The sequence below is a fragment of the Podarcis melisellensis genome (assembly GCF_964234715.1).
Source record: "Podarcis melisellensis genome assembly, chromosome: Z".
Lineage (NCBI taxonomy): Eukaryota > Metazoa > Chordata > Lepidosauria > Squamata > Lacertidae > Podarcis > Podarcis melisellensis.
The window spans coordinates 32212861-32355837 of NC_138547.1; the positions used below are offsets into that span (position 1 = coordinate 32212861).

General features: G+C 44.7%; 5 protein-coding genes across 11 annotated transcripts in view; 4 read left to right on the plus strand and 1 right to left on the minus strand.

Moving 5' to 3' along the window:
• The first annotated feature begins 20268 nt into the window (after window positions 1-20268).
• XPNPEP2 (X-prolyl aminopeptidase 2) lies at window positions 20269-54560 on the plus strand. Its single transcript, XM_081897401.1, has 21 exons — window positions 20269-20472; window positions 24229-24302; window positions 25273-25383; window positions 26630-26693; window positions 28521-28625; window positions 30374-30460; window positions 32706-32852; window positions 33653-33754; window positions 34595-34676; window positions 35619-35817; window positions 37622-37711; window positions 38469-38578; window positions 39104-39181; window positions 43453-43524; window positions 45413-45473; window positions 49555-49624; window positions 50394-50498; window positions 51066-51125; window positions 52523-52599; window positions 53353-53451; window positions 54067-54560. Exons 1-21 carry the CDS (start codon window positions 20424-20426, stop codon window positions 54259-54261), a joined length of 2037 nt encoding a protein of 678 aa, XP_081753527.1. The 5' UTR covers window positions 20269-20423; the 3' UTR covers window positions 54262-54560.
• Window positions 54561-58391: 3831 nt separating this feature from the next.
• Window positions 58392-75297, plus strand: SASH3 (SAM and SH3 domain containing 3). Of its 2 annotated transcripts, XM_081897455.1 has the most exons (9): window positions 58392-58591; window positions 62497-62592; window positions 63693-63845; window positions 65410-65521; window positions 66397-66554; window positions 67363-67569; window positions 68630-68780; window positions 69068-69246; window positions 74997-75297. In XM_081897455.1, exons 1-8 carry the CDS (start codon window positions 58535-58537, stop codon window positions 69238-69240), a joined length of 1107 nt encoding a protein of 368 aa, XP_081753581.1. In that variant the 5' UTR covers window positions 58392-58534; the 3' UTR covers window positions 69241-69246; window positions 74997-75297. The 2 variants fall into 2 exon arrangements, with proteins under 2 accessions (XP_081753581.1, XP_081753580.1); XM_081897454.1 differs by lacking the exon at window positions 74997-75297 and having other exon boundaries at window positions 58397-58591; window positions 69068-70349.
• Window positions 70891-92647, minus strand: ZDHHC9 (zDHHC palmitoyltransferase 9). Of its 5 annotated transcripts, none has more exons than XM_081897449.1 (10): window positions 92322-92645; window positions 89536-89801; window positions 79367-79527; window positions 78490-78648; window positions 77472-77609; window positions 77257-77306; window positions 76989-77090; window positions 76072-76175; window positions 73327-73477; window positions 70891-73075 (listed from the first exon to the last, which is right to left on the minus strand). In XM_081897449.1, exons 2-10 carry the CDS (start codon window positions 89700-89702, stop codon window positions 72974-72976), a joined length of 1134 nt encoding a protein of 377 aa, XP_081753575.1. In that variant the 5' UTR covers window positions 89703-89801; window positions 92322-92645; the 3' UTR covers window positions 70891-72973. The 5 variants fall into 5 exon arrangements, with proteins under 5 accessions (XP_081753575.1, XP_081753576.1, XP_081753577.1 ...); XM_081897450.1 differs by having other exon boundaries at window positions 92292-92645; XM_081897451.1 differs by lacking the exon at window positions 92322-92645 and adding an exon at window positions 91915-92041.
• A 577-nt stretch (window positions 92648-93224) lies between these two features.
• Window positions 93225-113712, plus strand: UTP14A (UTP14A small subunit processome component). Its single transcript, XM_081897393.1, has 14 exons — window positions 93225-93467; window positions 94599-94672; window positions 94790-94854; window positions 95323-95465; window positions 96877-97032; window positions 99589-99708; window positions 99831-99925; window positions 101233-101356; window positions 101468-101545; window positions 102723-103020; window positions 107975-108324; window positions 110627-110817; window positions 110907-111006; window positions 111265-113712. Exons 1-14 carry the CDS (start codon window positions 93396-93398, stop codon window positions 111553-111555), a joined length of 2157 nt encoding a protein of 718 aa, XP_081753519.1. The 5' UTR covers window positions 93225-93395; the 3' UTR covers window positions 111556-113712.
• A 19554-nt stretch (window positions 113713-133266) lies between these two features.
• The window catches only part of BCORL1 (BCL6 corepressor like 1), a 44151-nt gene continuing 34440 nt past the window's right edge, over window positions 133267-142977 (plus strand). The window contains exons 1-2 of one of the 2 annotated variants that reach the window (XM_081896848.1): window positions 133267-134028; window positions 140979-141030. The gene's annotated coding sequence lies outside the window, so the exon portion shown is untranslated. The remainder of the gene's footprint in view (window positions 134029-140978; window positions 141031-142977) is intronic. The other variant, XM_081896846.1, reaches the window with a different exon arrangement.

Here is a 142977-nt window from a genome sequence, read left to right on the forward strand (position 1 = left end):
TAGTATGAGAGTGTTAAGGTGAAATATTTGGCTATTTCTCTTTCAGAGAGATAACATGTGAAACAAATTTCCCTTCTCCCTTCAGGGCAGCGGGTGAGAGGAAAGTGAGCAGGGCAACAGACATCTTTCTCCAAGTAGGCTACATTTCAACCATTCAAAAGCCAGAGGATTGTGTATGAACAGCTCACTTCATCCTCCATCCAGGCATTATCACAATTCTAAGGACATGTTTCAATGTGGACGGGTGTGGCCTGGCATAGGGAGAGGCCTGGAAAGGGCCCCATTGACCAGTTTGAGAGGCCTGATTTGGCCCCTGTGTTTGTGGTTCCCCGTTCCTCTGTTACATGATAAGGAAGCCTGAGAGAAGACCATCTGGTTCTCCGGAATGCCAAGCCATTGCTACAGTCCCTGGCAGCTTCTCACTCCAGATTCTCCTGAAACACCTTTCTTCCCCCCCCCCCCCCCGGTCATAATATACAATCATCTAATTTTCCAACATTCTGGGGAACTCTTCCTTCCACCAGAACCCCTGCCCCAGTATCCGCATTCCTGCGTTCCTTGGCCCCCACCCCAGGCCACCTCACTGCCATGCATCCTGTTTCCTAGAGACATAGCAAGGGCCTGAGTCACGCCACCGATGGCTTCTGCAGGTGACGGAAGGCTAACAATAGCCAACAAAGGGAGGATGTCTCCCTTGCGCACGCTCCCGGGCCAACCTGGAAAGCATCCTGCCACAGTCCTTCGAGGAAACTCCGAACGGAGGACAGCAGCGCAGATGAGCTTGGCAGCTCAAATGAACGTGCCTTTTCCAAGGAAATTCTATTTCCTGTTTGCAAAAGAATGTTTTGTTTGGGGGTGGAAGGGACGATGGGGCTGAGGGAACTGCCCTCCGAAGCAGGTGCTTGGCAGGGGCACAATCTCCACACCTTGCAACTAGGGATGGAGCAGAAATTTACTTCGGCTTGCATTTAAAGGCGAACCTACCTGATTGCCAAACCAATGCATCCATTTGTTAGAAATTTGCCCTTCTCTTAATTTTGCAGTGCAGTTCTCCTAGCAAAGAAGGCATAGAAAAATGCATATATGCAGGGAAACTGTGCATAAAGATGCATATGTAACTGAAAGCAGCGTACAAGAACGCATCAGAATGTGGAAAACTTGTTTGCAAAAATCTTTTCCTTGGTCAAAACCCACACACAGAAATGTGTTCATTAGGAGAAATTTGTACTAAAATACTGAAAATAGTGTTAGAAAACCCGGGTGTCAGCAAAGGCAAAACCCCTGGACTCCTAGGTACGTACACTGGGTCTGTGTCCCTTTGGAGAATGGAAGTCATGGCGGAGACTGTTGTGCTTTAAGAAATAGGGTTTAGTCACCTATTTACACCTTCAGTCTGTATGGAGGGAGTCCAGATCTTACAGCATAGGCATTTCAAGAGGCAACAAGGCAGGCAGCCTCCAGTCTGCCTCTGCCAAAGATGGATCCCAGACCTTGTCATGTTGATGGCCCTCTATTGTTCTATTGATAGCCATAGCTCAGCCAAGTTGGTTTGCATAAGCCAGCCCAGGAATTCCTCTGCAGCTTGTATTTCTCCCTTCCCATCCCAAATAACCACAATCCTAGAATTTATTGATTTCTAGGGCTTACCCTAATTCTATAACAATACTAACAAGGCTTTCTAAAGATAATGAATTAATTAACTTGCATCAGACAACTGAATTTAAGATAGGGAAAATGGTAAACTGAGAGAACCAAAACACCCTTACTTGCAGCTCATGCTGGCAAAAGCCCCTCATCCCCAAAGGGACGGATACCGTCACAGCCCCATTAAGGTCTTCAGAAAATGTGCTCAGCACACAAGCTCCTTTATTTCTGTAAAAATCATTATTATCAGACTTGACATGTTGGGTCAGGCAATTGGTACTTCTAGTTCCAGGGTTCAGTTGCCAGCAGCCCCAGGAAAATTCATAAACAGGACAAGACAGCAACATTCACCCACTAATAGTAAGGGAAATCAGCAGAAAGGCTCTCTCAGCACATTTGCTCCAAGACTCAAGAGGCACTTAAGAAAATGTTGTGGCTCTAGACAGGGGGCTTCCAGAACTCCCGTTCCCATCCAGCAGAGGGGCTTTGTATCAGCTCCTCCTTTCAAGAGGTGGGATGGGGGATATCCCCCCCCCCCCGAGTGGGTTGAGGGACATCACCACCACCACTCCAGTGACAAAGCTGGATGGCAGAAGGCCTCCCTTCTCACTGGCTTAGCATGAGGGGAGGTGTTCCACATAGCTTTGCCCTTGGTCTCCTCCTGCCCTGGAGGCCAGGGAGACCAGCGGCAAAGCTAGGCAGTGGAACAGAGTTGATGCCTCTTGGGGGGTGCCGCCTGGGGTGGCTGTCTCACCCCACCTCATGTGTGGGCCGGCTCTGTCTCTAGATACCCAGAGACATTTGGTGGTATCCTCCCACATTTTACTCGGAGTGGACCCTAACTTAGGTTCTACTCTGAATAGACTCAGAGTAGAACCTAAGTTAGGCCCATTCATTTCAGTGGGTCTGCTCTTGAGTAAAGCTTAGCTGAATACTATTGTTATTATCCGTTATTACAACTCCTTCGCCGTAAGGTCCAAGGGCAGGCTGCAGCAACATAAAAAATTCAATACAGTATTAAAATCAATTAAAACAAATGACTGTGCAGCCAGATGAAATTGGATGGATCCTAAGAATTATATAACTCAGGTGTCAAAGGCCAAGGTAAAGAAGTGTATCTTCAGAACATAGGGAAAGCTACACCATGACAGTGCAAGACACACTTCTGTGGGGACGGAATTCCACAGCTCGGTGTCAAGTATCAATTAAATATCAACATGATGGAGAGCGGTAGATGGTGCCCATTGGGACTGGAAGGGCAGAAGGCGTGGAGACCAACAGGAGATGAAGCCAGGCCCAATGACAGGCAGAGGCCCCACCCAATTGGCTTTCAGCAAGAAGCCAGACAAGTAGAGGCTGGCTGAGGACAGTCTGAAGTTGGTGGTGGTAACAACAAGAACAACAAGAACAACAAGATGTTATTTATACCCTGGTAGTGTCCCAGTTGTCTTAATGGAGCAGCATCCACTAATTACACTTTAATTAACTGTTTCCAGAGGGGTGGTCATGTTAGTCTTTTTCAGCAAAAACAACCAAGAGTCCCATGGCATCTTAAAGATTAGCATGTTCATTATGACATAAGCTTCTGTGGGCTGCAGCCTCTCAGAGGCATGATATTTCACAGACTAAAACCTGGTACATATCTATAACTCAGGGAAACATTTCATGCATCTGAAGAAGTAGACTAGGTCCCGCCCGCCCCCGGAAAAAAGCAGGTTGGCCCCCACGGCCCTTCACTTCATCAAATCTGGCCCTTTTTGAAAAATGTTTGGACACCACTGTGCCCTTTAGCCCTGAGCTGTGAGCCTTAGAAGCTACCCACCACCTCCAAAGTTGCCTAAGGGGAATCACCAAGCCATTTTCCTGTTTTCCCTTCTCAACCTTAGTGTGAGATGACCAAATTAATTGAACCAATTATTCTGTTTAACAAACCACTGTCCACAAAAAAACAGTGTGAAGTAGGCAAGAACATACCCGACCCTGCCTTCCCTTCCCCAGCCATGACAAACTGGTGAATATAACTGCACCAAAGTGACCACCAATAGCAGTGGCTATATCTTCCTGCAAGTTACTCATATTTGAAGAGAATGAAGCTCTTCAGCAAGGAAGATATAAGAATGTCTCACATGTCCTCAGCAATAGCAGCCTATCCATATGTCCTAGAAAACTGCCTCCATATTTTGCTTTCTAATTTTCTTTACTGATGTCAGATTTAGCTTCCATTTTTGTTTTTAAAGGTAAACCAGAATCTGGGACTCCTGCTGGGGGTTGGGGGAGAGGGAAGCAGACATCATTCCAAGTTTTGTTTTTTTTAAATAATATTTATTAAGGTTTTGAAAGATTAAATAATTAAAAAGAAAGAAAAAAAGAAAAAAAGAGCAAAAACACAGAAAAATAAAAACAATTAATAGAAAAAAAGAACAAATCAATCTTTCCATAACTTATCTTTCATTTGCTTGTTTCCTTGACCTCCTTACACCTCCCTTTTTTGTGTTCTAGTTCAATTAGCTATTTCAGCAAATCCTTTCCCTCTTTGCTTTTATCCTAATAATTTATCTTTATATAATGTAACTTTACATTCTCACCAATTAACAATCTATTATTTCTTAATCTTTTATAAAATTTCTGCTAAAACCACGTAACTTCATTCCGACATCCTTCTAACATTCCTTAATTTTACAATGTCTCTGTAAATAAACTTTAAATTTCTTCCAATCTTCTTCCACCGACTCTTCTCCCTGGTCTCGGATTCTGCCAGTCATTTCCGCCAATTCTATGTAGTCCATCACCTTCATCTGCCATTCTTCCCAGGTGGGTAGATCTTGTGTCTTCCAATACTTTGCAATAAGTATTCTTGCTGCTGTTGTAGCATACATAAAAAAAAGTTCTGTCCTTCTTTAACACCGATTGGCTGACAATGCCCAGGAGAAAGGCCTCTGGTTTCTTCAGAAAGGTATATTTAAATACCTTTTTCATTTCATTATAGATCATCTCCCAGAAAGTCTTAATCCTTGGGCATGTCCACCAAAGGTGAAAGAATGTACCTTCAGTCTCTTTACATTTCTAGCATTTATTATCAGGCAAGTGATATATTTTTGCAAGCTTGACTGGTGTCATGTACCACCTGTAAATCATTTTCATTATATTCTCTCTTAGGGCGTTACATGCCGTGAACTTCATACCTGTGGTCCATAACCGTTCCCAGTCAGCCATCATAATATTATGTCCAACATCTTGAGCCCATTTAATCATAGCTGATTTCACTGTTTCATCCTGAGTATTCCGTTGACATCATTCCAAGTTTTACCCCCAAATTAACTTAACTCACCTTTAGTTCACCCTATATGCAGGTTAGAGAGCTTTAAAAGTTCTTTCCACAGCAGGTGTTCCCACCATGGAAAACATTTCTAAGCCCTCCACTTTGCTTACTGGGCTCTGGGAAGGTCGCACGTGGGGTCTGGGTGCCTTAGTGAGATCACATGAGATCTTGAACGGTCCTGTGAGATCTTGTGCTGGCTCCAGAAGGTAATATGGCATGCACAGGGTGATGGTTCCAGGGAATTGTTCTGGCTTTACACAATTTTGCTTTTCCACGCTACTCCTCTGGAATGTATCCCCTATGGAAAGCGCAATTCTCCTGTATTATATATATCTGCCTTATATTGGGTCAAGACACTGATCCATGTATCCCACTTTCCTCTGCTCTGAAAGATAGGGATCCTCCAGGATCACACGTGGGTATCTTTCCCTTCTGTTATGAGATAGGGATGGGTGAATCTGTCAATTCTGGTTTTCTCTGTTTCTAATTTTGTCAATCCTAAATTCAGTTCACCACATTTTCGGATCAGTCTGCAGTTACAATTTTTGAAGTCCTCGTGAAAACTTGTCAGCATTTTAGTGCAATTGTGTTTTTTTAAATTAATATGCACATTAAGAGGTAAAGGTAAAGGGACCCCTGACCATTAGGTCCAGTTGTGGCTGACTCTAGGGTTGCAGCATTCATCTCGCTTTATTGGCTGAGGGTCATGTGGCCAGTATGATTAAGCCGCTTCTGGCGAACCAGAGCAGCGCACGGAAACGCCATTTACCTTCCCGCCAGAGCGGTACCTATTTATCTACTTGCACTTTAATGTGCTTTCAAACTGCTAGGTTGGCAGGAGCAGGGACCGAGCAACGGGAGCTCACCCCGTCATGGGGATTCGAACCACGACCTTCTGATTGGCAAGTCCTAGGCTCTGTGGTTTAACCCACAGCACCACCCGCGTCCCTTAATAATTAATATGCACATTACTTGCATGCAATTTTCTCCAACATAATGCATTATTGTGTGTTATTTCCCCCCAATATAAGGTTTTCATGTTTGCATTCCCCGAATATACCCATTTCTGTACATATTATTTGCTGGGAGAACTACAAGATTTGGATATGGGCACATCTTAAAAGCATGGCTCATATTGTTTCAGGAAGTATGAAGGTTCATGGAAAAATGTAAACTGAATCACATTTCTCTCCCACCCTTAAATTCTGATATCCTTTTAACTGGTGATGGGAAGGATTGAACCTGGGGAATGTGTGTTCTACCACTGAGCAAAAAAGATGAATAATTATTTCGCAGAGGGAGTGTTGGGCACTGATTTGAGAATTCCATCTGAAACAGAAATACTCTATTCCAACTTATCAGTAGCAATCCTTATGTTCCACTTGTAATAATGTCCTTAATTGCTGCATAACAGACAGATGCTGGCAAGAGAAGTTTTTCCCCTGGCATGATGATGCAGCAATGGAGAATTTCACCTGCTGGTTTCTACCTGTTATGCCATGGCACAGGGTCTCAGTCCACAAAAGACAGTGTCATACTTTGCTTTTAGCATGCCATTCAACAAGTGCCTGGAATGAACATAAATATAGACCACCTAATCCCTGATCTATTATTATTTCACATTGCACTTTTATTCTACCTTTACTCCACAGAGGTCAGAGCTCCACCCATTTTATTTTTATCATCATAACAACAACAATGTGAATGCCGTCATGACAAAACAAATGTGAATGCCATCATGACAAAACAAAGATTTGAACCAGAGTCTCCCAAATGTAGTCCAACATGCCAGCCATTACACCAAAGGATGGAAATCAGTGACCTTCCAGGTGTTGGTGGAACACCATGATCCCTGTGTATTAGCCATACTAACTAGGGACAATGGGAGTTGTTCACCTGGAGAGCCACATGTCTCCTATCCCTGTGCCACACACTATACTGGATCTGGGCTGATTCACCCATGCATTTTTCATCATGTGATCACTGCAGCTTCCACTGAGGCCTCACATATGAGTCTTTACAGATCAAATGGCAGAGAAAGCTTCCATGTCATCTTAAGCACACAGTGTATTTCAGCGTGGAGCCAGTTCACACTTTCGGTTACTGGTCAGCATCTGTTTGCTGAGTAACCCAGTAAGGAGAAACCAAGTGATGTAAAGGGATGTATGAACTGGTGCTTTGTGTTCCTGGCTTTATTTTAGTCCTGTGAAAAGGATCAGGGCTTTCTGGATTAAGGGGGGGGGGAATGCTAGGAGCTTTATGCTCCCTTCTTCAGCAGCGTTTCCAGGTATCAGCAGGCATATTGGAAAGACAGAAAAGTTGATGATCTGCCTCTTCAAAGCTTAACCCCTTTCCCCTCCAAGAAACTGATTAGTGGCAATCTCTAGCGCTGCGATATAAGGACATTAACCAGCAGCCTGGGGAAGTTTATAGGAATGCAGGCTCAGAATCACTGACAAAGGGTGAGAGGTGCTGGCCCTGCTCTGTGGCCTAGCAGGCCATGACCTCTGACCTGGCTGTAAATGGTGATACTTTACAGGCTAAGCTGAGCAGCCAAGGAAGCACACACACAACCCTCATCGGCTGTATTTTTGACCTGTCTGAGTGGCCACAAGTTGTTTGCTGAAATGCCTTCTTCCTATCCTTGCACAGCTGCATCAAAGCACAAGCGTCATCATGAGGCTGCCCAGGGTTTGAACTAGAAGATCTGGTAACAGTCCCCTGATAGGAACTTAAAGCAAAACGGGCACTTGTGCTGCTAGCACAGTCAATTTATGTTGGTGTCACCCCTCTCCTGTGGCCATCTGTTTATGCTCAGCTTAAGTAGAACATGTTCACAGCTCACAATCCATGCAGGTAAGGATCAATGAACAGCATTCGCTGCTGACCCCAGAGTCATTTTTGGGAAAGGACATAGATCTCTCTAATGAAGGTATTACTGTAGAATGTTGCTTTCCAAATGCTGCCAAGTTATTCAAATCATGCAAAACTGCACACATACACACAGACATTTTTTATCGTTTATAACTTGTACTTGGTTGAATATATTGGAAAGAGATCATTTGTTTGTTCATTTCCTCCAGAAAGGGAGTGTTTGGTGCAAGGTATTTAGAGGAGTTTCAATGTACTGAAACGCTAAGTAAGTCAGGGTTCAAGTTTAGGGTTTCCAACAGGTCAGAACAAAGTAAAAAAAAAAAAAAACGAAAGCTGCCCATTTTCCTAAGGTTTGCTATGCAGAAGTCAACAAGTAAAGGCTACTTGCTCGTTGAGCCAGATGGAATTGCTGTTAACAGAACAGCTTCAGTTCAAAGTTGGCAGCCCTATTTTAGTTCCATCTCATATGTGGTGTTACTCTATGGCAGCATTGGGAAAGTCAGTCTCCAGCTGTCTCATCACTTTTTAGTTTAGTTTCACCTGGCTTGATACATTGGCATATCTTTGGCTACTACTACGGTATTTGTTTATATTATTATATGTATCAGAGCAGACCCTCCAAGTGTCCTTATTTTCCAGGGACATCCCTGATTTAGAGAAGCTGTCTCGGTTTCTGATTTGATCCCAGAATGTCCTGCTTTTCCTTAGGACGTCCCTATTTTCATTGGAGAAATGTTGGAGGGTGTGGAGTTTTCCGACCCCTGAGCCCTCTGAAGGCAATCCTGTATAGGGAAGGTTTTTTAAGGTTTTTTAAATGTTTAATGTTTTATTATGTTTTTATATGCGTTGGAAGCTGCCCAGACTGGCTGTGGAAACCCAGTAAGATGTGTGGGGGTATAAATTGTAAAATTATCATTATGGAATGGGACATCCCTATTTTCATTGGAGAAATGTTGCGAGGGTATGTGAGAGTTCGAAGCTTTTTCAGCCTGAGGGCCACATTCCTTTCTGGGAAGCCTTCCAGGGGCCATATCAGTAGTGGGTAGGACCAGAGGAAGAAGCGAGCAGAACAAAGGCAAATTTTGCCTTTTATAGGCTTTTGGCCCACCTAGGTGGGCAAAATCCAAAAGGCATTATCCTATGAGGTGGTGTGTCTTGGGAAGAATTTTAAGGGCCATAGAGAGAAGTCTAGATGGCCATATTTAGTACCCAGCCCAACACTTTCCCACTTATTTTATATATAAAGAATTTATAAGGCTTTCCACTCTGTAAATACTCAGTATCCCTGGGACAAAACGCCAAACACAAATATGGACTTGATATTTTTTGTTTCAGATGGAAGCTTTCTATTCAGAAACCTGTTTGAAAGTCCAAATGGATTAACGTTATTCAGAAAGCACATAGGTATTCAAATTCTAGACAATGTTTTGCCAAGAAATGACAAAAATACTCAAGCTTCCCATTCCAACTTCACTGCAGCTTTGATTACGAAATCTATGGGATGTTGAAAGGAAGTCCTGATGTGGATATAGGTGGCTTACTTGTCCCAGAGTGGAAAACCTTGCAGAATTTGCTACTTTGGGTTTTGTTTTAAAAATATGTGGAGTTTAGCCTGAGTTGAAAAAGTAACTCATAAATTACCATGTTGCCAAAGGCTTGGATGACCCTGAAAAATTATGTGTTGTTTTGTGGGATTTTATCTTATATGGAACAAATACACACACACAAGATTCCCTCCCCACAGTGTAACGTGAATACAATGTACATTACGGGCCTTTTAGTTTAATATTTGCTACACCAGCTTCATTCAGGTGGTCTGGAATGTTTCTTCGAAGATCAGCAGGAGCAGTGGCTATGAACAGCGGGTGCAGCACATTAAATATTCATGTTGCTTTTTAATTGAATTTAATGCTTCTTTTCTTTCTTATAGTGTATTTTATTACTTTATATTTTGTTTCATAATGCATTCTATGAAATTCAATTTGCAATACAATAAAATACAATATAAGTAATAAAAGAAGCAATAAAAATACAATTAAAGCCATACAGCATCTAGCAGAGCAATTGTTACTACAGGCAGAAAAATCATTTAAGTGGTCCATCAAGACCCTAAGCAATTTTCAAGTGGTCTGGGGGGTTGGGGAAGCTTAGAAACCACTGCTCTACACTGATTGGCAGCAGTTTCTCTAGGGTTTCGGGCAAGAGTCTACTTCAGTCTTTCTTGGAGATGCAAAACATGAAAAGCAGATGGTTTATCGTTAAACTATGCCCATTCTCCAAGGAATAAACTAAAAAGACAAAGCATCCCAACCATCCAGTCCCCCTCTCCTAATGTTTGGATACCTGTGCAGAATTAAATGTTACCTGGTAATATTGTCCCTATCTCTGGCATAAAACGAGTAGCAAAATATGAGACCTTTTCCCCTGCCCAATAATTTTGAACAGTGCTGTGGGGGAAGATGATGCTAGGCTGAGTTATCTAGATTGCCATTAAATGAATTAAGATCCTCAAACGGCAGGCTGGTCGCCATATGAATGGCAGGCTAGAGAAGTGGCCAGTTAGGATGCTATTTTTAATTACTAGCAGCAGTGGAAAGAAAACCCTCGCCTCCTTGTTGCCATGGCAACTTTAGTTCCCATCAACCCGAAACTTGGGTTGCCATAGCGACATGAACTGCCAAGCCACTTTCCATTACCAGGCCCCAATAAGGAATCAAGATGGCTCCTAAAGTAGTTAGTTGGAAGTTTTCCATACCTGAAAATCTTGGGTGCTGCTATTTCTCCAGGGTGGTGGTAGAGGGAGAAACCAATCATTGCTTATTTGCCTATGATAATTAATATAAATGTCAAAGCACCCCCTTGATTGAACTGAGATTGATTTTAAATGCATTAAAAACCATTTCCTGAAAAATAACAGTTATACGACACCCATTTGATGGCTAACACACGTTAAACGGGGGCTTCCTCCTTTCAAAGGACACCCCAGCATTTCAGCATGTCTCCAGCATTAGTTTCGCATTTCTCTGTAATAAAGTCCCCCAAAATCCCTATTAAAGTGGGGCCCTGCTTCTCAGAACCCCATAATAGAGCTATCTTCCACTCAATACAGCCTCACAAGTCTCCATCAAACGCAATAAGTGTGGCATGAAAATGTAATAAATAATCAATAACTCTGTTCCAGGTCAGGAGAAGATCATTACTTCATGTGTCACAGGTTCAAGCCTTGCTAGTAAACTCAGGGATTCTGGGAAGGATCCTTGACTTATATTAGGGCCTTCCTGCTCAGCTGCACTAACACCAAACCTGAGATCTAGGGGCTGAGGCCTGGAAACAGAGGTTAACTGGGAGAGGGAAACAGTGGAGGGAAGACACCCTGCCCCACCTCAGAGTAATTTGTAGGCAGGGATAGCCCACCCATGAGGTAAAGTGAGGTGACTGCTCATGCAGCGGGATCCACTGTGGCAGTACACCTGGCCTCCAAGGACTCTTGAGAGTCCCATGGACTGCAAGAAGATCAAATCTATCCATTCTTAAGGAAATCAGCCCTGAATGCTCACCCGAAGGACAGATCCTGAAGCTGAGGCTCCAATACTTTGGCCACCTCATGAGAAGAGAAGACTCCCTGGAAAAGATCCTGATGTTGGGAAAGATGGAGGGCACAAGGAGAAGGGGACGACAGAGGACGAGACAGTGTTCTCGAAGCTACCAGCATGAGTTTGACCCAACTGTGGGAGGCAGTGGGAGACAAGGAGTGCCTGGAGTACTCTGGTCCATGGGGTCATGAAGAGTCGGACACGACTAAACGACAACAACAACAATTTTCACTCATCTGCAGATCCAATTCCGTCACCTGGAGGGGACCATGCAGACCTGGAGGCTTTAGGTCAGAAATGGTGGTCTGGCAACCGTAGTTCCAGGGTTCAGCCCCAGCTATGAAAGCAGAGTCTTGACATCAATTAAACGCAAAGGAACCCTAACATAACAGTATGTTCTAGCCCTGCTATTGGAAATACAGTAAGGACCAGGCCTGAGTTTTAAAGAGACCTATCTCAGTTAAATTATCTTTCATCCCCAATATGGGAAAGAGATGTGCGTCTTTGTGTGCTTGTGCAGAACCCCCTGAATTTTGTACGGTGGAAATGTACCCCCGCTGTAGAGTCTCATCCGTTGCCCCACACATTTTGCATTTGACTCTGCCCACCACTGGAATGTGGTCCCCAGAAGCTTACACTTAAGGGAATATGGCCCTTAGGCTGAAAAGGTTTCCCCATCTGTGAGGTAGGTAGATGAAAACTAGAAGATAGAGAAATAGACAGATATCCCTAGGATGGCAACAGGAATCAGAAGGGGGCCATTTCTCAAGAGTAGAGAGCATATTCCTTGGATGACAGCAGTCCCTGGTTCAGTCCTTGCCATCACCAGACTCACAGGTAAGAGGGCTAAAGAGAAAACCCATCTGAAGTTGCTAACCAGACACCACCAGACGCAGTAGGAAGCACCAGGCTAGACGCACCAGAGGTTTAACTCAAAGCAGGACCACTTCATAACCGTTTCTTCCTTGAACAGCCTTCTTCCTTGCAAAAGTATACATTCAACCAGGGAACACTAGCGCTCTCCACTGCCTCACAGCAGAACAACATGTTTCACCGCCATCCTGCAAACCTCCCTTTTGCTTTTCACAAAAGGGCCTCAGCACCTTCCTGACAGTGCCAGCACCTGGCCAATATACAATGCAACTGGACTGCCACCTAGTGGTTCATCCAAGATGCTTCCAGGTAGTCATTTATTATTATACGGGACATTTTGTTATTTTAAATGATTTGTTCGCTTTATTGTAGAACTCTGCATTGTCATTGTGCTTTTCTGTACTGATGGATACAACCATATCCTTTGGTCTTTGGATCCTGTGCCACTATTCATAGACAAAATAGGGTCAAGGGAAACTGCCTAGGCAGACCAATAGTCCATCTAGCTCAGTAGTGTCCACACTGCCTGAAAGCCTACCTGGTGGTGGTGGGGTTTTGAACCTGGGACCTCCTGCATGTGAAGCAGATGATCTGTCCGTGAACTATGGCTCCTCCTAACATCAGTGCAAGAGACTTGCAGGAGACTCTACAGCAAGGTGTTTGGACATTTGCTGAGATATGGAATGAGAAAAATTGACAAGTTTTCTCTACCATAAGTGTAAAAAGAATAAGACTCCAAGTTACATAGAATGCTTTGTCAGGCAGCTTCCACACCTAAGTACTTAGCAGTTTGAGACTTTGGCCTCCCCACAGCTTTCTTCCCTGTGTTCCATCATAATGTTAAGATAGGCATTCTTCTGTCTTGCCCCCACCCCACTCTTGACTAAACCTTACTGTCTTTCCCTATTCCATCCCTATTCCTATACTATTTTAGGTGGAATTGGTGGGGACTGGATTTAAGCACTGCCTGACACTGCCCCCCCCTCAGGCCATCACTGCCCCCCCACTTAGCCTTACCCCTGGCCTATCTCAAAACAGCAACATAAAAGCACTGCCACATTTCAAGCAATCTCTGCAAGTCCATTAACTTTTGGTCATCAGACGTCTTTTGGTTTCAACAGATTGCTGAACAAATGGCTGGATTTTGAGAATGTACAGATGTTTGGCTAAGGATAAGTCCTTCCCCTCCCACATCTTTTTTTGGATTCTAGGAAAACAAAACAATAAACAGCTTGAGACACAATAGCATTTACAGTCACCAGTTTCCCCTCCCTGGCCATGGGTAGGGCTCGCTTTTTTTTTGCTCAGAAAAGAGCAATTAGGGCTGCATATTTCCAATATGAGGGAAATGATCCAAAGGTCCGGTTTTGCTGCTGCAGCCATGTGCGGGATGCCAATGGCCATTCCTGTAGAAGGACGTCAAGCTGTAGAAACTGCAGCTGGACTTGTCTCTCTCTGTCAAGTCCAGCTCCTCAGCTTTAAAGCAGGTGGCCCAATGTCAGCCCCAAGGGAAGAGCTGGAGAATGCCCTTTGGAGACCTTGAGGAGCAGCTCTGCAGCTCCACATGCCGTCAGCCTTCCTGAACGAGAGAGCCTTGCTATGGACCTCTGTAAAGCAGGCCCCACTGGCAACAAGATTCTGCCAAATCAACAGATGCATCATCTGTTGACACAACTTTTATCAGTATGGGGTTGGGATGGGTGGATCTGCCAATTCCAATTCTATTGATTTCCTGTTTTTCAAAAGACATTTAGTTTTTCATATTTCTGCAATCTGTGGTTTAAAACAACAACAACCTAAAGAAGATTCATCAGCATTTTAGTGCAAAATTTCATCTAATAAACCTGTTTTTCTATGTAGTTTGGCCTAATATAGACATCTTTACAAAGCAATTCCCCCTAATATCATGCATTTCTATGTTATTTTCATAAATATATGCAATATTATGCACAAATATGTTCATTTTTGTACATGTTACTGGGCAGGAGAAATTGCATTGCAAAATTAAAGCAATGTAAATGTCAAACGATGACTGCTCTTTGCTTTGCATATTGTTTCACAAAGTGCAAATTTGGTAATTTTGGAATTAAAAGAGAGCTTAAATGAATGTCTTCCCCATCCCCGCTTTCCCCTAGGAAAATTCGCAGATTACCACTGAATCAGAGCAAACGTTAATGAGCTTCTCTCCAGATTGATGTTTGCTACAATTTAGCAGACATTTTTAGTTTTGGGAGGGAAAGTGGTGCAGCAAAGGCAAAGCCACTGAGACCAGTGTCTAGAAAGCACAGGACAAGTACAAGAGTGGTTGAGCCCAGAGCAAGCAAAACAAATTCTGCATGTGTACCAGAGGCCTTGGATCTTGAAGCAACTAGGGTTCCCAACTTTTCAACAGGCTGCTTCCATCCTGTCCTTAACTGTTGCTTGGTGCGCAGCCATTAGCAGACAGCCATGCTAGTGCTGGGAGCTTCACCTGCTCAGGTAAGCTGCAGTTTCAAGTACAATCCTCCAAGTCCAAGTGTGGCAAGCAACTTTCTTCAGAAACAAGGCATTGGCTACCCCAAGCCTGTTCTGCTCACTCTCTGCTGTACCTGATTTCCTAAGCACTTTGCATGTTAAGATTTACAAATGCTTTCAGAAGACTGTGATGCACCAGCTGAGCAAGCAATGGGAAGGAGTTAAAAGTGTTGAGCTGGCCGGCTTCGCTGTGTTGGCAGCCAAGGAAGAGGCTTCCTGGGAAAGCTGCAGTGTAAGGGATTGATTTCTCTTGGAATTTGCCTTTGACTGGGTGAACGTTCTTGATGATACAAGAAGGCTCTGTGGTAGGCGGGAGAGAGTCCTAGCCAAGGACAGCAACAATAGCAACAGTTCATTAGAAACCCCAGCAGAGCCCTCACTATTCCACAAGACAGTTCTAGGTGGTTCCCTAGGACAGGACTTTGTGACGGGGTGGCAGCAGCTGCAGCACATTAGAAGAACGGAGGAAGCAGGCTGCATTCAATATCCTTCTAACTCCTGGATTCAGCAAGTATTAAAATACACGCCAGGCTACCTTCCTGTATTGAGGTGATCTCCTGGGTTATGGGCCATTAAGAGAGCAAAGGGGAAATGAGAAGGCAACTCAGAGATACTCCTCATTCAACTCAGAGATGGTTAGAAAGGCAAAGCTGGAGTTTAAAGTAGGCAGTGATGTGATCCAGAAGAAAAGCAGCAAGCTGGAGACAGAGTCAAATCAGCATTTGAGATCCATGTTTTATTTCTGCTTGTTTCTTGGGAGAAACAAGACCCTTTGGGGGTGCTGATGCTCTGCACCCCTCCATCACAGCCTAATAAAGCCTCATATATCATAAAAACACCACAGTTTTCACTGTGCTTCATTCCAAAAAGAAACACAAACCTTGGGTACCTCCAGAATCTCACACTGCTCAGAGATTGGTGGCGTGCAGCAATATTCAGAAGCTCAGGAAAAGCAAGGAAATTTGAATCCAAAATGTCTGTGGTCTGTCATTACATCTCTGGACAAGTGTTTGTGGATAGATTCAACAGCAGGATTGTTACTTCTGACAGATGCCGCTCACAGTTCGCCAGAAAAAAACAGTGTCTCTTTAGGGTCACTAAGGAATTGAAACTGAAAGGCATTGAAATACCCTTCTTGCAGTTGGCAGCAGTTGTTGGCATAGGGCTAACAACACCCCTGGAACAGCCTGCAGGTTTTGATTGTGCCCTCCTTTCGCGCAGCACTAGCAGTCAAGGGAGAAGCAGACGGAAGATTATCTTAGGCAGCAAAACTCTCGCTAAAATCAGGGAGTGGCTAATGGAAGCTTTTCCAGGAATCTGTGCGTGCATTTCTGCACGTTAGCAGAATCATGAGAGGCTTCCCGCAATGATCATAGAGGGAGGGAGGAGGTGCGATGGTGTGCCTTTTGCCAGCACCCCCGGGTGAGGATTGCCATGCCCAGAAGGAAATAAATGATGCACCAGCTGCCCGCTGAGGGCAAGTGCCTTGGCATAGCCCATGGAAAGGAAAGCAGCTGACTCTCCTGCTTCCTAGAGAGACTCCTGTTCATAGTCATGCCTTGCAGGCACAGCCGTCTCTGCTGTAATTTGAAGAGCATTTATTAGACTTACATAACCCAGGCGGATTGTGGCACTCTCTGCCAGCTGCCTTCTTGAACAGCAGAGTCAGAGCAAGGGCATGGATGGCAAGTGAAATCCTCTAGTGTTGAAAGTCAATCTGGAAACGGCTGGGAGGGAAGCAGAGGTGTTTCTCTGGCCCTATAGGCTACTGTACAAGCAGTGAAAGAGGCGGGCGGCAACGGAGCAAAATGTACCAGTTGTAAGAGCCAATGCCAGGCTGTTGATGCTGTTCCCATGGTGACAGAATCCCCAGGGATGTCTGAACACAGCTCTTCCACTTCTTTACCCACAGAGATGTAAGTAGCAACCCTTGCATTGTTGCCAGTGCTTGGAGTTAGCTAGTTTTGGGGGTTCTTTCCTGAAATGTTTTATTTGGGCGAATTAAGGTCCAGCTCTCTGCAGAATCGCCTTTAAAACACCCAGCCCTTACAAGTTGGGGAGGTACAGCCCCAAACCCCATCCAAGAGCATAAACGAATTCCCAGGATCATCTTGGTAGTCTACAGCAAGTGTGGAGAAGGCATTCCCAAAGCGGTTTAACAACTGATCCCTCTTGCCAGCTCTGTGAAGGGAATAGGTGTCTCCTATCAACTCTCAGCACCCTTAGCAAACTACAGTTCCCAGGATGCTTTGGGGGAAGCCACAACTGATAATGTGGTGTAACAGTGCTTTAAAAGTCTGGTGTGGATGAGACCATTGTTTGGTTTGCTTTAAATTGATGCTGCTGCTTCTTCTTTTGGATTTTAATATTATGTGCTTCTAAACTACCCTGGGCCCTTATAGTTAAGGGCAGGCAAGAAATTTCTGAAATAAATACCTAATAATTAAATATTTAACAAATCAATGATGATGACAATAATCATCACCACCACAGCATGCAACATAAAAGGAGTCTGGTGTACACTCAACATTTTTCCTTGAGTGGAAAATCTATTAATTTCACGTGATTCATATACCTCTTATTGTAATAAAGCCTCAAAGTGGTTTACAAATCGTACATTTGGACACAATTTATTCACATCATTGTAAAGGTAAAGGTAAAGGTACCCCTGACTGTTAGGTCCAGTGATGGACGACTCTGGGATTGCTCATAATAATAATAATAATAATAATAATAATAATAATAATAATAATAATTTATTATTTATACCCCGCCCATCTGGCTGAGTTTCCCCAGCCACTCTGGGCGGCTCCCAATCAAGTGTTAAAAACAGTACAGCGTTAAATATTAAAAACTTCCCTGAACAGGGCTGTGTTCAGATGTCTTTTAAAGATAGGATAGCTGCTTATTGCCTTCACATCTATAGGCCGAGGGAGCCGGCGTTCGTCTGAGGACAGCTTCCAGGTCATGTAGCCAGCATGACTAAGCTGCTTCTGGCGAACTAGAGCAGTGCACGGAAATGCCATTTACCTTCCCGCAGGAGCAGTACCTATTTATCTACTTGCATTTTGGCGTGCTTCTGAACTGCTAGGTGGGCAGGAGCTGGGACTGAGCAACAGGAGCTCACCCTGTCATGGGGATTTGAACTGCCGACCTTCTGATCGTCAAGCCCTAGGCTCTGTGGTTTAGACCACAGCGCCACCTGCGTCCCTTCACATCATTGCACCCTTAGTTAAACGAATGTCTACCAAACTTTCTGCTCTTGAGCTCATGAACAATCTCTTCTGCATTACAGCACTATCTGGAATGACATTTCCTAGTGTTTTATTCAATAATGATTTCGTGCTTTAAACAAACAAACAAAAAAAAACTACCTTGTACTTTATTTCTTCCTTTACCACCAGGTTTCAGGCTGACTGTTTTCAAGAGAAATGCAAAGCCGACCACCATCAACTTCCTCTCTATTAAACGTCAGCAGCATCAAAGGACGATTTCCTCTGTTTATTATCTTCAGCTCCTTTCAAGTTGCTGCACTTTGGTTTTAAGCAATCTGTGTTAGATGAAACCACAGAGCAGTTCAGCTAAAGTACATTGACTCTGATAGGACGAAACCTTCACCAGTCTGCGTACTCTGGTTTGGGGCAGGACTTGCAGTTTGAGATAAACACGGACTTCCCCAATAGCTTAACCCTTCTCCTGCCTTCAGCGGTTAGGTAATTTTAGATTCTGGAGTTATTGGGGTATGGGCGTTTGGAGTGAGAGTGCATTAACTCCACGTACTTCAGAATAAACAGCTGAGCTGCAACGTGAGGGGTGGGGCGGCTTTTGCTCATTCTGCTAAGTGGGACCCTGGACTTTTGCCCCGAAGTCCCACCCAGACGGTGCCGCTTCTTGCCTGCAAAGTTCAGTTCTCTCTTCCGATGCTCCTAAGCTCATACTGTAAATAAAAATTCCGTTGAGGGGAAAAGAACTGCCTTGAGGGAGGGGGTGTTTTTCTTTCTTTTTCTTTCGCAATATTTTTGTTTTGTTTTCCAAAAAATAACTGGGTACAAGTCTAGTAATATAATACAATCTCCACCAAAATAAAAATTAAAAAAAATCATTGAGTTTGTAGTGTCATTTCAAGTATATTCTTAAGACGTTAATGGTTAAAATAGCCTCTCCACAGCCAAATTTGAGTAGTTGGTGGGAGTGAATTGTTATCTTCTTCCCTTACATATGCAAAGAAAGAAGATCAGGTTTCAACAAAGGTATCTCTCTTTGTAACAACTTTTGCTACGCTCTTAAGTGACAGCCAGATCCCAAATGTTGTTGAACCATACCTGTTTATCTTGAGCAGATTTTGCAGTTTCACACATTCCCTACACTAAAAAGGAAAGGAAACCTGGACTAACACAAAGCGATATTTGCCGTTTCCTTGATGGTAGTTCTTATCTACTGTAATAGTAGAGTCATTTATGACTCTGCCTTAGTTAAGTAGCTTAACAGGGAGAAAAACAAGAGTACTTTAAGAGTACTTGCAAGTAACAAAAGCATTACTTGGCCAAAGAGGAAGGTGAAGGAGAAGACGAGCTTCTGGCCCAAAAGAAGGTGTTTTAATATAGTTTGGGCAGTTTTGCCTAAGTATGGAAACTGAGCACATTGTACCCTTGTGTATATGCTGTAAACAGCATTTCTGTAAATGCTATCTCTGACATTGCCTGTCACATAGGTACCTAATAAACACAGAACCTCACTGCCTGATCCCCTGCTTTTTTCAAACTTGACATTATCGTTATCAGCTCTCCAACCAAACAACTTTTTTTTTTACAGCTCCACATTTTGTATCCACCTGCACACTAAAAAACAACAACCACCACAACCACACACTGGGTAGTGACATCCCGCCAAGTTAAATTATTTTAGCTTATTACATATAACAAGACAAAGGTTTGAGAGGTACAGAAAAGAGCAATGATATCATCTGGTCCACAACTTAAGAAAGAAAATGATTCTGAGAAGAGAAATGGTTATTGCAGAGATATAAACAATGCCACGAATAATAAGATCATGATTCCACACAAACGGGGTGAGGTGGGCGGGTGTATGTGCTGGGAAGAATTTGTGGGAAAGAGAGGTATTAATCACCCCGCCCACCCACCCACCTGCCAATTTCACCTACAAATACCCCTCCCCACCTTGAATCACATTATAAACAGCAAAAGACACAAGACTGGGAAAGGACTTTGTGAAGATAATGTGCGCTTTTGCCCTCAGACCTTTGAAGCGTTTGGCGAATAATATGAACTAGCTGTCTTGCTTAACTGCAAAAAAAAATCACTAGAAAGTGTTCCAAGAAATAACAGGACTCCTCTGCTGCCTGGAAGTTGGACTTTGCACCCCCATCATGTGCCTCATTATCTGTTTGTTTTATCTGGTGAACATAACCTGATCTCTGGAGCGCAGAGACTGATGCAATCTGGAAAGTTATCTGGGCTCTCTTGGGCCACTCTGCCACAAGACACACACATCTGTATTGGCAGACACAGGTCTTCTAGCGCTGGCCGGTGTTTTAATCTTTCTTCAAAAACCTTACCTTGCTGAAGAGTCTCCAGCCTGAAAAGGACATGGCCTGCTCTACCCGCATCATAGCAGTCTGGATTTTTCTTCTTCATGGTATGTACATTGGTGGAACAGGGACCGTGGAAAGAGGGAGGGAGGGCTTGTCTGCAGAACCATCCCCAAAGGCCAGGCCAGTTCATATGACCACATGTTCATGGTGAGTATGGCAGAACTGAATGGATCTTCTGGGCTGATTTGGCACACAAGGTTGACAAATTTTTGGTTGCTTTTCTCATGAGCATCCAGCTTACCATGACATTCCACTTCCCTCAGATTGTTCAGGGCCTGCACATTCAACCACTTCAGCACCTGCTAGCCATGAGGAAAGCCTTGAGTTTACTGAGCATTAATCCCGATTTGCTTTCACAAAGCTTTCACAGAGGTTAGATTATAGTATTCATTGAGCATTAGGGATGGGAGGATCTTATAATTTCAGTTCACATTTTGTCATTCTTAAATTTAGCTCACCACATTTCTGCAGAAGTTTGCTACTTGGGGGGGGGGAGAACTCATGGAATTTATTCAGCATTTCAGTGCAACTTTTCTTCTCATAAGCACATTTTCATGTGTAGCTATGACCGATGTACATATTTTTGCAAGCAATTTCTTCTAATGCTATGCATTCTTGTGTGTTATTTTCACTAATGTATTTGTTTTTACACAAAGTTTCTCCTAATACTTTTTTTTTTGGTAAACACTCTGGTTGGAGAACTGCATTGCAAAATTTAATAAGTGGGAATTTTGAAGGATGTCTGTGTTTTGGTCCTCATATTGTTTCAGAAACTACAAATTTAGCTTTTAATGTGAACTAAATATAATTTCTCCCCGATCTGGATCAAGCATTCATTCTGATTTGCTTGCAGGGAGGTTACATATCTTCCCATTTATCATTTGTTCAACCATACTTTTCAATGCATTTCTCTGTCATTTTCCAAACTGCAAAAACAAAACACCAATATGCATTATATTAGGAGAGTGTGCTTTACCCAAATGTAAAACTGCACACAAACAAATGTATATTAGGACAAATCAGTACTAAAATGCTGGTTAACTTTCATGAGGGCTTTATTTCCTTTAAAAAAAATGGAAACTGGTGTAGAAATATGGAGAACTGAATTTAAGGGGGGGGGGGGAGAGAGAGAAACAAAAACTGAGAAATTCACCCATCCCTACTCTTCACAAAGGGAACCTGTAGAAAGAGCAGAAACGTCCTGCTTCAAGTCCTGGCTAACTCTGGTGCCTCGTCAACTCAGACTCTGGTAAACTGCTCAATGGCATTCTCCAGTCAATTTATGGCACTTAAAATGATAAGCCGGCGGGATGCTCAGCAAATCCTACATTGTGCAAAACATAGCCAAGAACCATCCAGTCTATGCTTATCATGTTCCATGATTTGTGACATTGGGCTTCCACCCTGTTATCAGCTGCTGTTCCCTTTGGGGCAGCGGCAGAGAACAGACACTGAATTGTCATTAATTGCACCTGTCAATGCAAGCACTGGATGCAGGCATCATGCAGGCTAACTCTCCAAACTCACAACAGTACGAATCAAATTATCTCCCCTACCCATTCCCAGGCCTTTTTTCCCCTTGCACCTCTTTTTCTGGGGGGGGGGACACACACACACACTGCCCATCCCCATGGCTTTTGCAATTTTAAAAGCAGCAAAAGCTGGGAGGAAGATATAGTCAAACTACCATTAGCTGATTCTGCCTGCCATTGGCTCTGCCTCCACTTACTTCTCTCCTGTCTGCCCCCCCCCCCAATTCCAATGGCCACCAGCCAACACTGCCCAGGAGCCTAAAAAGACTCCTAGGATCTCAAACCATTTTTCTTTGTTTACTGTACCTACTTATTTATGTGTCCTTTAACAGTGTCTCAGCATGCAGACCATATTAGGGAAAGGGAACTTTTCCTGGCGTGAAGATAAAAGTGACAGACATAGTTCTCCTTGTTTGATTTCTTCCTGTCATCAGGTGACTGTTAATTTGAAAAGAAAACCCAACAGGAGCATAAAAATAAAAGCAGACCCACCCCCAAAATTTTCCCTGCGCTCCATTAACTCTATCTAAATATGCTTTCAGCCCTGAGCATGGCTAGCTGAATTTCTAAGGCTGCAACACAGAGCCAAAGTACTGTATAGCACCGCATGCTCCTTCGATGATGTAAACCTCTGCTTGCTGCCAGCAGGGAAAACGTGGCACATCTGGTGCCAATTGCTAGAACTGATTACTCTCTTGCCATCCTTGCTAATGGAACGGACCACACACTCTCACGCCAAGTGTCATCTCTCTCTATTGGAAACCAATGGTAGCATTAATCCAACGGGATCAGCTCTGCACAGCCTCTTCTCAACAGGGACAGTAAACTTGAAAAAGTTCAGGAAACTTGTACGGTTTGCCTGGGCAACTAGGATCAGTGCAGTGCACCTGAAATCAATAAAGAAGCAAAGGCAAATGATCATTGGGACTCCTACACTCAGTGAATAGGGGGAAGAGCCATAGCTCAGTGGCGGTAGAGCATTTGCTTAGCATGCAGAAGCTCCCACATTCAGTTCCCAGCTTCTCTGGGTAGGGCTGGGAGTGCTCCCTGCCTGAAACTCTGGAGAGCTGCTGCCAGCTAGTACAAGAAATACAGAGCTAGATGGACCAATGATCTGATTCCACAGAACAGCAGTTCCCTACATTCCAGATTTAAATATTTATGTATAGTATCTTGTTGGTAATTTTTTGCAAAGGTAGGCTCATTCACACTTGCAGGTTGATCACTGCAGGACCAGCTGATGATTTGCATGTGTGAATATGCCACCACTGAGTTAAGCCACCAGAGGTCTTGTCTAAAGGCTGCAAAAGGTAAAGGGACCCCTGATCATTAGGTCCAGTCATGGCTGACTCTGGGGTTGCGGCGCTCATCTCGCTTTACTGGCCGAGGGAGCCGGCGTGCAGCTTCCGGGTCATGTGGCCAGCATGACTAAGCTGCTTCTGGCGAACCAGAGCAGCGCACGGAAATGCCGTTTATCTTCCCGCCGGAGCGGTACCTATTTATCTACTTGCACTTTGATGTGCTTTTGAACTGCTAGGTTGGCAGGAGCAGGGACCGAGCAACAGGAGCTCACCCCGTCGTGGGGGTTCGAACCGCTGACCTTTTGATCGTCAAGTCCCACAGCGCCACCCATTGTAATGTGTCTTAGTTTGCAATACAGACCTCTGTTTGAAGGGTTGCCAGAAGACAGCCCTCTCTTTGAAGGGCCGTCAAGTCCAGTTTAAAGATATAGAACCAGGAGCACTGGTTGGTTCTTAAAAGACTAGAGGGGGAAGCTGAAGTGGTGGAGCCTCTGCCTCACAAACAGGAAGATCTCAGGTTCAACCCCCAGCATCTCCAGATAGGGAACATCCCCTGCCTGAAATCCTGGATATTTACTTTTAGAGACTTTCCTATTCCCTGAAGCACGATACCTGCAGGAGCCTGGCTTCCCTGCTCACCTTCCCCAGATATTTAAGGCTATATTTCCTCTGTGATACAAGAGGAGATGTGAAATCAATATTCCATGCAAGCACTCAGTGAATTATAAATCTAACCCCTGGCTTCCAATGATGGTCCTACTCAGACTAGACCCAACTGAGATAATAGGCATGACTGCCTTAGGTCCAATAATTTCAACGGGTCTCTGAGTAGGACTTTAGCATTGTAGCAAACAACTGCAACAGGATGGGTGAACAAGCATTTGGCCATACATCCTCTACCCCGCTCCCCATACACAACCCAGACATTCTTACTCGAATATGAATGGAGTGTTTCATTCTTTTTTAGGCCTCATCACAGGTTACCCCAGGAAAAGAAGTTCTGACTCAGAAGACATCAGAAACTGTACAATCACCCCTCCGGTGAGATCCTTAATATTTCTCAAAATTGAGGAATCTATTATTTGTGTTTGTGTGTGTGTGCATGGGGGAGGGGGAGGGAGAACGCCCTTCCCAAATTGTCTAACATCTAGGGATGGCAGAGAAAATCTATTCAGTTCGCATTTGAATCAACTTTATCAAATTTACACTTAACTGAAACAATACACCTACCTTAAAATACAGCTGTGCTCTGAAATTAGCACTTATCTGAATTTTGTGGTGCAGTTCTCCAACCATCTTTTAAAAAATAATAATGTATGTATTAGGTTAAAACATGCATAAAAATAAATATACTCATGAAAATAACATGCAAAAAGGGCATCACAAAAATGTGAATTTTAGTTCAAAACTGAATACAGTGGTACCTCGGGTTAAGAACCTAATTCGTTCTTGAGGTCTGTTCTTAACCTAAAACTGTTCTTAACCTGAGGTACCACTTTAGCTAATGTGGCCTCCTGCTGCCATCGCGCCGCCACCACACAATTTCTATTCTCATCCTGAAGCAAAGTTCTTAACCTGAGGTACTATTTCTGGGTTAGTAGAGTCTGTAACCTGAAGCATCTGCAACCTGAAGCGTCTGTAACCCGAGGTACCACTGTACAAAAGTGTGCATATTGGGTAGAATTGCATACAATGATGTGTATATTCAGAGAGATTTGCACTACAATGCTGACGAATTGTCATGAGGATTTAAAAAGAAATAAATTGCAAATTGCTGCAGAAATGTGTAAAAATGAGAAACCGAGAGAACGAAAACTGACAGATCCGTACAAAGGTGTAGTCCAGCCCTATGAAGCACCTAGTCTGGCAGCCTCTGAGGTCCAAGTGTCAGTGCTTTGCTGAGACTGTGAGGCAACATTGAGAAGGGGCCAGTGGAGGGGTGTGAATGGCTGTCCTGACCCCCATTTCTTCCTCTTCTGCTCTTGTACTGATCATCCATTTGTGCTTTCAGCACTTGCCTCCTACAGTCACCAATACGAGTAAGCGCCTGAGCGCCCTGCGGCTGCACATGCAGTCTCACAACTTCTCTGCCTACATCATTCCTGCCACGGATTCACACATGGTAAGGCAAAGGGTGCAGTCGTTCCACCTTTATCAGGGGTGGGAAGGGACTGGGTTCTGTCCAAAAAGAAACACTACATTTCCAGACCTGAAGCTACAAAGATATGATGGCAAGTGTGTGTCAAGGCCTCGTAAGAGACCTTGCCATGCATGTGGCTTCAGATTCCCAGGACTAGCAGAAGCAGGATAGGTTATGCAAAACAATCTATTTCTATATGCTAAAGGTGCAGGTGGCACTGTGGTCTAAATCACTGAGCCTCTTGGGCTTGCCGATCAGAAGGTCAGCGGTTCGAATCCCCACGATGGGATGAGTTCCCATTGCTCTGTCCCAGCTCCAACCTAGCAGTTTGAAAGCACACCAGTACAAGTAGATAAATACCACTGTGGCGGGGGGGGAAACGGCGTTTCCATGCACTCTGGTTTCCGTCACTGTGTTCTGTTGCACCAGAAGCGGTTTAGTCATGCTGGCCATGTGACCCAGAAAGTTGTCTGAACAAAAGCCATCTCTCTTGGCCTGAAAGCGAAATGAGCGCTGCAACCCCATAGTCGCCTTTGACTGGACTTAACCGTCCAGGGGTCCTTTACCATTTACCTTCTAATTTGCATATATCTGCACACTTTGTATAATGTACGCAGATTGCAGAATTCTGTTTTTCTGGACACATAATTTTGATTTCCTAGCTGCATAAGTTTTCTGTTTTCTTTTGGGTTTTTTAAGAGGAGATAATAGGGACACGGGTGGCGCTGTGGGTTAAACCACAGAGCCTAGGACTTGACGATCAGAAGGTCGGCAGTTCAAATCCCTGTGACAGGGTGAGCTCCCGTTGCTCGGTCCATGCTCCTGCCAACTTAGCAGTTCGAAAGCACATTGAAGTGCAAGTAGATAAATAGATACCACTCTGGCGGGAAGGTAAACAGCCTTTCCGTGCGCTGCTCTGGTTCACCAGAAGCGGCTTAGTCATGCCAGCCACATGACCCGGAAGCTGTATGCCGGCTCCCTCGGCCAATAAAGCGAGATGAGCACCACAACCCCAGAGTCGGCCACGACTGGACCTAATGGTCAGGGGTCCCTTTACCTTTAAAAGGAGATAATATACTGGTATGTTATTAGAAAGGGGAACCTTTCTTGCACTTAAGTGCATTGCAGGGGATTAGACTAGACAGCCCTAGAGGTCCCTTCCAACTCTACAAATCTATGAGTCTGTGAAGACAATTCACTGCACTCAGAGGGCTTTTCTGTTTCCCAGAGTGAATACATTGGTGAACGGGACAAGAGGCTATCCTGGATGACAGGCTTCACAGGATCGTCAGGTAAATACTCTTTCAGACTTACCATCCCACTTTTCCTGGTCTACATTGGCCAGGACCCTAAGATACACAGGTCCTGAACAATAAATGGGGGACGTGTGGCCCTTTGCAAGTTGTTGGCCTTCAGCTCCCATCAGCCCCAGCCAGCTCGGTCAGTTATTAGGGGGGATAGGAGCTCTGTAGTTCAGAAATATTTAGGTCCCAGGGTTCCAATCCCCAGCCTAGGCCTAATACAGACTTCTGTTTACTGGAAGTTAGAACCAGCACCTAAATGGAATGCCAAGTTAATGGAATGTGCATAGAAATATCAACAGCACATTATTGTTAGCAAAGTCGCTTCTATAACACAGGAGTCCAGAGTGAAATGAAATCCTGATAACACATTACTCAGAAAAGCTGAACAATACAGTATATAAATTGGGAAGAAAAGAACAAAGAGATTTTGTCTTTATTACTTCACAACATCCACATAACCAAACATACAGAGAAAAGAATTCCCTCAGAACTACACAGCCAATCAGGGCATGTGCTACCTCAGCAAAAATCATTCCCCCCTGCCTGGCTGTTTCCCTCTTGGCTAGTTGACTTTAGCATTAACAGAGCTAACCCTTAAGCCATATGTGGGGAACATCTGATCCTCTAGATGTTGCTGAACTAAAATTCACATCAGCACTTGGCATGACCGCTGTCAATTGACTCATTATGAACATGCAAAGGAAGGAAGTCAGGGAATAAAAGAATTTTCTGAATTTTTGAAGAAGAAAAGTAGCTGCATTTAATGTTTTAAAGATGTTGAGAGGTGTCATATTCAAGGCACTGTATTTGCTTGTTTAAAATAAAAAAATTAAAGGGGAGGGGGACACAAAGGGCAGAAATTCACCATATCTGATTTCTCACACCTGTAATGTGAGTGTGAAGCTTGCATCGGCAAAGATTCACATGTGGTATAAACTTGGCGCTCATGTTCTCTGTGTCTTTTCATTGACATCATTTATAAATGATGCACTTCACATGAAAGAGCACTCACAACATCGGTTGTGAAACACATTGCCACATCCATTCTACACCATGCATATAAAGGACATTTAAAGCACATGGCTCCTCTCCCTGCAATGAAACCTGGGAACTGCAGTTTATCATCACAGAGCTACAATTACCAGCACCCTTAATAAACTACAGTTTCCGGGATTATTTGGGAAAAGACATGTGCTTTAAATGTATGGTTTGGATATGACCTATTTAGGACGTGGGTCTAAACCACTGAGCCTCTTGGACTTGCTGATCAGAAGGTCGGCGGTTCGAATCCCTGTGACAGGGTGAGCTCCGATTGCTGTGTCCCAGCTCCTGCCAACCTAGCAGTTCGAAAGCATGCCAGTGCAAGTAGATAAATATGTACCACTGCAGCAGGAAGGTAAACAGCATTTCCATGCGCTCTGGTTTCCATCATGGTGTTTTCTTGCACCAGAAGCGGTTTAGTCATGCTGGTCACATGACCCAGAAAGCTTGCACAAATGCTGGCTCCCTTGGCCTGAAAGCGAGATGAGCGCTGCAACCCTATAGTCGCCTTTGACTGGACTTAACTGTCCAGGGGTCCTTTACCCTTTACCTTTTATTTAGGCCTTGTTTAGCTCTGGGATACCAAGACATAGTAAAGAAGCTTATAGGCATGTACAGAGTATATTTCCTTCACCAAGTAGTAACCAGTTCCAGCAAGTGCTAGGAAATAGGGCTGAGGAATGTGTTTTCAAGCAAGCTCAGGTCATTGCAACTCTGATTTTAGGAATTTATCATGATACACACACATTAAATTGTTCTGCTTGTTTGTTGTAGGGACTGGTGTGGTCACTTTGCAGAAGGCTGCGCTCTTCACTGACAGTCGCTACTGGATCCAAGCTGAGCGGCAAATGGATTGCAACTGGGAGCTGCAGAAATCAAGTTAGTGCCCTCCATAAAAATGTCTTGGGGTGCAGTTCCCCCTCTGGCCACCAGGGCTGCATAGAGATAGGGAGAAATTCAATTCAGCTCACAATTAAATGTGAACCTTCTTAATTAGCTTTTCCTGAAACAATATGCAGACTGAAAAGCAGCCGTCTTTCAAAATTGGCACGTCTGAATTTTGCAGTGGAGTCCTCCAGCCAAATAATGTGAAGAAAAATGCATCTACTAGGGCAGTGTGTGCATAGAAATGCATATAGCAGTGAAAATAACATAGAAAAATGCATTGTACTAGGGGAAGTTGCTTTGTGAAACTTGTGCATACAAAAATGTGAAAATGAATATATTTGCACTAAAACGCTGGTGAATTTTCATGAATACTATATATATATATATATATATATATATATATATATATATATATATTGCACCCAGATGTGGAAATGCAGAGAAGTGAACTTAAGACTGGAAAAATGAGAAACTGAAATCGACAGGTTTGTTCATCTCTAGTGCCACACATCAGCAGACAAGCCCTTCTAGACTAAAGCAGGTGTCCTAGGAGACCTCAGTGTGAAATGGATGACCAGGTCAAACAGATACTGGGCTACTTCCTGGGCTACTTCCACCGTCCTGGGCTACTTCCACCGTGTGAATTTCTTGTGAAACAGCTATGCTTTGTTCACCCACTTTTTTTAATGAGGCACCTGCAAAGCTAATTAACTAATTCAATTCATTAATCAGTGCCCATAAAATATCTCAATATGATTTCACAATAAATTCACATCAAGAATAAAAGCAATTATGCAATTTCATATATGAAAAACAGGCACACAGACTCAGGAACTGCTGACACGTGACGCCTACATCTTGCTAGGATTCAGACTCAAGTCTGCTGACCTTTATCAAGCCCATCACAGAGCAACTGGTCCAGGGCTGGCATAGTCTCTCCTGATTGCTTCATATAGTTATTGAATAACATTGGTGGCAAGATGGTACTATTTGGAACCCCCCAGCACAGCTGCCACTGAGCCAGAAGGTAATCACCTGAGGCTATTCTCTGAAACCAACCCTGGAGGTGGTATCAGAGCCACTGTAAAACAGTATCTCTCACACCCATCTTCCCCCCACCCTAGTCTGTTCAGGAGGATACCATGCACAGTGGCAGCAAACGCTTCTGAGAGTGCAAGTAAAAATAACAGCATCACCCTATCTTTCTCCTGATAAAAGTCATCTGTTGGGGCAACCAAGGTCAATCCAGTCCCATCACCAGGACTGAACCCAGATTGAAATGAATCAAAACAATTGGTTTTATCCAAGAGTGCCTGGAGCTGTTACACCACTACCCTCTCAATCCCTAAATCCGAAAAGGGAGTATTTGTAGCTGGGCAGTAGTCACTGCAAAGTCCAGTGTGGGCCTTTTCAGGAGTGATCAAATCACTGCCCTTTTGACAATCGCCAGGACCACTACCACCCACCCCGCAAGGATGCCTTAATCACATCCTGGACCCACTTGACCCATACCCACTGCCCTGTCCAGATTCATCCAAGTATGCTGCTGTGATGTCAGCATCAGGGAGGCAGTTCCACCCAACGACATTGGGTGCTACTGGCTCTGCCATTGAGCTATGGCATTAGTTGACTCAATGGCCAATGTTACCAATGGAATTGCAGCTAGCTTCTTCTTCTCTTGAGGTGGCCCATGCAGTTGCTGGAACACTCACCAGTGTTCACTCTCCTTTCTCTTGCAGTCTGGATCAGCTCTATTGGGCAGTGGATTCTTCAAGAAGTTTCAGCTGGGGAGAGAATTGGATTGGATCCCTTCCTCTTTTCTATTGGTAAGAAGCACTGTTTGTCACATCTGCACTATGCATTTAAAGCACATGGTTTCCCCCCAAAGAATCTTGGGAACTGTAGCTTACCCCTCACAGAACTACAATTCCCAACAGCCTTAACAAACTACAGGTCCAGCTCGCACTGCCCTTATTCCACCTCTGGCCTGTGTTTCCTTTTGGAAAAATGAGGCACAGCAGAAACTATGGTGTCTTTATGATACATGGTTTATTTACACACATATACAACCTGAAGCCTAGCTAGAGAGGGATACAGAGCACCACAAGGTTTCTATTTCCCCCCTGGTTGCAGCATTGCAGCTCAGCAGCAAATCACTCATCTCTAACCTTCCCCTGACAGCTTGCATCACTCTGTTCCTCTCAAGCTTTCGTTGTCTCGGCCTCAGGAAGAGCCCCCACCCTTTCGTGATGCTAATGGTTCATTATCCTCAGGACACCACCTCAAAGGGAATTAAGATGACTCCATTAACTTTCAACTCATGCTGATTTCCTAGCATTAAGAAGTGCCTAATACACAACACAGGAAGTCTGCCCGGCATAATATGCTAATTAAATTATTAGGACGCAGGTCAAATACACACATGGATCTATGTTAAACACACATGAGTGCGCCTATTTCCTGGTTCTAGCATCCCAACTTAATTAAATTCTAACACTAACCCGATCCAGAATTCAGGTTGTCTTGCACCACAGATTCATAATAATACAATAAATAAAACAAGATTACTTAAACAACATGCAGCATCCAATAGCAAAAATAACAAGAGAGCTTCACAGTTTCAGCTTAGTGCTAGAGATACTGCTCCCATTATGTTGCCCATGTCCCTCTCCTGCATTCACTTGCAAGGCTCCCAAGCACAAGGAGTTGGTTAGTTGGAAACACACCTCTCATGAGATTGAGACATACTACTGTGTAAATGCACACTTAGCCATGGTGCTCAGTGGACGATTTTACCTTCTAAGAGGGATGGAGAGGCCTAAGTTCACCTAGAGTTTAAGAGTAACTGCTCAACTACAGGTGACTTGCTCTGCCCCTCTCCCACAGACTCTGGCCAAGGAAAGCTGCTCTGTACCTGTGGGCACCTATGGAGTCATTTTCAGCCCCTGGATTGAACTAGTTCAGATTAACTAAAAAAATAATAATCTGAATAACGTATGAAATCAGTTGCTGTAATTTCCAGGTGAACTGAATGTGAATTAAGGGCTCATCCCCACTTTCATCTGTCCAGTGCAAAGAAAGCATGATGGGTCTGAGCAGTTTCACCTTTGCTCCCCACCCCGCCCTGCTTCCCCCAGAAAACATGCTCTTTAGCGATTAATCGGAACAAATGGCAATCTGCAGGAAACCTGATTGCCATTTGCTGCAATGCAACTCTAAACCGTGGGTTTTCCCAGGGGAAAGCAGTGCAGGAAACAGAAGTGAGATAAGCCCTCAGTTCCTTCTGCAGCGGAACTTGGGGAGGTTGTATAAATTCAATTCAATTTTCATTTTCATTCAATAATTTTATACATGGGACTACTCTGTGTTTGATTGTGGTCACTGCATTTCACATTTTTACCTATCTAAAAAGTACAGTGGTACCTCTACTTACAAATGCAATCCATTTTGGGGTGCCATTCACACCCCGAGAAGTCCATAAATAGAGTGCCGCTACTGCGCGTTCGTGAAGTGCGATAGACCACTTCTGCACATGCACGAAGTGCACAGATCGCTTCTGCGCATGCGTGAAGCGTGCAGATTACTTCTGCACGTGTGTGAAGCGTGCAGATCGCTTCTGCACATGCCCGCGGGGCGAACCCAGAAGTAAACACTTCCAGGTTTGCTGCATTCATAACCTGGAAAGCTGCAACGTGAAGCAAACGTAACACGAGGTATGACTGTAATGCTGCTATTTAAGTTCATATATTGTAATTGTTGGGGAGGAGAAACAACCACTCACATTACATAGTGTGTTTCAATGTTCTTTTAAGTATATATTCTAATTTAGCAGAACGACTTGTAAGATACTGAAGGCTGGGGGGAAACCACCAAGGACGACATGAATAAACTGAATTTAACTGTGGACTGAACTGGAATGGAATCAATTCCCTTTGGGAACAAAATTAGTTCCTTTTCTATAATCGTTCTTGGCTGCTGTTCAATGTGAACTGGAACTAATTTCTTCTGGAAACATATTTACAATCACTGGTGATTTTCCACATCTACCTGCTTGACATCCTCTTTCCGCAGAAAACTGGGAGAGCTACAACCAAGTCCTGGAGGGTTCAGATATAATCCTCGTTCCCCTAGAGGACAACCTGGTGGACCAAGCGTGGGGGGCACAGAGACCTCCTCCTCCCACCAACACCATCTACCAACTCAATGACAACTTTGTGGGTATGTTCTTGAGCCATGCATGGACTGGTGCCGGCCTTCCTGGGGAAGTGCCACACCTCAGTGGCAGAGCTCCTGTCCAGAACAAAGTCCTAGGTTCAATCCCCAGAATCTCCAGGTACAGCAGAGAATATCCCCTGACCTCTGTCTGAAACCCTGGAGAGCTGCTCTTAGCCAGTGTATACAGCACTAAGCTAGTTGGCCAATCCTATGACTATAAGATGGATTCCTGGTATGCCCTGCAGAGGACCTTAAGGTCCATGAATTTTATTGTTATTCATGTTTTTATACTGTATTTTATGCTGCTTTATAATTAAGTGTTTTAAATTTGTTGTTAGCTGCCCTGAGCCCAGTTTTTGAACCGGGAAGGGCGGGGTATAAATAAAAATTTATTATTATTATTATTCCTATGTTCATACATCACACTAGAGTTACTTGGCAGGACTGGCCTGTTTTCTCTAACACTAATGAAGTTCAGGGGAAGCAAAAAAAGACATTCAAGTTGGCATGCTTCAGTGTTCTAATATTCCCTGGTTTGACTTGGCATCAGGCAGGTAAGTTCTGTATATATTTCCTATTTTCATCTGTTTGGTTTATCTCTCCTCCCATTGCTTATGTAACTCCATAATGTGCCCTGTACACTGATAGCCTGATGCTGTCCAGGTTTTCACAACTGCCTCTAATACCTTCATTTCTGGACCATCGAAACTAGTTCTTAACTGCACATGGTCTTGCATGTGGCCCTCATGGAGCCACAAGGTGCCAACCCACCTCCCATTGCATCTCACCTCCTCTTCTTTCAGGGAGCAGTTGGCAAGAGAAGATTTCTGTTATCCGGACTCAGATGGAGAATCATGGCAGGAAGCCCACAGCAGTCCTGCTTTCTGGTCTCGAGGAAACCGCCTGTGAGTGCTCCCTTGTAATCAAGTTAATGCACAGCTTGCTTTCTATATTTCCACATTGCCTGTTTCTGCAGCCTCCTCAGCTATGTCAGTACACATTCCCTTTGTTGTCCTCACTTGCTGTTCCTGAGCTACTCCCACCAGGGCTGGCTCCAGAGAGTGGCATTGTTAGGAAAGCTTCAGATGCTTTGGAAGCAGAAGGTCACATGTTCAGTCCTGTGCTTCTTTAGGAAGGGCTGGGAAGTTCCCTTTGTGAAACCCCAGAGAGGTGCTGTCATTCACTATATACTACACTGAGCTAGATGGACCAATCACATCCTTGCCAATTAAAATTGTACAGTGGATTGGGAGATCTTGCACATCAAACTCTTTCTCCCCGAAAGATCAGACTTTTTTTTTATAAGGAAAGTGATTGGGAAATGCACTGGAGAACGTGTTGATAACATTTGCTTTGGCACAATGTCATCTAACCTCCTCACAAACAAATCAGAATGAATGCACAATAAATATCCACCATGATCTGATCTCCCTGCAAACAATTCAGAATGAATGCTTAATAATAATAATAATAATAATAATAATAGGTCATCTGAATGTGCCCTTATATACAGTTTGCACACCACCCCAATCTCTGAGCTGTGCAAGATTCCAGGGATTTCAGAATGACCCACGTTCACTTCAAGGCCTTCTCCTCTGCTTCCCCCGTGACTCTAATCCTGTCTCCGTTCTGCAAGCCACTCTCCCTATAACCCTACCCTGCTTCCTTCAACCACTTAAAAGCCTCCTGGGCAAAAAGAAGAAGGGGGGAAATGGAATTTGTAAGAAACTCCTACCTTTCCACAGGGCTCTTCAATCTTCGGGGAGATGACATCCCTTACACACCTGTCTTCTACGCTTACACACTTCTCACCAAGACAGATATCAGGTACTGTATTTGAGCAACTTACTCACCGCCTCAAACAAGGGTCTGGTTCAAACAAGTGGGATCCAGAATAAAATGGCTGCAGTTGCTCTCCTCAGGGTGCATGCCAGCCAGCCATGCCCTCTTCCAGAACACTCCATTTCCAATCCTCCATTTCCTGTTTCCCCCAAAACAGAAACTCAGCATTTTGTCCTGACTAAGCATTAGGGATGAGGGAGAAATTCTATGCAGTTTGTATTTACAGGCAACGCTACCAAATTCTCACTTTCAGTCTTCATATCGTTCCAGGAAACACAGCCCTCCTTTGAAATTCTAACCTATCTGAATTCTGTGGTGCAGTTCTCCAGCCAAACAATGTTTACAAAATTCCCATAAGTTCCCTGAGAAGAGGGATGGGCTGTTTTTAAACCACTCTTGAAAACTGGAGCTCTGTGAGGGGAATAGAAACATCCTAACAGCTCTCAGAGCCCTTAGCAAACTATACTTCCCAGGATTCTTTGAGGCAGGGGAGGCCATGACTGTTTAAAGCAGGAATCAGCAACCTTTTTTCAGCCATGGGCCAGTCCACTGTCCCTCAGAACCATGTGGTGGGCCGGACTATATATTTTTTTGGGGGTGGGTGTAATGAACTAATTCCTATGCCCCACAAATAACCCAGAGATCCATTTTAAATAAAAGCACACATTCTGTTCACGTAAAAACAGCAGGCAGACCCCACAAATAACACAGAGATGCATTTTAAATAAAAGGACACAGTCTACTCATGTAAAAACATGCTGATTCCCAGAACATCCGCAGGCCGGATTTAGAAGGCGATTGGGCCGCATCTGGCCCCTGGGCCTTAGGTTGCCTACCCCTGGTTTAAAGTGATTTTTACTGTTTACTAGCACATTAAATGCATAGTGTTCTTCCGACCTCACTTGGTTTGCCTCCACCCCTCCTTAGTCTGTTTGTGAACCAGAGTCGACTGAGCAAAGAGGCATCCCAGTCGCTGGCCTCTCAGTGCCCAGGGCCCCTGTGTGTGCAGGTGGAGGACTATGATCAAGCAAGTGCAAGTCTGAGAAAGTATGCCCAGCAGGATGGCGTTCGAATCTGGATCGGGACTGAATACACCACCCTAGGACTCTATCGAGAAATCCCCCTGGTAAGTAAGAAAGATGGAGAGACTCTTGTACAGGGGAAGAAGCATAGATATCTGCCTTCCATTGAGTCAGACCATTGGTCCATCTAGCTTACTATGGTCTACTAAACTGACTGGTCAGGGATGTGAGTGGCACTGTGGTCTAAACCACTGAGCCTCTTGGTCTTGCTGAACAGAAGGTCGGCGGTTCGAATCCGCGCGAGGGGGTGAGCTCCTGTTGTTCTGTCCCAGCTCCTGCCAACCTAGCAGTTCTAGCAGTTCAAAAGCATGCCAGTGCAAGTAGATAAATAGGTACCACTGCGGTGGGATGGTAAACAGCATTTCCATGCGCTCTGGCTTCCATCACGGTGTCCCACTATGCCAGAAGCGGTTTAGTCATGCTGGCCACATGACCTGGAAAGCTGCCTGTGGACAAACACCGGCTCCCTCGGCCTGAAAGCAAAATGAGCGCCACAACCCCATAGTCGCCTTTGACAGTTCAGGGGTCCTTTACCTTTTACCTTACCTTACACTGACTGGCAGCTGCTCTCCAAGGTTTCAGATGGGGGGCATTCCCAGTCCCATGTGGAGATGCCAAGGATTGAACCTGTGACCGTCTTTGTGCAGAACAGATGCTCTGCCACTCAGCTATGGCCCTTCCCAGGTGGAAAGGAAGAACATAGAGAGTGAGCCATCACCACCACTCATGGTTTGGAAACTTAGGATAGGAATCTGCTTTGTACCAATTGATTCACCTAGCTTAGTATTGTCAACCCTGGGCCCATCCATATGGGAACCCCTTTTTGTTTGCTAAAAGCAAAAGTTTTGTTATGTTTTCACATGACATCAAATAGTGCATCGCCTCCATTCACTGTGCAATTAAGAACGTAAGAGCTTGCTGGATCAGGCTAGTCCAGCATTCTGTTCTCAGTGGCCGACCAGATGCCTGCAGGAAACCGGCAAGCAAGACCTGAGCACTCTCATCCTGCAGTTTCCAGCAGCTGGTTTTCAAAAGCATGCTGTCTCTGAGAGCATAACCAACATAGCTAGTAACTTCCTTCACAGGAAGCTCCCTGCGTGGTTTTGCATGCTGTTTGCTGCCTTAAATCCTGCAAAGGTTCTGTGCCACCTGACAGTGTTTGCAGCGGGTGGCAGTGCATGACAACTGAGCTGCCGAGCCTTGCTTTTTAGGTCACACAAGCTATTATTAGGCACACCTCTCCTTTCACTCTTGTTAGGGCATATGCATTTGCACAGAAAGTTACCTGTGCAGAGGTGTGGGTTTTTTCCTGGATGGTATAACTGAAGACTCTTTTTTCTGCACTGTATTTCACCACAATGCCTTGTAGAACTAACAGGGGGAAAGTTGTGAAAATGAAATAAAATGCCATGTGAATTCAGCTTGAAATTGGAAGATTTGCTAATCCCCCTAAACCTAGATAGACCTTTCATCTGATCCAGAGGGACTCTTACTCATGTCTTATGTTTGTTACTTCACAAGTGTTTTTAATGTTGGGCTCTGGGATTAAAACCAGGCTCCAGGACCAGAGCCCTGCCTCAAATGGAGTTCATTGAGGGACACAGCAGACATCAGGAGATGATCGTGCGTGCATGCAGGCAGGCAGGCAGGCAGGCAGGCAGGCACTCTAAGATATGCTGTGAGAACTGCCACATATAGAATGCAGCATAAGCAAAGGGGAACTGCGCAACATGCTCTGCGAGTGATGACAAAGGCTTGCCTCCAGCTGGTCTGCTTCATGGTAAGCCGACAGGTGCATCCCCCCTGAGAATGGCCTGTTGACATGGCTGTCTCCTTCCTGTCTTACAGAAAAAACTCTTGGTAGAGGAGTACTCTCCTGTCATGATCACCAAAGCAGTCAAGAACGCCAAGGAGCAAGAGATGCTGCGAGCTGCCCATGTATGTAAGCCCACCGCGAGTGCAAAAGCAGTGGAACGTTGTGGTGCAATGATCTTGTGAGTTTAGATTTGGATGGAAGCTCAAGGGAGTTCTCCTAAACCACAGCAAGTGGACCCTTTACCCATGACTGGTCTGGACAGTGTTGCCTGAAGCCTTTGGGGCTGGCACCCATCAGGACCAGTGGGGGAGAGGGTGGCTCCTCATCTTTGAGAGTTTCGGGGGTTCTTCATCAAGTATCAACTTGGGGGAGGACCCACAAGGGGATCTTTAGCATTGAACTCTGGGGACCCTGCCACCTCCCCAACATTCTCAACCCATGGGGTGTCTGTTTTGTCTTCTGAGGACTCCATGTCCAGTACCAGGTCAGGGCTAGACATGATGCTGGAAGGGATTATACCATGAGGCCATGTTGCAGCCATATAGTGTGGCTCCAGCCAATTATGATGCCACTGCAGATGAAACCTTGATGCAGGGTGTAGACAGTCAAAATGGGACATCTGTGAATGATGTGTGCATTCCAGAACAGACATGATGATAAAATGATATTTGAATATTTATTGCAAACATGTGTTCCATTTGGTTTTGAGAGAGAGAGAGAGAGAGAGAGAGAGAGAGAGAGAGAGAGAGAGATTGAAGGGTGTTTTTGGACATGCTCATAAATTTGCAACGTGCCTATTTATTATTTTGCTGTAGGTTTCTCTGTGTACTTATTATAGAAAGGCAGGATAGAAATACTAAACAACGATTACAACCACAGGTACGAGATGCCATTGCAGTGATTCGGTACTTGGTCTGGCTGGAAAAGAATGTTCCCACCGGTTCTGTGAATGAAATCTCTGGCGCCCGTTATGTAGACCAGTTGCGTAGGTCAGTCTGAAAAGGGCAATGCTTCATTTAGGCTAGTTTTGCCATGGTCTGATGATTATCACATTGTGAGAACATGGAGGAAGGCCTTTTCACTGGTGGCACCAGTGTTGTGGAATGTCCTCTCTGCTGAAATACGAGAAGCCCCATCTATATTGGCATTCCCCCGACTATTGAAGGTACACCTGTTTAGACAAGCATTCATTCCCCTGAAGTTGAACTTCTTGACCTATCTATTTTAATTGGGGGGTTTTAAAAACTGTCACATTGTTATGCTTCGGGTATAGGGTGGTATAGAAATTAAATAAATAATAAAAATAATGGTATCAAATCTGAGTGGTTTTACTATTTTGGTAGAGTTGTTTTATTCTTTTATTTTAATTATCTATGGAATTTATAGTAGATTTTATGCTTGTAAATGGCTTAGAAGCTATTGTGGCATGTGAACAGTATGAAAATCAATCAGTGGTGATGACGCTGCGGAGGGTGAAAAGGGTGCCAACCAGAGTTTTCTCTTTCCCTCCACAGCGAAGAGGCCAACTGCAAGGGACCCAGCTTTGAGACAATCTCCGCCACTGGTCTGAATGCAGCTCTGGCCCATTACAGGTAGGGATTGAGGATAAATTTGTGTTGGTTTGCAAACCTACCTGATTCACATTTACCAAAACAATACAGGAACCAAAACACAGGTAACCTTCGAAATTCACAGTTCCACAACCCAAAACATGTGGACAGCTCCCTCTCTCAGAACCAAAGTAGTGGAGGACTCTACCATTTACTTCTCATGTCACTCACCATTTCCATCTCCTTAACTAGGGCCTATAATTAGAGATGGATAGGGATAGAGGGCTCTGCCCTTATCAGTTCCCCCCGTTCCTCATTTTCCTACTCTTAAATTCAGTTCTCTATATTTCTGCAGCGATCTGTGATTTGTGAAAATTCATCAGCATTTTAGTGCAAATTTCTCCTGTTGTTGTTTTTTTGTATGCAGTTTTGACCGATGTACACATTTGGAGGCTCCATCTGCATTATACATTTAAAGCAGTATCAACCTCCACTTAAAACGGTAAGGGCTTCCCTCAAAGAATCATGGGAACTGTAATTTGTTAAGATTGCTGAGAGGTGTTGCCCCTTCAAAGAGCTACAGTACCCAGAGTATTTTAGCAATCAATCCCTCTTCCCAGGGAACTCTGGGAATTGTAGCTGTGTGAGGGAATAGAAGAATCCTAACAATTCTCAGCACCTTTAGCACAGTTTTCATGATTCTTTGGAGGAAGCTATGACTGTTTAAAGGGGGATGATATTACTTTAAATTATAGTGCAGGCAGAGCATTGCAGTAGGCTACATTCCAGCAACACAGAAATCAGGCTGGAAACACACGATCCTATCCACACGATAACATTTAAAGCACATCTATGCCACTTGAACAGTCACAGCTTCCTCCCCTCGAAACCTTGGGAACTGTAATTTCCCCCAACAGGGCTACAGTTTCCAGCACCCTTAACAAATGCATAGCTGTCAAGTGACCCTTATTTGAAGGGACAGCCCCTTATTCCAGCGCCATGTCCCGCTGCTGTCCCTTATTGATGGATGTCCCTTAAATGATGTCCCTTAAATTTCAAAGGAAGCAGCTCCTCTCCCTCCCTGCGAGCCAGGGAGGAGGGAGGCTCCAACTGTGTTGCTTGGCTGTGTTGCTCACCCAATAAGAAGTCTAAGAACGACTGGGGGGTGGAGCTTGCATGCCTTGTGTGTGGCTAGTTAATGCAAGCTGAGGGGGTTTTTGAATGCTGGGCGCCATTTTGTTGCACGTGCTGCTGCAAACTTTGCAGTGCAAAGCCAGGCCGGGGAGGTATCTTAAGTTGTAGCTGCATAGGCCTTGTGGTGCATGTGATTCAGATTCTATTCAGTTGAACCTCTGGTTACAAAGTTGGTTGGACAGTGTTCTCAAAGCTACCAGCATGAGTTTGTCCAGACTGCAGGAGGACAGGAAGACTGGAATGCCTGGAACAGGTGAGGCTGCAGGTCCCTTATTTTGGCTGCTGGTCCCTTATTTTCAAATCTGTAAGTTGACAGCTATGAACAAATGGCAGCTCCCAGGATTCTTTGGGGGAAGCCATGTGATTGAAATGCATCAGTGTGGCCTCTTCTCTCCCCATCTTTCAGCCAGACACAAGCACCCAAGGAGGAGCACAAAATGGGGGTGGTGAGAGGCGTGGCCAGGGGAGAGGAGGTGTGGCCTTGAGAGGTAGCCAGTCCAAGGGAGAGCCCCAAAGGGCCAAACAGAGAGGTCTGGAGGGGCAAATTTGGCCTCGGCCTGAGGTTCCCTATTTCTGCCTTACTGCCTCCTTGCATTCTCCCTGAGAACAGTTGAAAAATTGGGTTTGTTAAAACTGGCGTCACAGCCTCTGAGAACTTAGGCTTGGCACACATTACCACTTACTTTGGCTCCAGTGCAATCCCACCGCTGGTGTTTGAAGCAATGCACACATGATACTGAGCCAGGATCCTTATCCATGCTGTTGGATATCTTGAGATATACTGCTGTTTGATGCAGCTTCTACCCGATTTGAAAACCTAAACCATGATCACTTCACAGTTAAGCTAAGGCATGTACATTCGAAGCAGATGTTGCACACGTACAGATTGCAGATTCACGAAGAGCAATGCTGGGCCGGGGGTGGGGGGAAATCAAACAGTTAATGTGCATCAGCTGAAGACATCCCCCACCCCCTCACTGGTTTGAACAGCAACATACAAGCACAATGTTGTTGTTGTTGTTGTTGTTGTGTGTATGAGAGAGAGAGAGACTTTGTTGCATTTTAAGCTACTGATGTGCACATAGCCTTGGTCTGCAATGCTCACATAAAGGAGCCCATCCTAAAAGCCGTGAGCGTGTAGAGGGAAACCACAGAGCTGCCAAGAATCTGCACAAACCGGGGTGGGCAGGATCTAAAAATGGCATGCCCAAATATAGGTTGTGGTTTGTGCACATGGGTTCCTGAGCGTGCATGTCACACCTGCCTCTGCAAAGCATAGGGGGAGAGAGCCCTGCTGGTGAATTCAGCATCCTGTTTTCTCAAACTTGCTAGCCCCCCCCCCCCCCCGCTTCCAGGAAACTCACAGAAAGGCACAAAGGCAATTATATCCCCACCTGGGAGCCTTGGGACATGGAGGTGCCACTAGGGAGCTCACTCCCACAAGAGGCAATAATGACCACCAATTTCAATGGCTTTAAAAGGAGATGGTTTGTGGAGGATACGGCTGCCAATAGTTGCTAGCTGCTCTGTTTGTATGCTATGTTCAGATTCAGAAGCAGGCTGCCTCTCTGGGGAGCTATCCTGGGAGAGAGCTGTCACTCTCTTGCTCTGCCTGTGGGCTTTCCAGAAACACCCAGGTGTAGACATCCGGTGCATTTAAAGTATCTGGGAACTCTAGCTTCTTCATGGTGCTGGGAGTTGTAACTCTGTGAGGGGTAAATTCAGGGGCTGGCCAGGTTAGCCCACAAGGGCACAGGCCTAGGAAGGCACAAGAATTGCACCTCTGGCCTTGAGTGGCTAGGAGCCTGCATACACCCCAGGGCTGCTCCTCCACTGTTCGGTCAGGCATACAGGCTCCTCTGGCCATCTCTGCAGGTGGGCAGGAGCGGGACTGGACCTAAGGGTCAGGGGAACCTTTACCTTTACTTCACTATTGCAGCAGCCCTGTGGAGCCCTCTCCAGTTGGCTGGCTGAGCTTTTAGAAGTGTGAGCAGGGGCTCGGAGAGAAGAAAGACAGAGAGAGCAGGGAAGAGTTGTAGGAGGAGGGAAAAGGAAGGGGAGCAGAAGGGAAAGCATGGAGCAGAAGGAGGCAGTAGGCAGACAAGCAGACAGACTGATTGGGGGGATGGGGAACAAAGCAGACCCAACTCTGATGGCCAGGGAGGAAATCGCTGTCGGAGTGCAAAAGGTGAAGAAAAGCAAACTTTAAGTTTCTACTCCATAGTTTCTCCTGGCTTTGGAGGCTCCAATACAGTTCCTTGCCAAGGGCACAAGCACCTAGGCTCGCCTCTGGGTAAACGACAATTCCCAAGATTCTTTGGGGTGGTGTTTGAAATGTATGGTGTGTACATACTGGTCATTGTAGAAAACAGGAAGAGGGTTCTGGATTAGTCTATTCTTTGGTCTGATTCAGCAGGGTTTTTTGGGTTTTTTACTAGCAGCCTTTGTGGTGAGGTGGAGCAGCCCTCCCAAACCCAGCATCCCTGCCACTTACTGGGTGGGACTTGGGTGACCCATGGTGGTGGCTCAGATGGGATGCACCAGTGAGAGTGGCAGGTTGGCACTCGGTGCAGCCACACAGCCCGGCCTCACCACAACCTCACTCCACACAAGGCACATTCAGATAAGCTGCATCGCCCCGGTGCTGGGAGGACGGCTTTGCAGCACATTCCCACCCCTTGGGCCACTGTTGCTTCTTACATTCTTGCTCTGTTTTTCTGACTGTAAATTGTTGTGATCTATATTGTTATCATCTGCCGTGGGACTTTACGGTAAAGGGCAGGGGAGGAATAAAAACCATCATCTAAACAGAGGCTGTGTACAACTCATGCCTCTAAAGCACATGACTTTCCCCCAAAGAATTCTGGGAACTGCTTGTTAAGGGTGCTGGGGGTCTGTGAGGGGTAAACTACAGTTCCCATGATCCTTTGGGGGAAACTATGTGCTTCCCTATAATAGTAATATTCCTTTACTCTTATTTTGTGAATGTTGCCGCCTTATCCTGTTTTCCAATTTCCCTGCGTCTGCTGGCGACTGAACACTGAGCTTGGAGGCACAATTGCCTGACCCAACATGCTAATTCTGATGTTCCTCTCTGTGCCTTTCTTTTCCTCTTTCAGCCCATCCAATGCTACTGCCCGAAACCTGACTGTGAATGAAATGTACCTGCTGGACTCAGGGGGCCAATATTTGTGAGTATGGGATGCCCTTTCTCTCTTTGGCCCAGCTCAGGGGCCTGCACCTGGCAGTGGGTTTTATGGAGAAGCAGCTCACCTTGTGGGGCAGAGCCTCTGTGCTAGGTTGCTGGCAGACAGGTCACTGTACCGTAGGAGGGAGAGAGGAAAGTGGCAGGAAGGTCAGCGGAGTGCAAACACACTGGCAGAGCCAATGTGGCACTCCTGCTGATGTGCTTACACATCACCAGCTTCCCCACTGCCTCACCCCTCCTCCTCCGTCTCCTGGTAAACACCAGTGAGCCATCTGCTGAGAAGGTAGCAAAGAGACTCCTCCCCACCTAGCAAGCTGCTTCCGGATTTATGGAGCTTTCTCCTATCAAGGATAGCACTCTGAGTATGCTCCAGTGACACCTCCTTGTACTCTAGGGTTTGGTTTCATCTATTGATCTCTGAAATACAGCATCCTACCCTACAGACTGTATCTGAGGCAGATTTAGGGGAGTGCAACTGGTTTGGTCGCACTGGGTGTGGAACCTGGGGGTGCCATTCTATTATTTAGAATACAGTGAAAGAGGTGGGGGGGCACCAGATTTTGTCATCACACAGGGTGCTGCTAAAATTTGAGAACTCAGCGTCTGCCACTGACCGTATGGAGTGTTAAGAGCAACTGCTGGGACCCTCTTGATAGTTCTGCTGCCCTCACAGGCTCGGGGTGGTAGAATCATAGACTTGTAGAGTTGGGAGGGTTCCTGTGGTCATCTAGTCCAACCCCCTGCAGTGGAGGGATTGTGCCTGTGGCGGCCTCTAAATTGTGGAACTTCCTCTTCCCCACAGAGGTGCATATGGTGCCTACATTATGTACGGTAGTTTTTGTCATATGCTGAAGAAACACCTCTTTACCTTGGTTTTGACAAGGGGTGAGTGTGTTTTAGGACTCACCTGTGATTTGTTTAAACTGTTTTTAAATTGTTGTAACTCACACTGGGACCTGCAGGTGAAGAGCGGATAATGATTTTGTCATAATACTTGTTGTTGTTACAAATTATTGTCTGCTTTGTCTATAAAGTCTGTAAAATGATGTGAACAGGTTACAACATATAAACAGTCAGAATATTTACCACCCATCACAATTGAAATATCAAACTATGCCTAGGAGGAAGAGCAGAGGTGCTCCCAGATTGTCATTATTTTTGTACAGATAGGTAGCCGTGTTGGTCTGCCATAGTCAAAACAAAAAAAATTCCTTCCAGTAGCACCTTAAAGACCAACTAAGTTAGTTCTTGGTATGAGCTTTCGTGTGCATGCACACTTCTTCAGATACACGGATATTTTTGTAGTTAAGATTCATTAGGATCCCTGCTCAAGGAACAGGTCTTCTGGAGGAGATCCAGGGTTGAGGCGCAATAAATGGTATTTAAAAATACAGCTACTCAGATCTAACAGGTAACCAGAAGGAAGAACAAAGGCATTGCTAAAAAATGAAACCCTCACTTCCTAAATCAGGGTTAAGAGTCAGGGTTAAGTGTCTGGGAGCAACAAGTTCCACGTAGCAAAGCGGGAACTGCTGCTCTCAAAGGCTCTCCACATGCTCCCCTGAATATATTTGGCACGACTTTGGGGCTGAGTGTGGGGAGCCCAATCCACCAAAACAGCTCCTCACTACATAAAACTAGGTAGTTTTATACACTCTGGACTCCTTAAGGAGTGGGGGACATGCCTCTTTGCATGGCAACTGTATTACCGACTTTACTTCAAAATGTGGTAAGCCAGCCTTGCTACATTTTGGGAAGCCCTCCAGCTCCTTCTGCCAAGTGAGGCTCTGGACTTCTGTTGCAAAATCCTGACCTGACGGGCACCGTTGCCTGACAAAGCTCCCTTCGCTTTGCTTCTCTCACCCCTGCAGAGATGGAACAACGGACATAACCCGCACTGTCCACTGGGGGGAGCCCACAGATTTTCAGAAGGTACTGTTTCTTCTTCCAACACCTTCACATGGATTGCACACCTGGGACTCGGGGACAAAGTCTTGTTTTCCTTCTGCTGTATTTCCACCCCCACCCCCTTGTCTAAGTTACTTTGCCCTCCTTTTCTCTTGCTACCTTCAGGATGGCTATGGTAAAGCAGGTGGCTCGCAAGTGTGTTGTTGTTGTTGTTTTTCAAAAAAAATTATTGATTTTTACAAAATTAAAAACACACTAACAAATAAACAAACATAAACCATAACCTTATTAAAACTAATCTTCTTAACATTGTTAAGCGACTTCCCTAGTTGAATTTCAGTGCTTATCATTTTAACGGTTTTCCAAATCAAAGTTATTATAATTTTAACTTAATCACTTAACATCACTCTTTCTTCCCAATTCAGCATTAAACACAATAATTCATCGCATTACTTATTTAAGTCCTAAGCCTAACTGGTAATTGCAAGCTTTTTCCAATTAATTTAACTTAACGTATTTAACTAAATAATCATTAAATTTCATCCATTCTTCCTGGTACTCCTCCTCATTCTGGTCGTGGACTCTTCCGGTCAGGTCGGCTAGCTCCGAAAAGTCCATCATCTTCACCTGCCATTCTTCCACAGTTGGTAGTTCTTGCGTTTTCCATTTCTTAGCTAGTAAAATTCGAGCAGCAGTTGTGGCATACAAAAATAATTTAACATCTTTCTTGGGCAATTCCAAACCTGTTATTCCCAGAAGAAAGGCCTCTGGTTTCTTTATAAATGTATATTTCAACATTTTTTTCAATTCATTATAAATCTTTTCCCAGAAGTCTTTCACCACATGTGATAAAAAGTTCCTTCTTTCTCTTTACATTTCCAGCATAGATTGTCACAGTTATGATAAATCTTTGCTAATTTAACAGGAGTCAAATTCCATCTATACAACATTTTCATTATATTTTCCTTTAACATTGTACATGCAGTGAACTTGACCCCTCTCTTCCACGATCTTTCCCAATCCTCAAACATTATGTTGTGTCCTACATCTCTTGCCCAATCTATCTTCTCTGATTTAACTTGTTCATCCTTTGTATGCCACTCCAAAAGTAACTTACACATTTTAGACAGATTTTTAACTTTAGTGTCCACCAACTCCGTCTCCAACTTAGATTTTTCAGAAGCAAAACCATTTTTCTGATCTAATTTGTACAATTCATTAATCTGGTGATAATGTAACCAATTTAACTTATCTTTAACTTAGTCAAATGGTTTTAACTTATATCCTTCTTTATCCTCCAGTAATAAATCTGAATATGTGAACCATTTGGTATCCATATTTAAAATTTTTCTGGGTCTTCGCCTCCATTGGTGAGAGCCATCTGGGCATCTTCCTTTCTAAAAGATTTTTATATTTTATCCAAACATTGTACAACGATTTCCTAATTACATGATTTTTAAATGCATTATGGGCCTTTACCTTATCATACCATAAATATGCGTGCCATCCAAACATATTGTCAAATCCCTCCAGATCAGTATCTTCTAGCTGTATCCACTCTTTAATCCAGCAAAGCGCTGCTGCTTCAAAATAGATTTTCAAATCTGGCAGGGGAAATCCCCCTTTTTCTTTAGAATCCGTAAGTAATTTATATTTAATTCTGGGTTTTTTCCCCTGCCAGATAAATCTAGATAAAGCTTTCTGCCATTCTTTAAAACATTTCACATTATCTATAATTGGGAGGGCTTGAAACAAAAAAAGCATCTTAAAAAAGCAACACATTCATCTTAAATCTGGCCCATTAATGACAATTTTAAATTTGACCATACCTCCAGATCTCTCTTAATTTCATTCCATAAATTCTCATAATTATATTCTTACGAGTTCAGATTTTTCCCAGACAGGTTCACCCCAAAATATTTAACTTTTTTCAGAAAATCAATGCCCGTTTTTTCTTGTAGTAGTTTTCTTTCATCATTATCCAGATTTTTCTCTAATAGTACTTTGGTTTTGCTCTTATTTAACCTAAATCCCGCTACTTGTCTGAATTCCTGTATCAGCTCCAGTGCTTTTACTGCACTGGAGTCTGGGTCTAGTAATGTCAATACTAAGTCATCAGCAAAGGCTTTTAATTTATATTGTTTGGATCCCACTGTAATATGTTGTTGTTGTTAATTGAATTAATATACCACCCTATACCCAGAGGTCTCAGAGAGGTTCACAGAAAAGATCACAACATATATAATCAGAATAAAAACAATGACTCAATAACACACACCCCCGAAAAGAGTCACATTTTAAAGTGTATAGGATAGGCATAGGCAACCTAAGGCCCATGGGCCAGAAGTGGCCCATGGGGGTTGTTTAACTGGCCCATGGACCCCCGCCACCCACACGGCTGGCTCCTGTGCACCGGGCTAAACTGGTGCAGAGCAGAGCGGGGACCGCCTTCCGTGACACTGGGCAGCTTCCCATTGGCTGCAGGAAGCTCCTCTAGCCAATGGGAAGCTGCACACGCCTCCTCTGCGCCGGAAGGAGTGCTGGAAATGGCATTTGTGCACACACAAACATGCACTCTGGCCCACCGTGGTGTCTGCAGGATTGCGAATTAGCCCATGCCCCAAAAACGTTGCTGACCCCTGGTATAAGATGTCTAACAGATCAACCATAAAGGTACATGGACCCCTGACCATTAGGTCCAGTCATGACTGACTCTGGGGTTGCGGCGCTCATCTCACTTTACTGGCTGAGGGAGCCGGCGTACAGCTTCCGGGTCATGTGGCCAGCATGACTAAGCCACTTCTGGCGAACCAGAGCAGCTCACGGAAACTCCATTTACCTTCCCGCCAGAGTGGTACCTATTTATCTACTTGCACTTTGACGTGCTTTCGAACTGCTAGGTTGGCAGATCAACCATAGGCCTGGTTAAAAAGTAAAGTTTTTGCCTGGCGCCTAAAGGTGTACAATGAAGGCGCCATCACTTTGGGCAGAAATATCTCAACTGGCTTACCTCCTGAAACCTGTCCCCATTCTAGGGAGACCCCAGCAGTAACCAAGCCAAGTGGCATATCGATTCCCTTGTGGAACCGGTGTCCCTGGTACCTCTGCCTATATTGGGCACTTGGTGAGAGTTGGTACAGGTCTCCCCCTCCCACCATGCATTTAAAGTGTACCCCTCACAGAGCTGCAGTTCCCAGCACCTCCATAAGAAGGAAGTATCAGCAGGCTTGGGGAACCCTGAGGTTTGCAAAAGTACCAAAAAACAAAAAACACAACCAACAACACTTTTCAGGGGAGGATTCTGGGAAGGGGAGGGGACAAAAACAGCTGAATAAGAAATAAGTATGCTCAATGGAATGGCCACAGAATGTGGAGGGTGGGGCTGGAATGATAAAGGAATGGACTGCAGGGCAGGCCAGTGGCCAGGCAGCAGCACTCAACACTGCAATATTTTGTTGCAGGATTTGCATGTTGGTTTCAGTTCATGACTCTGAATGGAAACTCATCTGCTGTGCTCCGCAAGGGGCTTCCCAAACCAGACAAGGAAACTGGGTGCTTAATAAAACATACTGTTTTATTATCTTTCACAACAGCAAGTTGTTGGCATCCATCTGTCTCAAGAGACAATGGAGTGTGCCTCCGAGGGTGAAGTCAAACTCCTGCATTAGTAGCACCGAAGTGACGTCCCTGGGGCACAAACCTAGGCAGTGTGTATGGAGGTCCTGGGCTGCCCAAACAACAAGACCCACCCCCCCTTGGCCTCACTGATGTGGTTCAATACCTTTGGTTGAGGAACAACAAATAAGGGATTATTCTGTAACCCAGGGAATTCTGGGTGAAAGGACTCTGAGTGGGTGGGTGAAAGAGGTATTGGAAAATATGGCCCCCCCCCCTTCATCCCTGATTGCTAGGTCAGGGTTGGGTTCCTCACCCCTCCCTGCTGCCCCTAGTACAAAACAGATCAGTGGTTTAACAGTATAGGGCAGGTTTTGTGTGTTCTTACGGCAAATAAATTTTCCATGAATCTGGCTCATCTTCCCCCCCCCCTCCATTTCAGACATGCTTCCTTTCATCTCTTTATTTCTTCTTCTCTTCCTCTTCTTAGGAAGCCTATACCCGTGTGCTGATGGGAGTCATTGACCTGTCCAGGCTCATCTTTCCATCCAGAACTTCAGGTGAGAGGGGGCACCAAATAAAGTCAGCCCAGCTTCTGATATAGAGTGTTTGCCTCCTCCAAATTTAATTTCATCTCTAGGAGGGGCAGCCCAAGGTCACACCCATACCATACATCTAAAACACATTTAAAACATGTTTGAATGTGGTTCAAGACATTTTGCTGCCTGAGGCAAATGAAATGATTCCATGGACAGAAGCTGGCTGGACTGCTGGTTGAGTCTTACACAAACACCAGTGGTGTTTTTCCACCATAACTGACAGCAGCAGTCTAGTTTAGTAAGGGTGGTTAAGGCAGACTACGTGCGATACATACAGCTCTGTCTTCCATCAGTTCGCTGCCACTGCCATCAGCACCACTCTTACCTGAGGCAGCTTCCTCACTCTGCCTAAAGATAGAGCTGGCCCTGTGAACATTCTTTGGGCATAGGTGAGAGTCTCTCTGCAAGTTGTTCTGTTCCCGCTCCCACACCGCTTTCCTCCTGTGTCTCAATTTTACTTAGATCCTGACCCACCAGGCAGTTCTCCAGGGGTCACCTCTCAGGCCATGTCACACAAGATGTAGTGATGGCTGCCAACTTGGGTGGCTGTAAAAAAGAGTTAGACAAATCAGTGGCCACTAGGCATTCTGGTTATGTTCCACCTCCACGTCAAAGGAAGTATGCCTTTTATTACCTGTTGCTGAGATTTGCAAGTGTGGGAAAGGGTGTGCAGGAAAACTAAGTGTTCTCTCCTGCCGTTCCTCAACAAAACTTGACTTTTCTGTTTTAGGGAGATTTGTGGAGGCCCTTGCTCGCCGAGCCTTATGGGAAGCTGGGCTCAACTACGGCCATGGCACTGGTCATGGCATTGGCAACTTTTTGTCTGTTCATGAGTGTAAGTCGCACCGGGGTCAAGTTGAATTGCGCTTATATTGCCCTTCAACAGTGACAAACAATGAAGCAAACCTTTTAAAAATGGCAATCCACCTTCTACGCTACTAGAAGCTGAATTCTGGAAAATCTATATAACAGCCTGCCCTACACATTTGATTATAAATCGGGTCTGCTTTATCAAATGCCAGTAATTTGCACAGGGCACTGAAGTTTGCCAAGCTTGGGGGGTCACTGAAGGTGGGGCCAATTTATTCCAATTTCCTCCCCGTCCTCCTTCCTTGCAGATATACTATGGACCTTTAACTAAGCTCAGTCCTATCAAGATACTTTCAAGCTGATCTCTGTAATATTCAGGACTAGAGACTTGGGGAGTTTTAACATGAAAAAATGAAAACCAAGATTTCTCATGATACTATGTCTGTTTGCAGGGGTTGTGTAGCTTTGGTCAAATACCATGGGAGAATTAGTTTTCATTGCGTTAAAAGGGGAAGACTTCATAGTTCAGTAGGGATGGCAAAACCTCTTGGGCTGGTTTTCTGATAGCAATAACTGATCCTCTTACCTTTAGGGCCTGTGGGCTTTCAGGCCAACAATGTGCCCTTGGGAAAAGGCATGTTCACCTCCATAGGTAAGTGCCACATGATCTTCGCTGGTTCTGATGCCACCAAGCCTTGCTTCCCCCTCCCCATCCTGAATCGCAGGCAGGGATTCTTTTTCTTTCCGGAGTTTGTATCTGGGAACTGCTAAATGTTTTATTCACTGCACCATATTCTAAAGGGGTACTTGTGTTAGTCTGTTACAGCGAGCAGAAATAAGATTTTTTTGCAGTTCTTTAAACCACATGAAATCACAATAATGTGCATGTTTACCAAAAGTCTTAGTGTGCCCGTACTAAAAGCTGCCAACAGTTTCTTTTCTTTTCTTTTTTTAAAATACATTTTTATTAATTTTAACATACATATTATAAAACATACACACAAATTATTACAAATACAATCTTATTGGACTTCCATCAGCACCTCTGATGATCTTCGTTTTATACCTTTGTTTTGCATTACTTAATTTTATATTGCTTTTACCTTTCTTAACATATCCTCCCCTTTTCGTCATTTTAAAAATATTTCCCATAATACAATTCACAGAACTTCCTGCAAACCTACAAATGTTGTCTGATCATCACAAATACTTTTCATGTAATTTGTAAATTTACTCCAGTATTTGGTAAATTTCTGGTCCCGTCGGTTTCGGATCTTTCCTGTTAGCTTATCTAATTCTGCATAGTCCATTATCTTCATTCTCCATTCTTCAGTCGTCGGCAACTCTTCTTGCTTCCATTTTTGGGCCATTAATATTCTAGCTGCTGTTACGGCAAATAAAAAAAGCTTACAGTCTTTTCTGCTTATATCATTTCCCACCATTCCCAGTAGAAATGCTTCTGGTTTCTTTATAAATGTATATCTCAACATTTTTTCCATCTCATTATATATCGTCTCCCAGAAGCATTTCACCTTTTTACATTCCCACCACATATGATAAAATGTTCCTTCTTTTTCTTTACATTTCCAACATTTATTACCAGTTTTATACATTTTTGCCAACTTAACAGGTGTTATATACCATCTGTACATCATTTTCATTATATTTTCTTTTAATGCATTACATGCAGTAAACCTTGTTCCCTCTTTCCATAATTTTATCCAATCACTCAGCTGTATATTATACCCAAAATCTTTGGCCCAATGAATCATAACCGACTAAAGCTGCCCACAGTTTCAGTCTAATAAGATTTATTGCAGCATAAGTGTCTGTCGTTCAGAGCCCATTTCATGAGACCGCCTTCCCTCTGGATTTCCACCCTCCATACCCAGGAATTTGCATTGCTAAAGAGGGTCTCATTTAAATAAACAGCCTGACTGGTTTGGGCAATGAAATAAGACGATTTGCCAGACTGGTGGGGAGGGGGAGGCACAGAAGCACTCTGAACTCTCTCTCTGCCTCCTCTCTCCTTTGCCCCATTCTCTCCAGAGCCAGGCTATTACCAGGATGGTGAGTTTGGGATCCGCCTGGAGGACATTGCTGTTGTGGTAGAAGCAAAGACCAAGGTGATGCTTCTTCTCTGCCTTTGATAGGTCACTAATGGGTGGGTGCAAGACAACCTGCAGGACATTTTCTGTACAAACCGTGAGCTGTAACCTTAAACAGGTAGAGATTCTGCAACATACAGGTCAGGCCTTAAGGTATTTGGAATCCTCAAAGTCTCTTTCATTCCCATTTCACATTCTAAGGAGGGCCCTTCTGCATGTTCAAAGGGAAACAAAGCATTTATAATTGTCCTTTGTGTGAAATAACTGCAGCCCCTAATCCAGGACCAATTGCATAGAAAGAGGACAAGGGGAGCCTTTTTGGCTGAAGTGTGGTGCCAAAAATACAATTCCCATCAACCCTGACAATTGATCATGATGGCAGGGTCAGGTGGGAGCTGTAGTCTAGCAACATCTGGACAGCCACAGGTTCTTCATACCTGCTATAACGCAATATCCAGGGCAAGGGTAGGTGGTCATTGTCACCCATAGGACTTCACTAAGGGCTAGACAAGATGTGAATCTAAAGGTGTCATGGCAAACCATGCCCATGGGTTGTTGTTGTTGTTGTTTTTAAAGAAAAGTAAATGTGGTGTGTGATTTTCATTAGGACTGTAGTATGTGAGGAACCCCTGAGTGATTTTGGCTTGTTCACACGCCCAAGTTGCTCTTTGATTCTACAGAAGAGAGAATGTACATGCAAAACTCAACCTCACGAAATTGATGCAACTGCTGAAAAAAATGTGAGCCACCTCCTTTCTTTGTCTGCCATAGTACCAAATGTCTGAAGAGCCCTACCTGACCTTTGAGGTGGTGTCCCTAGTGCCCTATGACCGGAACCTCATTGATGTGAACCTCCTGTCCTCGGAACAGGTGGGTGCAAGCTAAGGGTGGGCAGATCAGTCTGTTTCTGGCATTGTTCATTCATTCCAGCCCATTTCTACACCCATCTGCAATTTTTAATTAACATTATATTTGCATGCACGTTATCCTAAAATATGCATTTTTGCCCTGATAGGGGTACATAAATGATCATAAAACGTTCATTTGGTGTGCATCTAAAACATGCATTTCTGTATGCATTTTGGTATATTGAGCCAAGAACTGTAAAATTTGGAGAGGTGCAAAAGCTAAAAGAGAACTGTGCTCGATCTATGAACTAGTATTTATTTAATTTAATAGGATTTCCTACCAGCCCTTCAGTATAAGGTTCTGAAGTGGGTTGCAAACCTGCACTCATAGAATATTAAAACCCAATGAAACAATTTGGAACAGACCAAAGAAGGGCCCAGGGTGTATGAGTTAGATTTGTTTGCTTAAAATTACAGACTGATTAAAATCCTCAAGCATCTCTAGCAAAAGCCTGGTGGGTAAAGAGAGCAGGGTCGTGAAGAGGGGAGGAGCCTGCCACACCAAACACAGTGTTCCATTTCTCTGTCTCTCTGTCTCTCCCACTCCGTCTCTCCCACTCCGCACACACACACCCAGATCAAATACATCAACAGGTATTACGAGTCCATCCGTGAGCACATCGGCCGTGAGCTACAGAGACGCAAACTGGATGAGGAATACTTCTGGCTGGAGCAGAACACAGAGCCCCTTTCTCACACCAACCTGCTGACAACATCCCTAAGTACCCTGGCTGTAGGCACCTTGACCTCTACTCTTCTGCCTAGGGTGTAGGGCTGAGTTTGGGGCATTATACCGCTTCACTGGTCCACATCGCTGCACTTAAGCCTGCCTCTCCTTGCTGTTCCACCTCCAAACGTAGCCTACAGTTAGAAGCCATCTATGGCTGCCGGACACTGTTGCTTCCAAAGCCTTCTGCCCATCAAGTCTCCGGCTCCTTACAGGACAAAATATATGCAAACAGCCCTTGATCTACAGAGATCCAGTCTGCTCTGAGAATTTGGAGAATCTGTGCTCATCTTTACCTACAGTATATCCAATAAAGGGATCTGCCGTTAGGCCTTAAAAAGAAAGACCTGAGATGTCCATGTCTGAAAGTTCATTCGATGCCCTCCTTCATTCTTACTGCATTATGTGTCAGTGTCATTTCCCCCCAGTTAAGAAAAAAAATACATCTGTATGTAAAAATGGCACACAGAAAAAGATACATCCCTATTTGACATCAGGATTTAATACAGCAGTATATATAGCCCCGAAGAAAAATAAAAACCCAAAAGGAGGAAATACCGTATTTTTCGGCCCATAGGGCGCACCTGCCCATAGGGCGCACCTAGTTTTTTGGGGGGGAAATAAAGAAAAAAAAATTATTTTCCCCCCCAGGTGCGGGGCTGGGTCGGGGAAATCTCCACAAGCCGTTGGAGAGCTGTGCGACTTCGCCCCATAGGATGCACACACATTTCCCCTTCATTTTTGGAGGGGAAAAGGTGCATCCTATAGGGCAAAAAATACGGTAATGTACTTGATTCCCTTGAGTCAGCACCCCATCTGTGCATGGGATTGTCTTCTTCACGTTTCACCAACTAACATGGAGCCTCTGTGGCTGCCTCAGCCTGGTTCCCTCCAGATGTTGAACTACAGCTCTCAGTCCCTTGCCCACTGGCCATGCTTATTGGGACTAATGGGAGTTGCTGTCCAACGACATCTGGAGGGCACCAGGCTTGGGAAACCTCAGTTTGGATTTTCTGTGGATTGTCATTTGCTCCAATTGAGTTTTAAAGAATGTGGTTTTTGCAGAGAAATCTCCTAAGCACAAACAAAAACAGGTGCTTTGACATGGAGCTTAAAAGCACAGACTGTTCCTGGGAAGAGCAGAGGAAAGGTAAATGTGGATAAACCCAATTTCAAGTGCATATTGTAACTTCAGTTTTTTTGCAATTAAAGTGGGCCTAAGTGTTCCATTGCCTTTGCTCAAGAAATCCACTTAGAAAAAAGAAACATACTTTTTGCAGTTTGGAAAGCAATAGATAAATGCCTTGAAAGTGTTGCTTGAAAGAATGATGTTTAAACACCTGCAAGCAAATTAAGATGAATGTGGGACAGACACTCATTGTTGTATAAAACCACCTTGCAAACAGATCAGAAGGTTATATATTTTCTTCCCTCTTACTAGACTTATGATCATGATCTCTGCCCTGCTGCAATTTGGAGGTGGGCGCGGGGACAGAGAAGAGAGATGGACCATAGAGAAGGAAACTTTTAGAGCCACCCATACAGGGCCATAACCAGACAAAATGGCTGTGCAATAGACCATCTACACTTGGGGGAAATGCACAGAAGTTCAGTTATCCTTTAAAAGTCTGATTTTCTGAGATGGGAGGAGGGCGAATGGACCAAAACAAGAGAGGAGCATATTTTGATCATGGTATCATGCAGGTGTCCTATAAAAAGCAAATGAACAAAACACAAAGTTCCATAATAAATGTCAAGTGTGGAAAAAGCCAAAATGTCAATGTCACGTGTCTTTTCTGGAGGCATGGTACACTGTTATGACTTGCATGGACAAGAAACACTTTACTATTTTTAAATAAGGTACAAATTATTCTAGTATTCGTTGACGTGAGCAGCGTGCGTCCTTCATTCTTGACATCGCACGAAGCCGGATTGCAAATGTCACGCAGCCCTATAACATTTTGTATGTTCCGTGTGCCTACCATCTCCTTGGCAGGGCTGGAATGTAATTAATTTCTCCCTCTCTTTTATTTCTTCTCCCCCACCCCTCTTTTTTAAAAGACATCCCTCTTTGCTTTCAGCCTGGGACTATTATTCATCCACTTTGTTGGATTCCATTTTTATTGCTTGAGCTTGCTGCTTCAAATCACCAAGGTCATACTCATCTTCTGTGGGAGAGATTCATTGTGAGGGAAAATAAGATGGTCCCAGTAGCAGCTGCGCCACGGAGTGCATGACACAGGCACAAACAAAACACATGCCCAAAGCGCATATGGCCAGGTTACTGTGCAGATAGGTCATGCCATTTTAGGGAGTTAAACTTAATTTCTGTGAATTTCTTCAGTGAGGAGTTTTAAAACTATGTTTTGGGGTGTGAGGAATTCAGATCTGCTTTTATTTGTGACTAGACGTTTAGCTTGGTAAATCTACATGTGATGAAGAAGCATATCAAGATGCTTTCAGAAGATGAAATAATTTTAATTTTACCTTCTGAAAATGTCAGGTAATGCAAACAAACAAACAAATGCATGTATCTGACAATCATTTTTAATGAGTTCTATGCAATTTTACAATTCACTTACCAAGCAAAACTAAATTACTTTAATATAACCAAAGTATCTTTTGAATTCCCAAGTCATGTTACAACCTTTTAGCACCTCTCATGTGCTGAATTTGAAAGCTGAAAAATTCAGCAGCTTCTACTATGCTGGCCAATATTGCTACCAGACTATTGTTTTATTCTGGGTGTGTTCTGTAACATGTTCTTGGCACAATAATCACGCACTAGTCCACTAGTATTTATTCTGCTTTAGTTTACTCTGTGATGCATCTTCAATGCTACCACCTTATTGCTGTCCAGAGGAGCAATAGTGCAACAGAAGTAGCCCATGAAATCCCATTTGTGGCATTAAAAATTATGGGTTTTAAGTTACGGGATATATGCTGACTGGAAATGAAGCAGTTTGATCACCTAAAAACTTTTTCAGGTGACAAACAGTATCGAAAGTGAGATTACACACAGGGGTGGACTTTGGTAATATGGTGCCCTGAGTGAGGACAAGATTTGGCTCACCCCTACTCCCCACCCCAGTTTTCTTATTTTCACAATAATTCATTTTGGTATAGTTGCCTTTTTCAGGATCTTCTCAGTAGATACCCACATAAATATAGGTATGATGATGTGCCCTCTTAGCTCAGCACCAGGGTGGGGTGGGGTGGGGGACCTGCAGTGCCCTAAACCCATTGCTGTTGCACATGACCACCCTAATAGATTTGTGGGCACAAATCATCATGAAGTCACATTGAGAAGGGGACCTGCACAGAATGGAGTTTGTGTCAAAATGTAGTATCCTGACAGTGCGAAATCATGCTCTGAAATTATACAGAGGCTTTCTGAAATCAACTGCAGTATTCACCCAGGAAGTGCTGTGTTGCTTTTAGTGCTTGTGCAGTGAGCAATCTGTCACTATCCTGCACAGGAAACCACCAAGGCCTCAGTCCAACTTACAAAGTTAGGTGCACTTAAGCCCATTGATTTCACTAGGCTTCAGCACATCACACTTGTATTGTGGTGGCCTGTTTAAGCTGTTCAGAAAACTACAAAGCCCATGATGTAATGTGACTTTGGAGGCTGACTGGGTGACTTTCAGCTAGACACTCTCTCTGAGCCTATCCTACCTCCCACAGCTATTGTGCAGGTGAAATGGGGAGGAGCGCCTACTAAATTCCTTACAGCAGGTGGTGCAGGGGACCATTGGATCTCCAGATGTTGCTGGCCTGCAATTGCCATCACCCCTGGCCATTGGGCATGTGTGCTGCAACTGATGGAACTTGTGATTCAGCAATATCTGGAGAGCCAAAGTTTCCCCCCGTCTGCCTTAGAGGAAAGGTGGGCTAAAATGGAAATAAATATGGGAGTGTTCGTAGATAATCCTTTCCTTTGGCTCTCCAAGCAACCCCTGTGCTCCAAAGACCCACACCACCACAGCAAGGGCCCCACTATTGTGTTTTCAGGGGGAGAGGCACCCTTTTGAGTCTCTCGTTTCCAGAAGACAGGCATCAACCTCTCACTTGGTCTTGGGTGGAGAAGTCTGCCTGTGCATGTAAGTCGCCACTTCCTTCCTGTGCAAATGTGCAAGCGTGGGGCTGGGCCCCCGACTTCTGCTGCTTGAGGCCCTGTTGCTGGGAAAGGAGCCCATGTGATGCAGTGATTTCCTGCCTACTTCCTGGCCTCCGTCGCTTCTCATAGCCTGCTGCTTCTCTCTGGCTTACTCTCTTGCTCTGCCTGTCACTGAATGTACTCTGGAGAGAGAGCACCATGTTGCGCCGGAAGCCATCCAATGCCAGTGAGAAGGACCCAGTGCAGAAGAGGAAGGTGAGTGATTGGAGAGGCAAGCACCAGGTCCTCACCTCTTCCCAGAGCCTCTTCTTGCCCAACAGATTGCTAGTAGGGGCACAACAGCAGCACTTGACCAATGGGATGAGGCTGTGGAGAGCACCAGGGCCTGAATTGCTTACGTTTCATGCTAGTCCTTTGTACCTATTGTATTTAGAAGACTATTGGGGGAGCATTTCCTTAGGGCATGCGTAGGCAAACTAAGGCCTGGGGGCCAATCGCCTTCTAAATCCGGCCCGCGGACGGTCCAGGAATCAGCGTGTTTTTACATGAGTAGAATGTGTTCTTTTATTTAAAATGCATCTCTGGGTTATTTGTGGGGCCTGCCTGGTGTTTTTACACAAGGAGAATGTGTGCTTTTATTTAAAATGCATCTCTGGGTTATTTGTGGGACATAGGAATTTATTTCCCCCCCAAAAAAATATAGTCTGGCCCCCCACAAGCTCTGAGGGACAGTGAACTGGCCCCCTGCTGAAAAAGTTTGCTGTAGCTCAGTGGTAGAGCATGTGCTTTTCATGTAGAAGGTCTTGGGTTCAATCCCTGGCAACTCCAGGTAAGGCTGGTAAAAGCTTCTTAGCTGAGTCCCTGCAAGGCCACTGCCAGCCAGCATAGACAATATTGAGCTAGCTGTAGCAAGGTTCTGAAAATATGGCAGCTTCTGTGTTCCCCTTTCCCCCATGCTGCTTGGCACCTGCTGCTGTAGAAGCTGTCTCAGGTCCCTTTGTGGTTGTGCTATGTTAGGCAAAGCTGGACCCAGCTAGGTTCACGGCAACTGCAAAATCCGCTCAAGTGGTCTCTTTGGGCAGCAATGTTTCCTTGGAGTGAGGCTGTCACACCAGTGAAATTGAGTGCCACAATCCTAGAGGGGCTCTCCAGGACAGTTGACAGCCCTGCAGCTATCCAGAGCACCAAACTGTCTAGGACAGATGCTTTATAGATACGAGTCCTCCAGCTTGCTTCATGGGCAGGGATGGGTAAACTGTGGCCATCCAAGCCTTCCATCCCTGCTTCTTGGGGGGGGGGGCAGTTTCCTTCAACAGGCATCCTTGTTAGGCAGTGTTTGTGTACTGCAGTGTTTTTCAACCACTAGTGTGCCGTGAGATGTTGCCTGGTGTGCCGTGGGAAAAATTGAAAAATTGGAAAGATTTAAAAATAAAGTATTTTATAGTTTTTCATATTTCTGTTTACTTACTATTTCATAATAAAGTAATTATAATATACTTTCTTTGTGTTTATTTGATTCCTATTCAAGAGAATTACTTTATATATAGTCAATATAGGCACAGAGTTAATTTTTAAACATTTTCTAATGGTGGTGTGGCACGTGATTTTTTTTCATGAAACAAGTGTGCCTTTGCCCAAAAAAGGTTGAAAAACACTGGTGTACTGCATATATGGATGTGTTTGTGTGCTTGTTTTCTGACTCTGAGCTTGTTCTAGTTTAAGTGGTATGATGGGCAGAAATCCACCAGGGACATTTTCCACACCACGGAAAACAGCAGCTGATAAACAGTGCAGCACTTATGCCAGGGCAGAGGGGAGGGAAGACTTCATCTGTAACCCAGAAACACGGGAGAAAAGAGGAGTGAAATGATCAAGCCATAGAAACATGAAAGATCAGAGCTCAGTGCCCACTCTGTTCTCTGCAGACAGAGGGTGCTCTTTCTTAAGCCTATCAAATAAGTGTTAAAGAATTTATAATATGAGTACAGTATTGGTCATTAACCTGTCAGTTAAATTTGCACACATTAAAAGCAAATGTTTTTGAAGCAATAAGTCTTTTAGGAACAAGAAGCTGCATCCACGCTAACTATTGGCTCCATCTAGTTTAGTATTGTTTACGCCGGCTAGATAGCAGCTCTCCAAGGTTTTAAGTAGGGATCTTTCCCAGTTGTACTTGAAGATGCCAGGGATTGGACCTGGGACCCTCTGTATGCAAATGTAATGCCCTATGGCTGCACTATGACTTTCTCCCAATTTTTAGCCTATTCACATGTGTTGCGTAGCTTGCATCATCTTCAAAGCTGCTTTCCTCCTGGACCTAAAACAAGGAAGGTGGTGTTTGTCATCTACAGCTTTTATATATTTTCCAAACGGCAGACTGATTGATTTCAGGGCATATTATTTCCCATTTATCTCACTCATTAGTGGATTAAATGTTACTGCCCCAGTTTCTTCCTCTCTCATTCTTTGTTCCCCTCACCTCTCCATCTCCTGTCACCCCCCTTTTTCACTTCCTCATTTCTCTCTTCAAAAACCAAACAATGGTTCAAATTCCCACAGAACAGCAGCCCCTCTAGAATATCTTCTTTCTGGCTTCTTAATAGGGGCAGAGCTTTGCTAGGCAACAACCTTCCTCATCAGATGCATCTGTTCTCGGATGCATTTGATGAAATGGGCTGCAGCCCGTGAGATCTCAAGCTGCAACTCAACTACAGACCGCGACTAGAGCTGTCATTGCACAGTTTCGTTGCGACCGCCCCACCTGGGGAGTCGTGGGCTTCGTATTGTGTGTATCTGGTGTAGGCTTACCAGCAGCTCCCAGCTCCCCACATCCACCCCTTCCTCTGCTTTGCTTATGCACCGAGGCGTGAACTCTGCTTTGCAAGCATTTGCATTTCCAAACCTCAAATGCGCCACCGCGTGCGGATACACACACGCGCACGCTATACCCGTCCTCTGACTTCGGCAGCTTCTCTGTTCGTAAACTAAGCCCCAACTCCCGCACACCTTTGCCGCTCTAGCGCTTAGGCTCGAGAGAACTTGCTGTTGGTGGTGATGCCAAGCCACACACACTTCATTCGCTGAGTGGCGATTTTTGTAGCGACCTTACAAAAAGAAAAAAAGAGACGCACACCAAATGTGAAAGCGGGAACGGCTAGGTTGGCTTAAGACAGTGATTCGTCCGTGCACCCGTTTCCCGTCTCTGACGGCGGGCAAGACCCAGAGCAAGGTATTAATGCAATGCATGTACAGTGGTAGGTACCTCTGGTTAAGAACTTAATTCGTTCCGGAGTTCCGTTCTTAACCTGAAACTGTTCTTAACCTGAAGTACCGCTTTAGCTAATGGGGGCTTCCTGCTGCCGCCGCGCCGCTACCACACGATTTCTGTTCACATCCTGAAGCAAAGTTCTTAACCCGGGGTACTATTTCTGGGTTAGTGGAGTCTGTAACCTGAAGCGTATGTAACCTGAGGTACCACTGTATATTGCGAGATGAGAGGACGGGGGACTCCAAGTGATGCTAAGACTAATTGGAGAGAGAGCAGGACAGGAGCGACTTGCTCTTCCCTCTTACCAAAATGTACAGTCAGATCGTGAGCTGGCGAGGAGCGTAGACGTGCAGCTTTCTACGGTACTTCCCTGGTAACAACAGTTCGTGCTTCCTTAAAAAGGCCTGCTTCCTTCCCGAGCCACGCCTTCCCACAGTTCCCCATTTACTCCCCCCCTCCTCAGCCAACATATTAATAACAGAGCTTGATGTGGGAGAGGTTGTTGTTGTTTAAGCCGTATAGCCGTCGCCAAGTTAGTACCCGCTCCAGCTATTTTGGACTACAACTCCCATCAGTCCCAGCTAGTCTGACGTGGGTGCCACAATCCATGCGCATGGCACTTCATAAGAGGCCAGATCTCTGCCCCGCGGAGCTTTCAAATCTAAAAATACTGCACAGTGGATGCTAGAGAGGAATGAGGAAATGAGAGGTTGGGTTAACAGGAAGAATCTTTATTTTCTCCAGTTACACCAGCTTGGATTTGGTTGCAGAATTAGTTACAACATGAGGACTAGGAGGCTGAGCCTTCACATGCCCCTCCACCCGTTTCCCGATGTGTGCTCCCTGCTTTTTCTTATATTAACATTCTGCACCCTCTTGCTCCCCTTATCAGCTGTCCTTGCAGCGATCCAGCAGCTTCAAGGACTTTCCTAAATCCAAACCCAGCTCCCCTCTACCAAGTGAGAAGGAATTCAACCTAGAGGAGGAGGTGAGTACCCCCATTTATTTACCTATAACATTTGTAGGACACCTTTTCCTCCAGGGAGTTCAAGGTGGTTCTCCCAGTTTTATCCTCACAACAGCCCTGAGATACAGTGACTGTCCCAAGGTGAGCATCAATGCTGAATGGGGATTCGAACTCTAGGCTCTAATACTCTGACCATATCACCTTTATCACAGAGCATCCGGTTCTGCCCAGGCTTATTCACATATTAATCTGTTTATTTTCATACCCTTATTCACATATTAATCTGTTTGTTTTCTTACCCTAACATCCCACCTTTTATCCATCATGGAATGGTCACATTCTTTTCTCCAAAGAATTCTATCTATGCACTGTGATTTGCTTAGCATGCTGGGAATTGTAGCTACAAATCACAATTCTTTGGGGGAAGCCATGACTGTTAAAGCAATATAAGTGTGTTTTAAATGCATGGTGCTACCAGGCAACATCTATATGGCTCTGACCAGTCACCTTCCAGGTGCTGACCACCAGTTTCAGCAAAGCAAGGAGTGGTCTCATGTGGCTTGGGACCATACCTGTTCCCATCCACTGCCTACAGTCAGTCCTGCTCTTGCCTGCCTTGGGCTCATGTTAGCTTCTCCTACCTGTGACATCCCAGAGCTGTTGGGACTCTCATCAGCCTCAGCCAACATGGCCATTGGTCAAGAATGGCAGGAGCTGCATCCCAAACAACATCCAAATGGCCACGGGTTCCCCATTTCTGGTTTATATTGACAATGTTAGAGCTCCTGCCCCTTTCAAGGGATGTCGCCTGGTCCTTATTTCCCCTCTTCCGTGGTTCCTGCACTATCCAAAACGGTGTGCTGTCCATCTCTGTCCCATCTCAAAAGCTACAGTTCAGCAACTGCGCATATATTTACGTGCACTTCCCCCCTTGTATTCAGTGGGGAAAGGGTGTGTAGACAGCTATGCAAATAGCTCAGCCTGTCTGAAAAGGCAGGCCTCTTCACATCTGTTGCTGGGGGCACATGGAAGGTTTGATTCACCCCATCCCACACCCAGCAAGTAGGCATCCTCCTCCTTTCCAGGCCAGCTGCTCTCAATACTTTTCCTCTTCTGTACAGGTCCCCGAAGGCAGTCAGACAAACTCTGTGCCCAGCCCAGATGACTCAGGCCGAAGCAGCACCTCAAAGCTGGGTAAGAGATGGAGAGCTGCCATCTCCCGGACCATGAACAGGAAGACTGGCAAAGCAGCCGCCAAAGCTCTCGCAGAGCAGGTGAGAAACGAGGCAGTGTGACCAGCCGACTTTCCTTTCCCACTGGACCTAAACTGCGTCATTGCCTAAAGGGAGAGGCTTGCTCTTTTCTTGTTCTTTTCTCAGCCCTCATGCTTGCGAGGGGAAAGTAAATAGGCAGCAACAGAAACGAAGAGCAACACCAGTGAAGAGGCTCTAGGGATAAGCAATAGGCCCCTTGTACAGCTGCCTGGTGATGTCGATTCATGCAGCAAGGCCTGGGTCTCGTGTCTTGTGCGAAACAAAACCACCAAGGTCTGTGATGCTTTGAGACCTTGGGTCAAGGGGTCAACAACCTTATGCTTTCAGCACCTGCTAAAGACTTTTCGTTTCACCTAACCCTTTATGGAGTAGCTTGCTGGCTGTGCATTTTATTGTCTCTTACTTGGCCACTGTGGTGCTTGAACAGGTTTAATTTCAGTGGTTGGCACCGTGTGCCTTTTATCCTTTTCTACACTATGTTGCGATTTTTTTGGATGCTAAGTGGCTTATAAATTCTTTATTAATAATAATAACTCTTTGAATACTTGCCCAGAGCCTGATAAGACTGAAGCCTAAGCACCAAACAAGACATGACATTTAAATGCATCATTAATCACTGTTTGTTTGTTTTTTAAAAAATTAAAAATTAATAACAGGTGCAGAGATCCATGAGCTGCTGAAAGAAAGCACCAGCAGGAACTTTCCTTCTGAGCTTAATAGCAGCTTGGGCAAGGGGATATTCATCTAGAGCAGGGTTTCCCAAACTTGGATCTCCAACTGTTTTCGGACTACAGTTCCCATCATCTCTGACCACTAGCCCTGCCAGCTAGGGATGATGGAAGTTGTAGTCCCAAAACAGCTGGAGACCCACTTTTGGGAAACCCTTATCAAGAGCACAGGGCAGGGGGAAGAAATGGCCAGAATGCTGCAGATAGGAAGCTGACTTATACATAATCAGACCTAAGGTCCAGCTAGCTTGGTACTGTCTCTACTTGTTAATGCTTTCTGGAGTTTCAGACGGGGTTCTCTCCCAACTCTACAAGGAGATGTCAAGGATTCAAATTAGGACACATGCAAAGCAGATGCTCTGGCCCTTCCCTGTGTGGGTGTGTAAGAACAGATACACGATTGCTAATGACATGTTAAGTACCCACAGCTAACCATGATGTTTAGTACTTTAAGGGAGAAATCCAGGTCCCGGCTCAGCAGCATGGCATCTGAACACTTATGTAGGATTTACATACCATATTTTGAAGGCAGTGACATAATTCATGATACCCTCTAAAGGTTTGGGAGTGGCGAGAGAAGGAACATACGACCAGTAATTCCAAAATATATGGGCCCTAATAGCTCAGTGATGGACCACTGGGCATGCAAAGCACGTGTTCAGTTAAAGGGTTGCCCAGCTGGGAAAGACTTTTGGTAGTTGGGGGAAGAACAGAACCGAGCAGGATGCTACAAGAAAACAGGGTCTAGACACTAGACCCAAGCAAAGTCAATCCACCCTTCTGTCTCTTCTTCAAGCGCAAAGGGGTGTTCATTGTGCCTTATTGCCCTAATGCAGGGGGAGGCTGAAGACGAGGCCGCTGCATCTCCCATCAGCAGCCCCACTGAAGACGAAGGCCCAGTCTTTCCAGAATCAAGTGAGGAGACGAGCAGCTCTCAATCACCAAATGGTGAGTCCAGCATGAAGGCTTAGCACTGAGGCTGGGCTATATAAACACTTCGGACTGCAGACAGAGGTTCTTATAAGAGGACGCCTGTCTGTACAAATAAAACCCCACAACACCAACACCAAGCTTCCTCCATACAGGAAACGAGGCATCATGGAGAAGGGTTCGAACATCGCTTTTTTTCCTTGGCACACTAGCTTTCTGTTTGCAGGGATTTATTTTTCTGGATGGAGGAAGCAGGAGAAAGACCACAAGCTGGAGGGTAGCTGTTATGTACTGAGTTGAATAGGATCCAAACTGCAGCAGTCTGATTGGTCCTAGAACAATAGGCTCCAAAAGGCAGCAGTCTGATTGGTCCTAGAACAATAGGATTCAGAATGCAGCAGTCTGATTGGTCCCAGAACAATGCAGCAGTATGATTGGTTAGCAGGAACCACCCAATCATGCTCCAGATAGAAGTGAATCCACAACCTGATTGGCTTACAGTAGAATTCCGGAATTAGCCAATCATGTGCATCCCATTGTGTAAATAATGTATATAAAGCAGATACTTTGAGGGGACTTTGATTCATTCCTCCTCACCACTATGAGCTGAATAAAGAGCATGAAATCACTTTGCGACTCTGAGTATATTTCACTGGCTCAGTACATGACAGTAGCTTTATATCAGCACACACTGAATGATGTGGCTTGGCGAGATCTCCTAAACCCTGAGTAGCTCACCCCCTGCTGAAAGGGGAGGAGGCAGTTTACATCCATCAATCACTCTGTCTGCATTTCACTGAACCTACCAGAGGTCCAGTGTCCAAACTTTTAAGCCCCAGCAAAATCCACCCACTACAATTTCTTCCTTCTGATCGGAACCTCTCCTCCTGCAGGGACTGAATTGTCCAATCCCAGACTGATGGGAAGCAGCAGCAGCAAGAAGGGAGACGAGGCCAGCCCCATACCCTACGTTGGCCCTTTTTGTGGAAAAGCCAAAGTTCACACGGACTTCCTCCCCAGCCCGTATGATAAAGACTCTCTGAAACTTCAGGTAAGCAACAATGCAACACTTGGCATTTATCTTCCCATGCAAGTCTGCAAAGGCAGACCTGTTCTAGCAGAACAATCTCTTTCGTCATCAGCCTCCAAAGGAAATATTTCATGCCAAGTTATTGATCAGGCCAATGTGGCATCATCCTGAAAAATGGTGACCCATTGTAGGATTAGGACTGTGTAGCAAGAGTTGGCTCTCCAGCTGTTGTAGGACTCCCAAGTCCCAACACAGCAGCCAGCATGGCCAGTGGTCAGAGATGGACAATATAGTCCAACAACACCTGCAGGACCACAAACTCCACAAACTGGAGCACTTTAACAACTGAGAAGGATAAATTAAATTTTTAATAAAACCTTTGTCATTTCTCAAGTGTTGGTTCTGGCTGTCTTCTGCACTCAGTATAATAGCAGGTGAGAAACCTCATTCCCTTAGGCAACTTTCCAAGATCAGCACACCAGGGGTGAGCAAGACCAGAAGCAAAAAGTGGGTGCAGCAATAGATGTGTGACCATTACTTGTGTACAGCTGGCAACACCACAGCAACATGAAGAGTGGGACTAGTTTTCAGAGGGTAGCTATCTCAAACAAGACAGATCTAGGCTGATGGCTCCTTTGTTGGAAGGCAGTAGCTTGACTGAACCATACCTGAAGGTCACAAAAACCCCACATCCTTAGTTTGGGGGTGGGGAGGAAGTAGGGAGATACCAGGCTGATACCAGCACCTGTGTTCCTGTAGGACTGAATAGTCATGCTGTGTGGTGCTGTAATATCAGCTAAAAGATGTGATGATTTTGTATTTGGCATAGAAAGGAGATGTCATCCACATCATTGCAAAGGCACCTGCAGGTACCTGGACTGGTCTTTTGAACAACAAAGTGGGCTCCTTCAAGTTCATCTATGTGGACATCATCCCAGACGACCCTGCGCCAGTTGCAAAGAGCAGTTCGCGAAGCAGGAGCAAGAGGCCCAAACCCAAGACCTTGCATGAACTGCTGGAACGCATGAATCTTGAGGTGAGGATGTTGCCCTACCAGCAGAGCAAAACAGCAAGGCTTTTTTGGGTTGGGTTTGTGGTTCAGGGACTGGGCACAAATTTTGCATGGAGGAGATCTAGGTGTCCGTCTCTGGAATCTCCAAATATGGCTCGGAAACGACCCCTGTCTGGAACTCTGGGCCTCATTGCTAATTAGCAAACTATAGTTAGATAGACATTGGATGGGCTAATGGTTTGACTTGGTGGAGCTGTTTTTGAGGAATGTTTGGAGGGTGCATGTAGCTCTAGCTCATTGCTGGCATTTTGCTGTACAGAGAGGCTAGGAACAAATGCGATTAACTAGCCCAGGCTAGCATATGTACATACAGCGTAATTCATTCCCCATAAAGGAACAATAGGCCAGCCTGAATTTTAGCAGCCTGAGTTAAACCATATAGAGCTGTCATAGCCACTGCATAAAAGTTTTTGCAGCTAGTACAAAAGTGCAGCAATGAAGGATCTAAACTTATTGGCAAAAATTGCCCAAGAACTAGCATTTGAGCTCCACTGCTGAAGATCTGTTTTGATTGCATCTATTGTACAGATGTAGGGTATTCCCCCCCCCCCAGCTGCTAGTCCGCACTTTTTAAATACTCCCTCTCTCTATAAAAACACTTACCGTATTTATGTTGTTGCACAGAGGCCAGAACTGTTATTGCCTCTGCTCTTGTTTCTCCCTTTGGGGGTTTACAATGAGACTTACTTCTTCAGCGAAACCTTTTATCAGCATGTAGGACCCTAGGGCAGTTGTTGGGGACAGGGGCTAGATCCTTGCTTTGGACTCCACTTGAAGAAACAATTTGCTTCCTTAGCACTGGGTGATTGGGTCTGGTAGCCACCAATAAATTTCCCACAATGCTCAGGACTTCTGGGGCATTGTGGGAAATTTAAATGGAAGCAACCACAGCCCAGCACTGATCAGAATGCTGCTGTGACCAATGTCAGGTAAGTCTACCAGAGTCTACACATGAAGTCCCCCAGTCACTGAACCTGGCTAGCTGCTCATAGCCAGCACATTGATGCTCTTTCCCATTCATCAGGAGTATGCCTCTACATTGCTACTGAATGGCTACCAGACCTTGGAGGACTTCAAAGAGCTGCAAGAGACCCACCTGAATGAACTGAATATAACTGACCCACAGCACCGTGCCAAGCTGCTAACAGCAGCGGACCTCCTGCTTGATTATGACAGTAAGTGCTTTTATTTAAAAGCTTGTTTCTTCCCCTCCCATTCACAGACTCTTTAGCAGACCTTCTGCTTTGCCTGCAGAAGGTCCTAGATTCAATGCTTACCATCTCCAGTTAAAAGGGTCAAGTAGCAGACAATAGAAGATACCCCATTCTACTTGAAATCATGGGAGGCTACTGCATTCAAGGGTAGACAACACTGGCCAAATAATCTGGCCTCATGTCCAACAGCTTCCTATTTTCCTACAGGTGGGCTTTCCAGTAACCATAGTTGCTTTCTCTCTCCCCAGCAAGCAGTGAGGCTGAAGATGAAGGAGGAAGCTTGGGGGGCCCTGGAGAGCCAAAGGGAGACATTCCCCGTGATTCTGGCTGCTTTGAAGGGACAGAGACACTGGACAGCGGGCGAGAAGACTCTAAGCTGGGGGAAGAGCTGCAAAATCTCTCTCTGGCTGGCTCACGCTGAGAAAAGGTTTTTCCTTCTTCGTCCTTGGGGTTGGTTTGGCAAATGTAAGCAGTCATCCAAAATGCGCCTGCCTCCAAGACAGAAGATACAGCTGCAAAATCAAAAGCTCCCTCTTCAGAAAGAGCAAGAGCATTGCTGCAGCCTTACTACTCCCGGAGTATTGGCTGGATAAATCAATAAATCTGTCAGGTCCCAGAAACTCTGCCTTTCCCCAGGCTAGAAATTTTAAGAACAGGTTTTTGCATTTAGAAAGGCTTGTTGTTTAGCCTTCTTGCATGCAGTTGGCTCAAGCTGTCCCCCCACCACAGGTACTGAGAACTATTGAACATGCTGCTGAGCTGAGGATGGTTACTGTTCTCCCCATAGGCTTGGTACCTTCTGGCTCAAAGGACACCCCGACCCCCCTTACGCAAAATACAGAACCGACACAAGAGGGGTCATGACTGAAGGCTGGAGGTAGAACTAAATAACTGTGGTCTGTATCCCTGAAGAAGAGCAGCAGATGCAGAGATTAATGCTCTCAATGTAGCCACTGCTTTCCCCTTCTTTGTGTTGTGGAATGGAAAAAGGCTCCCCAGGAGGAACAACGACCTAAAAAGCAGGGTGGCTTGCTCTAATGTGGGGAGGAAATGAAGATAGACAATTTACTACTTTTTTTTGTTTTGAATATACCCATAATTATCTTGTTTAAAATGACGTGTGGTACTGCGATGAGAGAGAGAAAGCAGGGAAGGGCCATAACTCAGTGGCAGAATGCATGTTTTACACAAGGACCACCCCAGGTTTGATTCATGGCATAGCCAGGTAGGGCCACAAGATGCTTCCCTTCTGAAACTCTTGGGATGCTGCTGGCAGTGTGGACTAAAGCTCGATGGACCATTGGTCTGGCTAAATATAAGGAAGCTTCCTGTGTATCTGGACAACATCAGGTAGGTGTAATTCACAGGCCAGCTGAGCTGCCTCTGAGAAGCAGCACCATTTGGATTAGAAGGTCTGCACTTTACTGGCTGGGGATGTTGGGCTGTGTTTGGCAAATTGAACCAGGGTTTCTTGGGGTAAGATTTAGCCTCTTTGTACAGGATCCCAATAAAGCATATTTACCCCCCAAAGCACAGGTCTGGTACAGTGCCTTTTTGGAAAAGTGGGTTTAAAACCACCATCCTCTACCCAAGCAGCAGAAAAAAGAAACCCTCCACTCTGCTGTGGAGTGAGGCATACTGGCCCCTCTCACACAACTGTGACAGCCAGTTCATCCTGTTTGTTTCCATCAGCCCCTCATCCAACTGCCCTATGCCAGCCTACACAGAAGCCATGCCTTATGAAAACTTGAAGGCAGTTCTCCAAGCAGGCTTCCATGATAATGACTGGCAGGAAGAGATGTCATGTATACCACACCAGGTTTTCCCTCTTTGACAACAGTTATGGCCACTGATTCAGTGTAGCTTCTCTGTTTGTATCAAAAGGGTGGTGTCCTGGCAAAGTACCACTTCACAAGGCAGGCTGCCTCTTTTTTTACTGCGGAAGATTCAGTTTAAAGTAAATGTTGCACTATAAACAGAGGCAGGGGAACTGCTTACAAGCCTAACACCAATAATGGAGACCAGCAGTGGAGACAAACTGGTGCCAAGGCAACACACATAACACACCAGATAAATTCCAATACCTTCATTGAGATCAGAGGAGCACACCAAAGCATCAAGGCAGCCAGGACCATCCTGCTTCCTGGAGCAATTTACACAGTACATTATAAAATATAATCCAAACAATATGGTTGCAACACTTGAGATTTGGTCAGTAATTGGGGAAATACGGAAGTAGCCTCCACCTTTGCCTCAAGGAAGGAGGGCAGCACTGGCAAGGCATCAAGCAATGATTGTTGGAGGTGCATCTGGCTCCCACCATGCCCAGTGGGGGAAATAAGGAAGCTACATGGACCACACCACCATGTGAGAAGAGGAACCACCTTTTTCTCAGTCACTGCAGGGGACTTGCTAAACTAAGTTTACCAGATTTTTTTCAATGAATCCGGGGACACTTTTCAACATCAATGGATTTTGTATGGGGACTGATTTGTAAATCCAGGGACTGTTCCCGGGAAACAGGGACATCTGATAACCTTATCTGGTAACACACTGATTCTACCCCTGCAGATGAAGAGAGCACAAACTTGGCCAGAGTGCTTCACTACTTAGAAACACAGTGGGAAGAACTGGTGATGTGACTGTCCTAAGCCAAGTGGGAATACACTGAGATATAACCTCTCACAGCTGCAGACCATCAGGGAGAGGTGAGGGGAAGATAAGCTTCTCTGCTCTCCTGACCTGAACAGTTAGCTAAATCTTAGGAATAGGCTAAGCAATGCTCTGCTCCCACCTCAGAAATGCTGTTCACTGCACTTTGGATATGGTCTACTCAGTGACAGCTGAACTATGTTAGAATTGCATGATGCAGGAAGAAGGCTAGTTTTTCAGGGAGTGAGGGTTCCAGCTTGTTTTCTCCCCAATGTAATTGGCTTCTTATGCGGAGGGAGAGTTTTAAAAAAGAAGCATGTCCCTACCAACAGTCTGACCAGCAGCCACAAAATTATCCTATGGTGAAGAATCCTGATGATGTGCAGTTAAGCTGTATGAGTCTTGCTTGAAATGGCACTGAAGGCTACTCCACCCACCCACCCCAAACATACTACCACTCATTCAGAGCCCTTTTTTTGGCAACTCCCCTCCACTTATAAACAAGGAGGGATTGGGAGGCACAAGAAGGTCTGAACAGAGCAATTACCATTTAGCCAGATAATACAAAGAGCATCACTCAACACTGGATCAACTGAGCTGAAGAGCACCAGGTGGTTTATGGGCCACAAGGAAGTTATGGAACAGGGCATACCTCCTATGCCTTTATAGTAGTATTCTTTCCAAGCAAATACCACTGGCTCTTTTGCTCCCAAGTCACTTTACCACCTTGTGGTCCACCCTGCCCCTTCAGTAGCCCTGACTGAGCAGCTTAGCAGAATGGAGGGGCCAGCTTTTACCAATGCTACCTCAGAAGACTGGAATGGTTGGGAGGAGGGACTGAGAGAAGACCAGGAAGACATACTAACTGGGATAAAAGAGGAAAGAGAAAAACGTACCAGAGTTTCAATATCTAGACAAATAGAGGGAGTAGGGGGGGCAAGGACAAGCTAGAGCTCCCTTGGCTGGTTGTTTGATGATTTAGGACCACTTGGGGTTCAGAGGTACCATATGGCACGGAAACATTTGGGAAGGAGTGCTATGTAGAAACCTGGTTGTCTTATGTTCCCATTATCAACTTGGCTCTGCTGGCTGCTGAGTTCAGCCAACATAAAATACTGCAACCACAGGTAGAAAGACAGTACAGAAAAGTGCCACCAGCTCCATCTTCTTCCCAGCTGGCTCCACATTTCAACGATGTCAGGCTAGAGAGGCACTCACTTAGTAGTGTTAAGAGACCAAAGACAGAGGAAGTGGGCCTGCCCTAGGCAGCAGCAATTGCCTTTTGAGGGGGGAAGGGTCCCTCAGCAGCATAGTGGGTGCTCAGCATCCATTAGAAAGGGGAGTGCTGGCACTCATCAGTTTGTAGACACAGGTCACAACCACTGGTGAACAAACAGCCAAAGGGAACAGCAAGGCCACTGTCCTGCCAAGCTGTTTCCTGCCCTGGTCCTCTCCACAAGGAGTATGCCAAACAAAAACAGTGTTCATGTCCACTTTGAAGGCTAGTGCGTTGTCTGCTCGTGATCCAGGGATGGAACAGATGGTTCTGCTGCAGAAGGGGGCTGCGCTGTTTCCTGTGGCACCTTGCCTGTTGGCACAGGGAGCTGGAGAGGAGAAAGGAAAAAAAGAGGGAGAAGAGAATGAAGGGTGAGTCACAGCAGAGTATTAAAAAAAAAATCTATTTCAGAAGGAAAACTGGCAATTCCTGGAGGTTTCTTTTAGGACTGCATAGCAGAAATCACACCCACACACACCCCGCCTGAGAAAACCCCATCAAATTCCCTGCCCTTGGCCACCAGATTGCAGAGCTGCTTACTGAGTACATTCAAAGCAAGCCGGCATCTACCACACTTACCACACTCTCCTCTGGGAGGGCACTGTCACCACTGGTTTCCTGGGCACTGGGTTTTTCTGTGGTCCCCTCTTCTTGAGTGTTGGGCTCGGGTCCAGCACTGCTTTCAAGGGCAGCACTCTCCTGCTGCAAGATGCCTCGCCTATCCAGCACGCTACAAGGAAAGGATGCGGTGGGGTGAATCAAGAATAGTAGTATACATTTTTGATCTTTTAAAAACATTTTATTGTGTTTTAATGAGTGGAGTCTGGATCATTAGGGTGAACAGATCTATGCTTGTTTTTTATTATTCCCCCTCCTCCTATGTTTTTAGCTGTTCTTACTTCTTTCTGTAAGCTGCCTTGAGTCCCTTTCAAGGGACTCAAGGGTGGGGTATAAATAAAGAATAGTAATATTAATAATAATAATAGTGGGTCACTGTTGCACCAACCTCAGATGCTCTCAGCAAGCCCTCACCTACCAGGGAGAACCAGCTGCACAAATATAAGATGTGGGACACCTGGTTACAAGCAGTACATGTGAAAAGGATATTGGGGGTCCTAGTGTGCCACAAGCTTAACATGGGCCAACATTGTGATACAGCAGCAAAAAAAATGAATGCTATTCCAGGCTGCATCAACAGAAGTAGTGTCCAGGACAAGGGAAGTAATAGTACCTTGCTATTCCGCCTTGGCCAGACCACGCCTGGAATACTGTACCCTGTTCTGGGTGCAACAGTTTAAGATACTGACAAGCTAGAATGTGTGCAGAGGAGGGCAACCAAAATGACCAAGGGTCTGAAAACCAAGCCTATTGAGGAACAGTTGAAGGAGCTGGGTATGTTTAGCCTGGAAAAGAGGAGATATGAGAGCCATCTTCAAGTATCTAAAGGGCTGTCACAGAGAAGGTGAAGCAAAAGCTTGTTTTTTCCTCCTCTGGAGGGTAGTACTTGAACCAATGGCTTCAAGTTACAAGAAAGGAGATTCTGACTAAACATCAGGAAGAATTTTCTGATGATAGGAGCTGTTTGACAGTGGAACGGTCTCCCTCAGAAGGTTGTGGACTCTCCTTCCTTTGAGGTTTTTAAGCAGAGGTTGGCTGGGCTATCTGTCTTGGATGCTTTAGCTGAGATTCCTGCACTGCAAGAGGGTTGGACTAGGTGATCCTTGGAGTCCCTCTTCCAACTTTATGATTCTATGATAACCACTGAGGGTGTGGCTCTGCCTGTCATTAATTCTAGCTCAACCTACCACTGGGCTTTAAAGATATGCAGTTCAAATGGAACTATTTGATTAGATAAACACACACACACACACACACACACACACACACCACAGAAGGCTTGAGACATGCTTTCCCTGCTCCACTGGGAAGAGCAGCAAGGAACTAGCCCAATGAAGCAGTAGCAATGTAAGCTGCCTTATCCATTTCCCTAGAATGTCATATTTCACACACACACCGCACCTCCTAGACTAATATACATATCAGAACATGATTAGCTGTCCAGTTTTGTCCAGCTGTCCACCCTCAGTGGTTATCATAGAATTTTATGGTGCTTGAACTAAGCAACCACCACCAAAACCCACCTTAAAATGTGTACTTAGAAATAAAATAAGTTGTTAAATACATGTTGTTGAAATACATTCTAAGTACTATGCAATTATGTTGTTTTTTAATGACATTCATATGGAAAGTGAATGTAACAGATGTATAAATCAACACCTGCAGAATTGACATGAGCCTGTGGCCCTGTTGTTAAAACTCCAGCTTGCATCAGACTCAGCCACCACACCCGAGGAACACGGAATGAGGACAGCAATAATCCCACAATGCCTGAAGGACTACAAGTTCCCCATGCCAGATGTAATAAACTATAACGTGATCAGCTTTTGTGCACGTGTCTGTAAAAGTATCTTCAGCCATATGCCTCAAATAGGAGCATAAATTGCTATCAGTTCTACAGATTAGCAGAAAGAAATGTTTCTGCCATTCTAACTGGTTGTTTTAGTTATTTGTTTTTTCTGCTCTTATTTTATATTACTGTGCTGATGGATATTACTTGTAAATTGAGTTATTGTACCCCACTCTGGGATCACTTGTGATGAAAGGTGGGTCAACAATATTTAAAATAAAGGTAAAGGGACCCCTGACCATTAGGTCCAGTCGTGACCGACTCTGGGGTTGCAGCGCTCATCTTGCTTTATTGGCCGAGGGAGCCAGCATACAGCTTCCGGGTCATGTGGCCAGCATGACTAAGCCACTTCTGGCGAACCAGAGCAGCGCACGGAAACACCGTTTACCTTCCCGCCGGAGTGGTACCTATTTATCTACTTGCACTTTGGTGTGCTTTCAAACTGCTAGGTTGGCAGGAGCAGGGACCATGCAACGGGAGCTCACCCCGTTGCGGGGATTCGAACCGCCAACCTTCTGATTGGCAAGTCCTAGGCTCTGTGGTTTATCCCACAGTGCCACCCGCGTCCCAATATTTAAAATAAATTAAATTAAATGGACTGGAAACAGATGGATCTGTCCATCTCTCCTTGTGACCTCAACATGAAGCAAGACTGGAAGATGGAAACAGGAGGAATTAAAATATGGAGCTGGTAGTCAAGGAGGAAGATTATCCCACCCAATTCCCAGAAGCTGCCATTAGTCTCTCATCACTTACATGCACATGAGGGCCTTCAGTCCAAGCACCCCATACCCTACTATGCCCAGCACTATTCTCAGAGGCATAATGTAATATCCAAGCCCAAATCAGACCATTACCTGGGAGGCAGAGGGCCACACAAGACCTCACAGCAGTTCTTCATAATGTTGCCATGGCTATAGGGATTCTGCACACGGTTCTTCCCTGTCCAGGAACCTTTGATCTGAAAGAACAGCAAAAGGTGGAAGGAAGACCAAACACCTAAATTAGCACTCATCTGCATGATGACAGATCTCCCCCCACCCCCCACCCCCGACCAAAAAAGCACCTGTCTTGTTATCCTGATTCTCCCTCTCCCCTTACGCTTCTCTAAGAGGATGGTCCCTGCTGCTTTCTTAATTACTTTGGTCCTAATAGAAACCTTTCTCATTTACAGAGCAGATTTGCTCCCAGAACATGGGCACAGCTGGGGGTGGGGTGGTGCAGCTGTCCATCATCATATAAATAATAAAAATACTTAACTGACCAATCGCATCACAGATAACTCAGTTCTGCCCCCCCCAGCCTCCTCCTGCTAACATAAATCGTGGCTATGCCCATGTCCCAGAATCTGGTACGTCACTGAAAGACTCGACAAACTGTTGTCCAGCAAAACTTTTATCTTGCCTATTAATCTGCACTTTAAAAAGTTTCTTCCAGTTTGGTAGTCTCTGGAGGCTATGACTGAAAGAGAGGCTCCCAAAGTAGAGAAGCCAGAGCTACACCTTCCTCCCACCTCTAAAACATTTCAGAAAGAACTAGGGATTAAAAAAATGAAAGAAAGGTTCTGCAATGTTATTTGAAGGAATCTGATTTAGTTCAAATCCATCCAAAAGATGTTTTGGACCATGTTCCGATGGTATTTAACCACTCCTGCCCATCAGGATTCCCAGCCCATGTTTGCATTTAGCAGCCTTCCTACAAAGAGTGTGAGGAGTAACATATGAAGCTGGAAGGCTGCTTGCTGGAAGGGGTGTATCTTTGTATTGACACTCACATCTTCGTTAGTTGTCTGGTTCAGCGCTACCAGAAAAGTGTGGAAGCCAGTTAAACCCACGACAGACCAAAGTGTGAAGAAGCAGATCAAAACCTCCAGGACTGTGAGCAGCTGAGTTAGGGAACAAGAACTGAACCACAGATGGCTTAGCTTCCCCCCCACATTGCAGACAACCCCACCCTGAGGCCCCTCCATTCAAGATGGTCTCTCTCATTCTCCTCCTGCAAGAGGCAGGTTAGAGACAGCTGCAGCGGAAGCAAAAAGGATATGTCCCTGGGGTTTCTTTCAGAGTATTCAAAAAGCCAATCTTCAGGGATTCTATGTGAAAGGAGAAAGGTCAGTTAGTCTACAGGTGCCAAACAAACCAGGAAGAGCAGGTATTGTTTCCCAATAAAACCACCCCCTTCCCAAGTGCTCTTTCAATCACCAGCAATATAGCCCCTCTTCTCCTCCTCCGCCCCCCCGCCAAAAACATGGACTCACTCAGGGCAACGTAGACAATGTTGAAGGAGAAGATGTAGATTGTGAGAAGAGACAAGGAGAGGATGAAGAGGTAGAAGTAACGATAGTTCCTCTTTCCCACGCAGTTGCCCACCCAGGGGCAATGATGATCAAACCGCTCTGCAAGAGCCAGACAAGCACATCAGCAGAGCCAAAGCTGTACCTCTCCACCCTAGCCGTATAACTCTCAGCAAGAAGTCAGTACATACATATATAAATAAATAAATATATATGTATTTGAATTCCACTAACATGTCAAAGATACATTGCAATTTCCTGTACTAAGTTGCTAATGGACAGATTCACACACCCATTTTTGGGGTGGGACAACTGCCAAGGAGCAACTTTTCACTTTAAAACCCACATGGTAAAAACTGCCCTTTTGGAAGGAGGCTTTTGTGATTATATCCGAAGTGGCCACATCCCAGAAAAAAAAAATACACTTCTTTTCTAACCTTTCACAGGTATAGAACAAGCAGTTTTACCACATGGATTTATTTATTTTTGGCGGGGGGGGGGGGACTGGTGTAGGGCAATGCCTCCTCCCTCTGAATCTGTGACAACTCTTAAACACAACTGCTGATGCACTACTCTCAGGAAGAGGTAACCTAACCTTGTTATTGGTTAGGTTCCAGATCACAGCACACCCAGACTGCCTGATGATTGTCTAGGCACCAAGAACAAAAACTGAGAATATAAAAAAACTGAGAATGCTTTTATGTAACAAAACCAAAATCAAGTTCCTAGTCCTTATGGCTGAACAGAGGACTGAAGGTGCGGAGACCATGCCTGGTCAAATTTTACATATCGTAAAGATGGAAATTCAGTGTTCCTTCCATGACTAACAGAACCAGGACACAGTATTCAGCCATTTACAGCAGGGAACTTCTTTATTTGTAGTAAATATACAACAGTTTTCTTGTGACCTCTGTCACAGATTATCAGGAGAATTCCTATATTAAGCTTCTTTTTCAACCACAATCACAGTCCCACTACTCACCCACACAGTTGTCACAGATGCTGCAGTGCGAGGCACGTGGTGGACGGAAGATCTTGCATGTGTAGCAGTACTTCAGCTTCACTATCTGGTTATTGATCTGAAAGTTCTTAATGCGTGGGGGTGGCCGCTGGCCTGGAGGCACAGTCCCATTGGTTGCCTCTGCAAATGAAAACCACTTTGAATAAGGCAGGGGTGGCTACCATTTTCAGTCAAACTTCTGAGAGCTATATGCCAGGGTAAAAGTGAAAGTGGGCACTACCAGTCTACACTCTCTCACAAAGCATAATCACCACCCACCCAGGCAGACAACTAGACAGATATGTGTATCTTTCTCACACACAATGCACAAACCACTCCACAAAACTTAAATCTCTGCTCTTTGGAGACAGTGGTTTTCTTCATAATTTTGTTCCCCATCACAGGGCTGGGCTGGGAGGAAGCAAACGCACTTCTTCCTGCTACTGCCAGTGTTTATTCTTCTTCTTGTGCTCTTGCTAATGGCTTAGAGGTGCTCAGGAAACAGGAAGGAGCACTTCCTGTTTCCAAAGCACTCTGATGTCATAGCGAAGGCAGTGCACAAAGGGAGGGAAAGGTGCATTTACAGGGGGGCTGACAAGCCACTTTGGAGAGCTTGGCAGGCCTGATTAAGCCCATGGGTTCAGCACCCCGGTATTCAGCATAAGGTAAGTGGTGTGCACCCATATCTCTGGGCAGGATCCTACCCTCTCATACCCTTCATCATCCAGGAGCAGAGGGGGAATGCTTTCCATACCTGCAGACTCAAGTGGTTAAACTATGCTTGGAAGGTTTGAAGAAGGCACCACCCAACAGGCTAGAACTATGTTTGGAAATCTTGAGGAAGATGCCACCCACTCACCAATCTCCATTTCAATGAAAGCTGCCTCATCAGGCAAGGCTCGAGGAATCACTCCTGGGTCACTGAAGCTTGTGCGCAGGAGGGTAGCCATTGCAAATAGGAAGAGGACAGCTCCAAAAACAGGGATAGTTGGGGACAGATGGACAGCAAGATAGCGACACCTGCAATGAGAGAAAAGCCCATAGCAACTGAAATCAGGCACAAAGCCTGTTGTGTGCCAAATTACGCTTTGGGGGGGCTAACCCCCCCAACCTAATTGCTTTAAAATGTTGCCCTTTGACTTCATGTCTCCTTGATGCTCAGAGGCAGTGAGGCATGAAAAAAAAGACCTTGTACCAATAGAATCAGGATTAAAGCAAATGCCATGGATTTCCCCCTGGCTGGAGCTTAGAAACTGATATTTGCTGCAGATTTCTGTTATATTTTGAGAACCCCTCTTTTCAAAACAAGATTTTAACTCTGCCATTTTTATTAAAAAAAATACACTTTCCAGTTCCATTGTTTGTTGACGAGAAGAACTAGGAAAAAGCTGAGCAAATGCTAGTGAAGTATGATAATTGAACAAAGTCTACACAGAACACTTTTGGGGCCTTCCCATATACCTGTTTGAAAGTTAATGTTTGAAAGCATTTATCTGCCCCTGGAAGCACTGAAATCAAAGTGCAGTCTTTTGAAAGGCAAGACCCTGGCAAAAGCACTTGTTTGCACAATGTTTTTGAACAGCCCTCAAGTACAATGTATTTGCATCCATAATACAGGCTGGACTTTCCATCCTAGCATCCGAGTAGCTCTCCAGGGTTTCAGACAGGAAGTCTTTCCCAGGCCTACCTGGTAGGACTGAGCCTGGGATGTTCTGACTGCAAAAGATGTATCCCACCTAAGTGCTGATTGGACTGGGACCACCAGCTTACTTTCAGAATGGTTGCTACAACATGCACCTTCGCATCACCATCCCAACCTTTTACAGTTAAAAAAAAAAAAGGACAGGAAACAGAGATCTGCAGAGCTCATGTCTATCCTATGCCTATCTTAACAATGTTCCTGCCCAAAAGGATGCTATCACTAAGACAACAAGGAGATAGGTAAACTGTGGAGAAAAATCTAGCAAGAGCAAGAACAAGAGAAAGAAAGGAGAGGGGGAGACCACCCCTTTCCTGCAGCAAAAGAAGGAAGTGGGATGCTGACAGTAGCTCTGCGGCCTCCACATCCCTGCTGGAGCCAGCAGGGAACAACCTCTGCATGGAGCACAACCCATGAAGAACAGCTGACTCTCTGGCACTGCTGAAGCCTTCTCTTCTCCCCCCGCCTTGTTTTCTCTTTTTACACACACTCTCCTATTGAATTAATATCTAACAAGAAATGCTGTGACACCATTTCCAAGTTTCTACCTCTGGTTTAACAGTTCTCTGATATGACAAGACCCCTCAATTCTGAATTTGGAAGTCAAAATAATTAATCATGGAAGTGTACACATACTTCTTTTGCACAAATAATTCTGCTTTTAAGAATGAGATGTTTACAACAGTACCTGTTTTAACAATTGTTAGAAGGGAGGGAAGGAAATATAATTGAGATAGGAGTCAACTTGAAAGGTCAAGGAGGCTAATTAACAGCCTTCAGAAATGGAAAACCACTGTAAATGTTCCAGTGCCTCTTGCGCCATTTTAGAGTATTTATTTGGAAGAAAATAGATGATCTTACTAGTAACAGGGACAAGTCTTTACTGTTTTCAAACCAGCTTATCTGAGGGCTAAATACATGTTACTTTAATTACACTTCATAAAAAGTATGTGCTTAAATATGAGCACTTTTATTTGAAAGAAAAAGATGTGAGGCTCCAATTCAGATTAGGAACCAGAAGCAGTTTTCTGTTCAAAAACCTCTACCTTTCAGGAGTACCCTGGTATAGGCCACCAACCTGGAATGGGGTCTCACAGCTGCTTTCTCCAAAATAAAGGTGGGTCAGTTTTAAACACACTTTAAGAAAGAAGAATGAATTATATTGTTATTTGGCCCCCTGTCTAGTACTTTAGAAATCAGTAACCTGCACCAGCCACCAGAAATCCACTCCAGCAACTACATTCTCCCAGCATTCTAATGTTGCTTGACAAATATTTTTGGCATTCCAAACATTCAGAAGGCTTGTTTCATTACTCATCTGATATGCTCTCTTTAGCGAACTAAAATTAAACTTTCAAAACAAAAACACTACCATATGAACAAGGGCGGGGTCACGTGCATCAGCCAGCTAAACTTGTGTCACCATTAAAACAAATCAACTGGAACTGACAGACAGAATTTCCTTCCACGCCCTCATTAGAGAGAATATGGTAAGAACCCCAGAAAGAGGAATCTTTAGTTGAATGTCCAATACGCCCATAAGCCAAACAGAAGCCCCATTTGATAGTGGCTACCAAGTAACAAAAACAGACCATGCCTCTCCCTCCATCCCTTAATAGGAAATTTTCAGTATATAGACCATACTTAAAATCTTTCCAACTGGCACCCGGGCAGATCACAGTAATAGAAATTCCAACCAACCAATACAGTTAAACACAAAAATAGAAGGAACAGATGCAAGAGCAGCAGCAACCACCACCCAAATCCAGCCAAGTGGTGACTTTCCCACCCCGCAATCAATCAATGCTGAAAGCTCATCAGCATCCACAGTGAATTACTTTTCAATGCACTCTTCTGTACTCCAAGCAACCTTCACATTACAGTACTAGCAAGTGGGATTGCCCCCCACAACCCTTTCAGTGAAAACATGCCTCCAATATCTGAGATTAAATATTTAGCCACAACTGCAGCAAGAATTTTGTTAGCCAAAAATTGGAAGCTACAAGAAATACCAACAATGGAGAAATGGCAGATGAAGATGATGAACTTTTTAGAGCTGGCTGACCTGACTGGAAGAATCCACGATCAGAAGGAGGAGGAGCATCAAGAAGAATGGAAGAAGTTCAAGGAATATTTGGCTAGATATTCTAACATAATTTAAGTAGAACTACTTATAAGTAACAAATTGGCCTAGGAGTAAAATAGATTGACTTGTATAACATTATGGACTAACAAGACTAATAAGAAAGAAAGATGTTAATGGAACAAGTTAATTTTATTTGAAAGTGGATTTTGGAAAACTGCTAAAATGAGTACCAAGGAAACACAGTTAGGGCGGATCTGAGGAAGTCATTTAACAATGTTATTTAAATTGGGTCTTTAACAGTTAAGATATATGTTTGTCTGTTTGTCTATTGTAATGTTTTCTTTGTGTGTTCATTATAAATTTGGAAAACCAAGAAAAAAATCTGGGGGGAAAAAGAGAGATTAAATATTTAGTATGGAAATTTTTATTTGAAAGCACTAGAAGTTTGGTGGCAAGCAGGGAATATGTTCAAATTCAAAGGGCACTTTAATCATTCATGGAAATACGAGCAAAAGACTTTAAAAAAAACCTTATTTGTAGGCACAACTATGACACAGAAGCTTGGTACTTTGACAGGAATTTTGCATACCATCATTTATGAAACTGTTCATTGTGCATCACCCTAAAAGAGAATCTCTGTTCTTGGTGTCAAGTAAAAAAAGCCTGTTCTTTGTCATTTCTTGTTCCAAGACTCACATTTTAAGTCCTGTTTGTTTACATGTGCACAAGTCACTTAATATATCCAGATCTATTTCACCAGATAGATCTCTAGGTAGAATAACTTTAGAAAGAAATTGGACAGTCATGACTCATCAGGAAGACATACACATCACGTGAAACTCTTGCCAGCCCACTAGCTTCCTTGGGAATTCCACCTCCCCTCTCAGGATGTCATATAAGGGTTCTTCCCTATTAAATAATGTTTAGCTTGCCGGGCTTTCCTCCACAAAACCAAACACCAGCCAGCGAGGCAGCACTAGCAAAAGCAACAAGCAAGTCCCACTTGTGAAGGAAGAATCTCCTGGCCCCACCATTCCTAAGTCAAGCTGTCATATAACTTCCTCACCTGCTCTTCAAATGCAAAAAGGTATTATGATGCCTACCTGGGAGACTTGAGTTATCTGCCCAACTAGCTCTGGCTCCCCATTGGTTAGAAAGAGTCAAAGGTCATTCCCTCAAAAGAGAGGGAAAGAGAGTTTAAAAAGTTGAGCTGCCTGCCTTTGGGGGGAGGGTTGAAGATTGGGATTTCCATGCCACTGGGAAGCTGACCATCCTTGAAGCCTACTCTTAAATATATTAGAAGTATTATATTGTAGCGGGTGAATTAGGATTAGCCCAGTTTTAGAGCCACAGTGCTATGGTTTATTCTGTATTCAGTTTTTACCTTCCACTTGCTCCTCCTCTATCTATTACTTCTAATAAAATTTCACAATTTGGCCACCGATGTGTGTGCAATTGCCAATTTCAGGATTCTAAAATCTCCATGTGCCATCTGGGTGAGTCTTAGGGAGTGTGGACTGCCTTTAAACTCTGAATAACTTAGAAGGTAACTGTCTGGGAAATGAAGGGTGCATTGGTCCCAGAATTCCTGGGCTTTAGGAAGTTTGGGGGGGGGGTATGACAGGGAAACAAGAAAGCTGCCTTGATATCAGAGTAGGAGAAGGCAATTGGAAGCTAGCCCTGATTTTCCCAGCAAGTCGTGTGCAAGTTGAACCAAGGACTGCAGAGTACACTGGCTCAGAACCTTTTTAGAAATTAACTTTTTGTGCATGCTCAGTTTTCCCCCTTGCTTCTGGGGCTGTGGGTGACAAAAAAGGAGGGTGGCAGCAACTATCAGAGAGCAGGACCCAACTGATAACACTGCACAGCTGTTGTGCAGAGTTGGGCAAAGAAGGGGATGTAAGAGGCTCTCCTGGGCATGCCTCCTTTGCCACATCACTATCATAATAGCAAGGCTTAAATAGTCATGATCAAATTGTACCAGGAAGCAAATGTGTCTTGACACAGTCGCATCGCATTAGCAAAACAGCAAAACACATTACTGAAAACAGACTACATGGCATACCAGCTTTAAATAAATGCCTACTGGGCAGCAAAGAGCAAGTCACACACCCACTGACACGGCCTTGTGAACAATAATAATGTTGAGGATGATCATTTATCTCCTGTTCCACTTGTCTATGCAGCTTCTTCTCCCTATCTGTTATATACAACTGCTGGGTCATTTACAGTCAGGAGTGGGTCTGCACTTCTTTCCCATGCAGAAATCCCAAATACGATGGTTGTACCAGTGGCACATTCTCTCAGCACAGTCTCTTACACCCCTTTGCTTTAAAAGGCCAGTAGCTCTTTGAAAACTACAGAACCAATACACAGCCAGGTGGATTTAAGCTGCTAGTCCCAGGTTTAGGTGCTAATGCTAAGAGGTGTAGCAGTGTCAGCAAGTAATCAATGGCAGATGAGAGGCGAAGTGGCCAGCGCATAGGAACACGGGGGTCTGTTTATCCAAGCTCAAGTGATCATGGCTACACTAAGATTAAACTGAATGACCGTTTATTTCCCTTTCTCTTTTGCTCGTGCAAGTATTTCCCAAGAACAGACACATTTTCAAAGGTTTAATTCACTGCATCAGGTTTGGAAGAGTCACATTTTGGGAGGCACTCTACAAATAAAAACAGAAGGGCAGATGGTGCATATACAAAACATGACTACACCTTGCTGGGACAAAAGCCAAGTTGCCACATGACAACAGTAACAGAGCAAACTGAGGTCATGCCAAACAGAATATAATAAAAACAAAAAAAATTCCTTCCAGTAGCACCTTAAAGACCAACTAAGTTAGTTCTTGGTATGAGCTTTCGTGTGCATGCACACTTCTTCAGATACACTGAGAAGTGTGCATGCACACGAAAGCTCATACCAAGAACTAACTTAGTTGGTCTTTAAGGTGCTACTGGAAGGAATTTTTTTTGTTTTGACTATGGCAGACCAACACGGCTACCTATCTGTAACTAGAATATAATAAAACTTACATTAGATAGTTATTGTAACTAGAGAGAACACATGCATCCCCAAAAAGAATAATTGAGAAGCTGACTTTCACCAAAGGACTGTAGCTCTAGGACAGCACCTGCTCTGCAGGTAGAAGGTTGCAGATTCAGTCCAGGTGTCTGCAGACAGGACAGGGAGATACCCATCAAAAACCCTAGAGAGCAGGTATCAAGCCAGTGTATACTGAGCTAGATCAGGGGTGAGAAACTGGATCTGTTTGATGGGTCAGTTCATCACCATACCTACCTCCAATGGGCCCAGTGTGACAAATGATGGCACAATGCCAAGCAATGCCAGGACTTTAAAACACGATGCAGGACTCTTTACAAGTTTCTTACAAAGAACTCTGACCCATACTTTGAAGCTGCTAAACAGACCAATGGTCTGACACAGTATAACTTATGTTTCTAATCCAAGGATAAATGGATAGAAGTGTCCTGAGATTTCTTCCATGGCTTGAACAAGCTCCTAATTCAGTTTCAGCAGGCAACACAACATTGCTATAGTTAAAACAGCAGCAAATAGGCACTCTTCTACCCAAAGAGTAACTCAAGAAACAGTCAAATGAATAGTACATTAAGATTTTCAGGAATCTGTGACACTGATTTGACCTCCTTTAGAAGACAGGTTAAAACACTGAACATTCCAGACTTTCTCCACAACTCCATTTCAAAAGTGAAATGGGTTTTTAAAAATTTTTGTTTCACTTTGACCACAAGAAGGGGAACAAATCGCAATAAACCAATTAACCTGACCCCTAAGGTTAGACCAATACAACAGAATCAGCAATAAGTTCCAGGGTATGTACACACTGAATGTACATAGCAGTCCTTGATTTTACCCTTCACCATGTCCTGCTCTCATTTCTGTTATTGTATTTGCGTAAGGAGGTGATGCCCAGGACCTTAGAGAAACACAAGAGAACTGGAGTGGTATGAAGATTCAAACTCTTCTTTTCCCTTTAAAAGCACTCCCCAACATTACAGATGAAAAGAAAAATCCCTGCACAATCTGCTTTCAAATGTGCATCAGGAAACTAGAATGGCTGGGGAAACCCAGTTAGATGGGTGGGGTATAAATAATAAAATTAATATAGTGAGACAGAGCTGCACAAAGTGCCAGGACCTGGTTACTCCAAAACTTCTTCCCATCCATAGTCAATTATTGTCAAAAACACTTAAATGGCTTGACAAATGTTCAGTGTTCTCAATTAGGGATCTACCTTACCCAAACAAGGACCCATCAAGGAGCATGTGTCACTCAACAAGAAGATGACAAATCACACAACAGTCAAAGGAGTCTTGGGTGTTCACTGTTTTATCAGAATCTGCTGCTAATTTGGCAATAACTTGCTGGGCACTACCATGACAGTAGTGATGATCATCACTCCCAACCCAGGATCAGAGGGCAGCTTCTCACCAGTCAGTGAGGTATAGCAGCTACAGTAGTGTATGTACATCAAGAGAGACCCTGGTTTGAATTCCCATTTGGCAATGAAGGTCACTAGATCACCTTGAGCCAGTTACCATCTCTTACTGCAGCAATAGGGAACCTGCAGCCCTCCAGACGTTGTTGCATTACAACAACATTACAATTCCCAATGGTCATGCTTGTTGGCACTGACAGGAATCCAGCATCTGGATGGCCTCACCCCTGTCTTAGCCTAACCTACTTAACAGTGGCACTGTGAAAATAAAAGTGGTGCTGGAAGAGAACCATGTATTCCTTAAGTTTATTGGAGAAAAGGCAGGATTTAAAATACAACAATAAACTCTATTATGCTAACTCTGAAGCATCAGGTCATATGCTTCCCACAGGTAGCTGGCTCCTAGGGGTAGATCTGTTAACTTGTTTGTATCATGTTTAAAAGAGAGTCAAAGTAAACTTTCAGGCAGATAAACTTGGAGACTCAACATGCATGGAATTTGAACATAAGAAGAACCTTCTGGATTAGGCCAATGGCCCATATAGTACAACATTCTGTTCTTAAAGTAGCCAACCCAGATACCAATGGGAAGGCTGCAAGCAGCACAGGAGCACTCTGCCCACTTGTGATTCCCAGCAACTGGTATTTAGAGGAATACTGCCTCAGGCAGTGGAGATAGAACATAGCTATCATAGCTAGTTGCTATTGATAGCCTTATCCTCAATGAATCTAACTCTCTTTTAAAGCCATCCAGGTTACTGGCCATTAATGACTCCAGTGAGTGGGAGTTTCATAGTTTAACTATGCGCTGCGTGAAGAAGTACTTTCTTTTATCTGCCCTGAATCTTCCAAGCTGGATTAGAAATACTAGCTTAGTCCTACCCCTCCCTCCATCTCATCAGCAAATGCTTGAGTGCTTAGCAAGGTGAGCTGGAAATGATGTGAGTGCCAACACACAATCTAGTTTTGCGCAACAGCTGCTGGGTAGAAACTGGATCAATCAGTCTATTATCTGCCAGAATGTCACATGCACAGTGTCTTAAGGGGCTCATTACAAACGTAAGGTAGCAAAATCTCTACGAAAGAAGGCTGAACCTGTGACGGCATCCATGATTTCAGGATCTTGATATGGACATACCTGGACATATATATCGATTAAGAAATCAAAGGATCATAACCCTTAAGTGATTGTGTGATTCTATATTAACCTCTTTCTGTATAATGTACCATCTTTCATTAATTACTGGGGATTATTTCCAAGTAAATGTACATAGGATCAGATCATAATGATGATTTTAGAAGAGACATTCAGAATAAAGCAAATATGACCATGTTTAGGTTCCAAATCAGAATTCAAGTTTGCTAGTGCGAAGAGGTGCCTTCTAAGCTGATTCTTGATGAGAGCAGAGTTAAATCTAGCTACCTGCACTGATATAATTAGTTGACAGACTTCATGCTTGGCTACATAAAATGTTAATATCAATGTTTAGAAGCCTTCACAAAAAATTCCCAGTCTCAATAACTTCTTCTTTATATCATTTCTTGCAATGACACATGAATTCAAAACAATTGCATCTTAAAAAAACCGGCACCTACAGTGGTACCGCGGGTTACATATGCTTCAGGTTACAGACTCCGCTAACCCAGAAATAGTATCTCGGGTTAAGAACTTTGCTTCAGGATGAGAATAGAAATCATGCTCCAGCTCCGGCAGCGTGGCGGCAGCAGGAGGCCCCATTAGCTAAAGTGGTGCTTCAAGTTCAGAACAGTTTCAGGTTAAGAACGGGCCTCCGGAACGAATTAAGCACTTAACACAAGGTGCCACTGTATTTCCAGAGATGACCCTAATTTCAGCTCTCAACAATGCAATCAAGGTGAACTATGGGATTCTTAGAAGGTTATTTCTTATATTTATTTTTTTCTACAAATATTGGCTCCAAAGTTTACTTACAGTAACACATAATCTACACTCAGAGATGTCTCTCTTGATGCATACTATATTGCAGCATGGTTTCAATAGCTAATCTGGAAAGCTCCTTCCAAAAAAGCACACTCATTTGTCCTAGGTAAGTGACTAGCCATAAGTTTATTAACCTGCACAACCATCTGAGTAGATAAACTTCAGACCCTTTGTGTTACCAAATGATTCATAAGCTCTAGTGATGAGCTGTTCAGTTAGCAAGCCAATGGTTCTCACAAATGACGCTGTAAGCATATTTGCCAGAAACAAACTGAAGTAACATCTTCTGCAATGCCACTTCCTAGTTTACAAGCCATCATAATCAGATTATCTTTTCACAAGCAACTCACACATATCAAATCCACAATGGCAGCAGCAAATCACTAAGATACAATATTCATATCTTCTGTCCTCAACCAAAAACAACACCTTTCAGAGGTGGTACAGTACTTTATAGAGGCTAACAAGGCCCTGTGGATCTAAAGGGCCTCACCCTTATTCATCCCCTTGCATGGGACAAAGGCAAAATGATTTCCAATATATTCACACAAGTTTGAGTTGGCTGGGTCAGATTATGAATCAAAAAAGGATTTTAAAAATATCAGCATAGTTTCACAAATACTTCTCAAGACGGATAAAGACATCTGATTACCAAACTACTCTGCCCTTACAATAGCAGGCAGCAGCTCAATATTGAATATGTACTCTTCTAACAGTCAAAGCAACTCAAAGAGTAGAGCCATTCCAACCAACCACAGCCTTGAAAACACCCACACAAACAAAAGTTTCAACCACTGTGAACTTACTCAAAAGCAAAGAAGAGAGCACAAGTTCCCACAATGAGGAAGAGGGTCAGATAGAAGATGCCCTTCTGTCGAGCCATCATGATGCGCCCATCACAACAGAATGTGTTTCTTCCTGGCAGCTTCTCCCATTTCCGTATCACTTTCTTCCTTGCTATCATCACAGACATGGCTGCACCTTCACAGAAGGCAGGACAACTGAGCAACAGTCAATCTCCACACTAGCCACTGGGATTCACACACCATTCTCAGAGATCCAGCCTCAGCCCCTGTAGAGGTAGAAGACAAGGAAATTAGTTAGCATGGTTGTCACGTGGTACCTGGATTTTAAAAAGTGTCTGAAATATCATTGATGGAAGCATTTCCTTCCTACTCCCAGCCTACTCCCAAGCTTAAGTCATTCACTGAAAAGCACTCTTTTAAATGACATTAAGTGCCTATCTTATCTAACAGGAAGCACAGAATATGGCTTGTGCCATATCTCTAGTATGAGGAAGGCGTACGCACTCCCAATGTTTTACAGGTCATCAACAATTGCAATAAAAGAGACCTCACACACACTTGTGGCTGGGTGTGTTCCTCAGAATCCTTCCCTATACCTCAACCAGGATGGATGCCAGATAGGTCCCAAGAATTGCAATAGATTTGCTCTTCTCCCAATGACTTGCCAGTTTGGATCACAGAGAGCAGAGTCTTGCAGGTCAGAAGGTCAGTGGCTCAAATCCCCACAATGGGGTGAGCTCCCGTTGTTCGGTCCCAGCTCCTACCCACCATCAGTTTGAAAGCACGTAAAAGTGCAAGTAGATAAATAGGTACCGCTCTGGCAGGAAGGTAAATGGCGTTTCCTTCCGCTGCTCTGGTTCACCAGAAGCGGCTTAGTCATGCTGTCTTTTTCTGCGGACAAATGTTGGCTCCCTCGGCCTATAGAGTGAGATGAGCACCGCAACCCCAGAGTCATCCGTGACTGGACCTAACGGTCAGGGGTACCTTTACCTTTACATTATAGTATGATCCATAATGGCACATGGATTTCCACACTAAATGAACATCAACCATTTTCATACCCTGCATCACACAGACCACAGAACTCTCTAGCAGGCAGCTCCTGGATCCAGCCCAGAGTTTATGGTTCAGCATGTAAAAAAACAAACAAACCTCCCTGGTGCTTTGCCCCAGAATAATCCAGTGATTGAACCCACTCAGTTTCTACAGAGTATTGTCCAACAGCTGTTAAAAATCACCTTCCCATCTATTTCTTGGTTCTCTGTTGTTGCCCAGCAATAAGAACAGACAACCATGAAGAAGAAAAATTCCCCGCTTTCGCTTTCCACCTTGGCTTTACAATTCCTCTCATAGCCATTGCTCTCTAAACTATCCGACAAGGATATGGTCAATACAATATAGGTTTCTTCATGGTGTTCTAGAAATGAAATAGGCCTCTAATTGTCTGGGATTCTGGACGCAGGCTCAATAACTTAGAACATATTCGCTCCCATTAGAATTTTCTAGCCACCCTTTGTAGTAGCAACAAGAAACACCTTCAAGAAGCAGGTTGATTAATGAAGAGTGAGAATCATTGCACTACAGTGACTGAGCAGTAGGGAGAAATAACCCAGTTTAGCTAAACAGAAGCGAAGCTTAGGCTCTTGTCGATGTGATATTTGCCTATTCTTCCTTTTCCTTGGTTTTTCAGCACGTGGGACAGCAGGAGCCTGTTTGGGGAAGGGGAATGTGCGGGGTGGGGAGGGGGGCTATCTTTTGTACTGACGCGCCTACCCATGAAAACACTCGAGAATCTGCTTTTCCTTCTTTGGGATTAAAAAGCACCCGCCCAAGACGCCCGCTTTGTTTATTTTGGTTTCGATTACTACAAGGTCCATCTTTCTTCAGCGGCTCTCTGCCGTCTCCACGTTTAATGCCTGTCGTTCTGCACAGACAATTAAACGTACAAAAAACAATAATAAGAACATGCATTACAAAACTGAGCGTGATTTCTATTCTCGTCCCACCCCACCCATGCCCACTCCCAACCCGAACACATCAAAAGCAACCACCATTAGCATGGTTGGTTATTAAAACTTGAATAGTGGCAATAGCAGTTATACAATTAAATAAGGGGAAGAGGGAGAGCCGAGTAGAGACAACCGAATAAGACACACACACACACACACACACCACCTTCTTTTACAACCTGGCTGCTGCAACGGGCTCCCCAGACCCACGCGCGGCTGCCGCCCATTGTTTCCAGCTGGGCGCTCCGCGACCTTGCACCATCCGCAAGGATCCCGACGACAGTCCGACACGTGTCTCTCCCAACTCCCACGGGCGGCGCGCGAAAAGAACCGCCGCACAATAAACGCAAAAACACGCGCGCACACACACCACGTTCAGCGGCAGCAATGGGGGGGGAGAGAGAAGCCGCGCTCCTGCCGTGCACGGCTGGCTCCACGGATCGGAATGACAGCAAGGGAAGATCGTGTCCGGGTGACAGGGAAAGGGGCCCACTCGCGGACCACGCCCCACGCGTAACAAAAAGAAAGAGGGGAGGGGGACACCACGCCCACCGCCGCGACTGGGAGAAGGACAGGCCGTTTGTGTGAGGGGCGGAGAGCACAGTGCGCTGTCCTGAGGGAACACCCGGGGCCCCGACCTCACCCGTTACAGGAACGGGTATGGGGGTGCTTTGTTCTCCTCTGCCATGGCTCTAGATCTTTTCCCCCCATTGCCATTTCCCCCGATCCTCCTCCCTTCCCTCTCACCGGCTCGCTCGCGTATTTCTGCCCCCTCACCTGCCGCTCATCGCTGTCGGGGCCGAGGCTGGGCTGCGTGCCGCCGAGGCCTTTTCTCTGGCAGATCGGCTGCTTATTGGTTGAGCTGTGCTTCAGCACCGCCTCCCAGCTCAGAGGGGATGGCTCGATTGGCTGAGCTGAGGATCGCTCACTCACAATGTGGTGAAGGGAAGAGGGTGAGGCTAAGTTGCGGGGCCTTTTCTCGCTCCCTCCCACCTCACCCATTAGGATCCTGAGTGGGGGGCGAGCACTGGTGTGCTTGGCTCAGAGGCCGCTTCCTAAGACCAAGAAAGCGGCTCATCGGCAGCGGGGCGGCAGGTTGTTTACGTCAGGATCGTAGTAAAAAACGGGGGGGAGGTTTTCACCCTCCTGAGGAGAGGAACTAGGCTTTCCATTGGGCATCTCGTTCTCAAGAACCGCCTGCTATTCCTGCTTTCGCATTTTCATTGGCCGAACCGCACGTCATTCAAAAAAAAAAATTCAAGCCACGAGGGGGGCGGAACGGCCTGACGGGCAGGGATGAAGGGCAGGACCCGACCAGAGTTTTTTTGCGTCAATGGATCAAAGGCGGGCATTCACGTGGTTGCTGTTTCGGGCACATCATTGGCTCTTGCTAAGCCCCGCCTTCTGTGGTCTTGTCCAGATTCCCAATGAGGCGTGGTCATGAGCTGGCCACGCCCCTTATTAAAATAGCCAGTAGCCTCAGGGAAGAAGCTTTTGTACCCTTCTTGCTCACTTCCCTTTTAGATTGCAAGGGTGTCGTTGCACGTATTTGCATGTATTTTAAATAATTAATTGGCATATTTAAATAAGGGCGGGTCACGTGCGACATGTCCTTGCCCTCCCAGCGCAATAGCGGCCCCTATGGCCTTACCAGTGGGGGGAGGGGAGAGGGGAAGTACCGCAAAAATTTAGGTTCACAGCCGGAAGTGCTGCCGTGCTTTACGGCGCGCAGGGTGCTATTTGCTCCCTGCCGGGGCTTGACCATCCACGTGCTCAACCTCCCTTTCTCAGCCTCCCTTCCGGGACTGAAGAAAAAGGGAAGGGGAGTATTGGGGTGTCTGAGCTCCCCCCATGGCGGCCGCAGAAGAGGAACATCCCTTGAGGAACGGGCTGGTCATGAGTGAGGACGATGAGGAGAAGGAGGTGAACTTTCAAGCCCAACCGTATTTATTTCCAAAGCTGTACAGTGATACCTCAGGTTACATACGCTTCAGGTCATAGACGCTTCAGGTTACAGACTCCGCTAACCCAGAAATAGTGCTTCAGGTTAAGAACTTTGCTTCAGGATGAGAACAGAAATCGGGCTCCGGCGGCGTGGCAGCAGAAGGAGGCCCCATTAGCTAAAGTGGTGCTTCAGGTTACGAACAGTTTCAGGTTAAGAACGGACCTCCGGAACGAATTAAGTACTTAACCCGAGGTACCACTGTACTCTGTGTGATCCCATGTGTGGGGGAGGGGGTGGTTTAGAGCCATCCGCGCGTGGGGGAAGCGCTTTGTAAGCTCGGGGGGGGATACCTTTGTTGCCTTCTCCGGGTGCTGCGGTATTCCTGTTGAGCCGCTTTAATGCAGTTGGCTTTAAGGATTTCTTTGCCCCGTGAAAGATGCCCAGGACAGCATGCCACAGGCGTAGCCAAGGGGGAAGGGGGGGACAGTCATGTTGGTTCTGCCCCCCCCAAACAAAAGTCCTGCTCCCCAACCATGTCCTGACTCACCCCCCCCCCCCGCAAAAATTCTGGCTACGCTTATGCAATAAGGAATAAATATATTAAAGCTCTGCAAGATTAAATAGCAGAACTGGATTGTTGCCTCCTTTCAAAGGCTTAAATGGCTTTTGAAAATTCTACTCCTAATCCTGAGTTTTGATCCCGACATCTGTGTCTCCCCTTGTCCTTTCTTTTTTGCGTTTTTCCTTACGGCCACTCTCCAAAGCTATAAGCAGTGCGTTTTTCTATTAAAAGAAGTGCTGGAACTCACCTTGAACTCCTCCCTTGTAACGGCAATAGCACCCACCTGACAGGTGCAGGAACTTAGTTCCGGCAAGTTCCAACTGGGGGAAAAAGCTCTGGCTGTAAGGCAGTAAGTCCAGTGAGCAGGTCAGTCTGATTAGCTGGCAGCTGCATCTCCTCACAGGTTACCACTGTCATGCTAGAGGCTAGGTATGCTCAGTGGTACCCTTTGAAGTTATTATTCATAGTGTTGCAAGGATGAGTCTGGGTTCAGCCCTCTGTGAGATGGTCCTTGGCCCTTATTCATTGGTAACCTTTTGTTCCCCAGGCGGACAATGAAGAAGCAACAAAGAAGCACCACCAGCTTGTGGATTCACTCACTGCCTTGGCTGGAGCGAAGCGGTAAGAAGGAAGGGAGACTGTTTCATGGCCCTGGTGATGGAGACAAAGAATGAGCGATCTAAATAGCTTGATTTTCCATTCCTAACTAGGTCAATGTCCTTTCCTTTTTTTTTGCAGACGGAGGGCAGTTGAACGCACTGAGGCGAGCAGACAGATCTCAGAATTTGATATTTGTGGTGGAGGTGAGAGCTCTTGGAGCCTAGCAATCACTGACACAGATGGATCCTCTGTTACCCCTGGGGCATAGCTAGGAGGGAGCATGTGGCCAGATCCATGTACCATTTCTCAATATCTAGAGAACTGAGATGCATGGCTATAGAACAAGTTTGGCCTTCCAGATGTTACTGGACAACAACTCCCATGATCCCTAGCTATTGACCATGCTTGCGGGGCTGATGGGAGTTGTAGTTCAGCAAACATCTGAAGGTGCCAGAGGTTCCCCACACTTGCTATAGAACATATGCTTTGCATGCAGAAGAAAGTCCCTGGTTTGGTATCTCCAGGTTAAATGGTCACAAATCAGGTGATGGGGAAGGTCTCTCTGTCTGAGACCCTGAAGAGCTGGTGCTAATCAGAGTGATGATACTGGACAAGACGATGCACCCAGATCTGGCCTATCATCCAGTGTTACCATGTGTTGTGCATTGCAGATGCTAGAGAAAAAGTTCTCCTCTCAGAACTGCTGCAACCAGCTTCCAGCTCACCAGCTCTGAGTTCCATTCAGAAGCAGCTGAAGAAAGCCCAGAACAAAAAAGCCATCCAGCTCCCACTGAGCAAGGAGGAGAATGAGCGAGTGAGTTCAGTGGGCTGTTTTGGGGGCAGCTGTGCTTGGGGTGGTGGCAGGGAGGAAGATGTTGGCATTGGAGAAATGTGACGGAAAGGGCACTGGAGGGAGAAACCAAAAGGAGAGGAACAGAGGAAAATGTGTGTGTTGGCACTAGTAGGATAGACTGGCAAAAGTAGCTTTTCCTGTGGTACAGGTAATTCTCAACTTATATGGTTATGTTCTGCGGTGGTGGGTGGGATTGCCATTTTTCCCCAGATGCACCCTGCCTTTTTCAAATTTTTACAAAATTTGTTCGCCAAGCACATGAAGCTGAATGCACGCAAGTTCAATGTGTGTATGCTGGAAGTTACTTGTACCTCTCTTAATTTTTGTTGTCAAATTCATTTTCTCAAGGTTTGCTCCTAGGCTTATCCTTTGAAAATAAATAAATAAAGGGTCTTATAAATTAATGAGGAACAGGTCCACCAGGGGTTATCGGCTGTAACAGAACAATTCTGAGGCAGTATGCTAGACAGAGCATAAACAGGAAAAAGCCATCAGGTGCAATGTAGAACCAAATGTTCCTGTCTTGTGTGATAAAGCAAAGTATTTTTTTCTGCCTTGTGAAGAGGAGGGGTTCATGGACGTGAATTTAACTTGGGTGTGCTATGTTAATGGTTTCAGATCAAATAGATGGAGCGGAATTGATACCTGGCTACATTGCCAGCTCTCACTAAATGAAGTATTAAGATTCCAACAATGGGATTGCATCATATTCTGGGTGAAGTAAATTCCTAAATAACTTATACTGAGGCTTGACTATGGGCATCTTTATAGTGGGTGCTCTAAAATATGCCTCTGGGAAAGCTCGCTGTAGCTGGTCTACCATATATATGTGTGTGTGTGTGTGTGTGTGTATGTTTCAGACTAGTCGGAGCCAACAGAGGGTCACACTTTTATACAGTGGTGCCTCGTTAGACGAAAAGAATTCGTTCCGCGATTCTCTTCGTCTAGCGGTTTTTTCGTCTTGCGAAGCAAGCCCATTGACAGCTTAGCGGATTAGCGCTACAGCTGTCAAGCGGCTTCCAGCGATCAGCTGTTAAGCGGCTTATCAGCGGAACAGCTGATAAGCGGCTTAGCGGCTTAAGAAAAGGGCGAAAAAAGCGAAAAAAACCCGCGGGGGGATGCAAGATTTTTTTCGTCTTGTGAAGCAACCCCATAGGGAAATTCGTTTTACGAAGCGCCTCCAAAACGGAAAACCCTTTCGTCTAGCGGGTTTTTCGTCTTGCGAGGCGTTCGTCTTGCGGGGCACCACTGTAGTATGTTCTGCCAGAATTGGTTCTGGCTTGACAACTCCCACGTCTCCTTAAAGAAATACCTGTGTGTCACTGGGATCTTCCTGCTGAAGGTTGTGCTTGTCTTATCTGTCTACCTGCAGGTGGTGAGGGAAGCTGCATACACTCAGACATCTCAAGCCCTAGCTAAGTGGCAGCCAGTGGTGCAGCAAAACAGACGTGCTGAGCAGCTAGTCTTCCCATTGCAACAGGAGAGAGTGACTGTCGCGGCCATTGAGGAAGTGATAAATGGATGGCAGGTGGGTGTTGGTTGACCTCAGCAAGAAGTGAGAATTAGGCTTGAGCTGGACCCAGCTCTTGCACGGTGCTCTTGCCTCATGTTCAAGCCCAAGCTATGCTCCTAGAAGTGTAGGAAACTGCTCTTCTACTGTGTCCCATCTAACTTAATATTTTCTGCGTTGACTGCCAGCAGCTCTCCAGGGCTTCAGGCACAGTTCTCTCCCAGCCCTACCTGGAGGTGTGTGGGTGTGCCAATCATCTACTGTGGCTTCTGTAGCTTGTGGTCTGGTAGACGGAATTCTGACTTAGCTATTCAACTTCATAGCTCTAATCTCCTATTTGAGCAGAACTTACCAAGTTGCTTTCTCAGTTCTTCCTCTGAAAAAAAGAGAATTAGAGAGAGACTTACCTGTTTTATTGTGCAGATTAATACCATGTAAGTTGTTAGGCAATCCAATGTTACTATGCAGTTACAGACCCATTCAAAAACAAATGAAACCCCCAAACCATATAACTTCTAGCATAAGATTTGATATGGTTCACAGGTGTATATGAAACAGGGAAAAGAAAAATAGCCCATACAACACTTAACTGTCAGAATATTTTCATGAAGGTTTGTTGTGGGAAATGAATATCTATGAACTGTTTCTGTTACTGTTTTATTCATATCAGCCAATAAGCAAGCTAAATAACACTCAAAAGACCTTTCTGGATATCTTAGTCAGACAAGAATAAATCTGCTTTGCTCATCTCTTTTAAAAATTACAAAAAGAATACCTATTAGGATTTCTATCGCTCCATCCCCACGGAGGGCAGAATTGTTCCTTGTAAGAAAACCCCAATAGGCAGTTAAGGCAATTAAATTTGGTCCTAGAGAAGATCAGTCAATATTTGGGAACAGTCACATTATCCATATATTTGGCACAACCCTTGAAGTAGTCAGTGGACAAATCAAGATAAATTGGGGAGCAGGTTTTATAAGCATCTGTCATGGAGAAATTTGCATCAATATCTTTAACCTGAAGTTTAAGAATACAATTTGCCCAGTAGTGGTACTGAGTAGGAAAAAAATCAACAAAGGTCTAATAACTGTAATTTATTGATGCAGGCTTTGGAATTTTCTTCTTTTTTGTTGTTGCTAGAAATAATATATGGCAATTATGTGGTAACGCTATCTTATATGGGCTATCCAGTTCCAGCTGATCTTTTTCCATACCTCTGAGTTACTTTTAAAAGACAGCTGAAGAAAAATCTAGAGAATTTAGCCACAGGTGCATTTTTCTGGAAGAAAAGTACCGTTCTGAAAGTTTTATAAGTGTTTACATTTTACTTAAGATGATGTGGCACTTTGAAAACTGGGAAGTGCAACAGAAAAGGAAAAGGTAGCAACCAACCACTTCCCTCTGTTTCTGTGCCCATTCAAGCTCTGTTGCTTTAACTGCTCTTCCTGCCTCTATCATACTATTTCGTCTCCATGAGCCTGTTCTTTTATACAGCTTTGCCATTTCAGCCAAGGCAGCCCTCCCTCTCATCATGTTTGGAGAGCACTCATTCTTAAAACTTCCTGTCTGTATTGGAACTAAAACCTATCCTTACTAAAGACTCTGAAAGGTGTGGTATTCTCCCTTTTTTGAAAAGGAGGGTTGTGTAGAAATAATTCATGAGTTCTTCAGTAAGGGTGCAGTATAAATGTAACAAATAAATAATAATACATTCTACTTATTTATTTGTTTGTTTGTTTATGTATTTATGTATTTATTTATTTATTTAGCTAGCTAGCTAGCTATCTGCCTGCTATGGTTTTTGCTCGGCCAATAACTAACATGCTTTTGGTACGATAAAAGCAGTGAAACAATAAAATAGGAAATAAATTCTAAAAAGTAGTATTACAACAGTCTTCATAGGGACAGAGAAAAGGTAAAACCATAACGACAGCATCTAATCACAAGCTAAAACATTTCAGGGGTAAAACAAACAGAGTTTGAATGCCTGTGCCCCCCCCCTTTAAAGGCTTTGCCTGGTTCTAAAACAACATTAGAGTTCAAGCAATCCCCTCTTGTGGAGGGTCTTATGCAACCTGGGGCCACTGCAGAGAAGTCCCTTTTACCTGATGGTCTTCTCACCATAACTTTGCTGGCAGAGGTTTCCAGAAAAGGCCCCCCAATGATAATCTCAGGGCGCTTGTGGGTACACAGTGAGATGAAGCAATCCTTCAGATACTGCAGCCCTAAGCCATGAAGGGCTTGAAATGTCAAAACCAGCCGAGCCTTGGAACTAACTTGGAGCCAGTGAATATGGGAAAGCATCTGTTTAACATGCTCATAACTTGGTTAGTTCCTATGTTGCCTCAAGTTTCCAGATAGTCTCCAGAGGCAGCAATGACAAGCACAGTCTGCAAAGGAAAAGGTAGCATCCCTTCACGTAAAATCAGACTGGCAAATAAAGTATTGTGAGGTCGGGGGGTGAGGGTCCCCTGTTTTGTTAGTGACCTTTTGCAACCTTGTTGGACTAGTCTTTAGAGTAAGCTGAAACTTACCTCTCTGTGTCCATCCTTCCGACGTCTCACTCGCTCTAAGGCACGAACACCCCTGGAGCAAGAAATCTTTGATATTCTGCACAGAGGAAAGCAGCCAGTGAAGGACCCACTCCTGACGCCACAGGAGAAGTCCTCGCTGCAGGCCATGAGTCTGGAGGAGGTGAGTCTAGATCTGGCTGTTTCTGTCCCATTCTCCATCTCTCCCTCCCTCCTGGATCCCACACTGCCTTGCTCTGTAAGCTTTTACAGTCAGCCCTCCTCTCCATTTGTGCGCATTTCCAGGCACAGTTGCGACGTATGCAGCGCCAGAAGGCTCGAGTCCTGCAGTCCTACTATGAGGCTAAGGCACGACGTCAGCGGAAGATCAAGAGCAAAAGGTAAGCAATTGTCGTAGAGCAGCGGCTGGCAACCTACAGTCCCATTAGTTCTGATAGCGGACCACAAAACTGTCATTCCCCTCCTTCCCCTGCAAGCACAGTTACCTGCTCCGTGCCTGATATCAAATTTTACATTGGGTGTGGGCGCAGGTAAAGACATGGGTGTGAAAGAACAATTGGGAAGCTGCACAGTATGCTCCCAGTTGATTCTGTTCCAAGAAAGGCTTGATGTGCTGATCAGATGATTGGTCGCGACAGCAAGGCTTTCAGGGATTGGCTGCACTACAGAGTTCTTGAAGAACTCCTTAGTTCAACTGATCCCTGCCAAAACCAGACATTGCTGTAAGTTCTGATCAGCTGACTTAAGTTGGAGAAAATTTGTGAACAGCCATCCAACCCACCTTCACCCTTTTAAGTTGGCTGCTGAAAAAGAAATGAGGCTGGGTGGGAAAAGTCCTCTTCTCACTTTTGTGGATGAGCCCGGTTCAGTTTCTGCATAGTTCCTTGCAGCCCACGAAGGACTAGGCATCTTGCGACTTGCTACACTGGGCTCCTTTGGGAGGGAAGGGCAAGACATAAACGTAATTTTAAAAATAATTAAATAATAAATAACATTTGGAGTATGTTAGAATGAGGAATTCTAAAACAGATTCAAATCCCTGTGCGCGCAAAATGAAAACATGCAGCCCCGTGTGCGGTTTCTCTGTTCCCCAACAGGTGTGGGCTCTGTTTGTTTATTTTTTACACTTTTCTTGCAATGATCTCTTGAGAAGATGGTGTACATTGATCTCCCCCTCCCTCTCAACATTCCCATGCCCATTTTATCTTTATCCTGTGAGGTGGGTAAGGCAGAGACATTGACTCAATCAGGGTGACCCATTGAGCTTGACAGCTAGCAGGGATTTGAAACAGACCTTCTGGCCTTAGGCTGATACTCCACACAAGGGGTGGGGAACTAGTAGCCCTCAATAAGTTGCTGGATTCCAACCCCTACCATCCCTGGCCATTGGTTGTACTGGCTGAAGTTGAGGGGAGGGCAGCAACATTTAGAGTCACAGTTTTCTTGTCCCTTCTCTAACCACTTCACTGACTCTCTGCTGCAGCCTCTGGCCCTCCAGATGTTGCTGAACTTCAATTCCCATCAGCCTCAACAAGCATTGCCAATGGCCAGGGCAAACAGGTTCTACACACCAGCTCTATTGCCTCCCTTGAATCAGGAGTTGGCAGTGATGTCAGTTAGCTGTGTGTCCTTTCCCTCTGGCCTGGCTATTCAAGCCTCAGACATTGCTATCTTCCTCTTCCTGAAGGTATCACAGGATGCTTAGGAAGAGCAGGAAACGCAAGGTGCTGAAAGAATTCGAGACGTTGCAGAAAACTAACCCTGAGGCAGCTCTAGAAGAGCTAGCTAAAATTGAGAAAGCGCGTATTGAGGTGAGGTCAGCCCCCTACCTGTGGTACCGAGATGAGGCCCCTCTGCCTAGTGGAGGGTGCTTTCTTACTGTACTCCACCATCGTGACATTTTGCCTTATTTCTCTGTGCAGGAGAGGATGAGCCTGAAACACCAGAACAAGGGCAAGTGGGCCAAATCTACAGTCCTCATGGCAAAGTACAACCTAGAGGTGAGAGACGTGAGGAGCGAGGAGGCTTTATCAGCCAAAACCCGTTCTTAACATGTAATTAAACCAAGGCAGGTGCTTGAGAGATTTGATTGAGCTGAAACGTACCTTCCAGAAAAGGGTTGGCTGAAATTATCAGTCTTTTCCCATAGAAGTGGTTTTTAGAGCACCTTTAACAACATTTGCAAGTGGGTGATAAAAGGCCTTTCTTTTGTCCGCTTGCCTTCCTGCCATTGGGTGGATTTACATCCAAAGCCAAAAACAGATGGCAAAACATTTTCTGGCCAGTTGCAATTCATACCCTTTCTCCTGGGAAATTGACTTTCTCTGGAGAGTATTGTTTGAAATTCTTACTTGGGAGGGGGAGGAAATAGTATTTTAAGTTGGGCTGTTAAATATTTTACTTGCTTCCTGGGTGGTTATTAGATGGGTCTATGCTTTGCTGGTCCCCTTGTGGCTCAAAATACGGGATACTGTAAGTCAGGGAAGGGCCAAAGATAGATCTACAATCTACTGGTAGATTGTTGGACAATTTGCAGTAGATCAGCAAGGGTTTCTGACTTCTGATTGCTTAACAACAGCTGTGTCAAAAAGAATCCTCCGGCACCAGACCATTCAAGCTCTAACTGAAATAATACAGAAACTGGTTTGTCTATGCAAACCATCCGAGTATCCATGTTGACTTTTGGGGTGCAGCAGATAACTGTCTCCTCCCCCTATGCCTCCTTTTTGCATATGGCACCACCTTCAAAGGTAGAGTTGTCATATTTCAAAAAGTGAAAATCCAGACACAAAAGTTGTTGAAATTTTGGCTGGTTGTTTTTGTGTTTTTTTGCCAGAGTCTTTGAGTTGTGTGTGTGTGAGAGAGAGAGAGAACGACAGACTTTTTTTAGCTATTTTATGGAAAATAGGCAAAAACGACACTGCTGACATGAGTTACCATACGTCTAGATTTTCCCAGACATGTTGCTGATTTGCACCTGGACACTGCTTCCAACTGCAGTATTCCGGATATGTCCAGGAAATTCCAGACGTATGGTAACCCTATTCAAAGGCTCTACTCTTTCCACCTGGCTTTGGGGGTTGGATGGAACTGGGAGGGTTCTAGTGAAGAAGCAAAGAATAGCTTTTGTAAGCCTAAGGTCTGCAAGTAAATGCTGTTGCCTGCCTGCCTTTCTAGGCTAGGCAAGCCATGCAGGAGCAGCTGGCCCGGAACAAAGAACTGACCCAGAAAGTATGCCCGGCCTCCGATAGCGAGGAAGGTGGCAACGACACTGACGCAGAGGGGGATCTCGTGCCAAGTGTTGTCAATGAGAGACCTGCTGGGCTGGATCCAGACAACCCCTGGATGTTGGGACGGCCCCACGCAGAGCCCAAGGAGGACCTTCCAGCTGAACCAGAAGACAGCGAAGAGAGTGACGAAGAGATGGAGCCACCTGCAACCAAGGAGGAGACTTTGCTGCAAGGCTTTGTTGCAGGTCAGCAGGGCCAGGGCCATAAAACAATGCATGGTGTGGGGAAAATGAACAGATAAGATGCTATTATTCCTTGTATAATACCAGGGCAGGGTCATCCAGTGAAAACAATAGGCTGTATATTCAGGATACATTTTTTTATTATTATTAATTTTCTTTTCTCATAACAAATTATTCAATATCATCATTTAACATCCATTTTCTAGTTTCCCCCCTCGCTGTTGACTTCTCCCAACTTCTATTTCTGGTTTGTTACATTCTGTTTATACATAAAGTTCTGTTATCACTAATTATATTTCTTGTTATCTGTAAATAAAGTTGTGAATGTTTATTTAAATCCTGGCAATGAGTCCATGTTTTTTTCTTGTTTCTGCAAGTAAAGGGTTCCCATTATTTTCCAAAGTCACTATTGTCCTTTTCACACAGTTTGGCTGTTAATTTTGCCAGTTCTGCATAGTTCATCAATTTTTCTTGCCATTGTTCTTTAGATGGTATTTTTCCAGTCTTCTAGTTTTGTGCTATTAGGATTTTTGCTCCTGTAGGTAGCGTACATGAATAACGTCTGATTTTTCTTTGACATTTCTTATCCTAGAATACCTAACAAAAAGGCTTCTGGTTTTTCCACAAAGGTTATTTTAAACATTTTCTTCAATTCTTTATATATCATTGCCCAATTTTTAAAAATAATCTTACAATCCCACCACATGTGATAAAATGTACCTTCCCTTTCTTTATATCTCCAACAGTTCTTTTGTTCTGTTTTGTATATTTTGGCCAGTTTTAATGGTGTAAAGTACCAGCTGTACATCATTTTCATATAATACTCTTTCAACAATATACAATCCATAAATTTCAGGTTCACTTTCCAAAGCCTTATCCAATCCTCAAATTGTATGTTATGACCTATGTTCTGTGCCCACTTGATCATTACTGCTTTAACGTCTTCATCTTTAGTTTCCCATTCCAACAGAATATTATACGCCTCCTTTAACAATTTAGAATTATCATCTATGATATCCTTTTGGAAATTGGAAACTGTAAGTGTAACTGTGTGTTGTCTTCCATGAAGATTTCATTTAATTGCCTATAATGCAACCAACTCTGAAGGTGTTCCTTTATCTCATCGTAATCTTTCAATTTCCACTTTCCTTTTTGTTTTACTAATAAATCTCTATATGTTGGCCATATTCCTTTCATTGTTAACGTTTTAAGTGATAATGCTTCAATAGGTGACAAGCACCACGGAGTTTTGTATTCCAGTACAGTGGTGCCTCGCAAGACGAAAATAATCCGTTCTGCAAGTCTCTTCGTCTAGCGGTTTTTTCGTCTTGCGAAGCAACCCAATTAGCACTATTAGCGGTTTAGCGGCTATTAAAGGCTTAGCAGCTAAAAGGCTATTAGCGGCTTAGAAAAAGGGGGGGAGCGGAAAAAATCGCAAGACTCACAAGACGTTTTCGTCTTGCGAAGCAAGCCCATAGGGAAATTTGTCTTGCGAAGCGCATCGAAAAACGGAAAACCCTTTCGTCTAGCGGGTTTTTCATCTTGCAAGGCATTGTCTTGCGGGGCACCACTGTAATTCTTTGTATTTTTCCCATACCCTTATCAGGGACTTTCTAATTATGTGATTGTGGAATCCTTTGTGTACCTTTGCTTTTCCATGCCACAGATATGAATGCCAATCGAATCTGTTGTCGTGTCCTTCTGAGTCTATTGCCTCCTCTTTTTCCAATTTAATCCAGTCCCGAATCCAAATAAGGCATGCTGCTTTGTAGTAAATTTTAAAATCTGGAAGAGAAAAGTCTCTTCACTGTTGTAAGTCTGTAAGTGTTTTGTGCTTTATTCTTGACCTTTTCCCATTCCAGATAAATTTTGAAATATCTTGCTGCCATTTTTGGAAGCAAGCATTATTACTTATTATCAGTATTGTCTGAAAAAGGAACAGCATTTTTGGCAATACATTCATTTTTATTGCAGCAATTCGTCCTAAAAAAGAGAGGTTCATCCTATTCCATATTTCCAAATTCCTTTTTATTTCATTCCAATTTTTTTTCATAATTGTCTTTGTAAATACAGTGGTACAGTGGGTTAAGAACTTAATTTGTTCTGGAGGTCTGTTCTTAACCTGAAACTGTTCTTAACCTGAAGCACCACTTTAGCTAATGGGGCCTCCTGCTGCTGCTGCACCGCTGCTGCATGATTTCTCTTCTCATCCTGAAGCAAAGTTCTTAACCTGAGGTAATATTTCTGGGTTAGCAGAGTCTGTAACCTGAAGCATATGTAACCCAAGGTACCACTGTATTAAGATTCTTTGTCGTTAGCCATATTCCTAAATACTTTACCTACTTGTGGATTTCTATATAGATTCTGATAGTTCTTTCCTGTTTCTTTAAGATTTTTAACTAACAGTTTTGTTTTGTTTTTATTAAGTTTAAAACCTGCTACTTGTCCAAACTTTTGAATTTTTTTTCTATTACTCTAGGGAGAGAATTCTTTGGATCTTCTACAGTAATAACCAAATCGTCCATGATGGCTTTCAATTTATGTTCATTTTTCTTTATTCTTATTCCTGCTACTTCTTTATCCATTCTAATATTCCTTGCCAGAACCACCAGGACCAGAATAAACAAAAGCGGTGATAATGGACATCCTTGTCTAGTTCCTTTTTGTATTTTACATTGGTTTGTTATCACCTGGTTAATAATCAATTTTGCATTCTGTTCTGAATAGATAGTTTGTATTCCCTTGTTAAATTTTACTCTAAATTCCATTTTTTCAAGAACTTTTTCATGAAGTCCCAAGAAACATTATCAAATGCTTTTTCTGCATTTATAAACATCAATGCTGCTTGTTTTTCATTTTGCAATTCCAGGTATTCAATTATGTTTAAAACGTTTCTGATAATATCTTTCATTTGTATACCTGGAAGAAATCCTGCTTGGTCTTGATGTAAATGTTCCTCCAAAGATCTTTTGTGCAAACAGTTTGTAATCGTTGTTTAATAGTGAGATGGGCCTATAATTTTTTACTAATGTTATATCTGAATCTTGTTTTGGTATTAATGTTATATAGGCCTCTTTCCATGTTTCTGGGACTTCCCCTGTTTTTAAAATCTCATTCATCATATCTTTTAAGGGAATCACAAGCTGTTCATTTAATTTTTTATAATACTTTGCAGACATTCCATCTGGTCCTGGGGATTTGTTTGTCTTTGCTTAATTTATTGCATCTAATATTTCCTGCCATGTTATTTCGCCATTTGATAGTATCCATTTCTCTTCATTTATTTTTGGGAGAGTGCTGCTTTTTATATATTCTTCCATCAGTGTCTTCTTTTCAATTCCTTTTTTGTAAAGATCTGTAAAGTACTTAATGAAGTCTTCCCTTATTTCCTTTGGTTTGTCAGTGACCTTACCATTATGTTTTATCTTATTTATATAATTTTTTTGCTCACTTTTCCTCATTTGCCATGCCAGTAATTTCCCTGGCTTGTTGGCACGTTCAAAATACTTTTGTTTCATCCTTTTAATTTTCCAACTCATTTCCTCATTAATCAACATTGAGTATTGAATTTGTAATAGTTTAATTACCTGTTTAGCTGTGTCTTTATTTGGGTTTTTTATTAATTCTTTTTCCTTATCTGAAATTTCATCTAAAATTTCTTTCTTTTTGTTTTCTCTTGCCTTTTTCTTAATTGAGTTTTGTTGCATAAACAGTCCCCTCATGACTTCTTTGTTAGTGTCCCATATTGTTTGCAGCCTGGTTCCATTATTAAGATTTAATTCAAAGTAATCTCCCAGAACCTTTTTTGCCTTTTCTAACAAGATTTTATCATCTAATAGATCCTCATTCAATCTCCATCTAAAGGTGGATTAACTTTCTTTCAGAATTTCCATTATTATAGGACTATGATCCAACAATGTTCTGGGATCTATTTCAATTTTTAAAACTTTTGATTCTAATTCTTTTGAAATCCAAACTGCATCCAGTCTGCCACTACTGCCACATACATGTGAAAAAGGTGAACTGTTTATCAAACACATGTTTTGCTCTCCAGATATCTATTAAATTCAATGCCTTTGTCATATCAAAAAAAGTTTTGGGTAGACTACCTGCTTTAGTGTGTTTTTTCCTAATTGTTCTGTCCATCTCTAATGCTGGTACCCCATTCAGATCTCCCATTAGTATTACCTTCTCATCTGCAATCTCCAAAAGATCTGTTTCCAATTTTTGAAAGAATTTTCATTTGGTGTTTATATTCCACCAATACTATCTTTTCTTCCTAGACTTTGATTTGTGCCACTAGAATCCTCCCTTTATTGTCATTTTGGATTAGCTTGGGTACAAATGCAGGTTTAATGTAAAATACTACACCACGTCTTTTAGCATTGTCTGCTGAAATAAAATCCACCCCCAATTTTTTTATTAATCAGAATTATTTTGTGTTTGTTTGCTACGTGTGTTTCCTTCAGGGGAGAAAAGTATATTTTGACTGCTGCAAGAAGCAATCATTTTATTTACCTAGTTGACAGAAGTTTGCATACTGCTTAAATCTCCACACGGTTTTAGAAGGAATGAACTGAAATATTTCTTTTAAAAATACTGACAAATGCAAAAACAGGTCAACATTTATTTTAAAACTCAAAATAAATAGAAATAAAATTGGATGTGTTAAAACGATATGCCTAGGTAGGCTTGCTGGGGTGTGTGTGTGTGTGTGTGTGTGATGTATTCCAAAAAGTTGATTAGTGAAGATTTTGGGTCTGCCGATATTAACCATGATGGCAATATGGAGCATCCACATTCCAAGGCAGTGTACCCTTGAGTACCAGTTCCTAAAGAGCAGCAACGGAGATAGAGTCTTGGTTTTCCTACCCTGCAGAATGCTGGGCTAGAGTGATGTCTGATCCAGCAGTGCCCTTCAGATGCTATGTTAATTTGCGTCGTGTTCTTGCTTCAGGTCTTAACGGTGAGGAAGTGATGCCCAAGGTGACGGACGGGCTTTTACCAGCACCTCCAAGCCCTGTGCCAGAGGGGCCGCTCCTGAATGAGAAGCTGGAACGGCTTCGTACCTTAGAGGATATGGAGGCCATCGAGACAGAGGAAGTCCCACTGGAAAACGGAATGCCAGAAGTCAACGGTGCTGAACTTCAGCAGCCTCCGGAAGCTGAGCCATCGCCCAAGGGTGGCAAGACCCAGAGCTCCAAGAAGAAAGCCAAGCGCAAGGCTCTGATTGATCTGAAGGCAGTGCTGGCTCAGCCACTTCGTCCCATTCAGTGTCCATTTTTGCCTTCTGCTGTACAGGACGAGGTGAGCACCATTGTTGTTGTTTAGTCGTGTCCGACTCTTCATGACCCCATGAACCAAAGCACACCAGGCACCAGGCAACCAGAGCAAACTCATGCTTGTAGCTTCGAGAACACCGTCCAACCATCTCGTCCTCTGTCGTCCCCTTCTCCTTGTGCCCTCCATCTTTCCCAACATCAGGGTCTTTTCCAGGGAGTCTTCTCTTCTCATGAGGTGGGAAAGTATTGGAGTCTCAGCTTCAGGATCTGACCTTCCAGTGAGCACTCAGGGCTGATTTCCTTAAGAATGGAGAGGTTTGATCTTCCTGCAGTCCATGGGACTCTCAAGAGTCTCCTCCAGCACCATAATTCAAAAGCAGTGAGCACCATTAGGAGGGGCTAATCAGGGGTTCCATGGATCCGGAAGAGCTAAGTGCTAACACTTTACTTGCACTGTGCCCCTTCAGGCTAACGGTGTGGGAAGCGTTCATCTTTGAAAGCTCCCCAATGGGAGAAAGCTAGTATGTCAGGGAGAAGGTTTAATCTCCTTGGCAGGTTTGTTTTCCAGCTGCAGGGAGCCTTATCCCAATGCATCAGGGAAGAGAGAGCATGCTTTACATTAGGGATGGGGCGGGGCTGTGGCCCTCCAGATGTCATTAGTCAACACCCATCAGCTCCAGTTAGCATAGCCAACTATGCTAAGGGTAGTTGTAGTCTGATAACATCAGGAGGTCCACAGGTTCCCCTTCAATCACATGAACTTTGGTTCATTCCTTGTTTTGTTTCTCATTAAAAACTGATTTTGGGTAGCAGAACTAGAAGCCGTATTTGCCTAGAGTTATTGGAGAGCCAGCACTAAGCTAAAAGGACCAACTGTCTCACTGTATGAGAAAGCCAATCGTTGCCTTCACAGATTAGCTTTTTCAGAGCAGGCTGGCCCAGTTCAGAAATGAATGGCAAATTAGGGTTTGTTCTTAGAAGAAGAAACCTGAGGCCACATGTATAAGAGGAGGCTGAAAGCTTCTACTTTACCCCTTTTAAAAAAATGTTTTTATTTGAATGCACACACATTGTATATACATATACATATATGCATACATATAGAGTATTAAGAATAATAACCTGGTGAAAGCACCTAAATATCAACAACAGCAATTACAAAAAACAAAAACTAGGCTATTAACATTAGTTCAATTTATATGCCTAGAGAAACTTAGACATTTAATAGGAGTAACTAATAATACAATGGTATCTCGGTTCTCAGACGAAATCCATTCGCTTTTTCAAAAACCAAGGCACAACTTCCCATTGGTTTCAAGAGCTTCTTCCACTCAGCGGAAGCTGCTTTGCACATTCGGGTTCCGAAAAGCATTTACTTCCAGGTTTTCAGTGTTCAAGAACTGAAACATACGACAACGCAGGCATTCGGGAACCGAGGTTCCACTGTATAACCAAAGGGACATTATTATGCTTTAGAATTAATCACAGTTCCCTGTTAAGTCCGAACTTGAGGAACTGTGGTTAGGTGTCTTCAGTATGCTGGTTTATTTTTTAATGAACAGCAGATGAAACAAATTTCTGTTCCACAAGTGCAGACATAACAAGGAACTGTCCAGAGCTTACAAGCAGGTGATTTCAACCTCCTTTCACATAAAGAAGGGAGAAGAGGAAGGGACAGCAGCAGCACAGTGACGCTAATAAAATCGTCAGAAGGAACCATGAGGGTCATCTAGTCCAACCCCCTGCAATGCAGGACTCTTGCCCAACATGGGGCTCAAACCCACAACCCTGAGATTAAGCCTCTTGTTATGCAAGTGTATTATCTGATCAGCCTTACAGGTGGTGTTTGACTAATGGCTCCCATTATCTGTAAGCATTGGTTTTGCTAACTGGGGGATGATGGGAATTGGAGTCCATCAGTATTGGGGGGGGCACATTGGGGTGGGCTGCAATGTGACAAAGCATGCTTTGTCATTTAATTTGAATTATGCCAGCATGTCTTAAGCAGACAGCTTGTGTACTACAGGAAAGTATTCGAGGACCGAACTGCTCCAGAGAATTCTTGCAAGCGAGCTGAGTCACATGCTGCTGGGAAAGGGAAGGAGGTGTTTTAAAATCCAAACACCAGAGCTCCTGGGCAGACCTCTGGGCAGAGAAATTCCTTCCTGCTCCAAATCCCTGCACTGAGTCAGACTCTGTGAGCAGAAGCAATTCAGCAATCTCCTCGAATGAGCTTTCATTCATTTCATTCATTCAGCAGACCTATTGTCTGGAGATCCTGTGAGACTCCTTGTCCACCTGCCTCCTGATCTTTTTCTCCCTTGCAGCTAGAGATGGGCAAAGACCAGCGGCAGGTGATCCGGGAGGCCTTTGCAAGTGACAACGTCGTTGCCGACTTTATGAAAGAAAAACGTCGGGCAGAGCAGAACAGCAAACCAAAAGTTATCAATCTGGTGCTTCCAGGATGGGGCGAGTGGGGAGGTGCAGGACTACGGCCGAGTAAGATGAAGAAGAGAAGGTATGTTTCAGGACGGAAGCTTAGTGGTCTGTCACTGCCAGCTGTCACCTGCTTCACCTCCCTTCTTCCTTTTCTTTTTTGCCCTCTAGGTTCCTTATCAAACCAGCAGCTGGGCCCCCAAGGAAAGACAGGCACCTGCCCAATGTTATCCTGAGTGAACAGCGCAATATTTCAGCAGCGGTGCATCAGGTGAGTTTATCACTCTGGCCTGGGAGACTGCCGTTCACGCTTTCACCTGCAGAAACAATGTGGGGGAAAGAAGATGCGGTATAAATGTTCTTAGAATCATAGAATTCTAAGATGTTAGAATTGACTTCTTTTTCTTCTTAATTATAGAGTTGGAAGGGACCTCAAGGGTTGTCTAGTCTAACCCCCTGCAATGCAGGAATGTAATTAAACTCTGTGAATTTAACTGTGCCATTAAACTACTTCTTCTCTACACTGCAGGTGAGCCAGCTGCCTTTCCCCTTTGAGAACAGCAAGCAATTTGAACGCAGCATCCAAGCACCCATGGGCCCCACTTGGAACACCCAGCGTGCTTTCCAGCGTCTGACAGCTCCTCACATTGTCACCAAGCCTGGCCACATCATCCGGCCCATCAGTGCTGAGGACAGTGAGCTGCTCTGCAAAGTGGAAAAGGCAAACGGCATGGGAAGGGAGCCGGATTTGGCACTGTCATTGTCACCCCACAGTCATCACCCACGCCATGCTTCAAAGAGGAAGGGTCGGCGGACCTAAGTCCTACAGGGACTCCGCCATACAGGCCAGACTCCTTGGGATAACTGGCGTTGTTGTCTTCTTATTTTCTTCGGTCAATTTTATTGATTTTCAGTATATAACACAGAAACACATACAACAAATGTCTTCGTTTCCCATCCCTCCCTCCCTCCATTTATTCCCACGGAACAAATCAGTTTATTAAATTCTGCCAGAGTCCATTGAGTGAATTAGGTGGATGCCGGTCATAAGGGTTATCATTTTGAAAACCCAATGAAAGGATGACAAGTTTCAGACATCTATGTCTTCTGTGCTGTTCAGAGTTTGTACTCTCCTTGTTCGTTTTTCCAGTAAGGGAAATTGTCTGTGCTTCCACACAGAATTCTGTGAATGATCCAGTCTCTTCCATTTCTGTGCCACCAAGTGGAAAGTGAATCTATTAACCATTTGTATAAAACTGTGGAACAGTAGAATTTGAAGGGCTCACCGAGGGTGACCTAGTCCTGCAATGCAGGAATCTCAACACGCAATCCCTTGTCCAATTTGAAACCATACCAGACCCTGCTCAGCTTTACAAATGTGTTAGTAGTTTTATTGCTGCAGTTGAAATTAAGCTGATCTTCCCTGGAAATGGATAACAGTCCTAAACTTGATGTGCAATCTGCATGTTGCCCCTTGATGTGGCTTCCTCCCCCCACCCTGTGAACACCTTTTACCAAAAGGATGTACATAAGTCACATGTGGAACATTGTACCAATTGTATTGCAAGCTTACAAACATAAGTATGATAATAATTTATTACTATAGCTGCATGTTAGTGGTGTCAGATGCCATTTATGTAACAGCTTAAATGTAATCACTCATATATGAGTTGAGACTAATGCTAAGGGTTTTTTGGTCCATAAATTATTCCAATCCACGTCTTCACTTTCTATGCTAAATCAGTTTCCCACAGCCATTTTACATGATCATGTTGTCCAATTGTTAGTTGGCTGAGTATTTTGAAAAGCATAGGTTTGTATTGCATATTATCATTCTAATTGTATTTTGTAGATGAGCCGCATCATTATACTTCTGGAAGTGTTGGTAAATCACTGTCAATCTTAGGTCTTTTGCCTTGATGGACAAACCTTACCAATAATTTTAAGAGTTTCAATCAATATACAAATAGGAATAGTCTGAAATGAAAACAATTTTTGTAATTCCATCATTTTTACCGATGACGCTCTTACCATTCATGATAGGTTTAACTTGGGCCTATTACTTACGGTCTTTAACAGTATCTTTAGTAATGGTAAAAAAGTACTTTTATCAAGCTTTACCCAAGAATTCCTAGATATTTTACATGGTGGGGGCAGATCTTAAAGCCTGTGATCACTTTGAATGTACCACAATTCACAGGATAAACTAAAACACAACTACTTGTTCAGAGATAGCCCAGCAATTTTACCATATGCTTTCCATCTCCCTGTTGGCCTCTGACAGTGATTAGTCTGGATCAGAGATCATCAGTGCGATATAATCAGCAAATAAATTGAGAGGGTAAGTCTGACCGTTGCGCAGATGACGTCACCACCACCCTGTCTTTTTAAATAAGTGTTATTTGTTTTTTGAGAAATCAATAAACAAATTTAACAAAATACAACTTGCCAGTTGTTCCCTCAATGTCAAATTTTCAATGTCATTTTCTCCTGATAACTCAACAGCCCATATGCGCATATATCATGAGGCAAGTGACAGACCCATCACCAAATTTCCAGCATTTAGCTTTTTGAGGCCAACTGGAGTTTATTCTAGTGTTTAGCTTCCACTTAATTGAAGAAGCTAGCTGTCTGTTCAGCCAGTTGTGTTTTCTTGGAGGGAAAGAAGGGAAGATGGGATTGGGTATTCAATGTGAAGACATTGGTCTACTAGCCACGAATTTGGTGACAAGGTTGGTTGGTTTAAAAGTGCAAGCTTGTATTGAAATATATGTTTAATACCTGGCTCTTTTTCATAAGCAAATTACTTTAAACATAATGCAGTTGGGTTTGTTCATCTCTTCCAAGATTAATTGCCATGCTCTACTCAACCTACTATGGGGAAAAACTATAAATATACTGCTACTTCAACAAGCTCAAGGGAAATAAAGCTATTAACATGTATTTATCTCCAATAAAACTTCTACATTTGATTGCATCATGTGTGGGATTGTTGTTGTGACTTCCTGAGGTGTAAATCTAAGAATCGGTGCTGAAAGCTTCCTATTAATATTTGCACATTTAAAATGCTTGTTAATTGTGTGCATGTGTGTGTAGAAAACTACACCTTATAAGCAGAAATGGGAGTGAGAGTGCAGAATACAAATAATTACAAATGAAACTTCTATGGCAAATTGTTCCTGTGTTGGCTCTAAAGACTGAAAGCATATTTTGCAGATCAGCACTGTCACGCTACGTGTTTCCATTGCCCCTGCTGCAACATGTGAACATCCTGCTATAGAGATAAGGAGTGTTCAGGTATTTGCCTGAACTCTCAAACTCTGTATTCAAGGGAAAAAGCAGGGGATTGCATGGCAGCCCCACTCCCAAGGTGCGGTGTGCCCGGTGTTAAGTGGGAAAGGTATATCAGAGTCCTCAATGTGAGATGTTCTATGTTCAAGAAAGCAGAAGTTTTCAAAAAGCCCTGCAGACCTTTCTTGCTCCACACAAGGGAGGTTGGGGACACAGCAAGGGTGCTGCACGAAAGGATGTTAGAGCATGTCCACATTTGTCTGATGCCCAGAGTTACATGATTCACACAACCAAGTTAATGCCTGTAGCATTTAGGACCGGGGTCAGCAAACATTCAGTAGGGGGCCGGTCCACTGTCACTCAGACCTTGTGGGGAGCCGGACTATATTTTTTTTGGGGGGGATAACGAATTCCTATGCCCCACAAATAACCCAGAGATGCATTTTAAATAAAAGGACACATTCTACTCATGTAAAAACACGCTGATTCCCAGACCATCCGCAGGCCAGATTTAGGAGGCAATTGGGCTGCATCTAGCACCCGGGCCTTAGGTTGCCTACCCATGATTTAGGACCTGGAGAGGAAGATTAACCTTTGGAGAGTGTGTAAGTAAACCATTTTTAGCTTACAAAATGAGTAGTCCTTTTCTATGCTAGGGGAAGTGGGAAGCTTTGGAAGGGCTTATTTTAAAGGTCTAACAGCCCATATCTCCATGCTTTACTTTGGTGCATTTTTTGTGATTTTAAATCTCTGCTGGGGTTCTCTCATCAAAGAGTACTTGCCTCCAACTTAGATCTTAGTATCCAAGGAATTATGCTTTCTATATACCTATTTTTTAACTTGAACCAACAATTTTAACTGTCAGTTTGCTCAATTTGGAGATATATTTTAGGAGATCTTCGCAATTCCTTATTAATGACCCTGAACAGCTCCGTATCATAAGCAAACTTGGCTACCTCACTGTTCATCCCTAACTCTATATCATTTATTAACAAGTTAAAAAGCACAGGTCCTCTCCAGAAAACCAAAGACTAGTTCCAAAGGTTTCTACTAACTTGAGGACCACTTAATAAGAATGTGTTTCACAGATGTATACGGTTAAAAGTTGAGGTGCATGTATGAGAGTACTGCTTTTTATAATGTTCAGTGGTACCTCACAAGACGAAATTAATTCGTTCTGCGAGTTTTTTCGTTCTGTGAGTTTTTTCGTCTTGCGAAGCACGGATTCCCTGGGTATTAACGGTTTTAAGAAAAAGGAAACAAACTTGCAAGACGTTTTTGTCTTGCGAAGCAAGCCCATAGGGAAATTCGTCTTGCGAAGCAACTCAAAAAACGGAAAACTCTTTCGTCTTGCGAGCTTTTCGTCTTACGAGGCATTCGTCTTGCGAGCTACCACTATATTTGGGTGGAGTTTCCAGGGATGTTGTCTTTGTCCATGGAGTTTTCTTGGCAGGGATACTGGAGTGGCTTGCTGGTTCTTGCTCCAGATGGATCACGTTTGGTCAAAACTCTCCACTATGACCTATCCATCTTGGGTGGCCCTGCACGGCATAGCTCATAGCTTCACTGAGTTATTCAAGCCCCTTTGCCACGGCAATGCCAAAGAAGTGATGCTTTTGAATGATGGTGCTGGAGGAGACTCTTGAGAGTCCCATGGACTGCAAGAAGATCAAACCTATCCATTCTTAAGGAAATCAGCCCTGAGTGCTCACTGGAAGGACAGATCCTGAAGCTGAGGCTCCAATTCTTTGGCCACCTCATGAGAAGAGAAGACTCCCTGGAAAAGACCCTGATGTTGGGAAAGATGGAGGGCACAAGGAGAAGGGGACGACAGAGGACGAGATGGTTGGACAGTGTTCTCGAAGCTACGAGCATGAGTTTGACCAAACTGCGGGAGGCAGTGGAAGACAGGAGTGCCTGGCGTGCTCTGGTCCATGGGTTCACGAAGAGTCGGACACGACTAAACGACTAAACAACAACATCCAGGGAAGTAAAAAGTAAAATAAAATAAGCACAGTTCCTGATCAATACCTCACCTCTCATTCCATGATTGTTAAGTTTACTCATTTTTTTGTAAGGTACTTCGCTGAAAGCTTTTTAGAAGTCCAGCACACTGCATCAACCACATCAACTCTATCAGTATGCTTGCTGACACTCTCTGTAGGTTATGAGACAGGACTTCCCCTAGCAGTAGCCATGTTTATTCTGCTTCAACAAGGTTCCTTCTTCCGTACACAGTGGTATTTTATCTTTAACAACACTGTCCGTCAGCAAAATACATTAACTAACCTATAATTTCCAGAATTCCTCCTGGATCCCTTTTTCAAAAATTGGTATTACATTGGCTACTTTCTAGTCCTCAGATATGAAAGCTGACACTAGGGATAAGTCACATATTCTTTTTGAAAGACCAGTAATTTCACCTTTGAGTTCTTTGAGAACTCTCAGGTGGATACCATCTGGACCTGGCGATTCGTTGGTTTTTATTTTGCCTATTAGGTGTAAAACCTATTACCTACCACCACTGTTTGCCTCAGTTCCTCAAACTGTCTTCCTGCAAAAGTTACTTCAGGCAGAAAGGTTTGTCTTATATCTTCTTCTCAGAAGACAGATGCAAGAAGACAGATTCAGCTTCTCTGCAATAAGTTCCAGGACACCCCAAATGACATGCATATTGTCTCCTACAAGGGCTGTTAAATTTAGAAACCTTTATTACAGCAGAACATGAGCTTTTAATAACTAACACAGGCTTTCAGACAGATGTTTATGTTTTATTTTGATGCTGACTTAAATTTCAGTGAGTTATGCAGGCGTGCAGTTGCGGCATTCTGGAAAGCGTAAGGAAGGTGATCATGTTTAAAAAGGACCGAGGTTTTGAACCAAACATCTGGATTGATCTGCTTAGAAGAGTGAAGAAGTTGTGGCTCTCCAAGTGTTGCTGAACTCCCAGTTCCCACCCCACCCCACCCCCAACAAGCATGGCCCATGGCCAGGAATGATGCAGGATGCAATCTAGCAACATGAAGGGTCACATCCCAGGTCTAGTATCTAATGACATGTACACATTAGCAGCTTAAAAGACAGGAACGTAATTTCCCACACATATACACACACTGTGTTTCAAGCTGTGTTTTATGTTGCTGTACACACCATTACCTGCTTCCCCCCCCCCAACACACATATTACCTGATTTGTTATCCCAAACCTCCAAAGTCCTATTCAATGAAGCTGTCAACTGCACATGCACTGCCATTTGTGCATGTATAATGGCTTTTTGAAATGTATCAAATAGCAATATTTCTCAAGAAGATACAGGATGCAGATGGATTGTGGCAAACATCATGTGCGCTTGGTTTCAGAAACCAGTGGTGGGAGCCAGAGTAAACGGCAATGTGTACATAGCCTAAGAGTGCTGCTGCAACCCAAGCCTGTGCAGATGACGCTGTTTCTCAACTGGAAACCCACCTCTTCTCAAACCTCCTGATTTGAAAGGAGGTGGAACCGTGGTTACGAAATGGAGAGAGGGAAATGCATTTTGCAAACACTCAGAAGTAGGATTTCCCTCCCTCATTTCTTCTTCTATTTCCATTGTGGCCAAGCCTTAAAAAAATATTATAGGGCTGCATTCCCCACCCTCCCAGTTCAGCTCAAGACCAGGTCAAGCACAGATTATGAGCCCCTCTCCACCGAGGACAGATAATTGCAGCAGGCACAGAATGAATGTTAAATGAACTAGCGGGCTCAGGGTCATAGCTGTCAACCTTCCCTTTTTTTGCAGGAAATTCCCTTATTCCAGCGCCCTTCCTACTGCTTCCAGCTGCTATCCCAGATTGTTAGATATCCTGTAGATTGTCCCCGGGACAGGTGAGGCTGCTGATCCCTTATTTTCAAAATTGAAAGTTGACAGCTATGCTCGGGGTTCACACCTTCCCCCACACAATTGGACTGACAACTATCACATGCAAATATTTTTACTTGAGAGAACTATAACATCGGGAGGGATCTCCAAGGTTTAGTCCAGCCACCTGCTAGGGGCAAGATCTGCAATGCAAGGTATTAGCAATTGAACTGGGGCCTTCTGCATGCAAAGCATATACCCTGCCAGTGAGCTAAGACTTTTCCCAAATGGCAAGTGAAGTGTTTGCACACCCATGTGTGAAAGTGCCCTTTCCCAGTGTTTGGAGGCATTATACCTCTGAACACCAGGTGCTGGGATCTGTAAGCATGGAAGACTGCTGTGGAGCACAGTTCCTTCTGGCTGGTTTCCCATTAGGCATCTTGTTGGCCACCGTGAGAACAGGGTGCTGGACCAAAATGGGCCTTTCATGTACTTCCCATGTGATCCAATTCACACAAAATGCACCATATTTTATACAAAGAAATATGTTCCAGGTAGATAAGAGAGAACATGTGAAGCAGCTCTTGCAGTCTTAGGTTGCCTGGTTTCTAGAATGAGAGGTCTCAGAACTTGCTATTGGAGACAAATAACCAGAGCTGAGCCTTGGTAAAAAATAATAATAATAAAAGCCCTGAACCTCTGTGTTTATTTAGCATCATGTGAAGAACTGGAATGTGGCTTTGGATGTAAAGAACCAAGTGCCCTGCATGAAGGTGGGTTGGTGTTTAATGCCACGTGTAAGGACTCAATTCCACATCTAGTGGAGGTGGCCAGATTGGAACTAGCACAACATTGGGGATTACACTCTTACTTCACCCTGAAAGGCTGCTGGAACATGACCTGGAATCTAGTTGTTATAGAGAAAGTAACAAAATTAAATAGGCAAGTTAAATGGCGCTGTGGGTTAAACCACAAAGCCCAGGACTTGCCGATCAGAAGGTCAGCGGGTTCGAATCCCCACAACGGGGTGAGCTACCGTTGCTCGGTCCCTGTTCCTGCCAACCTAGCAGTTCGAAAGCACATCAAATGCAAGTAGATAAATAGGTACCGCTCCGGAGGGAAGGTAAACGGCGTTTCCGTGCACTGCTCTGGTTCACCAGAAGCAGCTTAGTCATGCTGGCCACAACCCGGAAGCTGTACGCCGGCTCCCTTGGCCAGTAAAGCAAGAAGAGCGCCACAACCCCAGAGTCGGCCACGACTGGACCTAACGGTCAGGGGTCCCTTTACCTTTAACTAAACACTATTTATTGACCACCTAGTATCCATTTACTGAACATGTAATCTAACAGTAGGGTGTTTCTCAAGCCTGTGACACACATAATCCTTTAAGGCAGGGGTCCTCAAACTATGGCCCGCGGGCCAGATCCAGCCCGCCAGGGTCCTGAACTTGGCCCACCTGGGGTCGGGGAGATAAAGATGAGTTGTCATGTCTTTGGAAGAGGAGGCAGTTAGGGAGGGAGGGGATTGCGGAGGAGAGAGGTGCATCGCTCACCCCAGACCCCATGCGCCCTGTCTCCCACTCACGGCCTCCTCACCTGCCTGCAAGTATGCTGCCTGGGCAGCCCGGGCCTCTCCCTGCCCGCCCACCTGCCTCCCCGCCCCAGAGGACGGTGGTGCATAGTCGGCGGCCGCTCCTGCCTGCCTGCCTGGGACAGAGCCTAGGACTTGCCAATCAGAAGGTCAGCAGTTCAAATCCCCGTAATGGGGTGAGCTCCTGTTGCTCAGTCCCTGTTCCTGTCAACCCAGCAGTTCAAAAGCACGTCAAAGTGCAAGCAGATAAATAGGTACCGCTCCGGCAGGAAGGTAAACGGCGTTTCCGTGTGCTGCTGTGGTTTGCCAGAAGCGGCTTAGTCATGCTGGCCACATGCCACAGAAAGCTGTACACCAGCTCCCTCAGCCAGTAAAGTGAGATGAGCGCCACAACCCCAGAGTTGGTCACGACGGGGTCTAATGGTCAGGGGTCCCTTTACCTTTTTATGACTATATATATATATATATGAAAAGATATGCAAAAACTAACTTAGTTAGCATTGCAGCCAACCAAATTTCACTTGAGCAGAGACCCATTAAACTTAATAGGCATAAGTTAGTCTGTTAATAAAGATGAATTTACTCTTCCTAACCAGTTTTTACTGATGCTTTTCCTGTAATTTGTAAGTTGTGTTGTTGTAAATTTGTAAACTGTCTTATAACTTTATTTATAAATGTCCATTCAATGAGTATGACTACTGCTGCCAATAACCCATCAAAATTTTCTTTTCCAAAATTAAAACCAATCAAACAAATGCATAAAAGTGGAGAGAGATGGAGAGAGCAAAGAATTTGAAGCTTTTAAAGAACATATATAAAAGATACCTAAAGGATATGTATAAGATCTGCCTGATTTGTGTCATTTAAAAAATACAAAATCAGAATCACATTCTAAATAGCTTATTCAAGCCAGACAATCAGCGCACAGCAAATAGCTGGGACATTTTCTTGCACTTTTTACGTCACCTGCAAGGAGAGATATTCTACCTGATGCACATCACTGGCCTGCTGTCCATCATTATTGCAATACAACAGTGGATATTCCAGGCAGGCGAAAGGCAGAGAGTGAGTGGGAAATGAGATTCTCTGCTCTTGCATTCACTGGAAAGTACCGTGGCATCCTTAGCGGAGGGTGAAGCTGCACTTGTAGGCAGAGGCTTCATGAATTAAGTCTGTGCTTGTCAGACTGCAGGTGGGCGTATTGCATCCACTTCTGGTCAACACATTTTAAGGATGTCAACAGGAAGGCAGCTAAGATGGTGAGGTGGTCTGGAAGCCAAGCCCTATAAGGAATGGTTGAAAGAGATATGCCATGTGGAAAATGGAGCAGGATTTGGTTTCAATTGCAGCAGAGGATGGGACTAGAAACAATGGGTGGAAACTCATAGGGATTCATAGAATCATAGTGCTGGAAGAGACCACGAGGGTCATCTAAACCAAAGCCCTGCAATGCAGGAATACTGCCTACAGCTGCCTTGTTGGCTCAAACCAACAAACGTCTGGCCAAAAGCCAGATGCACTGACCCTTCACACCAAAGACTCCCTTAGAAAGCCTACAGCACCCAGTATTCCGAAGCAGTCTCCCATCCAACTACTAACCAGGCCTGACCCTGCTTAGCTTCTTGCACATTTTAGTTCAACATCAGCATGGCACTGAGAGCTGCATTCCCTTCTGGGCAACCCTCCAAGGACCACATGACAGTGGTGGGTGGGACCATAGGAAAAAGCAGGCAGAGCACGCATACAAAATTTTGCCTTTCTGCAGTAGTCCTTCATCTAGGCACATATATGATCAGGGTTCAAAGACACATTCCAGCCCTTGCAAAACTACCTAAGGAATAAAATGGAGTGTACTAATGGTTGTCACTGGAGAGGATGTGTGGCCTTGGGAGAGTCCCAAGGGCCAGAAAGACCAGGAATGGACACATTTGGCCCATGGGCCTGAGCTTCACCATCCCTGCATTAGGAGGCTGTGGAACAACTTGTCTTGGAAGGCGATGGGGCCCCTTGGTGAAGGCTGGGTGGCCATTTGTCAGGAATGTTACTATGCTAGAGTTCAGGTGTTATTGGACCCAACTTCCATCACACCAAGTCAACAGAGCCAACGATCAGGGGTGAAGGGGAGCTGGAGTCCATCCACATCTGGAGGGCGAGACCAGTAGCCAACACCACCTCCTACAGACAATCCCAGAAATTATATGTGTGAAGGCACAGCAACCAATGAGCAATGGGCATACATTGGTGAATCAGAAGTGTCCCCCAAATGCTCCAATGGTATTGGTTCCCCATCTCCCCTTTCCATGAACCACTTGAAAATCGCTGATAAGTCTTGATGAGTTTTTTTCTGCCTGTTGTCACAATTGTAATGTGCTGTGCTAACATGCTGCATGGTTTTCGATTGTATTTTTATTGTTTCGTGTGTGTGCTTTTGCTTTTTTGCATTATGATCCGCATTCCATAGAATTCAAATTCAAAAAGAAAAAAAAATACAATATAAGAAATAAAAAAGCCACAAAGATGCAATTAGAAATCAATATGAGCATTTAATGTGGAAATGCCACGGACCACCTGAATGCAGCTTGTGGACCAATGGTGGTCCTTAGACCACAGTTTAGGAACCCCTCCTCTAATGTGCACACAACCTATTTAGTTCGCTAAGCATCCCCAGAAAATTAAGAATGGTATATTTTCCTGGTAGGTGTGGGACCCCCAGACCCTTCTCTCTTTTTTTGACAATTTTATTCTCTTTATAATTACATTTACATCCCACCTTTCCTCCGTTTACCCTCACAACAACCCTGTGAAGTAGGCTTAGGTTGAAAGACGGATGGTACCTAGTGAGCTTCACGGCTGAGTGGAGAAGTTGAGCTTTGGTCTCCTAGGTCCTATTCTGTTCCTCTAACCACCATACATGCTGCACGGGAGAACACCAGCGATAGGGATCGTTGATTTACCGCGCATTTAAATGTTTCTGCCTCCTTCTTTTATATGTACTCCAGCGCCCTGCCTCTGGCAAGCACAGATCAAATAAATAAATAACCAAGGGAGAAGCACGGCCACGCGGTTCTTAGCGTCACATGTGGAAAGAAAAGCCTCCGCTTTCTTCTGGCGTGCTACACAATGATTCCGAGGGGCGCAGAGAGGAATGCAGATTCTGGCGGAGAAAAAGAAAAGTGAAATAAACACGCAGCTTTTGCAAGCAGAGCCGGAGGATGGAGTAGTTAGTTGCGGAACCTCCCTCCTTCCCTGCGACCGCTCGATCTGCTAATGCCAGCCCCCCCGCTGTGTGTTTCTCCGGATCCGACACACTCACAAGGCCCGCCGCCTCCCCACCTTGCAGGGCGGGTGGTGCCGGGGGAGGGTTCACTTGCGGCAAAGGCGAGCGGAGCGGCCGCAGCAGAGCCTGCCTGGCCTACTTTGCAGAAGCAAAGCGCGCGTCCCCTACCAGCTTCGCGGAGCAGATTGGCGGCGGCGGCGGGGTTTAGAGGGAGAAAGCAGCCACAGCCCAAAAAAATTGCAAAGAAAAGAAAGGGAGTCGCTTCCCGTTCTTTGGTTTGCCGCCCTCCCTCGCTGCGTGCTCATCCGGATACCCTCCACCCTCTTCCCCGACTACACGTCGGGCAGATTCGCGACCAAGACGCCCTTTCTGCAAGGGGAGAAACGCGTGTGCCGGAGCCGCTCCGGAGTCCGGTTTCCACCAGGGTCAGAAGCGGCCGTTTAGAAAAACACAAACAAACGCCGCGCTCATGCCCTTAGGCGGCGGACTCCTCCTCGCCGTCTCCTGGAGAGAAATGCAAGCCAAATCAGCCCCCAATCCTTCCCTCTAGGCCATGCACAGCCGCTTCACACATTACACACGTGTCGTTTACCTGGAAAGGAAAGCGCTTCCTTACAGGCAGTAGCGTGCGGGCAACTCGCATGTATAAATCGTCAGTGATTTGGTGCCGTCGAGGATAGGTGTTTTTTTTTTGTTTTGTTTTTTGCAGGATGCCCCCTTCGTCACCCCCGTTCGTCCAGCCTCACTGAATGTCTGGAGTGGGGACGCAGTAATGTTCGAGCCGCGGCTTCTAATGAATGCGTTCCCTAGCCACGGAACTAGGTATTGTACACCTATCTCTATTTTCTGTGTCCCCACTTTATGTCATAACGCCGCGCACGTCTGTAAAGCTCTTGCGGGAGCATAGTTAAAGGCGACTTTGCCCGCTGTGGTAACGAATGTTTGGCGGGGTGGGGGCGGTTGACAGTCACGAGTGCAATTTGCTGTAGCCGCGTAACTCTAGTTTGGCTGAGGCTTCCCTTGCAGGTATGCCAAATGCACGTGTGTGCTGTCATACCATGTGACGTTCGACACGTGGGTAGCCGTCCCTTTCCCACAACCTATTTCCCACAACCTGCTTTCTGCGATGGAAATGCAAAACATGGGAAAGGAGCCTTGGGCTTCTCAGGGGTTAGTAGACTTCAGCCTTCTCAGACCCAGGAGCCACTTTTAACTCAAACATTTCTTAATTATTTTATTTATTTATTTATTATTATTATTTTGTTTAGGCGAATCACCAGTTCATTAGGTAATTTCAGCCTTGCCTAAAAATGCCACCTCCAGACTTGGAAGCCGTGAAAGTGAGGGCTGCTCCCATGAGAGCCCTTTTGTTGGTGTTGGTAGAGAAAGAGGATAGGGTTAGGAATTGAGTAGCAAGAGAGAGAATACTTTGCTTATAGGAGGTGTTCTGCTTTTCCACATTTCTCAAGGAAGAGTCCAGGACTCCTGGCTTTACAAAAGCGCTTGCTCCTTCCTATTCCACCCGGAACTGAGGTTGGGCCAGCAAAGCTGATTCAAGGTTTGAGTAAAAAAGAGTGATAAAATGATGGCTGCTCTGCAAGGTTGCTCAACCTTTTCTGACCGCCCGAGTCTATGCAGCAGCTTGAAACCACAGCCAGTGCCGCTGAAATTCAGCAGGATGGGTCAGGAAATATGGTAAGAAGGAAGGAAAAACAGGTTGTGTGGAGGCTTGGCCAGGGCAGCCAGACAGGTGGGGACAGGACAAAGCAGGGAATAACCATTTCTGGCTTTGTCATAGGAAGCTGTCTTATACCAGATGAGCCCATTGGTGCATCAGCACTGCCTGGCAGTGGCTGTCTTGGGGTGTCAGGTGGAGGACATTCCCAGCCCTACTTGCAGATGCTGGTGATTGAACCTGTGGCCTTCTGCATGCATAGCAGATGCTCTACCGCTGAGCTACAGCCCTTCCCCAACATTCTGTGGTGCCACCATGTGCTCCCATCCATACCAATGATTCTTGCACAGGAGAAGTTCCCTTAGTGAATTGTGGCCTCTTTTACTTCTCTGCTGTATGCTAGGGAAGCTTTTTGTGACCCTTGGTCCTGGATTCCTGAAATGCAGCCTCTGAAAAAAGGGGGGTTGTGTGTGTGTTTTATGGCCACATTACCGCATGGGGAGGATGTTCTGCTTGTTACGGCTGGTTATAGCTGAAGGTGTTGGTGGTGGGGAGCTGTTTGCAACATATTTGGAGGATGCTCCAGATTTAGCTGCAAGTGAATCCTTGTTGCTGTAAAACTCTGGACCAGGAAACTTTGAATTATTGGAGAGTTTGACGTTCCTGCTGGAGTAGTTTAGCAAGCTCCGTTTTCTCTTTTACGAAAGCCATCCTGTGTGTGCTTTGGAACAAAGCAGCAATCTGGCAAGTTGAGGGAACTGTGTTAAAAAAAAAGGGGGTTGTCTCCTTCATTCCTAAGGTCCCCACCCTCTTCTGCCACAGCCCCTGTGTCTGAAGTCTGAAAATTCCTAAGAACTTAAAATGTGCTTACTGTTATAACAGTAAATAATAAGATTGCTTACACCAGTGACTTTGCATCTATTTCTTAACAGACTGCTTGAAAATAACTGAGGGTCTTGGACCACATCAGCGAGTTTTCTGCCTGTAGTAGCTGTGCTAAATGCTGTATAGTTTTAAACAATACTTTTATTGCTTCTTTTGTTTCTTATCTTGTATTCCATTGTAGTGCAATTTGCATTCCATAGAATTCAAACTACAATACAATAAGATAAAAAAATTTTAAAGCAGTTATAGTACAGTTAAAAACCAATATGTATATTTAATATAGACATGCCACAGCCACCTGATTGAAGCTAGCAGACCACTGGCAGTCCAGAGACCACAGTTTGGGAACTCCTGATTCGTATCAACTGGGGAAGTTTACTCATGGCACCACGCTCTATATAATCCAGTGTTTCCCAAACTTGGGGCTCCAGCTGTTTTTGGACTACAACTCCCATCATCCCTAGCTGGTAGGACCAGTGGTCAGGGATTATGGGAATTGTAGTTGAAAGCAGCTGGAGACCCAAGCTAGGGAAACACTGATATAATATTACAGGCAGTAACCCCAAAGCACACCTTTTTTGCTCCTGCTCTGCACTGTGGAAAGCCCTTCCTTCTGCCATAAGTGATTTATCAGTCAATTCCCCTTCCCAGGGAACTCTGGGAATTGCAGCTCTGTGAGGGGAAAAGAGGTCTCCCTATCTATTTTTAGCACCCTTAACAAAATACAGTACAGTTCTATGATTCTTTGGGGAAAATCACAAGTGTTTACAGTGGTGTGATACTGCATTAAATGCTTCTTCTTCTTCTTCTTCGGCGATCACTCATAGCCGAGTAAGATTGTCTTCCATAAACACGGTTTTAACAATGAGTCCTTAAGTGATTGTGGAGGCCAATTCTGAATCCACACGTCCTTCCACAGTGGGGACATTGGTTTCTGGGTGGGAGTTGATTACGGTGTGGATTTGCCAAGCGTGCCTTCCTCTTAGCACATTTCTCCCTTGCGTCCTGAGTTCGAGTGTCTTCAAAGCCCATGACACCTTTGGTAAAGGCTGTTCTCCAACTGGAGCGCTCGCAGGACAGTGTTTCCCAGTTGTTGGTGTTTATACTACATTTTTTTAGATTTGCCTTGAGACAGTCTTTAAACCTCTTTTGTTGACCATCAGCATTACGCTTTCCATTATTAGGTTCGGAATAGAGTAGTTGCTTTGGAAGACGATAACCAGGCATCTGCACATGACCAGTCCAATGAAGTTGATGTTGAAGAATCTGCATAGTGCAGATGTGGCCATTCTTGCACAGGGATAGGGAGCCTATGGCTATTCAGATGTTGTCTGAATGCAGCTACAGCTCTGATCACCCCCGACCAATGGCCCTGCTGGCTAGGACTGATGGGAGTTGAACTCCAGCTGCATTAAACATCTGGAGGATCACAGGTGCCCCATACCTGCTCTAACCACCATACCCCATGGGTTCTAACACAGGAAGCATAAGAAACTGCATTATCAAGCTCAGTAGCTCAGTCCACAGTGACTGGCAGCAGCTGTCAAGGGTCTCAGTCAAAGACCTTTCTCACCTAGACTATTTAGAACTGGAAATGCCACATTCTCTCCCAAAGCTTTGATATCACCAACCCCAGCAAGTCTGATTTTAAATCTGATCTAGTCAGACAATTTATTTGTGAGGGGGAAACAATGCTAAAGCTTTGTTGTTAGCTTGGCATGATAACCACATGTAATAGGAAGTCCCACTATGCAATGGCCACATTTCCAATCCAGAGAATTATATAGTTACCTGTTATCTTGGTCAGTTTATATGGAATGTACTACTTAGTCATCAATTTTGTATAATTCTCTACAACTGAAATTTTGACAGTGGAGGAGTCAACAGAGGGAAGGCAGAAATGGGAGATGCACAGAGAAGAAATAATGAATATATGCAAACATAGGATGTACTGTTCTTACATGTTACCTGGGAGATCCATGTGACTGGCTGCTTCCAGACTATTGCTACTTTATGAGTAGAATTCAGTTGTGCATGGTCAGATTCAGGTTGCATAATTAAAGTGGATTTTGTACCCTTGTACAATCAATCCACTTTTTAAAAGGATTTTCTTTTCAGTAAGGAAAGTGATGTGAAAATGCACTGAGAAGTTTGAGATTATAACTGCTTGACCTAACTTCATGGTGCAAACAACTAAGCCACCATAGGGCTGGTGTGCAGCAACTCTTTCTGGTATTTTGAATTACTATAACATTATTAGTTTACAAAGTTTTGATTAATTTGTTGCTATTGTTTGCTTTATTTATATGCTGCTTCGTTTGTTATTACAGTGATCACAGTGTTAGTCGTTGTTTTTTTAATGCTATCGTAACTATTGTGAGCTGCTTTGAGCTCAACATTTGGGAAAAGTGGGATACAAATATTAAGCCAAGTAAAATAAAATAAAAAGCAGCATGAATGTTCAACTCTAATCTTCTAATATATTGATCTACAGTACTTGTAAAGGAAGTTATACAGAGCCCAGTTTGGATCAGGCCCATATTGTGGCAGCACAAGATTAAGCAGCTGGCGTGTGTGTTGGGAAGATGCAATTCCATTCCATACCCTGCAGCAGTTCCCCTTCCCCAATGCAAATTGCACCTGCAGTAATTTGTTGCCCAGCTCTTGCTCTGTTTCCCCCAATACAGCTAATATCAGGTATCAGGGGCTAGGATTTGAATTTTAGTATCGGTATAGGGAGGACGGTCCTGATCAAATCACCTCCCATTTTACCCATGATGTTTTTAGGAAATCTAAACAGAAATCTCCTGCTTTACATGCAGTCTGAGGCTTTCTGGCAGAGTGGTTTGTTTCACTACTGTACCGAGTAATCACACACCTCTGGGATGGGAGACAAAAGTGTAGGCTTTGTTTTGTTCCATTTGGCAGGGGCGAAACTTGACTTCATTTCACCCGGGTGAAAGACCCAGTTTGACACCTCCCATCGTGCATTTGTGTGTGTGCATGCACAAACACACACACACAGGCTGGGAGCCTCACTGACACTCCTCTGGAAGCTTCACCCGGGGCAAAAAACCTGGCTAGACCCCTGTAGCCATGGCCCTGCATTTGGTGAAAGTGCTGCAGCTCACCTGTGTTCAATAAGTCCCCGGTTCTATCCCCAGAATCTCCAGGTAGATCTGGGGCAGACTCCTGTCTGAAACCCTGGAGAACCACAACTAAGAGAGTGCTGAGCTACATCAGCCAATGGTCTGACGCAAGACAGCTTCCAATGTTCCATCTGCACTACTCAGATCTCATTTGGAGTATTGTGTTCAGGTCTGTGGGTCACACTATTAAGATGGTGATGTAGTGATGGCCACCAGTGTATGTGTGTGTGTGTGTGTGTGTGTGTGTGTATCTCAATAGGTTTAGACCATAGTGCTGATAACACCAAGGTTGCAGGTTAAATCCCCATATGCAACAGCTGCATTTTCACAGTATAGTAGTAGGGGGTTCGACTAAATCAGTGTTTTTCAAACTTGGTCTCCAGTTGTGGTTGGACTACAACTTCCACCATTCCTGCCCACTGGGATGATGGGAGTTGTAGTCCAACAACAGCTGGAGATCCAAGTTTGCTAAACACTGGACTAGATGATCCTCAGGGTCCCTTCCAACTATGATTCTGATTCTAATTTGAATAGAAGAAGAGTAGAAGAGTTTGGATTTCATATCCCGCTTTATCACTACCTGAAGGAGTCTCAAAGCGGCTAACACTCTCCTTTCCCTTCCTCCCCCACAACAAACACTCTGTGAGGTGAGTGGGGCTGAGAGACTTCAGAGAAGTGTGACTGGCCCAAGGTCACCCAGCAGCTGCATGTGGAGGAGCGGAGATGCGAACCTGGTTCACCAGATTACGAGTCTCCCGCTCTTAACCACTACACCACACTGGCTCCCCAGCTCAAGAATTAGGCAAATTCGTGGAGGATGGGGTTGTCAATAGTCACTAGCCACTGTGGCTTGGCTCTGCCTCCACAATTGGAGGCAGCAATGCTTCTGAATATGCCACTTGCTGGGAACTTCAGGAAGGGAGAGTGCTATTGCACTCAGGTCCTTCTGACAGCCTTTCCACTTTAGTTTCTGGTTAGCCACTGTAAAAATAGGATGCCTGATTAGCTGGGGATATTGGTCTGCTCCAGCAGAGCTGCTGTTATGTACTTCTGAAAGTATTTTCATTTGTATTGATCAAGTGACTAGCAACAAGGTTATTAACCCAGGTGCTCAATGAGGTAAGTGGGCAAGCTTGAGACCTGCTGTGTTACCAAATGGTTCGCTTGCTCTAGAGATAAGAGGTCCGGTATGCCTCTGAATATGCATTGCTGGGAATCACAAGTGGTGGGGACAGGGGACAATTGCACTCAGGTCCTGCCAATCCAGCAGGGCTCTTCTTCCGTTCTTATAAACAGATTGGAATAGGTTAAGAGGGAAGCAATGTAGATGGTCAACAGTATGGAAAGCAAGTTATTTCAGAAAAGATGAACAGAATTTGGTGTGATTAGCCTAGAGAAGAGAAGACTGGGAAGTCAGGGGGCAATGATTACCACAGCAACATGACAGCAGTCTTCAAGTATCAAGTTGTTGTTGTTTAGTCATTTAGTCGTGTCCAACTCTTCGTGACCCCATGGACCAGAGCACGCCAGGCACTCCTGTCTTCCACTGCCTCCCGCAGTTTGGTCAAACTCATGCTAGTAGCTTCAAAAACACTCTCCAACCAGAACACTGTCCAACCATCTCATCCTCTGTCATCCCCTTCTCCTTGTGCCCTCCATCTTTCCCAACATCAGAGTCTTTTCCAGGGAGTCTTCTCTTATCAAGTATCTGAAGATAATTACTCTCTGCTGCCCAAGAGGGCAGGGCAAGAAATTGAATAGATTTAAGTAAGAGGAGGGTGAATTTTGGTTGAATATTAGGAGACGCTCCTTTATGGTTGGAGCAATTTGACATTGGAGCAGTTACTGGCAGGGTTTGGGGGGCACTAGGGGACTTCAAGGAGAGGCTAAGAGAGACTGGCCCAAGGCCACCCAGACAGCTTTACGGCTTACTGGAAACTCGAACCCTGGCTTCTCAAGGTTCTTACCCAATAGTCTAATTCAGGGATGTGGAACCTATGGCTCTTTAGATATTGCTGGACTACAGCTGCTGTCATCCCTGACCATTGGAAGTACTGGGAGTCCAGAAACATATGGAGGGCCACAATTCCCCCATCCTACTCTAACTATAGAAACATAGAATTGGAGAGCCAGTGTGATGTAGTGGTTAAGAGCGGTAGACTCGTAATCTGGTGAACTGGGTTCACGTCTCCGCTCCTCCACATGCAGCTGCTTCGTGACCTTCTTTGAAGTCTCTCAGCCCCACTCACTTCACAGACTCGTAATCTGGTGAACCGGGTTCGTGTCTCCTCTCCTCCACATGCAGCTGCTGGGTGACCTTGGGCTAGTCACACTTCTTTGAAGTCTCTCAGCCCCACTCATCTCAAAGAGTGTTTGTTGTGGGGGAGGAAGGGAAAGAAGAATGTTAGCTGCTTTGAGACTCCTTAGGGTAGTGATAAAGCAAGATATCAAATCCAAACTCTTCTTCTTCTTCTAGAGTTGGAAGGAACCCTGAGGCTCCTCTGGTTCACCCCCCACCCCCACCCCCGCAATCTAGGAATCTCAACTAAAGCATCCATGACAGGTGGCCATCCAAATTCTGCTTAAAAGCCTCCAAGGGACGAGCACCCACTATCTCTTGTGGGAGTCTGTTCCACTGCCAAACTGCTTTTACCGTCAGAAATTTCCTCCTGATGTTAAGTCAGAATCTCCTTTTTTTGTAACTTGAAGCCATTGGTTCAGGTCCTAACCTCTGGAGCAGGAGAAAACAAGGTTGCTCCATCCTCCAAGGGACACCACTTTAAATGTTGAGTCTCTTATAGTAGCAGTTTTAAGAATGTAAGAAGAGCACTGTTGTATCAGACCAAGGCTCTTTTAGTCTAACAACCTGTTTCCAAGAGTAGCCAGCCATTTTTTTCCAAGGAAGGCTTTGTACCTATCAGTGGCATAGTATGGGTTGTCAGCACCCGGGGCAAGGCAAGTAATTTGCGCCCCTAACCCATGGATTTGCGCCCCCTAACCCGTGGATTTGCGCCCCCTAACCCTACCCCCCAGATGTTGCGCCCGGTGCAGCCAGCCCCCCCTGCACCCCCCACGCTACGCCACTGGTACCTATCCATTTGCCCGCAGGATCTCAGATATAGAGGTACACTGCAACTGCAATGGAGGCTCAGTTTTCAGTCATGCCTAACAACTATTAGCAATTATAAGATTGTGCTTTAAATTGCACTGGGAATCACTCTGGGGTAAGAGTTTGTGAAGGGAAGTGTGTGATTGTCCTAAATAAATACACAAACCTTCCATGGATCCATCTATCAGAACTTGCCACTGTCTTATAACCCACCACACATGCTAATGCTGATACAGTAGAAAAAAACATTTCAGCATGGTACTGTTGGGTTTGTGGACCTTTCTCTCTCTCCCCCCCCCCCCCGCATTCTTTTTCTCATGGCTGTCCTCTCAAGAGCCCTGTAAGGCAGGTCGCTTTCATTCCCTTTTTGCAGAAGGGGGAGCAAAGGTCGAGAGATAAGTGACTTGCCTAAACAAAGGCATGGGTCCGAGGTAGAGGTTGACGCTCCCTTTCCTGACAGAGGCTTCTGTGCCTCTATAAAGCCAAAATCCAGTGCTTCTCATGGCAGTAGTTCCAAGACACATAAAACACTCCTGGTTGAGTTTCCAGCTGTCATATTACTGCTGCAGCCTCTGTCAGGAAAGGAGTTGAAAGTACACCAGCAAAAAGTCTCCCTTTTATTGTTTCCCAGCAATCTGGGCTGCTTTAAACTCTGATCAACGAGATGATAACTCACCTCCTCTGTGGGAATGAAAAATGCACCTTTGATATTGGCAAATGTATTAATAGGGGGAAGTAGTCATTAACAGAAACTCCAGCATGAAGGTGTGCGCTCTGCATTCCCATGGAGAAAGATGAGTTGTCATCTATAGTGAAGGTGAGTTATCGCCTTGCATGGCAGCCAGGAATTCAGCACAGGACTGTTTCTCCATCAATGCACATTTATGCTGAAGAAAAGCTTCCCCTGTGGAATATCCACCTGTTGTGTAGCTGCTGAAAGCGAAAGGGCCCTTGCCAGGAAGAAGTTACCAGCTATGCCTGTCTCAGTTCACTGGCAAATAAAAGGCAACTTTATATTCTGCTCTGAGAGCATCACCTGTTCTTGCACAGCCCCTGAGAAACACAGTTCTATTCCGTTAGGGAACTTCTCCAGGTAAATGTTACTGCACACTCGGCTTACCAGGAAGGAAACAAGGGTCCCCTGGCAGAGGAGGGTCTGCTTGCCCTAGGGCAACCTTGGTCTGCTCTCAGCCAGTCCACCACCTATCTACTTGCTTACAAGCGGAATGGAGTAGCTCTGCCTGCCATTGGCTGTGGCTGGAACCAGTCACCACGGGCAAGGGGGAGACCACCCTGGGCTCCTAAGAAGCAGAAGTTGCAAGAAGCTTGCGTCCCTCTCCCTGCACCGCCCCCCTCCCTGCCCTTCCCAAATAGCACTCAGCTCCAACTGACACTTGCTCCAGGATTGCACAGCGGAAGCACTTCTGGTCCCATTTATCAGTCAGGGGACTAAAGACCGCTGGGTTGGGTGGGTTTGAGGCTTGTGTATATAACTCTCTCTGTGTGTGCATTATTGCAGTCTATTGCAAGTTGTGCTGGGGACCATTGGGGTTTTGAAAAGCAAGGTAAAAACATATTAGTTAAATAATAATAATTAACAAATAAGGCAGAGGCCACCCACTTTCCCTTTAACTCTGCTCTGCGCTGACCAAATCGAATGCCGGCTAGGGTATGTTTGTCTGAATCCCTTAAAAAAGAAACAATTCTCTCTTTGCTCCCTTCGTGTAGACATCCTACTCGACGAAGAACTCTGGACAGCTCGAAACCTCGCCACTGTTTTTGTGACATTTTGGCTGGGTCCTAATACAAGCACCGCCCTGCTGTGGATTTTAGGGTTCATCGGAGCGCGATTCGTATTCTACTTCTCCCTAACCACCAAAACCCTCAAATTTTCAGATTCGTGCAATCTGAGAACTAGCCCCTGGCTAGGTACCCCCAATTCAATCACCATCCTTTTGTTCTCTTTGCCTCCCCAAGAAGCGATCGAGGCAAACAGAGCCTAACCCGGCCGTTCAAGAACTTTTGATAATTTAGGGGCTTGAGCGACCCGCGTAAGGAAAGGGAAGAGAGAGAGGCTCGTTGCGAATCCGAAAGCTTGCCGCACTTTGAGAGAAGCAGCCAGAACCGATCTCCACATTCCGAGACTCCCTTTTGCGCGTGCGGGCGTGTTGAAGCCCCGATCGGTTCACTCCCCGCTTCCTCCTCGCAATCCCTCCCTTTCACACGTTGCTTCGGCCCCGCAGACCCCTCCCTGGCCATCTTCCCCTAAACTCCCACAATCCTTTCTCCGAAAGCCAATCGCACGGTGGTTGCTTGCGTACATTCTGCCACAAACTCCGCCCTCTTCCCTCTTCACGCGACCAGCCTTTTTCGCGGAGGATGCGGTGGCGCCGAGGCGATCGTGCCCCACGGACGCGTTCCGAAGCCGCTGGAGGGCGAAGGTGGGAACACGTGTTTGTCTGCCATTGTGCCGCATGAGGTAATCCTTGCACACGACCCGGGAAGTAACACATTCCGCCGCTTAGCTTGCACGCACCGCACTCGGCTGTGTGTGTGTATATGTTTGTATGCATGTATGTATGTGTGTGTGTTTCTTCTTCTAATGTGGAAGATCGTGCAACTTTGCAGAAAAGTTTATTGTTATTGGTCGGAATAAGACGCATAGGAATAAAATGTGGGGCGAGGAAAGGGAGCACTGGAATACCTGTGAATACAGGCTGGGTTTTCGATGGGGTGTGCAACCTTACGTATGTACAGTGCAATCTCGTGTATGCCTACCCGGAGGTTATCCCCACTGAATTTAATGGGATTTGCTCTCAGGAAAGAGTGCATATTTATATATATATATAAAGGTGGCATTATATATATATATATATATATATATATATATATATATATATATCATTTTTAATGCCACCTTTTCTACAAGGAGCTCAAGCTGGCACACTTAATTCACTTGTGCCCCCCTTCCGTTTATCCTCACAAGAATCCTGCGAGGTAGATTAGGCTGAAAGAGAGATCCCACATGATCATGAAGCTCACTGGGTGACCTTGGGTCAGACACTGCATCTCAGTTTAAGGTACCTCACAGGGTTGTTTGTGGGATTAACTGAGGAGGAGGAGGAGGAGGAGGAGGAGGAGAACCATTAACCATTAACCGCCTTGAGTGCCTTGGAGGAAGTGCTGGGATATAAGTTCGACAAATGCATAAATAAGTAGATGAGTTGGGATTTGAAACCTGGTCTCCCTGGTCCTAGTCTTGACATTATGACAACTGCCTTACACTGTCGTACTTACCTGTGCCCACTTACCTGAGAGCAAGTTCGCATGGAACTCAGTGGGGTTCTGAGTAGACATGCATGGGATTGTTCTGTCACTTTATTTATTTTAACATTTATATTATCTCTTTCTATGACAAGTATGCTCAAGGTGGCTTGCAGAATTTGAGCATGTGTGTGCGTGTGATGAAGCGAGTGAAAACCCAATTGTTGTATTCAATATGCAGCGATAACAGCATCGTAACAGACGCTAGGGGAGGGAGGGGAAATAAAACTGCCAATAACATAACACAGTTATACAAATCTATGGTGCAGCTGCACATACAGTGTTGAGTTCTGGTTGCTGCACCTCAGTTGTAGAAATTGCCGAGAAAGGTTCAGTAAAGAGCAAGTAAAACAGTCACGGGGCTGCAGCAATCCCACATGAAGTAAAGCTTACAGTATTTTGGGCTTTTTAGAAAAAGGCAAGTTACAGGGGACATGACAGAGTTGAATTATGTATGGGGTGGAGAATGTGGGTACAGTAGATACTTTTCTCCCTCTCTCATATTGTTAGAACTTGGGACCATCCAGGGAAGCAGAACGCTGGAAGATTCAGGACACACAAAGTAATAGACTTCTTCATAAAGTGCATAGTGAAACACAATGGAATTTGCTGCCAAAGGATATGGTAATTGCCACTAATGTGGCTTTAAGGTGTTTACACCAATTCATGGAGGATAAGGCTTTCAGTGGCTAACTAGCCCCGATTCCTATATTCTGCCTCCGCTGTAGGGGACAGTCGTACACTGACAAATAGTTGTTGCAGGAGAGTGAGCACAAGAGTGCTTGTGCGGTTCACTTCCTGCTTGCAGGCTTCCTGTAGTCATCATTCAGGATAGGATGGGCCTTTGGTCTGATCCAGTACATAAAACACATTGCTATATATAAGCTGTAGTTAAAACAAATGAAAATAAAACCCTGCCAGAATAACATTTGGGAGCTTGTTCAAAAGCAGGCAAAAACAGAACCCTTGACAAGGTACTTTCCTGTTTCAGTGCCATAGCTGAAAAGGCCATGCTATGTTGTTCCTGCCAATTGCGCTGTTTCCTCAGAGGGGACAAAGAGGAGTACCTCAGAAACTGAACATAGACCCGAGAGAGTTTCTCTTTGCTGCTCACCATGGACTGCTTCAGGTCTGAGGTGGCCTTGAGCAAAGTGTGGAACTTCTGTTACTAGGCCCTGGTGAGATTACTTGGTTGTGCCCGCAGAAAACTTTACTCAGAACACAGCCAGACAGTTGATTTTAGCCGCCATTTTGATTTGCTGCAGGATGCTACATTGTTGGCATGGGCTGAGCGATGGAAATGCGAGCTAAAGTCAGCTATGTGGTCTTTCTGTAATTCTCAAGTCAGTATGGATTGGTAAAATAGGAACTGGTCCATCTATCTATATCAATAAGTCTTTTCCAGGGTTTCAAACAGGAATCTCTCCCAACCCATGCTGGGGTTTGAACTCAGGACCGTTTGCATGCAAAGCAGATGCTCTGACGCTGAGGCACAGCCCATTTCCCTGCAAATCAATATCTCCCTTATCTTAAGCTCTTTCCCAACATGATAACTGAAGCAAACAGTTGAAACTGGAAGTATACTTGGGGCTAGATTGAGGGGCATGTGTCACAGCTGACTGCCATACCTCAAGGGGCAGGAGTGAGGGGATCAACACATAGTAGAAACAGCCCGTTGAAAAGCTGGCACCGGCCAGCGTTGCATTCATGTTGCTGTTGTCATTTTGGTCACATCTGCACCACACCTTTAAAGCACTATGATACCATTCCAACCATCATGGCTTCCTCTAAATCATTCTGGGGACTGTAATTTGCTAAGAGTGCTGAGAGTTGTTTAAGGGGCCTCTGATTTCCCTCACAGAGCTACAATTTCCCTCCGATTTCCCTCACAGAGCTACAGTTCTCAGAGTTCCTTGGGAAGAGTGAATTTTAGTTCTTTGAGGGGAAGAGGGATCTCCTAATGCAGTGATGGCCAAACTCGGCCCTCCAGCTGTTTTTGGAACTACAATTCCCATCATCCCTGACCACTGGTCCTGTTAGCTAAGGAGGATGGGAGTTGTAGTCCAAAAACAGGGGGAGGGCCAAGTTTGGCCATCACTGTCCTAATGGCTCTCAGCATCCCTAACAAATGACAGCTCTTGGGATTCTTTGAGGGGAGGGAAGCCATGACTGTTACAGTGGTATAACAATGTTTTAAAGGTGTGCTGCCGATGTAGCCTTAGAATCACAGAGCTGGCCCTGACTTTCTGCAGTGGGGCTATGTACATAATATTCCTTCAGAGCAAAATAATTTCCTCAAAGAATTCTGGGCACTTTAGTTTGATAAGGATTCTGGGGAATTGTAGTTTACAATCCCCAGCAATCCTTAACAAACAAAAGTGCCTAGAATTTTATGAGGAATCCCCAGCAAAACTTAACAAATGATAGTGCCCAAAAGTCTTTGAGAAAGAGAATGTGTTTTGAATGTGCTTTAAAGGTATAGTTGTATACACAGCCTGAATCTCTTAAGGTGTCACTGCATGCACACCATACATTTAAACCACATGGATTTCCCCAAAGAATTATGGACACTATCATTTGTTAAGTGTTGCTGGGGATTGTAGTTCCCTGAGGGGGTAAACTACAGTTGCCCATAAATCTTTGAGGGAAAGAATGTGCTTTGAATGTGCTTTAAAGCTATAGTGTGTACATAGCCCGGGGCAGTGGAGAACAAGCCCTTTTCTTCTTCTGTGCGACAGCCCTTTGAGTAGTTGAATCGTAGAACCATAGAACTGCAGAGTTGGAAGGGACCCTGAGGGTCATCTAGTCCAACCCCCTGCAATGCAGGAATCTCAGCTAAAGCTTCCATGGCAGATGGCCATCCAACCTCTGCTTTAAAAACCTCCAATGAAGGAGAGCCCACCACATCCTGAGGGAGACCATTCCACTGTCAAACTGCTCCTACTATCAGAAGTTCTTCCTGATGTTGAGTTGGAATCCCCTTTCTTGTAACTTGAAGCCACTGGTTCCAGTCCTGTTCTCCAGAGCAGGAGAAAACAAGCTTGTTCCCTCTTCCATGTGACAACCCTTGAGATATTTGGAGATGGCTGTCATATCTCCTCTCAGTCTCCTCTTATCCAGGCTAAACATACCCAGTTCCTTCAAGCGCTCCTCATGAGGCTTAGTTTCCAGACCCTTGATCATCTTGGTTGCCCTCCTCTGCACACGTTCCAGCTTGTCAACATCCTTCTTAAATTGTGGTGCCCACAACTGGACACGGTATTCCAGATGTGGTCTGACCAAGGCAGAACAGAGTGCTACTATTACTTCCCTTGACTTTGACACTGTACTTCTGTTGATGCAGCCTACAATAGCATTAGCTATTTTTGGTGCTGCAGCACAATGTTGACTCATGTTAAGCTTGTGGTGCACTAAGACCCCAAGGTCCTTTTCACATATACTACTAGTAAGCAATCTTATATTTGTGCATCTGGTTTTTCCTGCCTAAGTGCAGAATTTCACATTTGCCCCTGTTTAAATTCATTATGTTAGGTTGGGCCCAGTTCTCCAATCCGTTAAGGTCATTTTGAATTCTGATTCTGTCTTCTATGACATTAGCTAACCCTCCCAGTTTGGGATCGTCTGCAAATTTGATGAGCATCCCCTCAATTTCTTTATCCAAGTTGTTTATAAATATGTTAAACAACAGTGGGCCCAAGACAGAACCCTGTGGTACCCCACTTGTCACTTTTTCCAGAATGACAAGGCACCATTAATGAATACTACAGTGGTACCTCAGGTTACATACGCTTCAGGTTACATATGCTTCAGGTTACAGACTCTGCTAACCCAGAAATAGTACCTTGGGTTAAGAGCTTTGCTTCAGGATGAGAACAGAAATCGTGCTCTGGCGGCGCAGTGGCAGCAAGAGGCCCCATTAGCTAAAGTGGTGTTTCAGGTTAAGAACAGTTTCAGGTTAAGAACGGACCTCCAGAACGAATTAAGTACTTAACCCAAGGTACCACTGTATTTGGGTTTGGTCAGTCAACCAGCTACAAATCCACCTAACAGTTACCTTGTTCAACCTAGCTTCATAACAAGAATATCATGGGGAACTTAGTCAAAAGCCTTACTGAAGTCAAGATACACTATGTCCACAGCATTCTCCTTATCCACCAAGCTTGTAATTCCATCAAAAAGAGAGATAGAGAGAGATTCGTCTTGCATGACTTATTTTTGAGAAACCCATGCTGGGTCTTAGTAATCACAGCATATCACGTCCCTCCTCAGTCTGCTTTGCATACAGAAGGTCCCAGATTCGATTTCTGGCATCTCCAGGTAAGTCTGAGAGAAACCCTTCCCTGGAGCCTTGCAGAGCTGCTGCCAATCAGTGTGAACGATTCAAACATCAATGTAATGAAGTGATTGAAATGCAATAAAAATGAAGATATTTGGAAACTGAGCAAATGGAGAAGGAGTGCTGAAAACTGGGGCTTTTGGTCTGGGGTACAAAAGATTCACTTTTGAATTGTGTAGGAAGAAAGAATGATGTGCCATCAAGAGGATCCCACTTCAGGAGGCATGACTGACACAGTATTATGGATAGATCAGCGGTCCTCAAAAAGGGATGCGGGTGGCGCTGTGGGTTAAACCACAGAGCCTAGGACTTATTGATCAGAAGGTCAGCAGTTTGAATCCCTGCGACGGGGTGAGCTCCCGTTGTTCAGTCCCTGCTCCTGCCAACCTAGCAGTTCAAAAGCTCGTCAAAGTGCAAGGAGATAAATAGGTACCGCTCCGGCGGGAAGGTAAACGGTGTTTCCGTGCGCTGCTCTGGTTCACCAGAAGCGGCTTAGTCATGCTGGCCACAGGATCCGAAAGCTGTACGCCGGCTCCCTCGGCCAATAAAGCTAGATGAGCGCCACAACCCCGGCCACGACTGGACCTAACGGTCAGGGGTCCCTTTACCCTTTACCTTTACAGCAGTTCTCAACCTGTGAGTCCCCAGGTGTTGTTGGACTACAACTCTTATCATCCCTGAGCTCTGGCCTTGCTAGCTAGGGGTGATGGGCATTGTAGTCCAACAACATCTGGGGACTCACAGGTTGAAAAAGGCTGGGATAGATGCAGTGGAGAGGTCTGCTGCAAGCAGCTGGTATCCTGTTACTCCAGCAGAGCCCAGCAGTACTGCCATGTGCCCTAGTCTGTGTTTATGGGTAGCTGCATCCATGAGCCCCTTCATTTTAAATTTTCCATAATGCCCTGGAATGATACTCTGGAAGTGGTGTTGCCGCTACTACCAGGTAAGCTGTGAGGGAGAGCGAGATAGTGGGAAACTTAATGGTGGGGGGAGAGAGAGTCTTTGCTAAGAGATCAGGTTGACTCTGGCCCTGGCAATGGGGATCTTCTTTGCAGGTCATTCTGCATCATTAGAGCAGATTAAATGCTTCAGTTGCATCCAGCCAGAGATGGGCAGAATTCTCCCCCACATTGGATGCTGACTGGAAGGAAGCAAGAGCAGACCACCAAATTGTGCAGATTTTGGATTTCTAAAACCATCACTGGATGTATAAAAGCTTTTCAGTTAGGGCACTGCCAAGAAGCACCCCACTTAAACAGCTCCTTTAGGAAACAAGTTGACCATAAGAACATAAAAAGAGCCCCACTGGTTTAGGTCAAAAGCCTATCCAGTCCAGCATCCTGTTCTCTCAGTGGCCAGCCAGATGCCTGCAGAAGACATGCAAGCAGGACCTGAACACAGCACTGCTTTCCCGTCCTGCAGTTTGCAGCAACTGGCATTCAGAAGCACACAGCCGCTGACAGTGGAGGTAGCACACTCCTGCACTGAAAGGCATTTGATCAGGGAGCTCATCAAAGCAATTGGAAATGGTTCTGGTTTTTGTTCTGACTTCTGTCAATATGATATTGCAAGCTATTTTAAAATGTGTGCTATTAGTGGTTCAGTCTTGTGCTGCTTTATTGGACTGTTTATGTCTTTGAAGATGGTTTTTCACCACCTGGAGAGTTCTATTAAGAATGGAAAGACAGGAAAGAGATGTGCTAGTAATGAAATGGTGTTTGATAATTTATCCAGTTTTCAGAGGTTAATTTTTGCATTGTGTCACTCAGGGCTTCTTTCCCCAGCCGGAACTCACTGGAACTCAGTTCTGGCACATCTCAGGTGAGCATCACTGCTGTTCTAAGAGAATTAGGGAGGCATTCATGGTAAGTTCCAGCACCTCTTTTTCTGGAAAGATAGCACTGATGTTACTAGGTTTGAATAATATGCATATGTTTATGATGCTTATATTCGATTGATGCTTATATTCCATTCTTCTTCTGAGGGATTTGGGGCAGTGTACATGGTTTCCTCCCCATTTCTTTATATTCGTAACAACCCTGTGAGGTAGGTTATTCAGAGAGAGAGAGAGAGAGAGAGAGAGAGAGAGAGAGAGAGAGAGAGAGAGAGAGAGCGCAAAAGACAGTCAGAAACAAGGCCAATATTACCTAGGGAGCTTCCTGACAAAGTTGAGATTTTAAACCCATTCCTAGCAGAATGCTTTAAACTAACTTTCCCCAGCCTGGTGGTCTCCAGATGTTTACCTCTGCAACATAATATAACTTAACTTAACTTGCCTCAAGACTTAAAAGTCAGAATTGCTTGTCCATATCTAAAGAAATCCACTTGCCTGAGAAGTATTCTCCTCCCTTAAATTCTTGTTGCATGAACCCCTTTTCATCTTCCCTAATGAAAGCACATTCTCTGGAAAAGTTCCTACCCATCTCAGAACAAAACCCAAGGCCACTGCAGTTAATTCAGCTGATTAAAGCATCACCAATAGCTTGAAAAGATATCGGGCAAAGATAGACGGGCAGTTTTGGCTTTGCTTTAAAATTCAAACGGCTTAAATGTTGGGCTTTGGGAAAGAATGGAAGCATTATAGGGCCTGTTCCATAATGTACCATTCGCATTTTTCCCTGTTGAGTGGGGGAAACAGTAAAAAAAAAAAAAACCTGCTAGAACTTTGGAGGCCCTCAGTAAGCGATGGCTGGGGGGCGGGGGGCGGGAAGGCAGGCATGAAAGCAGAAGAAATTCGCCAGAGTCCTCTGGGGCACGCTGTCAGTTTGCGCAGCGGACTACTCCTCCCCTCCCCCAGCATACAACTGGCCTCTGGCCTTCCAAACATGCAGACTCCCCCAACCCAGTTTTCTGGGCATTGCAGAAAACTCTGGGTGTGGGTGTGCGTGCAGGGGGGAGATTTGAGACAGAAGAACCGTAACTGAACATCCTGTGCAGTCTAGCTATGTATTCTCTCCCCTCCCCATCTCAAGAGGTGCCTTGTCATCCTCTTCTCCTCTTCCTCTTCCTCAAATAAAAGTTTAAAATGCCTGCAACAGAATGCAAGGCACATGGAAACACAACAAGATGACTAAAGGAATAAAGAAACCCACTGATTGCAATTCTTAATATATGTCATGCTTGTGGGACAATTACTTCAAAAAAGAAAGAAAAGAAAATGAGAATGGATATTTGATACATATGTTATATTTGATGATATAGACATCATATAGTCATCCGCACTTGATTGGCAGTTAATCAGAAGCTTGAAGGCTTTCCATATAGTAAATAAAACTGAAAGCCACACTGCATTATTATTAAAAATGGGGATTCCTTGCTTCCTATGTTAATCTGAATTAAATTTGTTCCTAAACCAAATCTTATTAATCAACAACTGTTGAGAGGGTTGGTGTTGGAGACTTCCAGCTACATGCTGTACACAACTTTGTCATGGCATACACATAGTCTAAGAAGGTCTTTATGCAGGAATCCTGCAACATTAGGTTCAAATTGATGAGGAAGCATTGCTTTGGGAGCGATCTGTAGTCTAAGATTGTGACATTTCTGGCAATAAATGTTCCAAAACTCTCGTACCCATCAAAGGAGAAAGAAACAATCTGAGCACACCTCTTCTAGCAAGACTGATTATAATTTTTTCTCTTCAGCAGAGAGCCTACTTTCTTGGGTTTGGACCCATATGCTCAGATGGTTGTTCATGTTGAGTGGAACTCAGGAAGCTGCCTTAGATGGAGTCAGAACATTGGTCAGTGTAACTCAGTATTGTCTACA

Bases quoted from the DNA above. Each gene is read 5' to 3' on its own strand.
- XPNPEP2 (XM_081897401.1), top strand. From the start codon at position 20,424: ATGGCCTGCTCTACCCGCATCATAGCAGTCTGGATTTTTCTTCTTCAT. The intron at 50,499-51,065 runs GTAAGTCGCACC...TCTTACCTTTAG, and splicing joins CTTTTTGTCTGTTCATGAGT to GGCCTGTGGGCTTTCAGGCC. The intron at 53,452-54,066 runs GTGGGTGCAAGC...ACACACACCCAG, and splicing joins ACCTCCTGTCCTCGGAACAG to ATCAAATACATCAACAGGTA.
- SASH3 (XM_081897455.1), top strand. From the start codon at position 58,535: ATGTTGCGCCGGAAGCCATCCAATGCCAGTGAGAAGGACCCAGTGCAG. The intron at 62,593-63,692 runs GTGAGTACCCCC...TCTTCTGTACAG, and splicing joins AATTCAACCTAGAGGAGGAG to GTCCCCGAAGGCAGTCAGAC. The intron at 68,781-69,067 runs GTAAGTGCTTTT...CTCTCTCCCCAG, and splicing joins CCTCCTGCTTGATTATGACA to CAAGCAGTGAGGCTGAAGAT.
- ZDHHC9 (XM_081897449.1), bottom strand. From the start codon at position 89,702: ATGTCTGTGATGATAGCAAGGAAGAAAGTGATACGGAAATGGGAGAAG. The intron at 79,528-89,535 runs GTAAGTTCACAG...CTCTCATTGCAG, and splicing joins GCTCTCTTCTTTGCTTTTGA to GTGTCGCTATCTTGCTGTCC. The intron at 78,649-79,366 runs GTGAGTGGGTGG...TTTCATTTGCAG, and splicing joins TTTCATTGAAATGGAGATTG to AGGCAACCAATGGGACTGTG.
- UTP14A (XM_081897393.1), top strand. From the start codon at position 93,396: ATGGCGGCCGCAGAAGAGGAACATCCCTTGAGGAACGGGCTGGTCATG. The intron at 93,468-94,598 runs GTGAACTTTCAA...TTTGTTCCCCAG, and splicing joins AGGACGATGAGGAGAAGGAG to GCGGACAATGAAGAAGCAAC. The intron at 99,926-101,232 runs GTAAGCAATTGT...CTCTTCCTGAAG, and splicing joins CGGAAGATCAAGAGCAAAAG to GTATCACAGGATGCTTAGGA.